Source organism: Pongo pygmaeus, chromosome 10 (assembly GCF_028885625.2).
Source record: "Pongo pygmaeus isolate AG05252 chromosome 10, NHGRI_mPonPyg2-v2.0_pri, whole genome shotgun sequence".
Taxonomy (NCBI): domain Eukaryota; kingdom Metazoa; phylum Chordata; class Mammalia; order Primates; family Hominidae; genus Pongo; species Pongo pygmaeus.
The window spans coordinates 15,063,840-15,182,450 of record NC_072383.2 but is presented as its reverse complement, the minus strand read 5'-3'; the positions used below and the strand labels follow the sequence as shown (position 1 = coordinate 15,182,450).

Sequence of the window (118,611 nt, the reverse complement as noted above, 5' to 3'; positions counted from 1 at the left end):
AGGGCTGCATTCTATGAGGCAGGGAGAATTAGACATGGAATTACAGAGCTTTTCATTGCAATTTCCATGACTATTATTTATGTGAATTTATACAAATCTAAGGATCACTCTGAGCCACAGTTTCTTCATCCTTTGCTGAAATCTCTTTAAAGGACTTGAGTCCAAGCTCTCTCCCACACCGCAAGACCCCTCCTATACCTGCTGCCATGGCCTCCTCCAATCAAGTCAGCCTTACTATCTTAAAAAGAGTAAATAAGTGCAGCTAAACACCATGGCTAATGTATACCTGCAAGTTCTGCACATGTATCCCAGAACTTAAAGTAAAATTTTAAAAAAAAAGAAATAAATAACAACATCGCTTTAAAAATAACTGTCTTTCCATTTTTGTGCCATCACCAATTTAGTTACTGGAACTACCCCAGCAGACACAATAGGTAAAAATCCCTGCTGTCATGGACATAACATTCAACTGGGAATAAACAGAAAAAAATCAGGGGTGTGTGTGTGTGTGTGTGTGTGTGTGTGTGTGTGTGTGCACCAAATAGCTCTAAATACAGTGTAGTCAGACAGGGTAGGGGAAGGGGTTGCAATTTTTTTTTTTTTTTGAGACGGAGTTTCACTCTTGTTGCCCAGGCTGGAGTGCAATGGCGCAATCTCAGCTCACTGCAACCTCAGCCTCCTGGGTTCAAGTGATTCTCCTGCCTCAGCCTCCCAAAGTGCTGGGATTACAGGCATGAGCCACCGCACCTGGCAGGGGTTGCAATTTTTAATACAGCAGTCAGAGAAGACTTTACTAAAGCAACATTGAGTAAAGCCTGAAGGAGGTGAGAAAATGAGCAATGAAGTATATGAGAGAAGAGTATTCAAGGTAGGAGAGTGGCAAGTGCAAAAGCTACGAAATGGGACCATTCTGTACTACTTAGTTCAGGCTGTCATCACAGAACACCATCAACTGGGTGGCTTAAACAACAGAAATTTATTTCTCATAGTTCTGAAAGCTTGGAAGTCCAAGATCAAGGTGCTGGCATGGTAGGTTTTATTCTGAGGCCTGGTCTCTTGGCTTATAGGTGGCTGTCATCTCATTGTGCTCACATAACCTTCTTAGTGCATGCATGCGCAGGAGAAAAAGAGAAAGCAAGCTCTCTGGTGTCTCCTCTTATAAAGGCACTAATCCCTTTATGAAAGTCCCACCCTTATGACCTCATCTAACCCTAATTACCTCCCAAAGTCCTCACCTTCATATATCATCACATTGGAGAAAGGGGCTTCAATATATTAATTTAGGGAGACACAAATATTCAGTTCATAACACATGTCTAGTATGTTGAAGAAATATCCAGAAGGCCAGTGAAGCTAAAGCAGACTTGGTGAAGGAAACAATGGTGGGACATGGGAGCAGAGGGTCTGTTAACTTAAGATATTGGGAACTACTGAAAAAGCATTGCCCTTGTTGTAAATGAGATGGGAGCCACTGAAGGGTTTTGAACTAGGGGTAATAAAATCTGAATTATGATTTAAAAGAGTCATTTTATCTGTTGTGAGGAGCATAGCCTATAGGGGGCAAGAATGCAAGAGATGATGGTCATTTGAACCAGAGTGGTAGCGATAGCAATGGTGAGAAGCAGTTGGATTCTGGATGTATTTTGAAGGTAAAGCCAACCTACTGGAAATTAGAGAGGGATTATATGTAGAGTATAAAAGAGAAAGAAGAATTAACTGCAGCCTGAGAAACTAGAGTTGTGAAGGGATGTACCTGTCATTATTGATGTGGGGAGGACTAGGGGAGGTGCAGGATTAAGGAGGGGGCAGAGAAAAACAGGAGTGTGGTTTTGGACATGTTAAACTGAAAATTTGTATTACACATCCAGGTGGAAATGTCAAATAGGCAGCTGTATATAAAATTCTTGAGGTTAGGGGAAAGGTCAAAACTGGAAATATATATATGTCAGTGTCACCAGCATATAGATCGTATTTAAGACTTCGAGCTCTATGAGATTATCAAGGAAGTGAGCATAGCTAAAAAATAGAAGAGGGCTAGGTATGAGCTGACAGGTGAAAGAAAAAAAAATAAAAATAAATAAAAATAAATAAATAGATGATCCCTGAGCCACCTCAACATCTAGAGACCATAAATGTAAAGAAAACATTTATAAGAAAAAAATGTTTCAACTGTGAACTGAGTATCAGTATGGGTGTTAATACACGTCATTGGCCACATTAACAAGAGTAATTTTCAAGAAGTGGAGGGTCTGAAAGACTGGTCAGTGTGAGTTTAAAGAGAATGTGAGTTGAGAAAAGGAAGGCAATAAATATAGGCAATGATTTAAAGAGTCCATTAAGAGAGGCATCTGGAGAGTGTTTTGTTTATTTTGCTTAAAATAGGAAGCCATAGCAGCATGTCCGTATGCTGGTGAAATCATCAAGTAGAGAGAGAAGAATTGATGCTGCAGCAGTGAGAGGGAGCAATTGCAGGAACAATGTGTTGAGTGGGAGAGAAGGGATGCCATCCAGATGCAGATGGAGGCATTAACCTTAAACAAGCAGGGATGGGTCAATCACTGAAGCAAGAGGAAAGGAGAAGACAGAAGTATAGATGCACAAAGTAAGTAACTGGAATGTCTCAATAAAATGATTCTTGGACTGGGTGTAAAATCATCTGAAAATTTTGCTAACAATACAGATGCTTAGGCTCACTTTAAACTTACTAACAAGAATTCATGGGGATAGAGAGAACATGTCCCAAAGAGGGAAGGTCCAGGGGAAAGCAAGAGAAAAATCTCAGTGTGACTGAAGCAGAGAATTTGAGAATAGCGATCAGAGGTGCGTTAAAGCAGGTAAGATTTTTATAACTTGGATATGGGGGAAGAAAGAAAGTCTCTGAGTTGGCCAACACAGTGGATGGCGGAGCTATATATCCAAGAAAAAAATTGCTGAAGAAATAGCAGAATAAGGGATGAAAGTTGTTAAATTATGGACATGTTGAGCTTAGGCATCTGTGTGACCTCCATGAGCTGCTCATTTAGTTTTTTCTAACATTGTTTTTGTACTTGGAACAATTTTCATTATTGGGTGGACTAGTCTAATAACAAATGGGCTAAATATTCTTTATTAGAATTTACTATCTACCCCCTGACACACACACACACACACACACACACACACACATACATACATACACACACATACACACACACATACACACACACACACACACACACATACACACATACACACACATACACACACACATACACACACACACACACACATACACACACGACAGTCATTTAACAGATCTATTGATTCTCAGCCAATCTACTGACTGGCTGACCTAACTGACTCATTTCTTCTGACAAATTTTGTCTATAGACATCATCATTCTTTTTTCTACACATTTCTAGGGAATATTTTCTAAGGTATGTCATAACCCACCTTTTCCATTTGTCATTACACATTAAGCTTAATTTCTTCTTCAGCATATTTTGTTTAGCATATTTAGATATTAAACTTTTACAAAATTCAAGATGGTAACATTATGAGACATTAAGGATTCTAAAAAACTTAAATGCCTGTACCATGAGCAAATGAATATGATTAAAAGAATATGCTGGGGCTGGGTGTAATCCCAGCACTTTGGGAGGCCAAGGAGGGAGGGTCACTTGAGGTCAGGAGTTTGAGACAAGCCTGGCCAACATGTGAAACCCCATTTCTACTGAAAATACAAAACTCGCTGGGTGTGGTGGTGCATGCCTGCAGTCCCAGCTACTCGGGAGGCTGAAGCAGGAGAATTGCTTGAAACCTGGAGGTGGAGTTTGCAGTGAGCAGAGGTCATGTCACTGCACTGCAGCCTGGGCAACAGAACAAGACTCCATCTGAAAAAAAAAAAGAATATTCTGGGACCCTAGAATAAATATATTAACCATGGCATAAACTTCTTTCTTCCTATGTATGCATCTACTGGTAGTATGAGAGCAGAGTGTTTAATTGAATTATTATGGGAATATAGAAAAGCAAGATAAAATATATTAAGTAACATGGTTTATATTGATTCTACTGAGTACCACATGCCTAATGAATCCTCTTTGATATGATTTGCAATGTCTTTCAAAATTATTTAAATAACTTCACACAAGATACTGTGCTGTGAAATCAAAGCTTCCATTACTTACATTAATTTGATACTGGAAACACAGAATCTTAGGTACCTAAGTCTGAAGTTGTCATATTTTTCTTTTTACCTTCTAGTTGTCACACTATTAGTACAAAATTCATTTTGTATGTCAAAATAAATTTTCTGTTTTATATATAAACTAGACTAAATAATATATTGACAAAATAAGAGTCTTGCTTGCATTATTTACAATTTAAGTACTCGTCCGTTATTGTAGATAAGTCATACAAGTAAATATTCTTTGCCCACTTTCCTTGTTACCTCCTTTCTTCTCTTTAACCCTCATATCCACAGATCAGCTTTGCACTTAGCCAGTAATGCCACTCACAGCTAACCTCCTTTCTTCCATCCCCCCAAAACTGGAGAAGAGCTCTTGCAATCTCTGGTCTTTAACTGTTTATTTATCAGTTAATTGAATGCCACAGAAAAATTTCTTGGCCTCCCCACCTAAGCTATCTGCAAGCTAAGGATCTAGAAATGAAGTCATGGTGTAAAGGAAGAAAATTATGGCAAAATTCAATGGTAGACTTCCACTTCCAGAAAAATAGAGTTGATGTACTTTTTCCTATTCTTCATGCTAAGTACACCAGAAACCTTGGATATTATATATGAAACAAACATAAGAAGACTCTGAGAGGTGGAGATAAAAACACAGACAAATGAGGAGACTTAGAATGCAGTGAATAACATGGTGGTGAGTTTCCTGGGTCTTCCTCTGGCCTCATATATCCCAGACGTGGAACTGAAGAAAGTGGCAGTCCAGAAACACTACAGGTTCAGACAAAACAATTCCCAACAAAAGCCTGCTGTCTCTATCCAGAGGACTAGGAAAGGGCAGCTTAGTAAGAAAACTTTTAGATAAGAACTGCTGTATTCCAGCCAAATATCACAGAAAAAAATTTAGCTCTACCACCACCACCAGCAGCAAAAGCTGAGTGGAATCCCAGATTTACATCCTTGCCAGGCTGTCAGAAGGTCCTCCAAAGGCCCCCACCCCGGGATGGTATCAGAGAGGGCCAAGTGGAGAGTCAGAAATTTTATCTTCACTTGGTGATAAGCACCTGCTCCCCCCGCCACAACACACAGGGTCACCCAGGTTGTTAGTGCAGACTAGATGGGAACCTGAACTTTTACTCCCACATGACAGTAACTACGCACCCCTACCACTACCCGCTGGGGTCGTGACAACAGAGTCCTACTAGAGAATCAGGACTTCCCCAACCACGCAGTCAGTAATATCAAAGCCATGAAAACATACTCTCACCACGGCGTCAGGGGAAGCCACCCAGGGTGCAGGTACTCCAATTCCTCCCAGCTAAGGAGTTATCAGTGAAGACCTCATGCGCAGCTAGAATTTCCACTCTTACACAGCAGGAATGAGGAGCATCTACACTGGATGTCAGCAGAGGCTGAGTGGGAGACCTAGATTTCTTCTTCTACCTGGCAGCAATGAGGCAGTGCTCCTCTCTTTCTCTGCCAGAGTGATGTTCAAGGACAAAAGAGAAGGTTAAAATAAAATCCACAGTCTCATTGCATCATACTCAAATGTCCAGATTTCAATAGAAAATCACAGTATGTCAAGAAGCATAAAGAACTCAAACTGAATGAAAAAGACAATCAATAGGTGCCAACATTGAGGTGATGGAGATGTTAGAATGATCTTTTTCAAGCAGCTATCATAAAAATATTTCAATGAGAAATTATAAACACATTTGAAACAAAAAATTAAAAGTCTCAGCAAAATAACAGAAGATACAAAAAGCTGTACAGGGGATTTTAAGGGCAGCGAAATTATTCTGTATAATACTATAATGGTAGATATATATCATTACACATTTTTCAAAACCCATGGAATGTACATCAAAAATGAGCCCTAATGTAAACTATTGACATTGGTTGATAAAGATTTGTTGATGTAGATTCATCAGTTGTAACAAATGTATGACTCTGGTGTGGAATGTTGATAGTAGGAGAGGCTGTGCATTTGTGGGAGCAAGAGATGTATGGGAATTCTCTGTATTTTCTGCTTAATTTTGCTGTGAACCCCAAACAACTCTAAAAAATAACATATATTTAAAAATAGAAAACTTATAAGTAGAAAATCATTTTATTAAAATGTTTTAAAACTGTGTATAGGTATAATGCAAAATGTAGAAGACAAAAGAAAAAAACAGTAAACTTAAAAACAGAATAAAAATTACTCAATCTGAACAACAGAAAAAAATAGACCACGAAAAGTAAATAGAGCCTCAGGGACTCATGAGAATGTAACAGAACATCTAACATTTTTGTCATTTGAATCCTGAAAGGAGAAAGACAGCTGAAAAAGTACTCAAAGAAATAATACCTGAAACTTCGCCAATTTGCCAAAATACATAAACCAACAGAATCAATAAGCTAAATGAACTCCAAAGAGGAAAACCTCACAAAAATTTACATCAAGACACATCAGAGTCAAACTTCTGAAAACTGAAGAGAAAGGAAAAGTCTTCAAAGCAATGAGAGGTAAACACCTTATATAGAGGAGAAAACAATTCCGAGAAGAATGTATTTCTCATCAGAGACCATGAAAGCCAGAAAAATATGGCACAACAATTTTCTAGTGCTGAAAGAAAATAACTGACATCCCAGAATTCTATATACAGCAAAAATATTCTTTATGAATCAAGGCGAAATTGAGATATTCTCAAATCATGGAAAATGAATATAATTTTTCCCAGCAGACCCCTCTAAGATAATGGCTCAAGGACATTCTCTAACCAGAAAGGGGCGGGTGGGAAGAGAAGCCATGAAACATTACCAAGGAAGAAAGAATATGGTAAGCAAAAACGTAAGTAATTACAATGCACTTTTCTTTTCCTCTTGAGTTTCCATACTTCTATTTGATGGTTAAAACAAAAATTACAACACTATCTGATGTGGTTCTAAATGTACACGGAGAAAATTACTGGGAATGATAGTAAGAGGAAAACAAATAATTTTTTGAAAAGACAATTATAAATTGGGGAGGATAAAGGAATATAAAGGGAAGTAAGATTTCTGTACTTTGCTTGAATTGGTAAAATGATGACTCCAGTAGACCGTAATAAGTTATGTATATATAACACCTAGAGCAATAATTTTAAAAGCTATTACATAGGGATATGCTACAAATACAATAGATAAACCAAAACAGAATTCTACAAAACTTTCAAGTAACCCACAGGAAGGCAAAACATAAAAATAAAAAATAAAACACAAAAATGAAAAACAGGACAAACACAAAACAAAATAAAACAAGAAGGCAAACTTAAGCCTTAACATATTATTGATTACATTAAATGTAAATGGGCCAAATAAAATAATTAAAAGAAATCTTGGCAGAGTCGACTTAAAAACATGACCCAAATATATGATGTCTATAAGAAATTCATTTCAAATATAAAGATACAGGCAGGTAGAATGCGTAAATGGATGCAAAAATTTACATCATGCAAACATTAATCAAAGACAAATGCTGCATGATCTCACTTATATGTGGAATCTAAAAAAGTCAAACTCATAAAAACAGAGAGCAGAATAGTGACTGATGGGAGATGTCCATCAAAGGGTATGAAATTTCAGTTAGACAGGAGGATTTATGTTCTGGAGATCTATTGTACAGCATGGTGACTATAAAATTTATAATATAATGTATACTTGAAAACTTCTAAGAGAGTAGATCTTAAATTATTCTCATCATAAAAAAAGATAAGCATATGAAATGATGGATATGTTAATTAGCTTGATTTAATTATTGCACAATGTATACATACAGTAAAACATTATGTTTCATGCCATAAATACATACTATCAACCCATAAATGTATATTAACTATTAAGGTTTAATTTGTTATTATAGGCTTTTAATTTGTCAATTAAACCTTAATAAAGCTGAAAAAATAAAAATAATTTTAAAAACTCTATCACATGCTTTTCCAATCATTCTCCCTTCCAGTTCTAATTTCCAGTGCCTTGATATGGGTTTACATAAATCCCTGTTCTTCCTTTAAAACATACTGTGGGCCAGGCATGGTGGCTCATGCCTGTAATGCCAGGACTCTGGGAGGCCAAGGTGGGTGGATCACGAGGTCAGGAGTTAAAGACCAGCCTGACCAACATGGTGAACCCATCTCTACTAAAAATACAAAAATTAGCCAGGTGCAGTGGCTTGCACCTGTAATTCCAGCTACTCAGGAGGCTGAGGCAGGAGAATCCTTGAACCTGGGAGGCGGAGGTTGCAGTGAGCCGAGATCACGCCATTGCACTCCAGCCTGGGCAACACAGCAAGACTCCACCTCAAAAAAAAAAAAAAACACATATTATGTATATTTATTTATTTATTTAATTATTATAATTTAATAATTATATTAATTGTTCATTAATAATAGCCTGTCTTGGCTGGGCGTGGTGGCTCACATGTGTAATCCCAGCACTTTGGGAGGCCGAGGTGGATGGATCACGAGGTCAAATGTTCGAGACCAACCTGGCCAACATAGTGAAACCCTGTCTCTACTAAAAATACAAAAAATTAGCTGGGCATGGTGGCGGTTGCCTGTAATCCCAGCAACTCGGGAGGCTGAGGCAGGAGAATTGCTTTAACCCTGGAGGCAGAGATTGCAGTGAGCCGAGATCACACCACTACACTCCAGCCTGGGCGACAGAACAAGACTCCGTCTCGAAAATAATAATAATAATAATATAATAAAGTATCTGTCTTTTCCAGTAAAAACTCTACATCTAGTAAAAGTATTATTTGCCAATCATTAACATAGCAACCTAAACCCTATAGGCTTTTAACATATACTGTATTTGATAATTAATGAACAATCTTACTGGCTGATATAAGTATATCTGTGTTCTTTCTCACATGCGTATTTATTTTAAATGCTTGAGAATAAGTAAGGCAACCAAATGTAAAATTATTTCAGCACAGTTTTGGAAACCATACAATAGTAAGCCATCAGGAATAGCTTTCCTTAATACCACACACCATACATCCCCTTGACATATTTCCCACTTGTGTCATATGCTAAAGAATGAAAATGATAGAAGAGCATAATCTGGCTTGGAATTGATCAATTATAGGATATTTGAAGGTATTAGTTTATATCCTCACACAAATATTCCAAGTTAATTAAATGTATTATATTAGTTTCTGTCCTCACATGAAAATTTCAATAAAGAGCCATCATGTTTCACTTAAAAAAAGAAGCATCAGTGACTGTATTAATATCAGACAAAGTGGACTTCAGAACATAAAAAAAAAAACCCAGAAACAGAGACAGAGAGGGACACTATGTAATGATAAAGGTCAATCAACCAAGGAGACATATCTATCCTAAATGTGTATGTACCAAATAGCAGAGTTGAAAAATATGTGCAGCAAAGGCAAATAGAAATAAAAGAAAAAATTGACAAATCCACAATTGTAATTGGAAATGTCAAACCCCTCCTTCAATAATTGATAGAACTAGACAGAAAATCGGCAAGGTGATAGATGAATTCAACACCATCAACCAACAGGATTTTATCAACGTTTATAGAACACTCCATCCAACAACAGCAGAAAACATATTATTTGCAAGTGCTCAAGAAACATGTAATAAGATAGATCATATCCCAGGCCACAAAACAAACCTCAAAATTTTTTTTTTATTTAAATCATACAGAATGTGTTCTCTAACCACCAAGGAATTAAACTAACAATCAATAACAGAAAGATAACAGGAAAACCTCCAAACACTTGGAAATCAAACAACACATTTTATATTGTTCTCTTTCAAAGAAAAAGTTTCAAGGGCAATAAAAAATGCATTTAGTTGAATGAAAACACAACATATCAAAATTTGTGGGCTAAAACCAAAGTATTTCTAAAAAGGAACTTTATACCACTAAATTACATACATTAGAAAAGAGGAATCTCAAAGTATTAATCTAAGCTCTCGTCTCAGAAACACAGAAAAGAAAGAGCAAAGTAAACCCAAAGCTAGCAGATGGAAGAAAATAATAAGGATGGACTGGGAGCAGTGGCCCACACCTGTAATCTCAGTTGTTTGGTGGGGCCAAGGTGGGAAGATCACTTGAGACCAGAAGATCAAGACCAGTCCAGGTAACATAGCAAGACCCTACCTCTACAAAAAAAAGTACAAAAAATTAGTTGGGAAGGGTGGTGCATGCCTGTAGTCCCAGCTACTTGGGAGGCTGAGGTGGGAGGATTGCTTGAGCCTAAGGGTTCAAGGTTGCAATAAACCATGATTGTGCCACTGTACTCCAGCCTGGGCAACAGAGCAAGACCCTGTCTCAAAAAATAACAATAAATAAATAAAATGTATAATTTTTAAAAAAGAAAATAATAAGGATAAGAGCAGAAATAAATGAAAACAGGCAATACAGAAAAATCAATGTGACAATCATTCTTTGAAAAGGTCAATAAAATTGACAAACCTCTTGAAAAGTTGTTTTAAAAAAGAGAAAAGACACAAATTACCAACAAGAATAAAATAGGGGATAGTGCTTAAGACCCTACACACATTAAAAGCGTAATAAGGAAACCAATCTATACACATAAATTTGGCAACTTAGATAAAATAGATGAATTTTTATTTTATTCTATTTTATCAAAGATAGAATTATCTTAGATATTAAAATTATCTTAGATAAAAAAGAACACAAACTACCAGAACTCACCAAAATGAAATATATGCTGATAGACTGATAAGTATTAAGAAAATTGACTTCAAATTTTTTAAAACTCTCCAAGAAGAAATCTCTTCAGGCTTAGATGGTTTCATTCAAGAACTCTACTGAACATTAAAGAAGAATTAATGCCAACTCTACACAATCTCTTCCAGAAAACAGAAAGGGAGAAAATTTTTTCTCAATTAATTTTATAAATCTAGAATTATCTTGATATCCATATGAGACAAAAACAGCACAAGAAAGAGAGAAATAAAAAAGAAATAATGAGGAAAAGATATTAATAACTACAGACCAATATTTCATGAACATAGATAAAAAATCTTTAACAAAATACTAGCAAGTAGAATTTAGCAAGATATAAAAAGAATTATATAAACAACTATCAAGTGAGGTTTATTTCAGGATACAAGGATGGTTCAATATTGAAAAATCAATTAATATCATTTATCACATCAACAGAAAATTACACAATATTATCAACTGATGCAGAAAAAGCATTTGTTAATATTCAAAATTCATTAATGATAAAAATTCTCATAAAATGAGAAAGATGGGGGAAATTTTTTAACTTGACAAATATCATCTACAAAGAAACTACAGCAAACATGATATTTAATGGTGAAAGACTGAATCTTGTGGACCCCAAGATTGAAAATAATGTCTGCTCTCACCAGTTGACTATGTTAGTCAACAGAGTCCTGGACATTACAGCCACTGAATAAGGGAAGAAGAAAAATGAAAGGCATATATCTCAGTGAAAACGATATTAAACTGTCCTTACTTACAGATTACATGATCGTTTGTGTAGAAAATTTTAAAGCATCTATGAAAAGGGTCTTGGAACTAATAAGGGAGTTCAGCATGGTCACTGACCCAAGATCAACATATAAAAATTAATTCTATTTCTGTATACCAGCAATAAATATGTGAACATCAAAATTTAAAAAGAATATCATTTATAATCACTCAAAAAATGAAATACTTAGGTATACATCTAAGAAAATATGTATATTATTTTAATGCTAAAAATTACAAAACAGTGATGAATAAAATCAAATAAAATCTAGAGACTGTCAGGCCTCTGAGCCCAAGCTAAGCCATCATATCCCCTGTGACCTGCACATATGCATCCAGATGACCTGAAGCAACTGAAGAACCACAAAAGAAGTGAAAATAGCCAGTTCCTGCCTTAACTGATGACACTCCACCATTGTGATTTGTTCCTGCCCCACTCTAACTGATCAATGGACCTTGTGACATTCCTTCTCCTGGACAATGAATCTCAGGAGCTCCCCCACTGAGCACCTTGTGACCCCCACCCCTGCCCACAAGAGAAATAGCCCCATTAACTGTAATTTTCCACTACCTACCCAAATCCTATAATACTGCCCCACCCCTGTCTCCCTTTGCTGACTCCTTTTTCAGACTCAGTCCACCTGCACTCAGGAGATTAAAAAGCTTTATTGCTCACACAAAGCCTGTTTGGTGGTCTCTTCACATGGACGCGTGTAACAGAGACAAATCAGCAAAATGGTGTAATAGGAAGTCACCCACTCATATCCTCTCAAAATTTGTCTGCATTCATCCACAGACAAGTCTCTGCGGTAGGAAGGTAGGAAGCTATGAATCCCTGGTGGAGCCCAAGAGCCAGAAAGACTGTTTTGAGAGTGCAGACCAACAGCCAGGTGGCAGACCTGCTGATCATGCCCCTGGGATTTAAATCTAGAAACAGCCTTGTTTCCCAAAAGGCTTCATGCACATTAGTTTCCTTGTTTCCCAAAAGGAATCATGCACATTAGTACCTTGGCAGAAAGGCTCGTCTGCCCACTGACAATGGTCTTGGAAGTGAATTTGAAAGTTACCTTGAAACTGGGCTCCAGCCCTCCTCATCTGGGATCCCAGCTTATTACTGTTTGTGCAAGAACTCACCAATATCTCACAGTCTAGGGATTACACAAGTCAGTCATGTAAGCCTACATGATGGGCACATCAGCCTCCATCCCAAAGCAGATCCTAAGGGGGCCCAATCAGCTCCAGCTCCTCAGTCTGGGAACTGTCCCATTTCTGCAGGAAATGACTGTGGGATGTGCACCCACCTGACCTACTGGGGTGAACTCACCGGCCTTGATCTCACAGTGAATTCTGAGGGGAACTAGTCTCAACTTCAGCATCTCCTGAGAACTGTTGGGAGGCGAGCATATCTGGGCCACCAGTCCCCATCCCACAGCAGATACAGAGGCGGCCCAGGCTCAGCTCCATCTTCTCTTGCTGCAGTTGGAGAATTGGCCTGGAAGCCTCGCCTGTCTGGGCCTATGGTACAGGCTTCCAGACTTGGGTCCCTGGCCAATATTCTCACTCAATTTGAGTACACGCCTTGGATCTTCACCAGGTCCATCTCTGCCAGAGTGCATGCCAATGATGGAACTTTTGTGAAACTGACAACAAATATGGGCTTAGGGCACCCTCTAGTGTTGGAACAGCTGCAATGGTCAGAGTCTTTCATAACAGTCAGCTTGGATAACTGAACAGGCCCACTGAAGAAGCATGGGAACATATAAAGCCAGGCTGTAAAGATTAAAACAAATACCTAATTTTTCGATGTGCAGACATCAAAGTGCAGCCACAATCACCAAGTACAATCGGAATTATGACCTCACTAAACAGACAAAATAAGGGGCTAGTGACAAATCCCAAAGAGAAGATGTGTGACCTATTAGACAAGGAATTCAAAATAGCTGTGTTAAGAAAAAAAATTGTATGTAACCACAAAAGACCCTGAATAGCCAAAGCAATCTTGAGCAAAGAAAAAGAAAGCTGGAGGCATCACAGTAGCTGACTTCAAAATATACTGCAAAGCTATTGTAACCAAAACAGCAAGGCACTGGAATAAAAAAAAGAATCACAATGACCAGAGGAATAGAATAGAGAACACAGAAATAAATGCACATATTTACAGCCAACTAATTTTCAATAAAAGTGCCAAGAACACACAATGGGAAAAGGACAGTCTAATAAATGGTGCTTGAAAAACTGGATATATATGCAGATCCTTATCTCACCAACTGCAAAATCAACTCAAAATAGATTAAAGACTTAAATGTAGCCAGGTGGTGGTGCACATCCATAGACCCAGTCACTCAGGAGGCTGAGGCAGGAGGATCACTTGAGCCCAAGAGTTCAAGGCCAGTCTGGGCAACATAGTGGACATAGTGAGTTCCTATCTCTTAAAAAAAAAAAAAAAAAAGACTTAAACAAAAGATCCAAAACTACAAGAATAAAATATAGGGTAAATGGGCTGGGTGCAGTGACTCATACCTGTAATCCCAGCACTCTGGGAGGTCAAGGTGGGTGGGTCACTTGAGGTCAGGAGTTGGAGACCAGCCTGGCCAACATGGTGAAACCCCACCTCTACTAAAAATACAAACATTAGCCAGGTGTGATGGTGTGTGCCTGCAATCCCAGCTACTTGGGAGGCTGAGGCATGAGAATCACTTGAACCCAGAAGGCGGAGGTTGCAGTGAGCCAAGATCATGTCACTGCACTCCAGCATGGCAGACTCTGTCTCAAAACATCTATCTATCTATCTATCTATCTATCTATCTCTGGTAAATGGTTCATGGCATTTGTCTGGAGCAAGAATTTTTTTGATAAGACCTCAAAAACACAGGCAACAAAAGCAAAAATAGGTGAATGCAATTACACCAAACTAAAAAGCTTCTGCACAGCAAAGGAAACAGACCAAAGAGAAAGCCTATAGAGTGGGAGAAAATACCTGCAAACTATGCATCTGAAAAAGGGGTTAATATCTGGATTCTACAAATAACTCGAACAGCTCTACAGCAACCCAAAAAATCCAAAACCCAACTTAAAAATGGGCAAGAAGCCTGAGTAGACATTTCTCCAAAGAAGACATACAGATGACCAAAGGGATATGGAAAATGCTCAGCATCACTAATCAGGGAAATGCAAATCAAAACCACGATGAGATATATTACCTCATCTCAGTTAAAATGGCTTTCATCAGAGAGACAAAAAAATAACAAATGCTGATGCTGATGACGATGTGGAAAAAGGGGAACTTTAATATACTGTTGGTGGCAATGTAAATTAGTACCAGACATTAGGGAAAACAGTATGGAGGTTTCTCAAAAAATTAAAAACAGAGCTACCATATGATCTAACAATACTACTACTGGGTATATATATCAAAAAATTTAAAAATAGAATTAATATGTCAAGGAGATACCTGCACCCCATGTTTATTGCAGCACTATTCACACTAGTCAAGATATGGAATCAACCATCAACCTAAGTGTACATCAACAGATAAATAGATTTTTTTTTTGAGATGAAATCTTGCTCTGTAGCCCAGGCTGGAGTGCAGTGGCGCAATCTTGGCTTACTGCAGTCTCCACCTCCTGGGTTCTAGCAATTCTCCTGTCTCAGCCTCCCAATTAGCTGGGACTACAGGCACCTATCACCATGCCTGGCTATTTTTTTTTTTTTTGTATTTTTAGTAGAGACAGGGTTTCACCATGTTGGCCAGACTGGTCTTGAACTTCTAACCTCAAATGATCTGCCTGCCTTGGCCTCCCAAAGTGCTGGGATTACAGGTGTGAGCCACCACACCTAGCCTGATATATAGATTTTTAAAAATGTTATATATATATATATATACACACACACATACACAATGGTATACTATTCAACCATAAAAAACAATGAAATCTTATCATTTGTGGCAACATAATGAAACTAGAGGACATTATGTTAAGTGAAATAAACCAGGTACAGTAAAACAAATTCTCACTCATATGTGGAATATGAAAGAGATGGAGTAGAGAGTAGAATAGTGGTTACCAGAGGCTGGATAGCGTAGAGGATAGGAAAGAATGGGGAGAAGTTGATCGATGGGTAAAAAGGTACAGTTAGGAGGAATAAGTTCTGGTGTTCTATTGCACAGTAGGGTAAAAATAGTTAACAATAATGTACATTTCAAAATTGCTAGAAGAGAGAATTTTGAATGTTTTAACAACAATAAATGATAAATGTTTGAGGTGATATATATACTAATTACTAGATTTAATCATTTTAAATGTATATACATATCAAAACGTCACATGTACCCCATAAATATGCACAGTTACTATTTGTCAATTTAAAAAATTTTAAAGATCTAAATAAATGGAGATACATACCATGTTCATGAATTGGGAGATGAACTATAGTAATGATATCAATTGTCCCCAAATTATATAGGTTTAATGTAATGTCAGTCAAAATGCCAGTGATATTTTAAAAGGCATAGGCAATATTATTCTAGAATTAATGTGGAATGCCAAAGGACCTAGATTAGCTAAAATAATTCTGAAATATTACATGTTCTCACTTATAAGTGGGAGCTAAACATTGAGTACATATGGACATAAAGATGGGAATAAGAGACACTGAGTACTACTAGAGTGGGGAGGATTGGAGGGGAAAGGTTTGAAAAACTGCCTATTGAGTAATATACTCACTACCTGCATGACAAGAGAGGTCATTTATACACCCAACCTCAGTGACCTGCAATTTACCCATGTAACAAACCTGCACATGTATGCCCTGAACCTAAAATAAAAGTTGAGAATAAATATAGAGAATAAAGTGAGAAAGCATACCTCTGTCTAATAGAAGTTTCAAAAGGAAAGAATAGAGAGCATGAGAATGAGGCAATATTTGAAGAGCTAGTAGTTGACAACATTCAGAAATGGTGAAAGAAACCAATCCTCATAATCAAAATTATCAGTGAATCACAAGTAGAATAAATAAAAATAAATATCCACCTAGAAACTCTGTGGTAGAACTGCAGAACCCAAAAGACAAAAAGAAGTCTTTAGAAGCAGCTACAGAAAAAAGATAAAGTAATTATATAAGACAGATAACTTCTTAACAGGAATGATGGACACCACAGGACAGCAGAATATATCTTCAAAGTGCAGTCACCCTAAAGTTGTATAGCTATTGAGAATTCTTTAAACTTATAACAATTTTTTATTTTATTTTTAATTATTTTCTTTTAACCAACCAAACAAGCAGCATTGAGAAAAGATTCTTGATCTAACTGTTAAGATAAATGTAATAGGAACACCACTGAAATATCATTTCTCATCTATTAAATAACTAAAAGTCAAACATTTTAACAGCAGATTCTGCATCAGAGGCTATGAAGGAGGCTGGGCACAGTAGTTCACACCTGTAATCCCAGCACTTTGGGAGGCAAAAGTGGAAGGATTGTTTGAGCCCAGGAGTTCAACACCAGCCTGGGCAACATAGCAAGACCTCATCTCTACAAATAATAAAAAATGGCTGGGTGTGGTGGCGCATGCCCATGGTCCCAGCTACTTGGGAAGCTAAGATGGAAGAATTGCTTGAGCTCAGGCAATTGAGGCTGTATGAGCAATGACTATACCACTGCACTCCACTCAAGACCCTGTCTCAAAAAAAAAAGGCTGTGAAGAGCCAGGTATTGTCATACATTACAGATTGGAATGTCACTAGATATAAAAGGAGGTAAAACATGAACATATATTCCTCTATGCATTAAAAAAACTATAATGATTAAAGTAAAAGTAATAAAAATTATTCCCTACATCAGGTGAGTGGAGCAGGGGAGGAGAATGATTCAAATAAGATTATACAGATAATTTTTATATTCAATTGTTTTCTTATTAATTTGTAAAAGTTTTATTACACTCTGAACATATTAGTCATTTGACAATTATGCATACTGCAATTGTTTCTTAGTTGTATTTTCATTCACTTTATAGTGCATTTGGTGAATTTTTTTAGTTCTTAATTCTAATGTAGGAAGAAAAAATTAGCATTTCCTCTATTATTTGTACTGTTTTGTGTTTGTTTAAAAAATCATATCCTCCTTACACATTCAAGAACAGATGATTCCAACCTTATATAAACTCTTCCAATTAACAGAAAAAGAAATAATACTCATCAACTAATTGTATGAGGTTAGTACAACTTTGACACCAAAACCTGACAAAGGCAGTTCTTTCTTATATGAGAAAGGCAAATTGTGGACCAATATTACTCAAGATACAGATGCAAAATTCCAAATAAAATAATAGCAAACCAAACCTAGCAATATATAAATAAGAAAATAAATATATTTTGACCAAGTTGCATTTGTTTCAGGAATGCGACTATTCCACAAATAGTTCAACATGACAAAATACGCTCATATAATTTTCTTACTAAAAAATAAAAAGTTGACTGGGTGCTGTGGCTCATGCCCATAATCCCAGCACTGTGGAAGGCCGAGAGTGGGAGGATCGCTTGAGGCCAGGAGTTCAAGACCAGCCTGGCCAACATGGCAAAACCCCGTTTCTACTAAAAATACAAAAATAATCTGGGCGTGGTGATGCACACCTGTAGTCCCAGCTACTCAGGAAGCTGAGGCACAAGAATTACTTGAACCTGGGAGGCAGAGATTGCAGTGAGCTGAGATCATGCCATTGCACTCCAGCCTGAGCAACAAAGCAAGACTCTCTCAAAAAAAAAAAAGTTGAAAAAACATTTTGATAATCTCAACATGCAGAAAAATCAATATAAAGTTTAAATAATAAAGTTTTTATGATTAAAAACTTTAAAAACTAAGGATAGAAAAAAAATCTTTCTATCCTGATAAAAGAATCTAAAACTATAAAATAAAATAGAAGCTAAATGCCTACAGTAAATATCTTACTTGGTAGTGAAATGTTAAAAGCATTACCTTTAAAATCAGAAACATAACAAGATATAAACTGTTAGGTAAAACAGTAGATAAGACAAGAGGGGAAATAAGAATATAAAAGCTGTCTTACTTCCCCACCTAGGCAAGCTAAGATGCAGAATCTCCCCGCTCCTATTTGAAACAGTATAATAAAGAAAGAAGAAAGGGAAAAGAATATTTAGCAGATGATATGTTTACATATATAGAAAACTTTTATCTAGAAATTACTAGAATGTAATGAAAGAGTTTAGCAAGGTTATCAGATACAAAATCAATATTTTGAAATTTAAGCTTCTACCCAGGAACTTATTTTTAAAATATAAACATATGATTTATAGTCAAACAAACATATATATATATATATACTAGTTATTAATACTTCTAATAAATAATATATAAAATAGTTGGGATGATAATTATAAAACTTCATTTAGATACATTAAGAAAGATGTAAATAAAGGGGCAAACATACCATGTTCTTGAATAAGAAGATTCAATATACTAAAGATGTCAGTTATCCCCAAATTGATCATGCCCATAGTTTTTAACCTTTACACTATCCTCTAAAGACACTAATGGAAGAAATCTTTTTTTTTACATATAAGGTGGATTATATTGCTATACCTTAAAATATTTTGCACTCCACCTAAGTGTAATAATAGAAAGGAAAAATAAAAGAAGACAAGTTCCATATTGCTATATAGAGAATATTAAAGTCTGAATATAATAACATTTAAAAAATGGAAAATAATCAGCAGAAGATCATAGTCATCAGGAGATTAATATTGAAAACTACAGTAAACAATTTTGTAAGGCTTTATATTATTCAAATCACTGTCATATTCACCTTTTCTTTTTCATTCCTGAATGTCCTTTTAAAATCTGTTTATTCAATAAGTATTTATTGAATTTTGACTATACTGTTCTAAAAGATAGGGATACAGAAATGAACAAGATAGTTCAATTCCTTGAATTCAAAAAGTAAACTAATATCAAATGATACAATTTTTTCTAGAAAATAAAGCAGGATAATGTAATAGGGAATGACTATGGGTAAGGGGTGTTCTTTAAACTGGGTAATCACAGAAAGTGTCTTTGCAAGGTGCCATTTGAGCTGAGATCTGATAACAATAAGGACACCAGGGGGCAGAGCTTTCCGGGAACAGCAGATATAAATGTCCTTTAGTGGGTGGAACTTGGAGAGCCAAGCAGAGAGTGATAGGAGATGAGACCTGCAATGTGAGCAAGATAGTTATCATGCAGAGGAGTAGTTCTCAAAGTGTGGTTCATAGACATCTTGGGTGAGGGTCCCCAAGACACTTAAAGGGGTCAATGAGATCAGTATCATAAGAACACTAAAATGTTATTTGCCTTTCCTCTATATTGACATTCATGTTAATAGTGTTTATCTTGGGCCCCCAAAATCACTAAGGAAAACTCAAGCTGGAAACTGTTTAGGGCAAACCTGCCTCCCATTCTATTCAGTCACTCCCCTGCTCATTCAGATAGAAGCATATCTGATTTGCCTTCTTTGGAAAGGCTAATCCGAACCTCAAAAGAATGCAACCACTTGTGTCTCACCTATCTGTGACCTGGAAGCTTCCTTCCCACTTTGAGTCTTCCTGCCTTTGCTTCAAGTTGTCCCACCTTTCCAGACCAAACCAATGTACTTCTTACATATATTGATTGATGTCTCATGTCTCCCTAAAATGTACAAAACCAAGCTGTGCCCTGACCACCTTGGGGACATGTGGTCAGAACTTCCTGAGGCTGTGTCATCGGTACATCCTCAACCTTGGCAAAATAAACTTTTTAAATTAACTGAGACCTGTCTCAGATGTCTGGGTTCACATAGTATTATACAAAAGCAATAATGGTAAAACCACTGTAGCCTTGAGAGTAGGTGCCAGTTGGGCTTCCTGGGTCTAGCAGGGGCTCAGAAAGCTGTGAAACGTTTCACTCATTTCCTGCGTCAGGACTTCCTTCAGTCCTGGATAAATAATATTGAAGATATATGCTTAAAATATTCCTAACACCAGGATTTGTGCATGTTTTCTTCCCCAAGAAAGCTATAAACAGCGAAAATTGTGCTGTAAGTTTCCCTGTGTCTTCTCTCCTTTCCCTCTCCCCCAAAACTAAAGTAAAAGAAATGTTAACTGCCCTTTTTTCTGTGACCAGCAGACCTTATCTAATAATACTCCCAATTCCAATTCCTTGTAAACATACTTTGTAAAGTTCTGTAAGATCCCGTCTCCTTTGCCATGCCCCTGCAAGGTCATAAAGTAGATAAAACCTAAGTTGCAATTCCAGTTTTCCTCAAAATCTAAGACATGTCACAAAATAATTTACTGCCTTTCTTTCTCGCTCTGGTAACATCTTCCCGCTGCACATATTTCCCGCCTTAAAAAGTTTAAAAGGCAATCACCCAAAATCAACAATGGCTACCCGTTCAGGACCTCTTCCATGCTGCAGAAGCTTTGTACTTTCTTTTTTATTTCTTTTTTTTTTTTTTTTTTTGAGACGGAGCCTCGCTCTGTCGCCCAGGCTGGAGTGCAGTGGCGTGATCTCGGCTCACTGCAAGCTCCGCCTCCTGGGTTCCTGCCATTCTCCTGCCTCAGCCTCCCAAGCAGCTGGGACTACAGGTGCCCGCCACCTCGCCCGGCTAATTTTTTGTATTTTTGGTAGACAGGGGGTTTCACCGCGTTAGCCAGGATGGTCTATTGATCTCCTGACCTCGTGATCTGCCCGCCTCGGTCTCCCAAAGTGCTGGGGATTACAGGCCTGAGCCACTGTGCCTGGCCGGAAGCTTTGTACTTTGCTCAGTAAAGCCTACCGCTTTTTCTCTCTCTCGGTCTGCGTCTCTATCACTGGCCGCAGTTAGCCGCCACCCCAATTCTTTGGCATGGCTAGGCAAGAACCTTAGGCGTTACAACCTCAGCACAAATCAAAGCAGTGACACCAAACTCCACTAGTGGTCATTATATTCTTCATCCACTACAACTTATTTGTATGACTGCTTGAGTCATAAGCTGAAATAGACACTGTTTTATGGAAATGATTTTTACTTGAAAGGCAAATTATGGTTACTCAGACTTGGGTGTTTGACAGATAATCTGAGTGGTAAGTTCCCACTAGGTGCTCAATAAATGGCAGATGTTAATTCACAGCATTTGAGCTTTCTCCCACTTTCATTTCAGTGGCCTTTTTATGATTCCCTAAATTCTTATTAACAGGAGTTATTAAGAAATTATTTTTAGGCAGCCAGAAAGGGTAAAAGTTCTTGGTGAAATTTTCTTTTAATAAAAAGCAGCCCCAAATCATTTCTTCCCTAACAAAGCACCCTGAAAAGTCAGGCATAGATACCCAAACTAGGAGATTTTATATGTAAATGCCGGCAGCTGTACCTGGAAGCCAGGTACATTCAATATGGCACCTCCCGCCCTCTTTTCCTGGCACACCACGTGTGCCAGTGTTTTGGCAGCCTCTAGGTAAAACCACATGTACAGGTATCATGGCAACCAGCCAGGTAGAAGCCACATTTGCATAATAAAAGACTAGGGTGGGAGGGCCAGTCTTTTCGGGCTATGTAAATGGCACACCTGGTCAAATCAATCCCCTGGGCCCTATGAAAATCAATCACCACCTCCTCAAGCCTCTGTACAAAATCGATTTCATTCCACCACAAACCAGAGACCCTCTGTTTGGCAAACCTCTTTCTCAGCATGAAGAAGCCTTTTCTCTCTCTCTACTTTTTTGGCTATTAAACTTTACACTCCTAAACCCACTCCTGTTATGTGCCTGTGTTGTGAATTCTTTCTCGACCGTGACAAAGAACCAGGGTATATACCTCAGACAACGGAGCCATTTCATTATCTTAGAGCCCAATCATTTCTATTTTAAGTATCGATTTTTGTATGTTGTCTGCCTCACATGCAGACATATATTAAGCAAACACAAGCAGAGGAGACACAGTCAGATGAAGTCAAACCCTCTGTTCTCTGGGAGGGTCTCAACAGTTTCATACTTTCCAGCGTCGAACTTTCCTGAAGGTCCATTTTAGATCCTCAGCCCTCTCCCCCTTCTCAGCAATCTTCTTCACCATGCTGTTTACATGTTTTGATTTGGGAATTATTTTTTCTTTGTCTGAGCATACCATTTCCAGGAACCCTTCAACTTGAAGAGAGGGAATTTGAAATCTGCATCTCAACTGCTGTCATTGCTTCTTCTCTTTATAGAATTAGGTTCGAAAACTTTGAGCTGTAAAACTATTATGTTATTGCTAACCATCCTTCTTTTAAGAGCAAATGCCCAACTATTTTTTTGTGTCCAATTTTTCTGTGGGGGTCATGTAAAAAGTCCACATGCCTTCTGCATGGCAGTTACACAGCAAGAAGACACAAGAAAATTGACACCAGAAACTTCATGATCCGACTTCCTCCAAGTTCTCATGCTAAAAACCAAACCTCCTGTATCAGTTATCATTCTTGCTAACTTCACGTTTATGTTACAACCTGCTCTTGCAAATTTCTGAATTTTTTCCAAGAATTCCCACTAGCCTCCACATTCACATTTTCTATATAACTGTATTTTCTTTCCCCACAACTTTACAGCTTTGTATTTTGTTGACTCTTAGCTTCTGCTTCTCTTGCAAATGCCTTAATTTAAATACTCTCCCCTTTTATTTCACAAGGATGTTGTGGGCACCAGCTGTAAATGGCCTTGGCCTCCCTCTGTTTATTTTCCATCCTTACTCATCAGGATCATTCTATCACTGTCTTGGTCTCTGAGAATTTTAAAAGCCTACAATGATGTTTGAGAGCTAGGGGAAATAGTATTGGGTCCAAAGTACACAAATATAACTGTCACCAGTGGAGGGTGTCCAGGTTCTTGGCATCTTGAACAAGGAATTGGACAAAATGCACAAACAAAGCAAGGAAGGAATGAAGGAATTTATAGAAAATGAAAGTACACTCCACAGTGTGGGAGCAGGCCTGAGCATAGGGGCTCAAAGACCCTGTTACAGAGTTTTTGTGCGTTTAAATACCCTCTACTTGGGGTATGCCCTATGTAAATGAAGAGGATGAAGTAAAGTTACAAAGTCGTTTACTCAGTGTATGCCCTATGGAGAGGATATTTCCTGTCATAGCTGTAGTGTGAATTGGCCTTATTTTCCCTGCCTCCAGACCCTATTTTCTTGCCATATAACTACAAAATCAAAACTAATTTATTATTCCAACAGCAAAACTGTACAACTTCTTTCTATTTTTAACAGAAAAATAATGTGTGTGGAATGTGACTGCATTTAATACATTTGATTTAATGAGTCTTTGGGCAACTGGTTTTGCAATCTTGAAGGATTAAGAAGTCTTTTCTCCTCGTTGATCTTCTTATCACTTTAAATCTGATTCTTTCCATCAGATATTTGTTCATCCTTTGAATAATTTTGCCAAGTTTTAAGCATTAGAGAAATTATTTTTTCCTAATCTCATGCATAGCACGAAAAGGAGTATGTACAATTTTATATTTCTAAATTCTGTTTTTGTTTCAAATATGTTCTGCTGGTTTGCTGTAAACATATTTCAGACAACAAATAGATATATCTAAGTAAATATAGTTTAAACTTCTGTTCCTGTGATAGATTCTAAATATTTGTTTTAGAAATAATTTTTAAATCACATCTAGCCTGTCATTTCTTGAATATCACTAGAATTTCTTCCCACTACCATTCTTTTCTAATATAATAAAATTGGCATATATTTTAAAATTCCAATTAGATTAGTTTCAATTAAATTTTTAATTAATGTTAGATAAGAAATATCTATAATGCACAAAAGCCTCAAACAGAAAGGAGTAATCTATTCTGCTGTGTAGAGAAAGGCATCAAAGAATAACAATAATTAACATTTGTTGAACACCTACTCAGCTAGGTGCCAGGAACTTTATGATACCATTTTCTGATGTAATGAACCCAAATTTCCCCACACTGGGATCTGCAAAGTTTATAGCAAGAGTAGTAACTTCTTTTCACTTGTTGTTGCCCCTGTATTTCTAGAAGTTGCTGGGCATGTTTTGAACATTGTCCAATGTGCCTACGTGTGCTGGGTACTGCCATGGACCCACTGAGTATGAGCATTCATCAGGTGCTGCTCAGGCCTGATGAACAGGGCCCAGGCCAGGAACAACAGCCTCCCCTTTATGTGATGGAGCCTGGTAGAGGGGCCCTAAGCAATGATATCTATGTCTTAATATTCAGTCAGTGCCCTATTGGGTTGTTCTTCCAGTTTTTTATTCCAGGCCTTTTTCTCCCTTAAACTAAGGTATGAATTTATGGGCTGAACTGCAGGCAGATTTGAGTAATATGACAGCTAATCTCTACATGTCAATGCTTGCCTGTTTTTCTTAGAATGGATTACTTACTCTTGAACCACAGGTACCTGGATTTTGTTTGAGCAGATCCCATCAATCGCCTTGCACACTTACCCATGTCCAAAATCCAGCAAGGGTCACAGCTTAGGCCTAAGCTGGAAAATTGGTTAGGATAGAAAGTAAATTTATTTTAGAAATGAGAAAACTGAGGATCGGCAAATATAGGTAATCTGCCCAAAGTTCATATTCTTAGCAAAGAGCCAAAAAAAAGGTTCAAATCCAGCTCCAAGTTGTGTGTGTGTGTGTGTATGTGTGTGTGTGTGTGTGTGTGTAAAACTGTCTCCTAGAATTCAAAGAAGTTCCTCTTTGTCTCAGGATATGCCATTCTGTTATTTAAATGCTTTCCCTGCCTTTTTAACCACAAGGTAAAGATACGTCAATGAACAAAACTCACCATTTCTCTGTTTACACTTCAGAGAAATAATCACAGTCTTTCTTTCTTCTTTTCTAAGCTATCATTTTAACCTACAGAAGGAAGTAATCTTTCAGCTGCCTTAAAGGGCAAAAACAAGAGTGTTAGCTGACTTTTCTATGAATAATACAGAGTTTCTTTATAACTATTGAAATATCAGCCCAACTAACCACGCTTTGGCACCCTAGGGAGTGAACTGTGTCTGTTCCTTATGTTGTGTTTGATTTAGGAGAAAACAGGAAGTGTTTCCAGCACACAGACAAGTTTATTATAGCCAAGACATATTGCTACTGTCTCCAAACACGCTTTCCTTAGTATGTAAACACAACCACCTGGACAGAAAAGCCAATCCAAGAGGCAGAAGAAAATTTAACAGATTTTTCATCTATCCCTGACAAGTGTAACAATCACCTGCTCCAGCCTTTCTGGAGCACAGAGAATACTGTACTTAAAAGGTTTGGGAAGGAGGGAGAGGAAGACACTGCTCAAGCATTGAATGGAGTTGGAATGGGGGAGGGGAGAATCCAGGACAGTGGCACACCAAGGAAAAGAAACAAGCCTGTCAGTTTGAAGCATCCCAGACACTAGCACTAGGTTTAGATGCAAAGCACTAGTAATGATTTTGTGTCATTGGGTTCACTCCACGTTGTTGTCTAGCTAAGACTACTTTGAATCTCTTTTCATACTTGTAGAAGATTCAATAACCCTCCCCAGCTGATATAGTTTGGATAGTTGTCCCCTCCAAATATCACATTGAAATGTGACCCCTCGTGTTGGACGTGGGCCTAGTGAGAGGTGTTTGGGCCCTGGGGAAAGATCCTTCATGAATGGTCTCCCTATGGTAATGAGTGAGTTCTTGCTCTGTTAGTTCATGCGGGATCTGCTTGTTTAAAGGAGCCTGGCACCTCATCCTCTCTCTTGCTCCCTATCTTGCCATGTGACACACCTGCTTCCCCTTCACCTTCTGCCATGAGTAAAAGCTTCCTGAGGCCTCCCCAGAAGCTGAGCAGATGCTGATGCCATGCTCGTACAGCCTGCAGAACTATGAACCAAATGAACCTCTTTTCCTTATAAACTACCCAGTCTCAGGTATTCCTTTATACCTGCAATGCAAAATGGACTAATACACGAATGTTTGATCAAGTCCCTGAAGTCTTGAGTTACCCTGATCACCTTTCTGACTTTAAATTCCTGCTTCTGTGAATCATCTGGACATCTTGTTCCTGTTCTTATCTCATCAGTCTAGACATGGATCTGATCACCTTTCCATTGTTCCCACAAACTAGGCAAGCTGCATACGGCACAGACTTGAAGGTTTGGGAAAAGTTAACTACATTGTCATGTTTTATCAGTTTTAAATTCCCACTAGAATACAATGATCATGAAGGCAGAAATTTGTTTGTTTGTGCTATAACTTTGATGCTGAGAACAATTAGAAGGCTCTCAATAAATATCTACTGTATGAATGAAGTAGGCATTATTCCTCATGGAAAATAAAAGCAACCTTATATGTATTTTAGACATCCTTGGTTTTTGCTTTTTTGTTTTTTTGGTTTTTTTTTTTGTTATTTGAGACGGAGTCTCCCTCTGTCGCCCAGGGTGGAGTGCAGTGGCGCTATCTTGGCTCACTGTAAGCTCCACCTGACGTGTTCACGCCATTCTCCTGCCTCAGCCTCCCGAATAGCTGGGACTACAGGCGCCCGCCATCATGCCCAGCCAATTTTTTGTATTTTTAGTAGAGACAGGGTTTCACCGTGTTAGCCAGGATGGTCTCTATCTCCTGACCTCGTGCTCCGCCCGCCTTGGCCTCCCAAAGTGCTGGGATTACAGGCATGAGCCACCACGCACGGCCAACATCCTTGTTCTTAAAAGTCTTCAACCCACTTCCCATTATGTCTTTTTCACTGGTCATTTATTTCTTTGTAGCTCTTCACCTCGTGCCATTTTGTTGTTTTATCTCTTCCTTTTTCTCCATCTTTCCCCTTAACATCCTTCTTCTTGGATTGCTCCTGGAAACTTCAATTTTTTCTCATTTTATTATATTAAAAAAATATTTATTTATGCCTAACTCAGAAAGTTTGCATATCTAAATCCATTTAGTCTCAAACTCCTTCCCTCAAGTGAACCTCCTGCCTTGGCCTTTGAAAGTGCTGGTATTATAGGCATGAGCCACCGTGCCTATCCAAATCCATGTGAGACCTCAGCAAAATCATATATCCTTTTTGCTGCCTGACTTATCTGACATCATGTTACCCTATGTGAAGAGGACCAGTAAGTATTCCTTTCACAGAAAAAAAAATCAGTTAAAACAGGAATCATTAAAAATTATAAATTTATTCCTGAAAAGTTTTGTCTCAAAATATATTCATGTTCATTTATTCATCTATTGAAGTCAGGCCAAGGAATTTTCTTTGAGCACGGATGCCCTGATTGGATCTCTGAATCAGCTTTTATAAGTAAACCACACCCGTAGTGCATCATCTATTTCAGTATTTGATGTTTTTTGTTGTTGTTTTTGTTTTTGTTTTTGTTTTTAAGACAGAGTTTCGCTCTTGTTGCCCAGGCTGGAGTGCAATGGTGCGATCTCGGCTCACTGCAACCTCTGCCTCCTGGGTTCAAATGATTCTCCTGCCTCAGCCTCCCGAGTAGCTGGAATTACAGGCACCCGCCACCATGCCCGGCTAATTTTTTGTATTTTTTTTAGTAGAGATGGGGTTTCACCATGTTGGCCAGCTGGTCTCGAACTCCTAACCTCAGGTGATCCACCCACCTCGGCTGCCCAAATGCTGGGATTACAGGTGTGAGCCACCACCCCTGGCCTCAGTGTTTGAAGTTTTAAAGCAATTGACAAGCACTCTAAGGACAGAATCTTTTTAGATTTTATATAGTATTCTCCAGCGTTTTACACAGTCTTGCCACGGTAATTTTCTTAGTAACTTGACTTTGTTTAAGATTTCCAACAATTTATGTATGCATTTTATTAGGTCACCATTTAATTACATTCATTAAGGACATGATAAAATAATAAATAAAATTGTCAAATTTGGGTGCAAACAGAAGGGAGCTTTAGTAAGCATACGACTTAACTGGACTAAGCAAAAGTGCACGTGTCCACTGACTGCAAGCATACAGTGCCTATTTCTGTTAATCTGGTGAGTCTATTAAATCATCTGTTAAGAAATACTTTACTGCAGTCATTGTGCTTTAATACATTTCGATCAGAATTTCTACCACTGTGTTTAGCATAGAACTTTCATGTTCTAGTTCAATTAGTTCCCTGGTAAAATTCCTTTTGAAAAATCATCTTTGTTTCTCCAGTGAGATAAGGAACAAGGGAAGACTAGGATTGCTATAGACAGGAGATGCCTGTGTTCGCACAGGCCAAAGGGAGGGAAGGGCACTGTAGTGGAAAGGATACAAAAGAGACCCAAAGTGTTGCTAGAAACTAAAGAGTGGCAAACACAGGTGACTTGCTTAGCTGCCCCTTTCCATGTGGAGTAATTTCCTTTCTTTTCCTCTTTTTTTTTTTTTAGACCAGAGTCTTGCTCTGTTGCCCAGGCTGGAGTGCAGTGGCATGATCTCTGCTCACTGCAACCTCTGCCTCTTGGGTTCATGCAATTCTCATGCCTCAGCCTCCCAAGTAGCTGGGATCACAGGCGCATGCCACCATGCCTAGATAATTTTTGTACTTTTAGTAGAGATGGGGTTTCACCATGTTGTCCAGGCTGGTCTCAAACTCCTGACCTCAGGTGATCTGCCTGCCTCGGCCTCTCAAAGTGCTAGGATTACAGGCATGAACCACCGTGCCCAGCCTCTTTCTTTTCCCTTATCTTTAAAGGATCTTGTTGTGTATTGAAGAGTGTCTTAATCTGTTTGGGCTGCTATAACAAAATACCATAAACTGGGTGACTTATAAACTTCAGAAAGTGTTTTATGTTTTAAAGTTAAAATTGTGAAAAATAAGTGTGTTAACTAGCACAACTCTTCCCCAGAAGCAGCTGAATTTGCAGTTACCTCACCAAACAAAAGATACAAATTGTTGGTAAGTTCAACCAATCCAAATGGAGGTAACCCATTAAAAAAAAATCTATAAAATTTAGACTGCAGCCACTCATCAGTTCACTTGAGTGGCCTTTCAGGGACCTTCTGTTTCTCAGCTGATAACTCTTCAGCATTGGGAGCTGCATCCCCCATCGCAGGGCCTACAAGGAGGAAGTCCAAGATCAAGGCACTGGCAGATTCGGTGTCTGGTGAGGGCCTGCTTTCCGGCTCAGAGACAGCTGCCTTTTTTATGTGTCCTCACGTGGTAGGGGGAGGAGAGGTCTCTCTGGGGCCTCTTTTATAAGACCTCTGGGGCCCTTATAAAAGAGGCCCAGATTTTATAACCCCATTCATGAGGGCTCTCCTCTTATCACTTAATCACTTCCCAAAGGCCCTACCTTCTAATAGCATCACTTTGGGGGTTAGGATTTCAACATATGGATTTGAGGGAGACCTAAACATTCAGACCATAGCCAAGAATATGTCTCCTAAAGCTGCCAACTCAAATGTTCTATTATTTGGTTTTGACTCTTGAAACTCTCCCAGCAGAACCTGCCTACATTTAATTATGATCGGCACGTTTATAGTTTTATGACATAAAGAAGACACACTATTTGTCTTAAGGGATTCAGGAAGGACTGCTATTTTGATCCTTCACATTTGGAATTATGATCCTGGTTACATGCTATAATCAGAGGATTCCCAGAATTGTACCTACCTACTGTCTTTATAGCTGAATCAAAGCACCTGGCAGTTTTATCTATCTCATCAACTCCCTCCACATGGCTTTCTTTTATACTTGTAATTTCTGGACCACATTTTTTAAAAGTAAAAACAGTGTATTACTTCTATTCCTTCTCCTGCCACAGGAAGTGGAAAGAGCAACAAATTAATAGTTAGAAAACCACGTTTGAGTTCAAACTTGGCCACCAATGTGCCACACAGGAAATCATTACCTGTAGCAAAGGCTGAGCATCCTTGTGATGGCCATGTGCCTCTCTGCAGCCTGGTATTCCATTCTTACTGACATCCATTACAAATCCCCATGTAGCACCCAGTCCTGACCACTGTCAATCACCCACCACAACCTATCCTGCCCCATAAAATAATCACAGCACTTTTCTTCTGTATCATAGTTGAATCCTGTGAAGGTCCCATCCTCTCACTAGGAGACCCGGGATTGAACCCATCCTGTTCCACATCAACCATCTCCAAAACAACAGCCCTTGGTATCGTGTCTCCTCCAGTATTCTTTCACCCTCATACGGTTTCCTCTCCCCCGGATCTTTCTTCCTTCCCATTCTTTATCTCAAACATTTAACAGTGCCTTCTGAAACACCCATGCTGTGGTCAACAAATGCCTCAATCTTCTTTATCTCTTGGTTAACTCTTCCCTACACCTCTTGGCTACATTGGGAGTGGAAAAGGATGATGTTTCGGGGATAGAGTACATAGGATTGCAAAGGTCCTAGGTTCTAACTTGGATATATGAGTGTTCATTTTCTTATTCTTTTAATCTGTACATATTCATTACATATAGCCTTTATATGCATTACCTGCTTCCTCATTTTAAAATATTTTATAAAAACACAATCTCTGTTCTTTTGAGGCACATATCATTTAACCATAACACTCAGTCCCTTTTCATCAGTCACTGTCAATTATTGAAGTCCTGATTGTTCTCCCTCATCTATTGCTGCATTGATAGATCGTCTTCTCCAGCAAGCACCTACTATCAATCTGGTTGATTTCAATACTCAACACGTGACCTGTCCAACAAACTAGATTCTGAGTTCCTTGAGCTCCTTGGTTCAAAGTCATTTTCTTCTTCCCTCTCTCAGCCTCCCTGAACTGTTCAAATCAGTAATGTAGAAAATCTACTCACTAACTCCAACACTACCTTCCAGGTGTTTGCTTCAGTAATCCCCTTTTTACCTGGGCTGGACTGTGAGACCAGCTAAGCTGAGTTAAGGGAACCTGTGTTATATCAAGCAATCCCTGTCCTGCCCTAGGAGGCAGAATCCCACAATCTTCACTCATACAGTCAGTTCCAGCTGAGGCCTGAGGAGTCCATCCTCCTGCAATGGGAGATGCAGCTCCCAGTGCCAAGGTGCTATCAGCTGAGAAACAGAAGGTCAGTGAAAGGCCACTCAAGTGACCTCATGAGTGGCTGCAGTCTAAATGTTAAAGAATTTTATTTTTTTTGCTGGGTTACTTCTATTTGGATTGGTTGAACTTATCAACAATTGATATATTTTGTTTGGTGAGGTAACTGCAAATGCAGCTGCTTCCAGGGAAGAGTTATAGTACTAGTTAACATACTTATTTTTCACAATTTTAACTTCAAAACATAAATTTTGCCATACGTGGTCAAGTCAATGTTGTAAACAATGGCGTTATCTGATCAATCACATGTCTCTGATTTTAATTCCCAACTCCCATTTAAGTTCAGATTCTCTTCTCAAAATTCCATGGGGACTGTTTTCACAACTGCACAGACACCTTAAAATCCATATGTCCCAAGACAGAAGTCATTATCTTCTCCCTCAAACCTGCTCCCCTTCCAGAATTCTAGAGCTCAGTAACCAGCTGAGCATATCAGGGTCGTCTTTGATTCCTCCTTCTTCCTAATGTCCCAAATCCAGTCAAATACCAAGTCCCATCCATTTTACCTTTTTTAAAATTTAATTTATTTATTTAGAGACAGGTTTTTGCCCTGTCACCTAGGCTGGGGGGCAGTGGCATGATCACAGCTCATTGCAGCCTTGAACTCCTGGCCTCAAGCAATCCTCCTCCTGCCTCAGCCTCCTGAGTAGCTGGGTATACAGGCATGGGCCACCATACCTGGCTAATTTTTTAAAAATTTTTCTTTATAGAGACGGGGCCTCTCTATGTTGTCCAGGTTGGTCTTGAAATCCTGATCTCAAATGATTCTCCTGCCTTGGCCTCCCAAAGTGCTAGGATGACAGGCATGAGCCACCATGCCCAGCTCATTTTTTTTTTTTTTAGTACAGATGGGATCTCACTATATTGCCCAGGCTGGTCCCACATTTTACCTTTTAGATATTTTTTGAACACATCTCCACTGCCACCATCCTTATCCAGGCGTTCTTTAGCTCTCACTTGTCTATAGCAACAGCCTCCCCATCAGTTCCCTGTTCCTAAGCCTGCCTCTCTCCAGGACATTTCTTCCATGGAAGTCTAAGCAGTCTGTTCAAAATTCATGTCCCTTTCTTGACTCTTAGGATATAGTCCCAAATCCCTATTGGCTTACAGGAAAGTCCATGCCCTCTCCCACCTACTCTTCTGGCATCCTCTACTGCCACTTGACCCCCTAGTTCTCTCCACTCCAACCAGGCTATAGCTCTTCAGTTTCTCAAACATGCTATGCCCCTTCTCACATCTGGGTCTTTGCACAAGCTGTCCGCCTACCTGGTATGCCCTCCTTCCCTTTCATTCAGCTAATGCATGTATCCTCTTGTCTTAGCTAGTGGACACTGTCTCAGGGATGCTTCCTTGACTTTCTAGAAAAGGTTATGTTAATTTGCAATATGCTCCCATAGCACTCTGAATTTTTTCATTGTTGAATTTAGTTATTCATATATTTGTTTATCCCATAAAAATATACAACTACTACATATCCCTAAAAATTAAAATTAATGCTGGGCATGGTGGCTCATGCCTGTAATCCCAGCACTTTGAGAGGCCGAGGCGGGCAGATCACAAGGTCAGGAGATCGAGACCATCCGGGCTAACACAGTGAAACCCCATCTCTACTAAAAATACAAAAACAAAATTAGCCAGGCGTGGTGGTGGGCGCCTGTAGTCCCAGCTACTTGGGAGGCTGAGGCAGGAGAATGGTGTGAACCTGGGAGGTGGAGCTTGCAGTGAGCCGAGATTGCACCACTGCACTCCAGCCTGGGTGACAGAGCAAGACTCCATCTCAAAAAAAAATTAAAGAAAAATTTAAAAAAATTAAAATTAAAAAATAAAATAGAAAATAAACATAATTATTTAATGTTTGCCTTCTCCCATTAGAATGCATGTTCCATGAGGACATTAATGTATCTATGTTGTTCATGGCCATATCTTCAGTGCCTTGCCAATGCTCAACACATAGTCAAATCTTAATAAGTAGTTGCTGCTTAACCTACAGAATGGGAGAAAACTTTTGCAATCTATTCATCTGGCAAAGGGCTAATATCCAGAATCTACAAAGAACTTAATCAAATTTACAAGAAGAAAACAAATAACCCCATCAAGAAGTGGGCAAAGGATATGAACAGACACTTCTCAAAAGAAGACATTTATGCAGCCAACAAACGTGAAAAAAAGCTCATCATCACTGGTCATTAGAGAAACGCAAATCAAAATCACAATGAGATACCATCTCATGCCAGTTAGAATGGCAATCATTAAAAAGCCAGGAAACAACAGATGCTAGAGAGGATGTGGAGAAATAGGAACGCTTTTACACTGTTGGTGGGAGTATAAATTAGTCCAAGTATTGTGAAAGACAGTGTGGCAATTCCTCAAGGATCTAGAACCAGAAATACCATTTGACCCAGCAATCCTATTACTGGGTATATACCCAAAGGATTATAAATCACTCTACTATAATGACACATGCACACATATGTTTATTGCAGCACTGTTCACAATAGTAAAGACTTGGAACCAACCCAAATGCCAATCAATAATAGACTGGATAAAGAAAATGTGGCACATACACACCATAGAATACTATGCAGCCATAAAAAAGGATGAGTTCATGTCCTTTGCAGGGACATGGATGAAGCCGGAAACCATCATTCTCAGCAAACTAACACAAGAACAGAAAACCAAACACCGCATGTTCTCACTCATAAGTGGGAGTTGAACAATGAGAACACATGGACACAGGGAGGGGAAAATCATACACCAGGGCCTGTTGGGGGGTGGGGGGCTGGGGGAGGGATAGCATTAGGAGAAAAACCTAACGTAGACGGCGGGTTGATGGGTGCAGCAAACCACCATGGCATGTGTATACCTACGTAACAAACCTGCACGTTCTGCACATGTATCCCAGAACTTAAAGTATATATATATACTATATATATATAAAGTTAAGGATTTCGTTTCAATGTGCAGCTAAAACCTAAGCACTAATAGTCAATTGTAGCTGTGTTTTCCTAAAGCCCTTTGACCTTTATTTTCTACTTCACAAAGTTTGTTATGTATATGATATATTGCCCTCTTTCTCTTTTCCCTCTTCCCAGTGATGCATCACAAATTATTGCATTTTTATTGGGTGAGGCCCAGGTAATCTCTCTGTTTATAGCTCTGACCTTTCTGGGTGCAAACACAAAGTGAACTTTGGTTTATCTCCTGCCATAATGTAGCTGCTAATTACTGGCAAGCAGGCTGTATTCCACAGCCCATGTGACCAGTTGGGCATGACCAGAGAGAAGCGTGGGGAAGAGCGGGCTGAGGGACTCCACTAGAGGTTGTCCATCTGGATTCCCTGCCTCCCTAGGAGCCCAACAGAGCAAAGCAAGTGGGCACAAGGAGTATGGTTCTAACGTGATTGGGGTCATGAACACGTTGCTGTTGGACTTGGCTTTGTGGTCACTGCTTTTCCAGGCCGGGGGGCTGTCCTGGAGTTCCCAGGTGAGTCAGAACTGCCACAATGGCAGCTATGAAATCAGCGTCCTGATGATGGACAACTCAGCCTTTGCAGAGCCCCTGGAAAACTTGGAAGATGCGGTGAATGAGGGGCTGGAAATAGTGAGAGGACGTCTGCAAAATGCTGGTAAGAAAATGTTAATAGAATCCTCCTCCACTCTGTTACTACCTCTGGGGACAAAGTGTTGCTAAGCAAAGACCTTGTGTTCTTTGTCTGATCACACAACTTTCTCTAAGGGCTGTCCCTAAACCCCTTTCTATTTTCATGACAGTAGCTCCTTAGAGAGAAGAATTTGAACTCTATTATGCTGTGCTCACTCACACTTCACCTTGCTCTGGGACTAGCCCTGACTCAGGAAATGTAAAGCGTTCACGGCAGTGAAACGTCCCAGTTAAAACTGGGTTTAGGCCAGATGTGGTGGCTCACGTCTGTAATCCCAGCAATTTAGGAGGCTAAGGAAGGAGGGACACTGAGCCCAGGAGTTCAAGACCAGCCTGGGCAACACAGTGAGACTCCATCTCTTCAAAAAGAAAATAAATAAAAATAAACTCAGTTTATTGCCCAGTTCCAGGAAGGCATCATATTTCCTTCTGTACTCAGAGGTAAGATTTGGTCTAGACCTAAGATTTCACAGGGATACTAATCAAGAAGATGAATTAAGACAGTCAATTTCACATAGACACCAAATCTTTCTCCGGGCCTTTTATCCACAGAAAGACATTTGTCTCTGGCCTGTTCACTTTTTTTTTTTTTTTTTTTTTTTTTGAGATGGAGTCTCACTCTGTCACCCAGGCTGGAGTGCAGTGGCACGATCTCAGCTCACTGCAAGCTCCGCCTCCCAGGTTCACGCCATTCTCCTGCCTCAGCCTCCCGAGTAGCTGGGACTACAGGTGCCCACCACCACGCCTGGCTAATGTTTTGTATTTTTAGTAGGGACGGGGTGGCTTGTTCACTCTTTACATTTCCTGTGGCTGTCATTACTAGACATAGTTAATATAAAACATTTGCAATCAAATTCATTGTTGCAGTTCTTCACTGTATCTTTTAGTTATAAAAATAAATTTTATAACATTACATAAAATGTGTAAAATAAAGGGGGAAAAAAAGCATCCATGATTCCCAGCCACCTGGATGTTTCCAGTCTGTTTTCATGTGCTTCTTAGCTTCCTGTTTTTAAGAACGTGGTTGGTGATCACTATGGCATAGAAACAATTTTGGATCCTTCTTGTTCACTTCAAATTATTGCACAAGTGACTTTCCTAGAGCGGCATGGCCTTTCTAGTCATCATGTGAATTGATATATAATATCCACCAGATATTATAATATCCAGTATGTATCATATCCACTGGATATAAATTACCTAATTTGGGGGATATGTATGATAAGGTACATATAATAATTCTCTGATGTAGGATATTTCATTTGTTTTAAATTTCTCATTATTATTTTTATAATACTTCAATGAACATTTTCATTTTCTGCATTCCCTGAGATTAGATTACCAGAAATAGACTTATTGAGTCAATGAGTATTTAATGCATCTTAATGGTTATTTGTGGTTTTCAGGATGGTATGTCTTAATTTTCTCTATTTAAAATTCTGTGGAAGTAGGGCAGCTGTTCAGATATGAATAATAAGTTACTTCTGTGCACACACAACATCTCTCCAATTCTGAAACTAGATTCACACATAAGTGAACGGATTTGATCTACAGCCATAATGGAACAAGGAGGTCATTTAGTAAAATCTCCTTATTTACCGAGGCAGTGTGGTACAATGGAGAGAACACTTGATTTGTCCTTTGAGGACCTGGATTGGGATTCCCTGCCCCAAAGTTTTCTCTCTCTGTGATCCTGGGTTAGTCTCCCTGAGCCTTGGTTTCTTCAGTTACTAAGTACTTGTCATGGGGTAGCTAAGTTCTAGGTACTTCAATTACATCACCTCTTTAATCACCACAACTCTGTGAGGTTAGCGTGGTTGACACTGGTTCCACAGCAGGGGTTTAACAACTTTGCTAAGGTCATAGGTTGTCTGTTTGCAGTGAAATTCATACCCACATCTGTCTGATCCCAGGGAGTACATGGGTCACTCTTTGGAATCCATTGTAATATCTTTACCCAGTGTTAACTAAGTTTCTAATTAAAACAAGGCAGTGGAACACTATGGTTAGAAGCAGATATTGGGAACCTGACAGATCTTGATTTATTTTCCAGCCAGACCATTCACAACAGGTATGACCTCAGTTAAATTTTCGGAACCTCAGTTCCCACACCTATAAATTAGAATAAGTGGTAGTTACCCCATATGGATAGCATGTGGATTCAATCGGAAAACTCATATAAAGTACCTCCTTCACTGACTGAAACATAGTAAGAACTCAGTACATGGTAGTTGTTGCTGTTGTTGTTGTTATTGACGTTAATGTAGTTGTTCTTATTGTTGCTGTGCTGTTGCTACTGCTAGAACACATTACCAAGCACCAAAATAATTAAATAGTATGTTAGTTAGAGCCTTGGTCCCTGACTCATACAACCTGAATTTGAATTCCTGCTCCATTATTTACAGTTGAGTGACATTAGGTGAGTTATTTATCATCTCCAGGTTTCACTCAAGTCATTTGTAAAATACAGTTATTAGTGGGCAGGTTGTTAAATGGATCATTTAAGTGGAGAGCTCTATGGAGATGAAGGAATAAGCTGTGATGCCCAGACTTTTACATTTGTTAATGCATTTTGTTGGATGGATATGCATGCATAGTAAACAAAAAAGATACAGGTTTTGGGGGGAAAGACAGCTCATGTTCTAAACATGTTGAGCATCATCATTTGGGAAAAATTCTAAGACAATATATCTGAGGGTGACATTGAAGAAAAGTAGAAGTTCAGGCATTATATGTGATGTTCAAAGGGAAATGATCAATATTTTTTCTAGGAATCAGGAAAGCTTTGAGGGTCTTGAAGAACATTCAGGATCTAGTGGGAAAGAACATGAAAAAAAAGAGATTCCTTCAACTTCATGATATCACCTCCCTGAGGATGTATGGTTCCAAGGCTAATCACATGACCCATACCCTGTGTGTGCTCCCTCGTGCTGAGCCGGTCCCACTCCTAGACCCTAGCACCGAGGTTTTAGCTTCATGTTGGTCCACGTTGGTCCAACCCCATCCTTAAAGCCTTAGATAGGAAGAGAGAGTTCTGAGTTCACCCCATATTGTTCAGCTTTCCATCCATCCTCCCAGGAATGAGATATCATTGTGGGGTGGAGAGTGCCGGTAGGAAAGGATGAAAAGTAGCATGGGGGAAATGGCTTATTTTAAAAGTAAACCTTTGATTTGAAGTTATGTCATTGTCTGAAAAATGTTTAGTATTTTCTAGAAAAATCACTTGAGTTCTGGAGTGATAAAAGGGAAGACATTACCCCCACCAAATTAAAAATAAGAGAAAGCAGTACACATAAAAGTAAAATATTGAGAGGCAGCATATTATACTATGCTCCATAGAAGCCATTCTCAAATATTTTGGTATTAGGACCTCTTTATTTATTTATTTATGTGAGACAGAGTATTGTTCTTGTTGCCCAGGCTGGAGTGCAATGGCATGATCTCAGTTCACTGCAACCTCCACCTCCCAGGTTCAAGCGATTCTCCTGCCTCAGCCTCCCAAGTAGCTGGGATTACAGGCATGCATCACCACATCCATGGTATTTGTATTTTTAGTAGAGTTGGGGTTTCTTCATGTTGGTCAGGCTGATCTCGAACTCCCGATCTCAGGTGATCTGCCTGCCTCGGCCTCCCAACGTGCTGGGATTATAGGCGTGAGCCACCGCACCTGGCCTAGGACCTCTTTAAACTCTTTAATATTATTGAGGGTGCTGAAGAGTTATGTTTATGTGGCTACATATATCAGTATTGATTGTATTGAAAACTAAACTGAGAAACATTTTAAACATTTTTTTATAAATTCATCAAAAATAAATAAATATCTGTTAGCATAAATAATATTTTTATTAAAGAAAACCTATATTTCTCAAGCCAAAAAAGAAAAAAAAAAGTGAGTGGGAAGACTGGTTTACACTTTTGCAAATGTCTTTAATGTCAAGCTTAATGGAAGATAGCTATATTCTCATATTGGCTTCTACATTCAATCTGTTGCAATAATATATGTGATATAGCCTCTGGAGAACTTATCATATGCTCATGAAAGGAGAGTAGAAAAAAATAAGGAATGTCTTAGTATAATTATAAAAATGACTTTGACCTCATGGATCCCCTGAAAGGGACTAAAGTTACCTCAGTGGCTCATACTTTGAGAACTGCTGTTCTACAGCATATCAAGTTCTAGAATTAGACTTCCCTAGGTTCAAATCCCCACGCTACTTCTTGCTAGCTGTGTAGCCTTAAACAAGTTAATCTGCCTCTCCAGACCTCCATTTTCTGGTGTTTAAATGAGGATGACAAAATGTTACCTTGAAGGATTCAGAGAGGATTAAGTGAAATAATACCTGTAAAAAATCACAGCCCAAAGCTAGGCATATAGTGAAAGAGATCATCTGGCTCTATTCTATTAATAAGTGGATGAGGAACTGGGGCTCCAGTAGGGAAGTCACTTGTCTGAGGTCACACTCAACAGATGTTGGTTCCCTTTTTCCCAGGCACTGTGCCAGGGTTTCTACTTGAGTTTAGCTGTGTCAGTCATGGGCTGCCTGGAGCACTGGATTTTTAAGTGTCATTTTCACTGTCCCTCATGGTGGTAGGAGAGAACAGAGCCCTCATAGAGAGAGGAGGTCAAGAGAGAGGAGCTGCAAGCGTGGCCATCTTCATGTGGCTGTGTGCTGCCTCCACGTCACTTTGACTCCTCTTGCAGTATTCCAAGACCCTCTCCAACCCTATTTTCTACAGTTCCTCAAATGCCCTCTCCCATTCCCCCAGGTCCGCTGTAGCCTCATTCATTCTGTCCTCCTGGTTCAAATTCTCTATATCCTTTCTATTGTCACGAGAATTAAATAAAATAAAAGGCATATGGGGCTTAGTACTGAAGCTGGCTCATGGTTACACTCAATTAAGTGTGAACTGCTATTAAACCCATCACTCACCCCTTCTCTTCCATTAAATATCTCTGACTGGTCTAATTACATTGACGTCTCCTATTTGGCTAGTCCTACCAAAGTACTGACATCTCTCATTCAGCTCTCTTATTGAATAAAGTATCAGTGTTTTCGAACTTAAAAAAGCAAAGTTGGTAGACGTCTCTCAAGTGGCTGTAGAAGTGCAAAGACTCCTCCATTCTTTGAAAGAACAAGTCTCTACCTTTAAAAACATTCTTATTTGTTCAGAAGGACAACTTCTATTATAGACATGCTTTGCTCTTTTAAAGGTGTTATTAAAAATTATCCCATTTTACAAACTTGGTTTTAACCTCATTTTACATGCGAGAAACTAAGTGAGAGAAATTAAAATGGCCTGTACAAGAGCACATAAGAAATCACTCATAATGCCGGACTGTGGACTGAGGTTTCCAGACTCCCTGTAGACTTGGCAAACTTAAGAACATCCTTGCAGCCGGGTACAGTGGCCCACGCCTGTAATCCCAGCACTTTGGGAGGCCGAGGGGAGCGGATCATGAGGTCAGGAGATCAAGACCATCCTGGCTAACACAGTGAAACCCCTCTACTAAAACTACAAAAAATTAGCCAGGCGTGGTGGTGGGCACCTGTAGTCCCAGCTACTCAGGAGGCTGCGGCAGGAGAATGGCGTGAACACGGGAGGCGGAGCTTGCAGTGAGCCGAGATCACCCCACTGCACTCCAGCCTGAGCAACAGTGCAAGACTCCGTCTCAAAGAAGAAAAAGAAAAAAGAAAAAAAGAAAAAAAAAGAACATCGCTGCTTAGGAATCAGACATTTGTCCTGATTATTTTTTATTGGAAGGAACCAAAATGTAATAGACTGTGGTCAAATGGTTCTGCTATTCCCTTCTAAAACGTGGTGCCTAGCAGTCCCCATGGATATCACCAGCAAGACCCTTGCTTTCATCTAAATATGGGAGTTCTCCATTATACAAAGACCTCAAGCCAGAATGAACATAATTCACTTTGGCTTTGGGAGTAGCCCACAGAGGAAATGCCTAACACCAGGAGTGCTGTTCTGGTCAGTAAGGCCAGCCATCCTTGTGACCAAACAGATATTTCAAAGAGAAACTTGTTTTCAATTCTTGTATTGCTTTCTAAGAGGAGAAATGTGTGAGTCAGAGTGAAATCCAAACAAAACTCTCATCTAATTTAGGACACTAATGAAGACATTTTTGTTTTCTTTATCCTTGATTAGAAACATTTTAAAGTAAGAGGATGTATTTTAAAGACAAAGGGGTTTTCTGGAAATTTTGTAATGTTACACAGTCTCCTTCCCTGTCTACTAAGAAAGAAAACAGAATTGTGCAGCACCTTCTTTAGGAAAAATTGATGATAGTTAGACTGTTATCCATGTTCATTTCATGTGAGAAGTGTGGGTACGGCTGCAGGGAACTTCCTGAGGACATGCAGGTATTTTTCTCATAGACTATTTACTCTGTATCTTGAATGCTCCAGGACAGACAGGGGCTAAAAATTGTAATACAGCAAGATTCATTGAGAACAAATAATAATACCCATTGATAAATTTTGGATTTAACATTTTGGTGCATCACTAAGCTGGTAAAAGGCCATTCCCTCATGTGTGAGTTTTGATTTGAGATATCAAAACTGTACAATTGGTTTGGGATGAGATAATCACGGCTTCAATTTCAGATCCCACTATTTACTGCATATGGGACTCTGGTAAGACAAACTCAATAAAGCTTTTGTCTCAGGCTTTGATTTCTAGAAAACTGACCAAGACACCCCTTTTGAGCAAGAATGATAAATCTGAGACACAGATGTGACAGCTTTTTATCAATAAGAATGATTGCATTAATAACTATTTCTGATGGGTGTATTTCAACTGCTTAGTGTCCTCTCTATCTGGAAGCGTGGCAGGCATCTCACACCTGACATGTCCACCTCCATCACCACACACACCACATTAGCAAACCTGCTCCTCCCACACTCTTTCTCATCTTGGTCAATAGGAGTTCCCTTCACCCACTTGCTCAGGCCAAAAATATTGGCGTTATTCTGAGTCCTCTTTTTCTCATACTTCATATTGCATTTATCAATTTCCTACCTTCAAAATACATCCTAAATGCAACCATTTTTCTCTACTTTTGCTCCAACTACTGTAGTCCAATCTAACCTAGGTTATGAATCGTGTCTTCACTAGTCTCCCTGCATTTGTTTCTGTTCCCCACAATCTATTCTCTGCATCAGGATCCAGAGCTATCCTTTAAAAAATAATAGAGAATATCATTTCTCTGCTCAAAGTCCTCCAAAACATCTTATCCTGGAATAAATTGAAAGCACTTACTGACGCCCACATGGCATGCATGGTGTGGCCTCACTCTGACCTCACATCTCACCCAAACTACCTCTCACTTACTCTGTCAGGACTACGCTGGCCTCCCTGTTCTTCCTGAAATGCCAAGAAGGGTCCTGCCTGGGATTTTTGCCCTTGCTGTTCCCTCTGACCAGAGAGCCCATGTATTGCATGGCTCAGTCTTCATGCAGGTCCCAGCTCCCCCTAGGGCTTCCATGACCACCCTATCAGAAATGCATTATTCAGTGTAACGCACAAAGAAAATGTAAGCCTCTTGAAAGCAGGAACTTTTGTTCAATGCTGTATCATGGGCACAAAGAAGAGCGCCTGGCACATAGCAGGAACTTAATAACTGTTTGTTGACTGGATGGATAAAGATCAGAGACCAAGGAAGACTGCAGCCTCCTGCAAGTTGGCAGCAAACAGCACCTGGGGACCATGAAGGAACAGGTTATCATAATGTCTATGTCTTTGCTTCCCAACACTCTCCAGTCCATACAGGAGACTTGCTGCATCTAGGGTTGTGAAAAGATGAAGAGGGCAGTGAACACAATGAAAATGTTCTAAAACTGGACTATGCGGATGGTTGCACAACTATATATATATTTACTAAAAGTCATTGAATCGTAAACTCAACATGGATGATTTTTATGATAGATAAATTATACCTCAATAAAACTGTTGAGAGAGAGAGAGAAACAGAGATGCAAAGATATAGAGAGACAGAGACACAGAGAGGAAAAAAGTGACCAGGAGTAAAACAAGGGCTCAGGATGTAAACATTCCTAGGCCTGAAAATGGATATCCACTTTTTCCCAGAATCAATCTCATGGCTGCTATAAATTACTGAAAAATAACACTAGTGTTCTATTTTCCCTCATCTCTGGGTGACAGGCCTAAATGTGACTGTGAACGCTACTTTCATGTATTCGGATGGTCTGATTCATAACTCAGGCGACTGCCGGAGTAGCACCTGTGAAGGCCTCGACCTACTCAGGAAAATTTCAGTAAGTATTTGCTTTTGTGGATGCAGCTCATGGCCTCTGGGCACAGGATAATCCCAATGTGAAATGTAGGCACGTGACCATGAAGCAGCTCTCCCATCATCTCTAGCCACATAGCTGAATGACCGGCCAAGTACCAGGCAGGAGACTCTGGCTTTATCCCTACAGATTATCTAAATGACAGGGGCCCTCCATGAATCCAGGAAAGTGAGGAGAGCCTTGGCTATGTACTGTGTGTACACTTTGATTTGTAAGAAGAGGAATTCTTTTGTTTTAAATTGTTTTTAAAATTTTGTTTTGTTTTGTTTTATTTTTTGGGTGTTTGTTTGTTTTTTGAGTCAGGGTCTCCCTCTGTTGCCCAGGCTGGAGTGCAGTGGCATAATCATGGCTCACTGCAGGTTGAGCTTCTGGGCTCAGGTGATTGTCCCATCTCAGCCTCCCAAGTAGCTGGGACTACAGGCATGTGCTACCATGCTCAGCAAATTTCTTATATTATTTGTAGAGACAGGGTTTCACCATGTTGCTCAGGCTGGTCTCAAACTCCTGAGCTTAAGTGATCTGCCCCCGTTGGCCTCCCAAAGTGCTGGAATTACAGGCATGAGCCACTGCGCCCAGCCAGTTTTTAAGTTTCTTTATTTAAATGTTAGTATAAACTGGTTTGCCTTTGTGTCCCTCAAGAAATACCTGAGAAATCATGTTTAAAAACATATTTCAAGGCCCCACACCAGAAATCTTTACTTCAAGTCATCACCATATATCAGATCATAGTTAATTGCTTAAGGGTTGAATCTGACACCTAACTTAAAGTAGTAACTGCAATGTCAAAGGATGAAAATGGGAAGAGGGGGATTCTTGCCTAGTTCCTCCTCCCAATCCCCAAACCCCAATCCCAACCAGAGCTTTAAGGAAATAAAGAGTGTTAAAAGCTCTCTAGAGACAAGCAGATGTGCAATGCACCCCCTTACTATAGAAACTACAGAAAAGGCTGTCTGAGCAGCAAAGCACTGGGAATAGAGCCACGGCTCTAAACTTTAATCAATAACATCACACCAACCAGGCAGGCCACACTCCCATCGGGAACAATGGCTACCACAGCAGTGATTCTCAATCTTGGGAAGGTAAGGTGTGCACAAGCATAGTTCAATAAACTCCACATCACAGTTTCAGAAATACATGCTGCTTTTCTCTGCCTCTACAGAGAGAGGTATAACCTGGTTCTCCAAAACCAGGGATGAGATGGTCCCAGCCAGATTCCCCTTAAGAAATAGGAGAAAATAAGATCAATAATCATCCAATCAATTGCATAGCATTTTACTCACTTCAGCCCTGTTTTGTAGTTCTCTCTACAACTGAAATTTGCCCTCTCCCTTCAAAGCACCTCCAAATCTCATCTCACCACTATCTGGCCTACAGACACTACTAAGGCTACAGCCTCCCAGTCCCTCTTCTGCCTCTTCCCATCCTGCATTGAGAGGGAAGCCAGGTTCACCTCCAGTCAGCTCACCTTTGTAAAATACCTTCCCTCCCTGTAGTGTGTTTTCCCTCTCGACCCTCTCCACACCTCAGTTGATCCTTGTCCAGCCCAAGGCACCCTATGCTGCTCTGAGTTTGAGCATCTTGGGAGGCCCCACTTTCTAAACCTCTGGGAGCCTTCCCCTTGCTACTTCTTTCCTGTCCACTGAGTATTTTTCTTAGTTCTAGGAATTCATTGTTGTTTTCTCTCCTACAGAATGCAAAACGGATGGGCTGTGTCCTCATAGGGCCCTCATGTACATACTCCACCTTCCAGATGTAGTAAGTAATACTACTTTGAACTGAAGTCAGGACATGATATTGCAACTTAAAGGACTCATCAAACAACAGTCTAGTGAAGGCAACACAATCAGAGGTGTTGAGGTCTAGTATTTTGCCATCTCCCCATAACTGTCATTCTCTTATCCAGGTAACTTCCCTTGCTCAGCATGGAGTGAATGTCTGTAGCCATTCAGGTTGAGTCATTAACATCTGACCTTGAGAGAAAACATGGTATGGGTAAAAAGTCAGAGTTTTGAGAGAAAGCAGGAAAGACAGTGAAACTGGATAATTTGAGGAGTTTAATAAATAAAATATTCACAAAAGTATGGGTAGAGGTTTGGGAAACACAAAAGAAAGTGCAACACCCCGGGCTACTAGTAGGGTTCTGTTCTATCCTGTAGGTCTGTGAAAGTGGGGAAAATAACAATATATTTAGTTCATGGGGTTATTTGAGAATTATATAAAGGACATGTTAAAGTCCTTTGTACAGTGCCCTTACTATCTTAGAACAAAGCTCTCAATATATTCTAGAATGAATATATTTTTCTGGCTCTGGGAAAATCACCCTCATCTCTTCCGTTCATTTTACACAATGTAATTATCACCAAAAAATACTTTGTTCTGCTAATTACACCTTCCCTAATCAAAATCCTGCTCAAGTTCCTTTTTTGTACCTGTTCAATCTGACCCTGAATCAAGAATCACCCTTCATCTACACAGAGAAAACTGTGCAGACAATCACTTGCAATGGATTTTGGAGGGTAAACATTAGACCTCTGAAAATTCTGTTGCAAAGTTTGCTTTTGTCATCTCACACCCACAATTACAAACAGCCTCAGATGCTCCGGCTCACTGAGCACTTTTTTAGCTTCTCTTCCATACCAAAATGCAGACAGACCCAGAATCTTACTCTTCCTTGCATTTGTTCCCAACTGTCATCTAACCTGATCACTTACTAATATTGCTATAGAATATGCTCAAAAGGAAAGGAGGATTGGAAAAATTGATTCACCATTTATGAAGACCTTCTACGTGCAAAGAAGCATTTTAGCTGTGTCAGAGTAGAGAGAATTAAGTAAAACACAGCCCCTGCCCACCCAAATAGAGAAGGTGACAAGGACTCTTCTGACCAATACAAACCACAGTGAGATCGACGCCATCAGGGAAATAGAAACAGGAAACTGCAGAGGGCAGGGACCAGTGGCACCCGCCTGTAATCCCAGGGCTTTGGGAGGCCGTAGCAGGAGGATCCCTTGAGCCCAGGAGTTTGAGAGTAGCCTAGGCAACATAGTGAGACCCCGCTCTACAGAAAGTTTAAAAATAAAAAAATTAGCCAGGTGTAGTCATGCACGTCTGTAGTCCCAGCAATGTGGGAGGCCAAGATGGGAGGATCACTTGAACTGAGGAGATCAAGGCTCCAGTGATCCAGGATCACACCACTGCACTCCAGCCTGGGTGTCGGAGTGAGATCCTATTAAAAAGAGGGAAAGGAAAGGAAAGGGAAGGGGAGGGGAGGGGAAAGGAGGGGGAGGGAGGGGAGGGGAGGGGAGGGGAGGGGAGGGGAGGGGGAGAAAGGAGAAAAAGAAAGGAAGGGAGAGAGAGAAGGGAAAAGAAAAGAGAAGCTATAGAGTGCACAGAAGGGAAGGGTCACCCTGTTTGAGGGGACTAAGCTTCAATGGAGGAAAAAAAACTCATGAAGGAGATGCGATTGTTCGCATGCTGAAGAATGGGTAAAATTTTAATGGGTAGAGAGATGAGGAGATGAGCTTTCTAGCCAGGCAGAGGGAGAAGTACGTGTAAAAGCAAATAAGCAGGGAAATGAAGAACTCTGTATTAACTAGAGTTCAGGAAATGTAAAGGGGAATAATAGAGATAAGACTAGGAAAATTAAGTAGGACCATATTTGGAAGTTCATGGGAGGAAAGTCCAGGTGAAGGAAGTTGCATTTAATGAGATTCGCATCAGAAATCACTAAGGTTTTAAGCTTGGGAATGCCATGAGAAGCAGCCAACTTTCAGAAGAATGATTGACCACAGTGTATAGGAAAGACACAGGCAGAGACTGATGACAGGAAAGTCAGCAGAGAAGGAGGGCCTGGATTAGCCAGAAGGAAGTGGACATAGAAAGGGAGGATAACTGCAAAGATGTTTGAAGGTAGAATCAATCAATGGTATGATGTTGGGGTGAGAGATGGAAAGTAGTCAAAGAAGCCTTTGCAATCTCAAAACACTAAAATAAATTTAAAAATCTCAAAACACTAAAATAAATGAAAAATAGTTTCGAGGAACAGAAATGAAAGAGAATTCTGACTATGAACATTATAGTTTGAGATGCAAGCAGGAAGCCCACTAAAACCTTTTGACGGAGCACTGAAGATGGAAGGGGATGTTGTTTTACTTCCTTCGTTAAATACATATTAAGCACCTACATACGAGCCTAGATGACTGGAGATACCGAGGTGAACAAGCTGGGGAGAAGGCAACGCATGGCCAAGTATAGATGGCATCTTTCTGGCTTTCCAACAATTATGGTGGCCGTGGTGGTCTATCCTTTTTCTTAGCCCGACTTCCCCTGTATCCCAGCCCAGATATCATGACAACTCACTTTAGAATAAATCAAAGTAACCAAGCCACATATTCACAAAATTGCCTAGAGTGTGCTTAGAACATAGCATATGCTCAACAAATGTTTTTAAACTTAGCTGTATGAGAAAGACACCTATATACATGAGAAACCTGCTTTAATGACCCGATTTCATTCTTACCATTTATACACACGTGCTGAAACAGGTTAAAGAGGGACCTTATTTGTGCTACTTAAGTTAATACTGATAATGGTTTTCTTCCTCAACCTCTTGACATAGCCTTGACACAGAATTGAGCTACCCCATGATCTCAGCTGGAAGTTTTGGATTGTCATGTGACTATAAAGAAACCTTAACCAGGCTGATGTCTCCAGCTAGAAAGTTGACGTACTTCTTGGTTAACTTTTGGAAAACCAATGATCTGCCCTTCAAAACTTATTCCTGGAGCACTTCATATGTTTACAAGAATGGTACAGAGACTGAGGACTGTTTCTGGTAAGCAGGATCATTAATATTTCATTAGCACTTGCCATGGAGAGAAGCCATAGGATCATGCAGGCCACTAGTTATTATCAGATGCACCTTCCACTGGTAACAGCATTGGGTATAGACATCAGTTCACTTTCTCACACATAAATAAAAGCAAAGGGGACCAAGTAAATACAGAGTTATAAAAATAATCAGTATAGTTTGCATCTGCAACACTCTTTACTGTTTTGAAAGTACGTTCACATCAGTTTTATTGATTTCCTGCAGTAAGTTATCTGAAGAAAATAAAACAAGAAATAGGATCCCTATTTTACAGATAAGGAAAATGAAAGCCAGGAGTTAATATTTTCACACTCCTGTGTAAGAAACAATACCAGAGAACATGCATCTTGCCTATACGTACAATTAGTTAGAAAAACTGATCTCACACTTCTCAGAGGAACAAGAGGTGGGGGAGAAACAGGACTAATGGGTATTGTATTAATAATAGTTTGTTTTCATACTGCTATGAAGAACTGCTCGAGACTGAGTAACTTATAAAGGAAAGAGGTTTAATTGATTCACAGTTTCACATAGCTGGGGAGGCCCCAGGAAACTTACAATTATGGCAGAAGGTAAAGGATAAGCAAGGCACTTTCTTCAAAAGGTGGCAGGAAGGAAAAGTGCTAAGCAAAAAGGGAAGAGCCCCTTATAAAACCATCAGATCTCATGAGAACTTACTCACTATCATGAGAACAGCATGGGGGAAACCACCCCCATGGTTCAATTACCTCCATCTGGTCTCTCCCTTGACATGTGGGGATTATTGGGATTATGGGGATAACAATTCAAGATGAGATTTGGGTGGGGACACAAAGCCTAACCATATCAGGTATCATTACTAAAATAAAATGGAAAGATTCATTCAACTCCAACAAAGGTGGTAGAGGAAATCTTCTGGCTGGGTTGCTGCCTGCACTTCCAGGATACTGCTTAATTCTGCATTCTCTCTCCATCTAAGTAAGCAAAAGACTAAGATGGGATACCACCAGGGATGCACATCTAGGGACCCACAGGAATCAACCCACAGTATCTAATGTGAGGTTTAAACAGGAGCAGAAATTATTCCTATCAACTCTGAATTTTTGTACTGTAGTTTCAAGGGTTTCAACTTATCTATGATAATGGGACTAGTTTATAGAGCAGAGTAGAACCCTCTTCCTGCAAGCAGCCAGAAACCATCACAAATGACTCACCAAATGTCAGATATCATGACAACTCACTTTAGAATAAATCAAAGTAACCAAGCCACATATTCACAAAATTGCTTAGAGTGTACTTAGACATACACTGTGATTATGGGGATAACAATTTACATGTATACTTGAAGATCCCTAAACCTTCCCCCATCCTTTCACTAATTTAGATCTTACAATCTAAACTAGTGGTATCATGGTGTGTGCTGTCTATTGTGTTAATAACAGAAATGAATTTTAGATGAACAAATCCCAGGATAGATCTGCAAATAAGAAGTGAAAGGCATGAAAGGCCATGAGGGAAGTAAGCTGTTTTAGTTTCTCTTTTTCCTATTCCAGGTACCTTAATGCTCTGGAGGCTGGCGTTTCCTATTTCTCCCACGAACTCAGCTTTAAGGTGGTGTTAAGACAAGATAAGGAGTTTCAGGATATCTTAACAGACCACAACAGGAAAAGCAATGGTAAGAAGACATGAAGATAATTTTTTTTTTTGCTAACTTCTTTACGACTACCACCTCCTTGTAAGTCATTTCAACAAATCCTCCACTGCAGAGCTATCATCCTTACTCATACATATTTTGTATATTTTGGGAGATCTGTAATTGCATGCAACTTCATTATATTGTTCCTTTCATTGACTAAAAACCTTATCCTCTGAGAGAAAATACCTAAGTATTATTGAGTAATTATATTAACATAATAATGATAATGCTAAAATCCAGCTTCTATAAACCCAAATGATATTATGACCCACCCTCAGCAAACTCTTTTTTTAAATTCACCTCAATCCAACATATTATTGGATTTGTGACCAATCTTCACACATTCTGAGCCCCAGTCCTCCTGGTGACCAAGAGGATGAATTTATTGATTACATAGCTTCATGCAAAATTACAAGGTAAGCAAAGATTATCTCACTTTCCTATTCCTTCTGTATCTCACCTGCCCAGTGATCTACCAGCTAGAGACCAAGTATGAAAGCCTAATTGGATAAAAAATTATCCTCAGATAAATGACCACACACTGGGTACAGCGTACACTGCCTGGGAGATGGGTGCACCAAAATTTTAGAAATCACTAAAGAACTTATTCATGTAACCAAACACCACCTGTTCCCCCAAAAATCTATTCAAATAAAAAAAGTCATCCTCACTAAGATATTAGGGGATTTGTTGCACTTTCCACAGAATTCTCTTGACAAACAAGAATGTATCAGGGGCAAAGGAATCAATTGTGAGAATTTTCTACAAGGAAAGATACTTGCTTGGTGGATTTCCTGATATTCAAATTACCATTTATTGCCATTATCAAGCATTTGTTATATTAATGGCCTACCAGTTGCAAAAACATTAACCAAGATATGGTGGGAAAGAAATATATAAGTATTTATGTCCCTAAAGAGTTTACGATTCAACAGGGCAGCATAATGGCACAGCATCTAAAAAGATCTAATGAAGTCTCCCCCAACTCCTCTCACTCATAAAACTGCATTCAGGATAGCTGGCAGAAATTAGTGGTAGACTTCAGATTGGACTCTGGCATTGGAGTTACTAAGATGAAGTTTTGAGTGAAGAGGCTACAGATAAAGCCCCAGTTGCTTAGGGAGACTTTATAAATTCTTCTCAGTTCTCACTTTTATAATATCTTTTTCAACCACTTTTACAAATGGTGAGGTATACTTCACTTATCTATGACAATATATTCTGTAATTACTCCAGCCTGGCATAATGGAATAAGCACTGCACTTGACTATCAGAGCTGTCTTTGTCATCTACTAGTTCTTTGACCCTTTGGCATCTTGGCTTCAGCCTCCTTAAATCTATAAAATTAAAAGAATGATGGACGAGATGATTTGATCCCATTCAGCTCTATTCTGACTCTATAATTGTAAATGAAAAAAAAAAAGGAAGGAGGAATTTAAGGAATTGGAGTTTATCTTTAAAAAATTTAACATTAACATACTGGGTTCAAAGTCAGGCAACTGGTTCCCTGCCTGTTTGTCTGTAGACTGTCATATATTTCTCTCCTTGTCTTACCTTCTCCTCCAGTGATTATTATGTGTGGTGGTCCAGAGTTCCTCTACAAGCTGAAGGGTGACCGAGCAGTGGCTGAAGACATTGTCATTATTCTAGTGGATCTTTTCAAGTAGGTATAATATTTGGAAAAACCCTCCTCCTTTCAAAAAGGAAGTATTCCAAGGATTTCCAGAAGGCACGTTCTCTTTTCTCTTGCTTTGCACAACCCCTTATAGGGTTAAGTATGATGATAATATTTTAACTCCGTCACACCGTCATTCTTATTTAGCTAATTGTGGCTTTAGCAGAGATGCATTCCTTTGACACCTTCACCATTTGTAAATATAAAAGGTTTATTATAGCCCCATTGAACCGACATGTCCATTTATGACTGAGGCCTGCTCAGTCAACATAGAATCCTGGCTGGCTATGGTCACTCACACCTATAATCCCAGCATTGTGGGAGACCCAGGCAAGAGGATCGCTTGAGTCCAGGAGTCTCAGACCAGCCTGGGCAACACAGTGAGACTCCATCTCTATTAAAAGAAAAAAAAAAAAGAAAGAAAAAACATACGATCCTGATCTCTAGCCTGATTTTAAAGTCTTTGTCCAGAAAATAATAAATCAACTAAAGATCAATAATATTGTTCCTGGTAATGTCAGCCCCATTTTTTTCCTTCAGTTGCTAATGGCCTTTGGTCCTAGATTACTTTTCCTTCAACCACCTCTGATAAGCTTGAAGTTTCAGTTGTATGAGTCTGATATACACAATTATTCCTCACCCTCTGTGGTGTAGTCACTAGGTGGTGATCTTTTCCTCCACATTTCTCTGAGCCAAAGAGAAAAAATGCTGGAGAGTAGAAAGCACCTTTGATCACATCCCATCTTTTTTTATCGCTAATTATCTGATATGGTTGGAGACCCCACTGACAAGCTGGGCCAAGGTAATATTTGAGTCAAGTTAGGCTTGAAGAAGGTGTCACTGCCATGCCCATGCCCCTTGTCCCCAGAAGCCAGATCACATGACTTCACTTATCTGACTGGGCCATTAATCATTACCTGTCTGTATTCAGACAAGAGGCTGTTACTGTCTAGATCTTTCCCATATTTGCCTGATCATTTCACCCACACTAATGATACTTCTCACAGCATGAATGGAAATGAAGTATAGGAACCGCAGGCCTGTTTGATGGCTCCACATTCATGAAGGTAATTTAATTAACCAACTAGACTCTTAACTACAGAAGTACAGGAAAGAGGGCAGAGTTACCAATATTTCACTCCAAGAACCTCATTGATTTCAATAGCTGCTTTGCCCCTGGAAGAAGTCCTTAGTGAAGTCAGGTTGGTAAAATTTTACTTTCAGAAATCCTCAGTAAACCACCAAAGTGCTGGCATTCCTTTGTCACTATTCCCAAAGGACACCTGGCTATGTTTTGGAAAGCTCATGAGACTAAATTAGACATAATGTGTTCACATTCCAATTCTGACACTTCTGGTTGTTTTGACTCTTGGATTTTTTTAGCATTTTGAGATTAAATCTTCTCATTTGTAAAATGAGAATTAAAATGTCCTCTTCATAAGGGTACTTCTAGGATTAATGTGATAATAGGAGTAAAATATCCAATACAGTTCTTAGCACATAGTAGATGTGTTCAAATATTAAATATGCTGGGCACAGCGGTGCATGCCTGTTGTCCCTGCTGCTCAGGAAGCTGAGGCAGGAGGATAGCTTGAATCTAGGAGTTCCAGACCAGCCTAGGTAATGTAGCAAGATCTTGTCTCCTAAAAAAAGTTTTTAAATAAAGACATTAAATAATAGTCAGCTTAATTGCAGCAGTTCAAACATATCAGATGCTTTTCAAACCTCCAAATAATAGGAAGCTTAGAAACCATAGCATTTGAGGCCGGGCATGTTAGCTCACATCTGTAATCCCAGCACTTTGGGAGGCCGAGGCAGGTGGATCACCTGAGGTCAGGCGTTCAAGACCAGCCTGGCCAACATGCTGAAAACCCTTCTCTACTAAAAATACAAAAAAAATAGCCGGGCATGGTGGTGGGCGCCTGTAATCCCAGCTACTCAGTAGGCTGAGGCAGGAGAATCGCTTGAATCTAGGAGGCGGAGGTTGCAGTGAGCCAAGATCATGCCATTGCACTCCAGCCTGGGCAATGAGAGCGAAACTCCATCTAAAAATAAAATAAAACAAAATAAAAATAAAAATAAACCATAGCATTTGCAGAGCAATCTTAGACAGTACTGAGAGTCTACGATGTGCCAGGCATTATCTAGGGGTTGAGGATACAAGAATCAATAAGGTAATGTTCCATATATCAAGAAGTTTACCGTGTTAGAGAAGATGTTTAGTCTTTTTATGCTTATGTTTCACCATCTAAAATATAAGTTTAGTGATAAAATTTCTCTCTACCAGGTCTCAATATCTCTAGATTGTTAAAAGCACTTAAGGAAAAGAAAGTTTCTACCTATAAACCAAGCCTTAAAAGCAAGCATGAGCTCACATGTCCATAGCCCCCCCAAATCTCAAAGAAATCAAGAAATATCTGTATTCTGATTTTCTTTTCCTTTTGTGTATGTTAACCACAATTGCTTAAATTCTCTTATTTAACCTAGCAAGCACAGAAGAAAACAATTCTATTTGGGGAAAGTACAAAGTTTTGCAGATTAATGAAAAACATGTTTTAAACTATCTTCAAGGATGATGGTATAGTTTGGGTGAACTGTAGAAGATGCATCTCTATTTTTCCTAATTTTCATGAGGAACCTGTGCTTTTTATTACAGTGACCAGTACTTTGAGGGCAATGTCACAGCCCCTGACTATATGAAAAATGTCCTTGTTCTGACGCTGTCTCCTGGGAATTCCCTCCTAAATAGCTCTTTCTCCAGGAATCTATCACCTGTAAGCTATTATTTTATGTTATAGTATAAATTATATATTATTATTTTCTTTGTCAAGGGTAAGATAATTTTTCTCCATTTAGGACCCAAATTCTAAAATGAGCAATTATTTTTACTTGCTCCAATTCACTCAACAAATGTTAACTGAAACCAACTACATGTACAGCATTTTGAAACAGCAGGATCCCTATCAAAGCTCTTAACTATAGGTCACTCTGCTAGACTACAGAACAGTCCAACAGTGGACACATCTGCAACATTGGCATGAAAGTAACAATATGGAAAGACAGGAAGAAGCCCTGCTATTGAGGGTCAATCTTACACTTATAAGAGGTAGAAATTAAATAATGTAAAATAAAGCAAGAGTTACTGGAAAGTTCCCTACGTCCTAAAGCAAAATTTTCCTGTCGCTGATATTAAAATCCTACCTTTAGAAATGTGTATTCCTAGGTTAAGACATTGTCTTCCATTATAATTACGTTGACCATTGTCCAAATTTGCCCAGGAGAGTTTTGGTATATTCCTGTTATCCCACTATGCCATCTGGTTTAGCATTTGTGCAGAAAAAAGAGCCTCCATTTGGACACTAAATCATGGCCACCTTATTATAATGCAAGGCTCCTGATTCTGATAGTATATTGGGCTTTGTCAGTCCCTGTACTTTCATAAGATTAAATCTATTAGACGCATTCTGCCCACAGAGACAAACCATTGAGAGTAGGCTGGGATGGGAGGAAGAGGAAGAGGCAATGCTGATGACCTTAAACAACTTTGGGATGGCAAGTCAAGGGCCAGGCCCAAAAAGCTACAAAGAAAGATGGATACCTCTGGGGTGTCATAGTTTTTCCCAGCTAGAAGTTCTAAGTCCTCCCATTTACAACCGTGCCAAAATCAGGGACTGCATCCTCTTTTGGAGCTGGGTCTCAACTGGATCCTTTTTACCTCATGAAATGTTTTCAGCAAAAGAAACTGAAACCAATGAAAGTTTTATATTTCCTACAAATATAATTCTGATTGTAGTATCTGGATATCACTTGGCCGTCTTCACAGTTCTAGCAAAAATACGATTCTTTGCAAATGGGCAGTCCAACATGCCCAAGGTAATAGAATCCACTTGGTCTCAGTTCAGCAAGGGCTTTTAATTCATCACTCAGCCCTGTGAAGGTCACCATTCTCCAGCTGCCAAGGCACAGCAGTTCTGACCTTCTCCATTATTTTTCCCAGGGCAGGCATTTGGGGCATGAAGTAAAACCCAATCAGAATTGTATTCAAAGCAAGTTCAGTGGTATCATCCAATCAAAACTGCTCATGTTCCATTCAGAATACTTAAATGCAGGGATTGTTTTTGGTTTTTGATTTTTGGGTTTCTCTTTTGCACTTTAATACAAACAATCAACTACAAGCTAACATTATTTCTATGTAAAATCTTATAAGAATTATGAAAATGCTTCATGTTGCCTTTCCTGGTTGCATTTGTATGTTTTTCATCATGGGAATGAAGTATAACTGCTTATAGTTACTTCCCTCATTTTATTGATTCCAAGAGAAGACAGAATTGTGACATGGGATCATAAAGAATACTGACCCAAGGAAGAGTTTTTTTTTCTTTTCTTTTTTTTTTTGAGATGGAGTCTCACTCTGTCACCCAGGCTGGAGTGCAGTCGGATCTCGGCTCACTGCAATCTCCACCTCCCAGGTTCAAGTGATTCTCCTGCCTCAGCCTCTCGAGTAGCTGGAATTACAGGCATGTACCACCACAGCCGGCTAATTTTTTTGTATTTTTATAGAGATGGGGTTTCTGTGTATTGGCCAGGCTGGTCTCGAACTCCTGAACTCAGGTGATCCGCCCGCCTCAGCCTCCCAAAGTGCTGGGTTTACAGACGTGATCCACCTCACCCGGCCTCCAAGCAAGAGTTTTCTAAAAGTCTCCTTTAATAACAACCCTTCAATTCCCCTGGTATCCCTTTAACTTTCCAGTTACCCTGCTGATCCCAACAACCTTTTGTTCTAGGCTCAAGACAAGATTCTTTTTTGAAGGACCCATTTTAATATTTTCCTTTTTTTATTTAGACAAAACGAGACTTTGCTCTTGCCTACTTGAATGGAATCCTGCTCTTTGGACATATGCTGATGATATTTCTTGAAAATGGAGAAAATATTACCACCCCCAAATTTGCTCATGCTTTCAGGAATCTCACTTTTGAAGGTACTGGTCTACTAAGAGCAAATAACCCCAAGGTGAAGAAACATGGGCTTTCTGAGTGGATTTGGGGCAACAAAGAGGGTTTAGCAATAGATGATTCCACAGCTAAATCCCTTTGAACTTAACTGGATGCAAACATCAGTACATAAACTTTGAGGGTGCTGTTATTGATAACTGAACCCCAGTTTATGCTTCAGTCTTTTAGAATCTTTGGATGTCACAGAAAGAGCAGGTAGCACAGGTTCTGTACTTATGAACAAGCTCATCATAAGGCATTTTGAGCAGTAATGTCCTGACTGTGCTTGGAGACTAACAAGAGGATAAATATTTGCAGTTTGATTTGGGTCCTTCCATATCTCCTTTTCTATCCTTCAAGGATCTGGGACCCTGTGTTAAACCTTTAGCTATCAAAACTCCACAAAATAATACCCTCCAGAACAACACGAACCTCCTGAACTGCATGGATCAATGTTGCCCTTTCCTACAAGTCCCTAGTGAAACTCCCGTCTTTCATTTCCCAGATCTCATCCTGAGACTATGAAGAAATTTTCCTCTAAATGTAATATATACTAAGTCAAAGACAAATGATAGTGGCCTTTTCTAACTTGCCTCAGAGTCTTACTCTATGAAACCTTTGTTTTACTGCAGTGTAAGTGACTTTCTCTGTAGGCTTCAGAGGACAGCATTAGGACTGAGGGCTGCACCAGTGGCTATGGTGTATGACAATGGCAGGAAGAGATCAATTCTGCTTCACTGAAGTTGCAGGGAGGGAGACACAGTAATTTGTTGGTCATCCCATGTGTCCCAAGTTCTACCAGGCACTTTATATGCATTCTTAATTTCCTCACTTCCATGACCACAGTTGAGCATTTTAATGGATTAGCACAGGCTTAACATTTGGCTTAACGTTTAACTAGGAAACAAACAAATGTTTGTTCCCACCACCTACCAGCTGTACGACCCTTAATATCTCTGACTAAATAAATTATTTCTCACCAATATAATGGAGATAATAAGTTTCTACATCATGATATTCCAGGAAGAATAATATGATAATGCATATAAATCACTTAGCACAGAGCCTGGTATATCGTAAACAGGAAATAAATGTTCATTGTTATGTTGAACCATGTGTCGTTGCTAATTTGATCACTTTTTTTTTACCTAAATAGTTTTATCTTATATTGCTATTTAATAGATGACAAAACTGAAACTCAGAAAACTTAAGTAATTTTATCCAATGTCTTCAGCAAACGAGTGACAGTGAAAAAATTTTGATCTTCCTACAATCTATGTTAAGATTGTGCAGTGACCCTATGCACTATGCTAGGAGTTCAGGAAATATTCTTAGCAAAAATGTATCACTAATAATCGAGGGACTTATTGACTCATTACATTTAGTGCCACCCTAAATGCAATGAAAAGGTTTTTTGTTTTTTCTAAATAAATACATCTCCCATAAAAATGCCCTCCAGAGATCTCTGGGCCAAGAAGCCAATCCTGGTGCCATCTGATTAGACTATTAATGTCAACAATGTTTTCAGTAAATTTGAAACAGAGCTATTTGAACCCATTTTACACTCTTCTGTCATGATCCAACTTATCTGTCAGGCAAAAATCAACAATGGCCTCTAACATACTCTGATCTTGCCCTAGGGTATGACGGTCCAGTGACCTTGGATGACTGGGGGGATGTTGACAGTACCATGATGCTTCTGTATACCTCTGTGGACACCAAGAAAGTATGTCTCACTGCTTATCAGAAAATGCAAGGTGCTGTGACTGGGTGAGGAGGGATAACTTGGAAGAGGAGCACTAGCAAAGGAATTAGAGAAATTATGTTTAAGATCTAAAGACAGTTCATTTCAACTTCACAATTACGCCCCACTTAGGGTAGTATTCCTTAAGCATTTTGACCCATAAAACTTCTTACTCAGAATATCCACTGTATTTACTATTAATATATCTATACCTCTATATCTATATCCATGTAGATAGGTATAGATATTTTAAATATCCACCCAGAGTAAATTACATAATATAACAACCAGACTATTGATGGGATACCAATGAGAGGATCACAAGTCTTTCCTAAGAATTGTTTACTCATTTTCACAACTAAAGATTTCAGTGAAATATTCCCTGTTATCTCCATTTGAACTCTCAGGAAAATCATTAAATGTGTAAACCTGAGCCCCACATAAACAGCCCTGTAATGCTATGCTTTTATTCATATTATATTCACTTTTTTTTCCTCACCAAATAGTAGGTTCTTTAAAGAAAAGAAGTGGTCTACTCACCTCTCCATCTTTTCAGTGCATAGCTTCTTATCTGGCACACCATTGATGGCTGGTCAGCATTTAGTCACAAACAAACAAACAAAAACAAAAAACAAAAACACCTGTCTTCATGTCATCCAATGTTATATCCATCCAAACTACAAAAGCCGCTGTTCCAGCCAACCAAGTGGTCAGTAAAAAGGTTTATATAGGAGGTCAGGTCCTGACATAACATAAAATTTATTCATTTTTTTTTTCATTTTCCAATGTGAGTGTTATGACAGCCTAAGTCATATACTAAATGTGTATATCAACCCAGCTTTGTAAAAGATATCTGCAATGGAAAATGTGAAAAGCTAGAGAAAAGATTTCCAGGTTGAGAAAGCTAAACCAGAAATTTGCTAGCAGCATTCCATAAATGTAATTTGTAGTTTCTAGATACTATATTGAACCTTCAATATAATGTTATGTTTAGCATACATTCCATAAGAATACCTTAACATAAGATCCCATCAATATTTCAGCTACTAATAGCAATTACAAAGGTACATGCATTCCTCTCTGAGTTATTTGCATCTGGGATGATGCCCATGATCTTCATAGAGAAAGGCAGAAACTTGTGAGATCTAATGTCAGTCTCATAACTATACTTCAAAATGGAAAATGTTGCCCTGTGCATTTATTCTCTCTATAAGCAAATTCAGTTGAATTTTTCAATAATGTAATATCATCAGTTGTGCTATATAACATGTATATTTGGGGAAATCAGAGATCTTCTCAAAATGTAAGGTTAAAGGGATGATAAACTATATCCAGGATAGGTCTCAATAGAGACTCAATATGCCACATCCCAATATAAAGGAAAAAGAAAGAAAGAGTAAAGTTATGAAAATATAACATTGGGCTGGGTGCAGTGGCTCACCCCTGTAATCCTAGCGCTTTTGGAGGCTGAGGCAGGCGGATCACTTGAGGGGGTTTGAGACCAGCCTGGCCAACATGGTAAAACCCCGTCTCTACTAAAAATACGAAAATTAGCTGGGCATGGTGGTGCATGCCTGTAATTCCAGCTACTTGGGAGGCTGAGACAGGAGAGTCACTTGAACCTGGGAGGCAGAGGTTGCAGTGGGCCAAGATCACACTACTGTACTCCAGTCTGGCTGACAGAGCAAGACTCTGTCTCAAAAAAAAAAAAAAAAAAAAGAAAGAAAGAAAATATAACTTTGTTGTCCGGAACATTTTGAGATTTTGAGGGTACACTGGTAAATTTAAAAGGATGGTCATTGATATAGTTTGGCTGTGTCCCCACCGAAATCTCAACCTGAATTGTGTCTCCCAGAATTCCCACGTGTTGTGGGAGGGACCAGGGGAGGTAATTGAATCATGGGGGCTGGTCTTTCCCGTGCTATTCTCATGATAGTGAATAAGTATCACGAGATCTTACGGGTTTATCAGGGGTTTCCACTTTTGCTTCTTTCTCATTCTCTCTTGCTGCCACCAATGTAAGAAGTGCGTTTCACCCTCCACCATGATTATGAGACCTCGCCAGTCATGTGGAACTGGAAGTCAAATTAAACCTCCTTTTCTTCCCCAAAAAAAGAGAAAAAAAAAATTTTTTCCAGAGGTTTCCTGGACTCACAGTTCCACATGGCTGAGGAGGCCTTGCAATCATGGTGGAAGGTGAAAGGCACATCTTACATGGTAGCAGGCAAGAGAGAATGAGAGCCAAGTGAAAGGGGAAACCTCTAATAAAACCGTCAGATCTCGTGAGACTTATTCACTACCACGAGAATAGCAGGGGAAAGACCGGCCCCCATGATTCAATTACCTCCCCTGGGTCCCTCCCACAACACATGGGAATTCTGGGAGATACAATTCAAGTTGAGATTTTGGTGGGGCACAGCCAAACCGTATCAGTCATCTTTCAGATCTCCCTTACAAAATTGACTCAATATATGCAGCAGTAATTTAAGGATATATTAATATTTCCATTGGCAAATTACTTGAAAATGAAAGCTTTTATTTTAGAAACTAATTAATGCCATGTACAACAAAAGTATATTAGAGCCAAGGAACAGAAGAGATTAGAAAATTAAGTAATTGATAGACGTTAAGAAATGTAGTTATTTCAGGGTCCCTTGACATGTATCAAAATGACATAATGGATTTTAGCTCTGATGCATTTTCTTGAGAGCTTTTTTCAAAAGCAACTTAATATTGTGGAAAACACTAGTCTTTCATTTATCATGTGACTTGGAGCTAGCCATTTAATATTTCTTAGCCTCTAACATTTGAAAAATGAAAGACGAACTGATTCACTAAAGGCCCACAGAATCTGTGCTGGACAGACAGGAGTTAATGGTGTAGTGTATGAGCATAAAGAAATAGGAAACTAATTGGTCCATCTGAAGTTATATCTGTGTTCATGCTGGGAACCAATAAATGATCCTAACTAGCTGGTTAACAGTTGCCTTTTTTCACTGAGAAGTGTTATGGAAATCAAGTATCATTGAGTAGAATCATTAATCTCACTAGAATTTGTTATGTTTTACTGTTTATCCTTTTTCTTTTTTGTGCCCTGACACAGTACAAGGTTCTTTTGACCTATGATACCCATGTAAATCAGACCAATCCTGTGGATATGAGCCCCACCTTCACTTGGAAGAACTCTAAACTTCCTAATGATATTACAGGCCGGGGTAAGATATCTCTAATGAATTTTCTCTCCCTGACACTGTTTTCCTGGTAAGAAAAGTAAAGTCTATTGTTTATGTAATTAGCCTGTGCTTTTTGCTGTGTTTTGTCTGCTGTCCCAGTTTGATTTGCTGGGTTTGTAAATGTGGTCTTTACTTCCCTGCACAATGAATGATATTATAGTTCTGATTCAACAGTGATTTCTGGCCAGGCATGGTGGCTTATGCCTGTAATCCCAGCACTTTGGGAGGCCAAGGCGGAAAGACTGCTTAAGCCTAGAAGTTTCAGACCAGCCTGGGCAACATGGTGAAACTCCGTCTTTACCAAAAATACTAAAAAAAAAAAAAAAAAAGTTACCCAGGCATAGTGGTGCGCACCTGTGGTCCCAGCTACTTGGGAGGCTGAGGTGGGAGGACTACTTGAGCCCAGGAAGTCGAGGCTGCAATGAGCTATCTTTGTTCTACTGCACTCCAGCCTGGGCAACAGAGTGAGATCCTGTCTCAAAAAAGAAAAAAAAAAAGAAAGAAAGAAAACGTTCTTATTCTAATTTAGCTATACCTATCTTTAAAATATGTCCTACCATTTGACATAAATTATTCCGCAGAAAACCAGGTTTGACAACTGGCAAAAATGAGCCATATATTCTTACTCCATTTACATTTTACTGCAATAAGCTAAAAGGTTGTGTATTTCAGCAAGAAATACTTGAACGTATCAGGCTGAGGGGTGACCAGTGATCCTGGCCTTTACAGTCTCCCCCGTTCCCTCCCTGGACACATATTTGGGTTGCAATGATAGTTACCCACCTACTTAAGATTACGTCCTATCATGTCATGAATAGCCCTAACATGACTTGGCCAGCTTTCACCCGTGCAAGCTGCACACTGACCATCAGCAGCAGGCAGGGCCAGTCAGGATCTCCTGGGCAACGACGCCTCAGGACAATCTGTCCATGACTGGCTTGGCCAGGGCTTGCCATAATGAGAGGTAATTCCATGTGACTAGGAAAAATCTTTAAGAAAAAGTCTTTAATCTGGACAGATATTTAGCCCAAAGATTAAAAAAAAAAAGTAGAAACATGATCTATAAAATTATTTAGAGCCAAGCGTGGTGGCTCATGCCTGTAATCCCAGCACTTTGGGAGACCGAGGTGGGAGGATTGCTTGAGGCCAGAAGTTCAAGATAGCCTGGGCAACACAGTGAGATCCCATCTCTACAAAAATTTATAAATTAAGGCTGGGAGTGGTGGCTCACACCTGTAATCCCCGCACTTTGGGAGGCTGAAGTGGGCGGATAATGAGGTCAGGAGTTCAAGATCAGCCTGACCAACATGGTGAAACTCTGTCTCTACTAAAAATACAAAAATTAGCTGGGCATGATGGTGCGTGCCTATAATCCTAGCTACTCAGGAGGCTGAGGCAGGAGAATCGCTTGAACCTAGGAGGCAGAGGTTGTTGTGAGACAAGATCACACCACTGCACTCCAGCCTGGGGAACAGAGCAAGACTCCATCTCAAAAAAATATATATATAAATTAGTGCATGTAGAGGTGCATACCTGTGGTCCCAGCTACTCAGGAGGCTGAGGTGGGAGGATCACTTGAGCCCAGTAAGTTGGGGCTGCAGTGAGCCATGATTGTGCCACTGCACTCCAGCCTGGATGACAGAGCAAGACCCTGCCTCAAAAAAAAAAAAAAAAAATTAGAAAATTATGATATATTCACAAATGGAGCATCAGGCAACCAATTAAAAATAATTATTTACAAAGAATGTTAAATGACATGGGAAAACTTATGATGTAAAGTAGTAGAAAAGTACAGCTTCTTATTTAATGAGATTCTAACTTTGTAAAACAATGCATAGAAATAAGACTGGAAAGAAATATGTTAAACTGTTAAGAGTGCTGTCCTCTGAGTGATGGGATCCTGGAAGATTTTTTTTGCTTTATTCTATTTTTCTGAATTTTCCAAAATTTCCACAATGACTCTGTATTAGTTTCTTATTTTCAAAAAGTATTAAAAATTGTAAGCTACAAATATTTTTATACCAGCCCCGCTCTACAGCCAGAAACTCTGAAAGTTTGATCTGATATAAAGGGAACATTTCTGGTTTGAAGGGCTTGCTTGTGTCAGAGCTATACCTGCGTTTCTAGTTTTCTTTCACTCCATGAGTCAAATTAAGTCCAAAATGATTCCTGTACTTTTATCCAACAGGTATTAGCAGCTGATTAACGCAATGAGGGAGGGGGGAATGAAGATGGCATTCTCCTAGACAATAAGCAATCCTAAGCTGACTTCAGATTTATTGCTATGATTGCTTTTTAAAGTCGAGTTTTATTTAATAAGCTTTTAAAACTATTTCTGGAACCCATCTTCGAGCTTTCTAGTTTTAAACCAAACTTGACTTCTGAAATATATCTCTTTTCTCATGGGCTTCTGCAACTCTCAACTTCTTCCTTTTGTAACTTTTTGAGTTCAAATTACTTTTTCTTTCTTCTTAATTATAACTGTCAGTGACAAAGTTAGGTTTGTGTTTTTAATGTATTTCCTTTAAGTTTTTTGGTATTTTGGTTATTCAATAGGTCTGTGATTTCTAAAGTGCTGAACTTCTCAAAAAGTACTTTTTGAGAGAGTTCTCCTTACTTAAAACAGATCACATTAAATATTCATACTATATCCTACAGGGACGTTATATTATCCTGAGCAACTTTACTTCAGCCTCAGTTAACTAACAACCTCAGTTAGCCAGAGCTTTTCAATACTTAACTGTTACTTACTACATTTAGCTCTAAACTTTACCAATGAAGCAATAATATAGGAGTTAAAAAGAAATTATTTAGGCAGGTAGCGAGGGTACAGGAGTCCTCAGTAAGGCTTTTTCTTTTCTTTTCTTTTTTTATTATTATTATACTTTAAGTTTTAGGATACATGTGCACAACATGCAGGTTTGTTACATATGTATACATGTGCCATGTTGGTGTGCTGCACCCATTAACTCGTCATTTAACATTAGGTATATCTCCTAATGCTATCCCTCCCCCCTCCCCCCTCCCCCCAGGCTTTTTCTTTTCTTACTTTTTTTTTTTTTTTGGAAACATTGTCTGGCTCTGTCACCCAGGCTGGAGTACAGTGGTGCAATCTTGGCTCACTGCAACCTCTGCCTCCCGGATTCAAGCGATTCTCCTGCCTCAGCCTCCTGAGTAGCTGGAATTACAGGTGCTTGCTGCCACGCCCGGCTAATTTTTGTATTTTTAGTAGAGACAGGGTTTCGCCATGTTGGGCAGGCTGGTCTCGAACTCCTGACCTCACGTGATCTGCCCGCCTCGGCCTCCCGAAGTGCTGAGATTACAGGCATGAGCCACGGCGCCCAGCGAGGCTTTTTCTAGCAAAAAGCAGCCTGAAAAGCTGAGCTGCAAGCATAAATAAGCAAGCTGGAAGCTTGCATAGATGAATGCCCGCAGCTGTACTAAAAGCCAGATCCACCCAATACAGCGATTTCCCCTCCCTTTTCTTTGTAGCCACGTTTGGGGGTGTCATTGTGCCGGCCGGGTAAAGCCACATGTGTGGATGTCATGGGGCCAAGCCAGAGGCCACATTTGCATAATAAAACATTAGGGTGAGAGGACCAGTTTCTTCGAGGGCTATGTAAATGGCACACTGGTCAAACCAATCCCCTGGGCCCTATATAAATCAGACACCGCCTCCTCAAGCCTCCCTATATAACCTACTACTTCCCACCACAAGCAGGGTTTTTTCCCTTCAGAGCCCTCCTACCTCTCTACCGGTGAGCTGTTCTCTTCTTTCCTGCCTATTAAAGTTTCCGCTCCTTAACCCGCTCCGTGTTTGCGTCTGTGTCCTTTATCTTCTCGTCACGAGATGATGAACCTTGGGTATGTCTTCAGACAATAAAGCCGCTTCAGCAACTCAACCTTTGAAATAGTATAGAAATAAGATATGCATGACTGGAACTTTCATCTGTGTGTACACAGCTACTAAGTAACAAAACATTTCACCAGGAGATTACACCATCCCTGTTCATTCATTTATTTAACAAAGATATTTACTTAATGCCAGACAATGTTCTGAGCACCTGGGAAATAGCAATGGACAATGCAGATTTGGGGCCCCTCCTCATCCAAGTCCTCAGCATCTGCTTCCTGTATCACAACAATGACTTCCAACCGACTTCCTGCATTAGTCCTGCCCACTTCCGTCCAACCCATCCTGCTACCAGAAAGAAAGCACAAGTCCAATCATGTCACTGCACTGTTGCTAACATGTCAATTGGCAACTCTGCTTTACCTACAGAATACAGTCCAAATTACTTAATACAGCACAAAGTGCCCGTAATCTCCCTACTTCTTATCTTTTACTCACCTATCCCTTCCCCATGCTCTCAGCTTCCTCCCTACTTCCTTAAAGCATCATGCAAATTTATGCCGCTGTGTCCTTATTTATGCTGCTCCCTCTGAATAGAATTTATCACTTCTCCATAGAGGTGGGAAACATCTACTCAAGTTCAAGATTTAACCGGAATCTCAACTTTCCTTAGCTTTTTTTTTTTTTTTTTTTTTGAGACGGAGCCTCGCACTGTTGCCCGGCCTGGAGTGCAGTAGTGCGATCTCGGCTCACTGCAACTTCCGCCTCCCAGGTTCAAACGATTCTCCTGCCTCAGCATCCCAAGTAGCTGGAACTGATTACAGGCACCTGCCACCGCAGCCGGCTGATTTTTATATTTTTAGTAGAGACGGGGTTTCACCATGTTGGCCAGGCTGGTCTCGAACTCCTGACCTCGTGATCCACCCGCCTTGGCTTCCCAAAGTGCTGGGATTACAGGTGTGAGCCACCGCGCCCCCCCAGGGCTTATTCTTTATTCATATCTCCTTGCCCCAACACAGTGCCTTGGAATGAATAAATGAATGAATGAATGAATGACATGAGATAACTGAATATATTTCTACTCTGGACTCCAGCACTCATCTATACTCTGTTAATTTCAGTCAATTTATTTCTCTTTTCTAAGTGTGAGTTTCTTCCCCTGTTAAATCAAGAAGTTTATCAGGTTCCTTCCAACCGTAATATCATACGACCTTGAGGTTATAAACTCATTCATTGTGAGATGAGTTAAATAGAATGTGATAACGACAGCAGCCACCAGAAGGCAGCAGAAGCTTAACCTTGGAATTTAGAACGTGATACTGCGTTTTTATCTAAAAGGCAAAACTAAAAAGCATGTTTAATTAAAAATGACTACATTTAAATAGTATATTGAAATACTATATATAAATATTATAATTATATCTAGTACAGTGCGATGTTCGTACTGTAAGAGGCAGAGAATTGAGGTGGGCTGAGGAGTCCCCATATTCCTTCCAGTTTATACTCTAGTTTAGGGGATGTGCAATTTTGATAGACCAGTGAGTGGGATTATCTACACTGTTGAAAATGTATTTCTTGTACTCACTTTTATTTTCTGTCTGGGGTTTAGGGCGTGAGAATGGTGGGAGTGGCAATGGTGGTGATAGTGATGGAAGTGGTGATTGTAGTAACAAACAGAATTCACCAGCTAAATGTGCCCATAATGCAAGTTCAACTCCAAAGTGTGAATTTATTTCTGCCCAGATGAGAGTAGAAATCCAAAGTTCACATTTTCGGCACTGAAAATTTCCCCTGAACACAAAACAAGGTAATAGAGGCAAAGTCACATGTTTGCAAAGCATAAACCCTTCAAATTCAGCCCTTATACAAAGGAGCTCTAGTATTTACCCCAAGCTAAACCATCTACTTCAGAAGGACATAATATGATTAAACAAAAACAGTTTTAAAATACATGTGACATGAGACCCCTAATGGCACAGGAGTCTTTCTTTATGAATTTATTTATGTATTTTAATGTCCAAGCACCTTCTCCTCGCCTCTTCTCAGGCAATAAGATGACCAGGGCCAGGTTTTTCTTCTATTATTTTTTATTAGCCATTTTTACTGATACTTTACCACATACCAGGTCTTGTGCTGGGTGCCAAAGGTATAAGGATGAACAGGAATGAATAAGTAGGACATGGACTGTGCCCCTAGGAGTTTAGATTATGGTGCCATGATAGAGAATACGGTGTGAAAGTTTAGGATTCTGCTTTCATAAAGAGGTCCTAATACCTCCTTTTCGGGGCACCTACATCAATTATATTTTAGTACAGAAAAATTCACACATGGCTGGGCACAGTGGCTCACGCCTGTAATCCCAGCACTTTGGGAGACCAAGGTGGGCGGATCATCTGAGGTCAGGAGTTCAAGACCAGCCTGGCCAATATGATGAAACCCCACCTCTACTAAAAATACAAAAAATTAGCTGGACGTGGTGGCGTGTGCCTGTAATCCCAGCTACTTGGGAGGCTGAGGCAGGAGAATCTTTGAACCTGGAGGGAGGAGGTTGCGGTGAGTCGAGATCGTGCCATTGCACTCCAGCCTGGGCAAAAAGAGCGAAACTCTGTCTCAGAAAAAGAAAAAGAAAAATTCACACACATGATTTTAAAATCCAGTAGCAGAGGTGTTCGTAATGGAAAGTGAATGTGCCTGATCCCACCTCTGTGCCTCTCTGCTCTCTCAGTCACTTCTGCTTTTAGTGTTTTGCATATCTAAATAATATGCTTCTATTTCTTGATTTATAAGCTTTAGCAGTTATCTATTAATTTTTTGTATTGATACATGAAGATTTAGCTCATCTTCACTAGTCCTCTTTCTCACTTCTTCCCATATAGTTATATCTTTTTTGTCGTTACAATTATTGAACACCTTTTTCATTTTAATTAATATGCATGAGCTTCTAGTGTTGTCCTATCAATTGTATATAAAATATCTTGCCTCCCACTTTGTAAGATGAAGATGTTAGTGCCACAATTCTTTCTTCTACCTCCTTCCCATCTCCAAAATTCTCCTATATTTTTCTTTGCCAGGGTTGATATTTATTTGGTAACCAAAATAAAGACCTCTGTTCTTTGCCTATAATTTGATTCTATAAGTTGAAAACAAGGAAGCATTTTCATTATGTGAATATTATTTATATAAAGCTAAATTGTATACCGTGATAACATCTTAAGGAAACATTTTCATTATGTGAATATTATTTATATAAAGCTAAATTGTACACCGTGATAACATTTTTTTTTTTTTTTGAGACGGAGTCTCACTGTGTCGCCCAGGCTGGAGTGCAGTGGCGCAATCTTGGCTCTCTACAACCTCCACCTCCTGGGTTCAAGCGATTCTCCTGCCTCAGCCTCCCGACTAGCTGGGATTACAGGCACCCGCCACCACGCCCAGATAATGTTTTGTATTTCCAGTAGAGATGGGGTTTTGCCATGTTGGCCAGGTTGGTCTCGAACTCCTGACCTCAGGTGATCCGCGCTTCAGCCCCCTAAAGTGCTGGGATTACAGGTATGAGCCACCGCGTCTGGCCAACATCTTTCTATATAGCCCCAATGTCTCCCTTTCGTACCACAAAGGAAAATTGATTTCTCTCCTTTTTTAATACCTAATTCTCAAAGTCAGGGCACATTTTGCTTTGTTTCATTTTTGGACTATGCCTTCCTTGAACATTTTTTCCTTAGAATTCCTGATTGGGTTTCTCTTTTCTTTCCTTGCTGTATAAAGAAACATGTCTTCTTCACCATACTCCTATCACTTTCCAGCTTCTTACACATTCTGTCTATTGCTTGGAATCTATTCCATTTTTTCTTCTTGAACCTATTGACTTCCTAATAGGGATTCATTGCGGCATATATGAACCACAACTTTCCCATGCAGTCTTTTTGTTGCTGTCCTTCTCCGTGTAGGAGTCTTCCTTTGCATACTCAGACACTGCTTCAGTGCTTCCTTGGGTTGGATCCACATTTTCCTGGATTCCACTTACTCTTCTGAGAGTCTCTCAACTTACTCCATCTATACAACTCCACCCACACACTAGTGTTCTAGTAAATAAAATCCCGTTCTTCATTGACTTCCCTCACTAACCCAGGAGAGCTTGGAAAGAACCAGCATGGAACACTGTCACTTAATATTCTATACTGACTTACTTTTCTTCCAGCATGTGCTCTGTATTTAAAAACAAGTTGTCTCAGTTGGGTATTGTGGCTCATGCCTGTAATCCCAGCACTTTGGGAGACTGAGGCGGGTGGATCGCTTGAGGCCGGGAGTTCATGACCTGCAACATGGCAAAACCCCATTTCTACAAAAAATATAAAAATTAGCTGGGCATGGTGGTGCATGCCTGTAATCCCAGCTTCTCGGGAGGCTGAAGCAGGAGAATCACTTGAACCAGGGAGGCAGAAGTTGCAGTGAGCCAAGACTGTGCCACTGCACTCCAGCCTGGATGACAGAGTGAGACTCTGTCTCAAAAAGAAAAAAAAAAAATATATCTCATCCTCTATGAACCTTTCTTAGGTATATTGATTTCAAGGACACCAGGTAGACTTCTACCACCAACTTTTTTGTGTGTGCTACAAACTATTTTATGTTTGTGTAACATTTGGTGATTCCTATTAGAAACAGTAGAGCTGTATATGCTGTCAGAATAGCCAAAATTAAGCCACCTTCCCTGGGTACAATGCCAGACAGCCTGTTCAGAGAGTAGGGACACAGGACTTATATTATCAGAGAGAAATTAATAAAAGATAAATTTTTTTAAAGGGTTCTCTTTTCCCTAACCCAAATTACATTGTGCAGCTAGAATCTTGGAAATGCTTTTGCTCTCTTGTCAAAGGTCCTTCCTAACACATTTTCTGCCACAGGCCCTCAGATCCTGATGATTGCAGTCTTCACCCTCACTGGAGCTGTGGTGCTGCTCCTGCTCGTCGCTCTCCTGATGCTCAGGTACAGCCGCCTCTATCTTGCCTGTGTTCGGTATCCAGAGAGGCAGGGAGGAAAAGTGGGAGAGGTCTGTTGTCTGTTGATGATGATGAATATTCACAAAGAGGCCTGCAGACTGACCTAAGATAATGAAAACATTCTGCATCAAAGACTATCTGAAGGGCAGAATATTATTGAGTGAATAGATTAGGGCTTTGGAGCCAAAGATGCCTGAACTCAAATCCCAGTTCTTTGAGTTACTAGTTCTGTGGTCTTAAGCATGTTACTTAGCAACTTAAACAGGTAACTTAGCTTCAATTTATTCATCTGAGCTGTTGCAAGGATTAGAAATGGAACATGTATACAAACTACCATATAATAAGCATATACAGATGACAATAGTATTTTTATTATGTTGGTATATTGTGGGAGACATCAAACTCATTAAATTACATATTTAGGCTGGGAGAGGTTTTAGAAACAATTTATTCCAAATCTCCTATTTTAGCCTGAGGAAAGAGAACCCAGAAAGTCAAATGGCTTCTCTAGAGTCTTATCACCAGGTAGTGGGTGGGGCCAGAACTAGAACTCAAGCCTTCTCACCGTCAGTTCCATGATTTTTCTGCTCAACTTGGGTCTGCCAAATGCCTAGCCAGAGACATTGTGTGTACTAAGAAATATTTGTTGAATACATAAATGAGTGAGTAAATACCACACTACCTCCTAATCTGCATATGTTAAACGCCAAACTTATAATACCATATTATATTACCAGGTTCACTTGCACTTCCTAGCTAAACAAGACAAGTTTTATCTGTGTATTACACACTTCAGTCTGTATGTCATTATACTTTCTCATGTGAACGTCCAGCCTGCCATATACTGGTTGATGTTTTCTCCAGAAAAGGAAGTAGACTATTTTCTTCAATCTGACAACACTGCTTGGCTCCTATAACTGTGTTGCTCAGAAATATAGGTGATGGTCTAAAACGTGTGGTGACCATTTAGTGAAGAGTGAGAAGAAACCAACATTTCCCCCCAAAAGCAAGTCTAAATGGGAATCAGTTTAAGATGAGGTGAATCACAAGATCAAAGATAATAACAGGTGTTTCTCATTGTCTCTAAATGTGGGAGGCAGAGATGGGGCTTCCTAATGGCCAGTGCAATACTAGGCCCATGAGGGGGCCTGGCAGACAGGTGGTACACATGCAATTTGCCATTATAATAGCTTATGCAAGAAAACTAGCAAACCATTTAAGAAATCTCCTAATTCAGTATGAATGACAGTTGGCTCCGCTGGGTCCCAAGAGTCTCCCAGGGTACAGAGGTGAGAACCCAAGAGCCTTTAAGGTCTTGATATTCATCCTACTTGCCTCCAGGTCTTAGGGTCAGTAATATGCTATTTTACATGCACTTACTCGAAGAATATTCAGACTTAGATGGAAGCATACGAAAAGAATAATCATTTCTGCTTAGGGGACATTAAGGAAGACATGGCCTTGAGAAGGTGAGTATGAGTTTGTCAAATAACCAAAAAGCAAAGGCAAACTTGGGACAAAACAGGTCAATAGAAAAGAATATCAGTTCCAGAATCAGATACAAGCAAGAACTTATAATATGACAAAGATGACAGTATGTGACAGCTAAGAAATAATGTTGGTGGCCGAACACGGTGGCTCACACCTGTAATCCCAGCACTTTGGAAGGCCGAGGTGGGTGAATCCAGAGGTCAGGAGTTCGAGACCATCCTCTGGCCAACACGGCGAAACCCCATTTCTACTAAAAATACAAAAAGTTAGCTGGGCATGGTGGCAGGTGCCTCTAATCCCAGCTACTCAGGAGGCTGAGGCAGGAGAATCTTGAACCCGGAAGGCGGAGGTTGCAGTAAGCTGAGATCACACCACTGCAGTCCAGCCTGGGTGACAGAGTGAGACTCCATGTCAAAAAAAAAAAAAAAAAGAAACGATGTTGGTAAAGTAGGCTTTCCACGTGTAAAAAACAAAATTAAAACAGGTAACTTGCTTCAATTTCTTCATCTGAGCTGTTGTAGGGATTAGAAATGGAACATGCACACAAACTAACATATAATAAGCATTATATAAATGAAAATAGTTATTTTTATTATTAGTTGTATTATGTTGTATTTTATTATTATTATATATCTAAAATAATACACAAAGACACAGTTTAGTCTATGTGAAGTTTCAAATGTTAATGCATAGTTTATGTGGAGTTTTAAATGTTTGATTATGTAAAAATCAAACTTAAAACTTAGAATAAATTAATAAAAATGACTTTTTAAAATTATTTTATTTTTTTGAGACCGAGTCTCACTCTGTCACTCAGGCTGGAATGCAGTGGCGCCATCTCGGCTCACTGCAACCTCCGCCTCCTGGGTTCAAGCAATTCTCGTGCCTTGGCCTCACTAGTAGATGCAATTACAGGTGTGTACCACCACAGCTGGCTAACTTTTGTATTTTTAGTAGAGATAGGGTTTCACCACATTGACCAGCCTGGTCTCAACTCCTGACCTCAAGTGATCCCCCGCCTTGGCCTCCCAATGTGCTGGGATTATAGGTGTGACCCACTGTGCTTGTCCAATAAAAATGACTTTATGATCTCAGTTTAGGAAAGTACTTCTCAGTCAAGACAAAAAAGGAAAAGTCGAAGAAAAAATACATAAATATGACCACAATAAAATCAAAACTTTCTGTAAAACGAAGTTAAAGGAAGTAATAAACTAGGAAAAGGTATTTGAAAAATAAAAGGACAAAGGATTTATTTCTCAAAATATATTAAGAACTTATGTAAGTTAACAAGGATAAGAAAAAGATACACAGTAGGAAAAAATGAGCAAAATTATAAATACATAATTCTATATAATTCTGAGTCTATATACTCTATTAAATAGCTAGATAATATTTGAAAGGATAATATCACTTGTAATCAAGAAAATGCAAAGTAATGCAATAATGAAACACTGTTTCGCCTTCATCATAAAGGTTAAAAAAAGTTTATCAATAGCAAATGTTGACAAGAATATAGAAAATAGGAATTCTCAAGATAAGGAGGTAAATTAATTGATAACCATTGCTTTGGGAAGCAATTTGGTGATATCTGTAAGGTTGAAAGTGTACATCCTCTATAGCCCAAGAATTCTGCTTCATCTATACCAGCAGTCCCAGACATTTTGACACCAGGGACTGGTTTCGTGGAAAACAATTTTTGGGGGTAGGGGGAGTTTTGGGATGAAACTATTCCACCTCAGATCATCAGGCATTAGTTAGATTCTCATAAGGATAAGGAGTGCACAACCTGGATCCCTCACATGTGCAGTTCTCAACAGGGTTTGCAGTCCTGTGAGTATCTAACGCCACTGCTGATGTGACAGGAGGCGGAGCTCAGGTGGTAATGCTGACCTCTCACCTCCTGCTGTGCAGCTTGGTTCCTAACAGGCCACGGACCAGTACCGGTCCATGGCCCAGGGGTTAGGGGCCTAATCCCCAACCTACACTATCTGGGGACTGATACTATCTGAAGGAAACTATACATTTTTAACATTTTGTAGTTGAGATAGGTGTTGTTACATTTTCTCTGTACTTTTCCACTTTCTTTAAACATATTTTTTGAAAAGGCACAGATGAGTAAGAGGAACTGGCTTATTTAGGGATCTGGTGTATTCTTTATGGTTTAAAAATTAACATTTTTGCCTCTCAACGTCACCAACTTTACATTTTTTTCCTGTATTTTTTCCTCACGCCTTCTATGTCATCAGTTTAAATCCTTTACTATCATGAAGGACTGCCTTAGTGAAAAACCTGGGAAAGTGAAGTGAAAAGAAAAGAAAGACTAGGAAACAGGGGTCCCCAATCCCCAGTCCATGGCCTGTTAGGAACCGACCGCACAGCAGGAGGTGAGCAGCGGGTGAGCGAGCGTTACCGCCTGAGCTCCCCCTCCTGTAGGATTAGTCAGGGCATTAGATTCTCATAGGAGCATGAACCCTATTGTGAACTGCGCAGGCAGGGGATCTAGGTTGCACACTCCTTATAAGAATCTAATGCCTGATCTGAGGTGGAACAGTTTCATCCTGAAACCACTCCCTGCCACCTCCATGGAAACATTGTCTTCCAGGAAACCAGTCCGTGGTGTCAAAAAGGTTGAGGGCCACTGCTCTAAAAGCCCATCAGAAATCCTTGCAGGTCCACTGGCAGTAAGTGCTTCTCAGTTTGGAGGACATGGTGTCCTGTCATTGGGGTACCTTCCCTCACGAACATCTACCTGAGCATACCAGGGTTCTAAACTTCTCCCAGTCTTCGAAGCTGAATGACGTGGATACTAATAAAAACCTGTTGACCAGTTTTATTCCTTTCACAGAAAATATAAAAAAGATTATGAACTTCGTCAGAAAAAATGGTCCCACATTCCTCCTGAAAATATCTTTCCTCTGGAGACCAATGAGACCAACCATGTTAGCCTGAAGGTAAACCCTACCTTACCTGTTGAAGAATGGGTGCAATTTGCCAGGTATTTGACAAGACTTAGGTAGCATTGCAGGATATGTGTCAAGAAGGGATAGTTGTTCCAGAAAGCAAGACTTAGTTGTTTTCTAATTTTCAGCTCTCTCCCTTCCCCTTGATTCTCCGTTCTCCTACGTGTCAACTAGTTAATCCAATGAGCACCTCCCTGGAGGCTGAGATATGGTGTATTCATATTCTTTGCATCTTATCCAGAAGAGAAATACACATATTGGGAATTTGCCATGGAAGGGATGTAGGAATGGGCAGAGCATTTGAGTTCCCCTAAACCTTGGATGCCAACCTGTCCATACTAAGGGCCTATGACTTGTCTTACTCATTCCTGAAGAAAGAGGCCTCTGCTTATATTTGCTCACATTCACCTTCAACCAGGAAATAGCAGCAGCCGTAACTTCATTTAGCACAGTCAATGCAGGACCTATGCTGTCTCATCCATTCCTCACAGAAACCCAAAATTAAGCTTTATCATCATAATTTTGCTGATGAGGAAACTGAAGGACAAAAGATTAAGAAACAGTGCAGGGACACATACAACTAATGAGTAAGATTACTGTAAGTAATAATAGCTAATACTGAGCACTTATAATGCACCACATGCATTAACCCATTTCATCTTCTCCTGAGCACTGTGAAGTAGCAGGGCGGAAATTCCAGGAACACAGCTACAATTTAAACCCAGTCTGTCTAACTGTAAAGCCTGAGATTGTAACACCTTCCATACACCATATAATTATCCTAGGTTTTATACCAAAGCATATTAAGAGAATATGGAGACCCAAGACCTCCACAGATGGGAATTCATGGACTCCTTCAGAGTAGGGCCAAACTGATAGTGTAGTGTGATTTGAGATACTTCCTTGCTTAAAATCAGCAGCAATAAAATTGCATTTGGCTTAAGTTTGTCTCTGGAATCTCTCTACCAGCTCTTGACCCTCCTCTCCAAGTCCTGTGTGCTGCCCTCTAATGGCTCTGATCCCCTCATGTCTATCCAAAGACCAGGTCTTCCCTTCTTTCAGAAATATGACATGCTCCAATGTGACCCTCCTGCTGCATTCTGAATCTCAACAGAAAAATTCTATTCACAAAGGCCAATCTGTCTCAGCTAAGTGTCAGGATGATATCAATTCACAGTCAGGTGTAAATGACATTAAGACTATTGAATTTCCAAAGAGAGAATTTGTTGACCTAAATGACAAACTGGAAGTACCTAGTGTTAAAAGAAAAACTCTGGACAGACGAAATAGAATTTATTTGAGCAAAAAGTGATTCATGAATTGTGTAGCACTCAAAACCAAAAGAGGTTCAGAAAGCTCCACTCTGCAGCATGGGCAGTGAGCTTTCATAGGTTGTACAAGGAAGTAAAGTACACAAATAACTTGATTGGTTACAGCTAGGCATTTGCTTTATTTGGGCATGGTCTGTTCAGTTAGCTGCCTGTGATTGGCTGAAACCCAGCCATTTGTTACAAAAATAGACTCCTAAATTAGTTTTCAGTTTGCCTGTATACTAAGTTAGGTTGCAGTTTATAGGAACTCATAATACAAAGACAGCCTCATGCCAATGGTCTCCTGCTTATTTAATATAACACTAGGAAGAGGAGAGGGGACTTTCAGAAGGACCGTGTGCACCTCTGTCTCTCATCTTGCCCCAGATGGGCTCCCACACGCTCCACCTCTGCACAAGTCCAGCCTTGGTGTCATTTCTCAAGCATCTCCCCACTGCCTCAAAACCCCATATTTCATATTTTCTCTTTTGGAGTAAGCCCAAAACATGTGTCTCTGTATGTTTTCTTAAAATATAAATATTCCTAGAAGTATAATTCATCCACTTCTTGTCAGTACATACAAAATTTTTATGAGTACAGATTTTATTAGTTCATCAGAATGAATGAGTCACCTGAGTAAGGAAATAGGTCTTTGGGACAGTAAACTCAAAGTAGGGAAGTTCAAAATTATTTTGATCATGTGATCATTGTTACTCTGAGTTTTAGACAGGCTGGGAAGCAGGCGGATCAGAAATTGCCTGTACAGAGAGCTCATCCGGTGCTAAGAGTCAGGTAGACATGGAGAAAACTCAAGGTCACCCAAAATCAGCAAGGGTGGAAAATACCTACAATCAGACAGGTAGTGGTTCAAGTCTGGATACTTACTGAATGCAGAAATAATGAAGCAAGACTAAGAGATGAGATAATAGAGAGTCAAACATCCCACTGCTAGAACAGAAAGCGTCACAATATCAGACCAAAGATTCCAGACAAAAGAAATCAGGAAAGTCAAAGGGATAGAGTAACAGAAAAAAAATAATCAAGATGATCATTCATTTGAGGGTAAAAAGAGAAGTCTTTTAGCTAGCAAGAGAATTTCACAAAACTTGTCTCATTTAACCCCCAGCTATTTCTATGAGTTGGAATTGTGCAGTAAGGAACTGAGGTCCAAATAGTTTAAATGATGTCATCAAGGTCTGAAATAATAAAAAGAGCGTTAGGCAAGAAGACAAGCCTAGGTTCTGCCATTCTCTTTTTATGTGACATTTAATGTCATTTAACCCTTCTATACTTAAGTTGTTAAATGAGAAGAAAATGAAATGACGATAACTGACATTTGTCAGTCTGCAATGTGCCAGGCATCACGCTTGGACCTTCAGAGAGTCATTTCACTCGCATTTCAAAATGGCCTTGTAAGGTACATTTTAACAAAGATAATAACACATCTCAGGTTTTTATGAGAATCACATTGAAAGATGCAATTGTTCCCAACCTTTTCTCTGTCTTTGGACCAGAAGTCATTAACTGGAAGGCCAAGAGCCATATCTGGCCTGCAGTTGTGAGTGCCTATGTGTGTGCATGTGTTTTGTTCAATATTTAACATTTTAAAAATTAATTGCCAACATACAAATGTCACGAGATAGCATATAAGAATTCTTATTACCAGCTTCTTTTGATGAATAAGATGATTTAGCAACTTTGGGCTGAACCCAGAGCCGACAGGACTGCTTCCCTTAGACACCTGGCCCAGTTTTATCATTTGCATTGCTACTTGGGCCTTTAGGCAAGAGTGTGCAACTCAAATGCACAGCATACTTCCCCAAGAGCATCTATCTGTAGCTACAGGCAGCAATTCCCACGAAAACGGGGTTGGGGAGAAGGGAGCAAAGGAAATCCCTGGTTGAAGTAGGGCCACAAGAGGAAGGCAGGAAACCCATAGCTAAGCATGAGAGCAGTAGATACCTGGAAACACGTTGCTGGAGTTCAGTTAGTGAGAGGGAACAAGTCAATTACAGCAGTTTTTCTGGAAGCCTGCCTGCCCAGCACGCTATTGAGGAAACAGATGCAGCCCACCTGGAAGAGCCTCTCAGCCTTTGACAGGCAGTGAGTAGGATGAGATATGGAGCTTCCGGAATAATTAGCCTTTTCTTGTGCCAGATCGATGATGACAAAAGACGAGATACAATCCAGAGACTACGACAGTGCAAATACGACAAAAAGGTGACCTCTCCCACTTCTATGAAATCTCCACTGGGGTATGCTCTGGGCCTTTTGACCCCTCGTTGCCCTGGCCCCTGATGTCAGTATCACAATGGTGGAAGTGCCCAGTCTGTTCCCAGGGGCTATTCTTAGAGCTTCACAGGGATGGGCAGGGCCTTGCTTCAAGGGTTGCAAAACTCACAGTCCTGGGGAAAATGGAAGACAAATAGAATGTTGGGGAAGGGTGGAGTGTAGGAAGAAAAATTAAATATCAAAGATATTCAGAGTAGTCCAGGGCAACCCTAGTATTATATTTTGGCTCATTGCTGAGAAATACGACAATCTCATATGAGAGCTTTGCATCTTATTTCCATCCTTCCTTCTTCCCTCCCTCCCTTCTGCCTGCCTTCTTTCCATTTAGTCATTCTTAAAGAAACATTCAAGACTGAACTAGACACCAGGGATATAAACATCAATCAAGGCTGGGCACAATGGCTCATGTCTGTAATCCCAGGACTTTGGGAGGGTGAGGCGGGTGGATCCTTTGAGGCCAGGAGTTCGAGACCAGCCTGGCCAACAGCCTGGCGAAACCCTGTTTCTCCTAAAAATACAAAAATTAGCCGGGCATGGTGGTGCATGCCTGTAGTCCCAGCTACTGGGGAGGCTGAGGCACGAAAATTGCTTGAACCCGGGAGGCGGAGGTTGAAGTGAGCCGAGATTGCACCACTGCACTCCAGCCTGGGCAACAGAGCAAGTCTCTGTCTTTAAAAAAAAAAAAAAAATCAATCAAATACTGTCACTGCTCTCAAAAGTTTACAGTCTAATGAGACACACAAACAAACAATATGCATGTAAAGAGTTACACCACAACAGTGTCTCCTAAATTTCATTGATTTTTGCAGCGAGTGATTCTCAAAGATCTCAAGCACAATGATGGTAATTTCACTGAAAAACAGAAGATAGAACTGAACAAGGTATGTAGCCCTTACCTCAAATCCTTGAGAAATAACTTCACTTCATTTCCTCTAATCACTGAGGTTGCTGGTGGAGTAAGAGGCTGACAGAAAAGCCCTCAGGCCAAGAAATGGTGACTATATTTCTTGTTGAAAATTCTACCAAGAGATATTGGAAAGTGAGGTTGATGGTGTAAAAAATTCTGGAAATCTGCTAGTCTTCCCTGGAAAGTGGACCTGATATTATTTGAAAGTAAAGTTTGTATTCAAGGCCTCTTACTGACAAAGGAAAGATTGTTGAATGAGATTGATATAATGTGTGATAAGCAATGGGTACTGACATTCAATTTGTTAAGAGCAACACATGTTCTCAAGGATCTGAAACAAAACACATTTTATTGCCATATTAATTTTTACTGTGGCACCCCGTTCTGCCTAATTTGCTTTGTAAACAAACATGTTCTTCTAGTTGCTTCAGATAGACTATTACAACCTGACCAAGTTCTACGGCACAGTGAAACTTGATACCATGATCTTCGGGGTGATAGAATACTGTGAGAGAGGATCCCTCCGGGTAAGAAACCATGGTCATTTCCAGTTTTCTAATCATATAAAAATATTCAGCAGGCCTTTTTAAATATTTACCGAGTAAAATAATATTAGAGAGAATCAGGTAAAGTTGGTGGGGTCACATGCTTTCCAAACTAGATCCCCAAGATTTTTTCAATCAGTCTTATTATGTTTTTATAAACAAGCCAAAAAAAATTCAGGAAAAAGATAATAGATTTGGAGAGGGGAGTAAACAGAGAATGGAAATGGAAAAATGAGTGATTACCTCCACATACATTTTATTTTACATGAATACTTGCTTTTGTATTAAAAGAGAAATGGATAATCATTATGATAGCACCAAATAAGCATTAGAAGACTTGGTCATCATTCTTGGTTCTGCTGCTGTCCAAATTATTACTCCACTCTTGGACTGAGGATCATCCAGGAATTGCCAGATGAGGTCAGGTATTTGGACTGAGCAAGTCCAAAGCAAACAGAGGAACTAAGAAAAAAAGTGAGAATACTAGCTTTCACATTATGCGGTATAAACTCAAATCTACCCTCCAAGAAAAAAACATAGCCCTAAATGTTACTATCTCTTTTAAAACTTATTTCATGCTTGTTATTCTAAAATCTGAGGGCTCTTTCTTTGGATTAATCCCTATGAAATTCAACAGTGGTACAAGGAAAAAGTGACACATTAAGCCATTAACTATATTTAACACTTTGAGAATTCATTTCCTGTATAGCAGAAGGGAAAGCAAGCCCGTGAGGGACTAATGTAATGGAATGTGGTAGAGAAATCTTGAGCAGGGGGCTGGCCAGGAGAATTAAGATCAAAGAGGAAAATGGTGCTAAGGTAAAATTTCTTTAAAAATAATAAACAAGGCTGGGCACGGTGGCTCACGCCTGTAATGCCAGCACTTTGGGAGGCCGAGGCGGGCGGATCATGAGGTCAGGAGATCGAGACCATCTTGGCCAACCTGGTGAAACCCTGTCTCTACTAAAATTACAAAAATTAGCTGGGTGTGGTGGTGCGTGCCTGTAATTCCAGCTACTTAGGAGGCTGCGGCAGGAGAATCGCTTGAACCAGGGAGTTAAAGGTTGCAGTGAGCCGAGATCACGCCACTGCACTCCAGCCTGGCAACACAGCAAGACTCCGTCTCAAAAATAAATAAATGAATAATAATAATAATAAACAATTTAAGTATCCAATGCAAAATTTAGAGGAATAACTATAACATAAGGAAACTATTAAATATCAATCATTTTAAATCAAATAAAATAGGATAGAATTTTAAAATGCACTTGCCTCTTAAAAAACAAAATTATTAAAACATACAAGCCTGTCACTTCTAGTTATTATTTAAAACAAACGTGCAAATACACAAAATTGGGAATAAAAAAGCAGTGAAAAGATGTTTTAATTGTGAAAGAATACTTCACGACTATTAAATTGTAATCTTTAAAAAGGGAAAGTTTCAGAAGCAATATAATCATGAAATCTGTTTCAAAAAAATAAATATTTAATTAGGCCAATTCTGAATCAGTTTCAGGGAATAATAAGCCACATGAAACCCTTTGACCAGGCTCTATTAATTGGTATTCTAAAATTCCTGTCTCATTGAAATTAAATGAGGTCTAGACCTCAAGTGAAAAATATTTCTAATTTTGAAAGACCTGAAATAGTTATTATTATTCCTAGAAATGTGTATTTATTTTGTCAGTATCAATTAAAATGATCACTTTCATTATCCATTAAAATGCTCATGTGGTTTTTCTCCTATGACCTTTTGATTTGGTACATTATAATAATATTGTTCCAATCATAGAATTAACCATATCCAAGTGTTTGTGTTATGCTTTTTGTATATACAACTGGCTTAGCATTTCTAGTATTTTATTACGTTTCTTCATCTATATTCACAACTATAGATTTTAGTTTCAATCTTATGCTAACTTTGTTCAATGTTAAATGAATTTGGAGTATGTTCATGTTTTTGTTTAAGTTTAAAATAGTTTTTATATAGATAATGAGAACTACTGTTACTAAACTTCAACATTAGAAGAATTAAGCTGAATTTGGTATTCTCTCTATGGGAATTATAATTTCTTCTATTGTTACTAATGTAATATTATGATATAGTAAGAAATATATTTTGTCTTCATTCTTGGTTCCTAAAACCCCTGTTTTTACTGGGTGGTGGGGGTGAGAAAAGCTCTTTTGTTATTTATAATAACCCCCTTTCAAACATATCTGAGTTATGCTACTTAAGATATGATAGCCATGGAAGACTTCTCTGGCAAGATGACATTAGAGTAAGACACACATGAAATGAAGCTGTGAAACCATAGCTCAGGGAAGAGAAAACCAGGTTTAATATTTGCAACCTGTTCTCAACAAGGAAAACAGCAATTAAATGGTGATATGTCAGAGAAGTCTCAGACCTCATTTCAGAAATATTCCTAGGTTCCCCCATAATAACAACTCTTGTAGATTTAAAAATAAAACAATACTTCCTTAACATTGCAAAGACTGTCTATCATAAAATAACAACTGACTTCATCTGTATTAATGCAAAGACTCCCGATCCCCACCCCTCTACTACTTACTATTAGTTAACTTCTGAAAGTTCTAACCGAAGCACTAATGCATGAAACAGAAATAAGATATACAGTTATTGGAAGGTATCAACATAAATAACAAATAGTGGCTCTCTAAAAGAAAGATATTTATTTGGAAAAGAACATTGTAATGGGAATACATATGCCATCGTAAATTATGTGCATATTCAGAGAGATAAAGGAAGACAAAAGATTTTAAGGGGGAAAAAAAACAAAGAGGATTACATAATTGTTGTGTTACAAAGATCAGTAGCAAGGATGATGCCAGTCAGAGGTTGGACAGGCAGTTGTTGGGCAGATGTCCTTGTATAAGTATTTTGTGTGTGTGAGGTTGTGATGGCCTTTGTGGAAGGCTGAGGTTTCTGTAGAGTCTTTTGTGATAGTTTTTGTTATGAAGGATACAAGCATGACAACCCTCTTTTTCATGGCCTTTTCTGGCTGTATGTGTCAGGATTTTTTCAATATTTGTGACTCCATTCTGATTTTGACAACTTTCACAAAAGCAATAGATTTTTTTTTTAAATTTAAAGATGAGGCTGGATGCAGTGGCTCATGCCTGTAATCCCAGCACTTTGGGAGGCAGAGGCAGGTGGGACACGAGGTCAGGAGTTCGAGACCAGCTTGGCCAACATAGTGAAACCCCATCTCTACTAAAAATACAAAAAATTAGCCGGGCATGATGGCAGGCACCTGTAATCCCAGCTACTTGGGAGGCTGAGGTGGGAGAATTGCTTGAACCCGGGAGGTGGAGGTTGCAATGAGCTGAGATCCCGCCATTGCACTTCAGCCCCGGCAACAGTGCAAGTCTTCATCTCAAAATAAATAAATAAATAAATAAATAAATAAATAAATAAATAAATATAAAGATGATATGATTGTTTACCTAGAAAATGCAAAAGCCTCAAATATGAAAAAGTATAAGAAATTTGTATGATGACTAGAAACAAAATAAGTATATAGAAAATAATTTACATATATAATGTATATATCATATATATTACCCAAATTGGTCAGAAAATACAACTCAAAAAATCCTCCTTAATATTTTTAACAAAAATATTTATTTGAAAATACTCAATGTGAAATGCAAAGAATCAGTTAAGAACACTGAAAGTTTTCTAAGACATTAAATAAATCTTAACAGAACTTAGTCAAGTTCTTAGATAGGAATCAATGATGTGCTAGAACTGGCTTGTACTAGCTCAGAACTGATTGTTAAGTTATTCAAGAATTTGCCAGCCAGTCAGTGTTAAACTTTTGGAAGGTGAAATCATTCAGGGTGGAAATATTTCACATCGTGCTCAGCAAGCATATTATAAATCAGGGCTGTTGCTAACAGAGAGCCGGTTTACCGACACCCTATACCAACAAATTCACATTGAAAATGTATAAATTCTTCTGAAAACAACAAACTTGCAATCAAAGGAAAGACTTTGCTTAATTAACAGAGATCATCAGAAAAAACATATATATACACACATATATATATGAGCAATAATAACTAAAACAATTTTGAAAAAGAGAATGAAGAGGCCACTTGCCAGAAAGTTATTATAATCAAGGCAGTGTAGTGACAGCTCATGAACAAGCAGATGATTTATGGAAGAAAAACACATGGGCTAAGAATACCAGTAAGTATATGACAAATATAACTGCAGAAGGGTAATTTAAAAAATGGTGCTGAGATAATAGGACCTTTTCATTCTCTCTTCCACAAAAGGTTCTTTTCCCATGCTTTTCCCTTTCCCCAAAACTCCTGCCTCCCTTCTTCATTTGATCTCAGCTCAACAGCCATTTCCTGAATGAAGCCATCTTTAATCTTCATAACAAACCCCAGATTTTAGGGGTCAAATCCCCAGATTTTAGGCAATTTTTCATCATACTTATCACAGTTATAATTTTACGTTTATTTGTCTGATTATTTTATGAGTGTCAGTTTCCTTCACCAGACTGTGCACCCTATAACGGGTCTCTTATAATCCCAGCACTAACACAGTCCCTGCTCTAGAGATAAGACTCAATAATTTTAAAAAATAAATATGCAGATCACCTATTAAAATTGCTCAGAAAAAAACATAAATCTGCATATACATTATGATCCCACTTTCATAATATTTATTACATATACTTTCCATATCTACATTAAAAAAGACTAAAAGAAAATACCAAAATGAGAAAAAATTAGATGGTGCAATTAGCAATAATTTTATATTCTTTTTTATATTGTGCAATTTTTTCATATTTTTTATAGTGAACTTGTATTCTTTTTATCATCAAAACAGAATAATATGCTTTTTACAATTTGGCAGATGAGAACAGGGTAAGATGGGTGAATGGTGCACTAAAGGGAGAGAAGGCATAGAAAAGAATTAGTCTGTCTGCCCATAACTCCCCTCTGTCAACTTGGCCTGGTACCCACAGCCCAGCCAGCCTTATCTGAAATGATTAAGGACTTTAGACCCCTCCTTGGAAATTCTTGGTACAGTGCCTGAGTTAAAACTAAAAATCAAATTGGGCTTTTTCCTAAAATAAGAAACTATTGTTATCAGTTAGAGTCCTGTTTAGAGTTCTACCGTGAAGAACAGTTATGTATCAGCTTAATTAAAATCTGCAACTTGGTAGAACCATCATCATATTAAAATGGTGACTTGAAAATTCCAGATATAGGTGGGGTGCGGTAGCTTGCGCCTGTAATCCCAGCACTTTGGGAGGCTGAGGCGGGCAGATTGCTTGAGGCCAGGAGCTCGAGATCAGCCTGGCCAACGTAGCGAAACCACGTCTCTACTAAAAATACGAAAGTTAGCTGGGCGTAGTGGTGTGCGCCTGTAATTCCAGCTACTCAGCAGGCTGAGGCAGGAGAATCGCTGGAACCCCGGAGGCAGAGGTTGCAGTGAGCTGAGATTGTGCCACTGCATGCCAGCCTGGGCAACAGGGCAAGATTCTGTCTCTAAAACAAAACAGAAAAAAAAGAAAGAAAATTCCAGGTCATACAATTCACAAAAAAATCCAAGATCTCTGTTATTGACAGAGGACTTAGTAAATTTAAAAAAAAAAAAGAGCAATTAAGCTAATTTATATAACTGATTATGTGAGTAAAAACACAAGCCTAATGAAGGAATTTTCTTATAGCAATTGCCTGTTTTGAAACATGGGTCCAATTTAGATGAGACAGAACACACAGGGCAGTCACTTGTTAAGCAGTCTCCCAGCCTGCTGCTTATTCCTCTACACCTGTCTGATGGAAGAATTGAAATTTGGGATGCTATGGGTACCTCCTGCTCATATCCAGGTGGCAAAAACCACCCAATGCTTCTTATGCAGAAAAGAAAAAAAAAACAGGTTCATGAAATCCCAGACAATGGAATTCCAATTTGTTACTGATCCTAAGGTTTCATAATTTGAAGATCACTATTTGTTTCATAATAGTCTCTCCACAATATCCTTTCTTGCAACAACTTTTCTTCTTCTTCTTTTTTCCTATTCAGGAAGTTTTAAATGACACAATTTCCTATCCTGATGGTACATTCATGGATTGGGAGTTTAAGATCTCTGTCTTGTATGACATTGCTAAGGTAAGAGACACACACACACAGAAAATATGAAAATTAAATATAAGAAAACAGATCTAACAAGCTATTCAACCTTCTGTGCGTTGGTTTCTTCATCTGCAAAATGATAATAATAGCTATGTCATAGGGCTGTAGGATTTTAGGTTATGAGGATTTTGTGAAATAATTCACGTGCTTATAACAAGACCTGGTATAAGTAAATGTTCAATATATATCAGTTATTATTATTTTATTATATTCTTTGTAGTCTGGGTGTGAGGCACGCAGTTTCATAGATTTTCCAGAAATCAAAATCATATAAAACTACAAGAAAGACAATTGGGCTGGGCGCGGTGGCTCAAGCCTGTAATCCCAGCACTTTGGGAGGCTGAGGCAGGAGAATTGCTTGAACCCACGAGATGGAGGTTGCTGTGAGCCAAGATCGAGCCATTGCACTCCAGCCTGGGTGACAGAGTGAGACTCCATTAAAAAAAAAAAAAAAGACAACTGAATCCTCAACTTTATAAGAGAAAATATTAAGTACAGGAAACCTTCTTGCAGGAATCAATAATAAATGTGGACATGTATATTTTCAGACGTGATAGGAAAACAGAGTGGACACCAGTAACCAGGGCCTCATTCAAGAATGAAGACAAGTTGGTTGTGAGAGGGAGCTGTTTGATACAGTCTTAACTCACCTGAAAGTTACATGGGTTCAGAATCAGTTTGAAAACTGTGTTATGAAAATCGATTTGCCACACACATTTCACTCCTATGATCCAGGCTGCAAACCAGCTTCGGCTGAGACACCCTCTAACCACAAGAGAGAAGCACGTCATCCAAAAACAGCTTCCTCTTTTTTTATTGTTTTATTTTTTGAGATGGAGTCTCACTCTGTCCCCCAGGCTGGAGTACAGAGGTGCGATCTCAGCTCACTGCAGCCTCGGCCTCCCAAATTCAAGTGATTATCCTGCCTCAGCCTCCTGAGTAGCTCGGCCTCTCAAAGTGCTGGGATTACAGGCATGAGCCATCACGGGAGCCAGGCTTCCCCTTTTGAAACAGAATGAATGAAACATTGTTTCAAAATAGGATGAAACCACTTCCACTTTAGGAAATAATATAGCCTGGCACCCTGCCCCTTTGGAAAGGCAAGGCACTATTATTCATATTTTTATTTTAAATTCATGTAAAACAGGACCAGAGACCTACCCAGGGTCACAGACCAAATAAGTGGAAAGCAGAAACACTTAAAAAAAATCGACCCTTTGCCTCATATTATACACAGCTACTTAAGCAGATATTTTAGACAATTCCCTTTTACTCTGTCATTTAAACAGACTTTGAAACTAGATACAATGTGTAGTCAAATATTAGGGCTTCAGTAATATTGTTAAAGTAAAAACAGTAGGACTAAAATTAAAATCTGATGGTGTGACTATCTGCTGAAATGGTTTCCAAATGTCACTTTTTTCTTTAAAATAATCAAGCAGCTGAAGTGTGTCACATTTCTGTTTTTCTATCATCTAAAAAATTACAGGGAATGTCATATCTGCACTCCAGTAAGACAGAAGTCCATGGTCGTCTGAAATCTACCAACTGCGTAGTGGACAGTAGAATGGTGGTAAAGATCACTGATTTTGGCTGCAATTCCATTTTACCTCCAAAAAAAGGTCTGTAATGAATGAAATGTTCACTAGTTTCCTAACTGATTTTTTTTTCAAACCCATGTAGGGTGGTCAGGAAATTGTAATACTGATCAGAAGACAAGCACTTAAAGCCACAAGAGGCAACAGCTGGCTCATTCTGCAGAACTTCACACTTGTCAGTCAACGAGTATTTCCTGAGTTAAACAAATGTCCTCTGTGGATTTCCTTCATCCATGTGTCCCTTGCTATCACTGAGAAATCATGAAAAACTTAATGGCTTGTGGGAGTGGAACTAGCTGAAAAAAATATAGAAGGTTAGAGCAGGAAGAGACCTTAGACATCATCTAATTTAACCTTTTTCCTTTATAGAGGACAGCACTGAGACTCAGATTTGTCCAAGAAGGTAGAGTACAAACCAGAAGACCCATTTCCCATTCAGGACATCATTCATTTATGTGTGGTAATAAGAAATGTTAAGGAAAAAACTCTAACCAGTAAAATATATTCTTACCTCTTTCAGGATTGTGGTGAGAGTCAAAAAAGATAACATAAAGAAAACGGATTTGTAAAGTATAAAGGGCTTTTCATGTTGAACATTTACCCTTTTCTTTACCATGACTCACAGTTAAACAGACTCAGATATCTAGCACTCATGTTGCCTTAAAATACTACCTAGATCCAAACACTAAATTATATTTCTAATTCAACTTTGCTATCCTTTCGTTTTTCCTTAATAAAAGAAAAATTGCAATTCTGTCCCTACATCCACAGCTATGTCAAGCATAGATTGAACTCAATCTAATAATTTCTTATTGAAGACCTGTGTGCCAGGTATGGTTCATGATATAGTAGTACAAATCGTCATCAGATAACCGAGCATGGCAAAAATCAGATAAATTACAAGTCAAATCCTATCATCTTGAACAACACTCACTTATACCTACCTACCTATGGCGTCCGTTACCAGAAATTTTAGCATAAATAGATTTACTTACCTTTTCTACAACCCCTAACCTTTACGATCAACTGTGCATGAATCACAAGTCACAAAAATTCACAAGACATAAATTCAAAAAGGTGATGTACATTTGGACAGAAAACCAAATAAGGAAAGTGTGCATCATCATAAACATATTATTGCACCTAACAACATGAATCTACACATCTTTCATTGAAACTGGTGAAGACAAGTCTTAAAAAGTTTATAAGGAGCTAGGTGATCCTGAAAAACTTGCGAAGCATGTTGAAGAAAAATTAATTGCATGCCCCTGTTATTACTAAATAAGGTGTGTAATAAGGATTCAAAACTCGAGTATCTATAGGAGCTAAATACAGCATTGCACTCATGTGAAGTGAGTGAACTAGATGTAAACACTAGGGAATGGCAGGGACAGGAGTTAACTGTGAGTAAATTACATGCGTTACTTTTTTAAGAATACTGTGGGAACCAACAAAAACACCACTGAGAACCCTAGCTGAGTTGGAGGTTGCCAGTATGTTATGCCTAGAAAATATCAACCATAGTATTTTTGTCTTAATGTACTGTCTTTATTTTCTTTTGGCAAATTTATATTTAAATATGCATATATACACATTAAATAATAAATTATAATAATTTAAATAAAATAAATTTAGTACACATAAAATTTGTTTTTTTTTTTTTTTTGAGATGGAGTCTTGCTCTGTCACCCAGTCTGGAGTGCAGTGGTGTGATCTCATCTCACTGCAACCTCCACCTCCCAGGTTCAAGCGATTCTCCTGCCTCAGCCTCCTGAGTAGCTGGGACTACAGGTGCCCGCCACCACACCTGGCTAATTTTTGTATTTTTAGTAGAGACAGGGTTTCACCATATTGGCCAGGCTGGTTTCAATCTCCTGACCTTGTGATCCACCTGCCTTGGCCTCCCAAAGTGCTGGGATTACAGGCGTGAGCCACTATGCCTGGCCAAAATTTGTATTTTGAAGGTTTTCATAGGTTCATTCTATATGTCCCATAAACTACTAAATTCCTCGACCTCTCATATTCCACTGTATTCATTCAACATATATTTACCACAGTCAGACCCCATTCCAGGTAAACCTTGAGAGTTTTCAAGACTATGATCCTAGCAGTTTTAAATAACATATTGCCATATGACCTCACCCAAATCCTAACATTTCAGTTAGTCTAAAAGGTGTGTGTTCTACCTTTGATCACCAGTATTAGCAAAAATTTTTCAAAAGTTTGGAATCATATCAATTCAAGGCCACTTACAAGCTATCACCCATATTTAGAGTGGATGGTGTAGGGAATTAGAGAGCAAAAGCAGGTTGGAGGCCTATGAACCACTCACCCCCCTCAACTTTGTAATCTCAATGTCTGCATTTACAGACCTGTGGACAGCTCCAGAGCACCTCCGCCAAGCCAACATCTCTCAGAAAGGAGATGTGTACAGCTATGGGATCATCGCACAGGAGATCATCCTGCGGAAGGAAACCTTCTACACTTTGAGCTGTCGGGACCGCAATGGTACAACTAAACCCCTTCATGTGTCCCCTCTGGGAGTGAGCCAACCCGCTTTCTAGGCTTACTGAGACCCTAATCTGTTTGTAACTACATCACAATTCCTTCATCTGCAAAATTAATGATTTCCCATCTGCATTATGCATTTTATAAGAATATAAGGAAGACTCAATATTAGAGTGCACTGAAAAGCATAAGACAACATACACTGCCAGGTGTTGTCATCGTCGGTATTATTGTTAACAATCTTCCTTTACAATTGTCCTCTTTCCTTTTGATTCCAATAAGAGAATGTACCTGCTTAACATCTAAACTAGATCACTCTAACAGGATGACATATATATTTTAGTTCTTACTAAGAGTAGATCTATAGTTTTTGGCCACACGTCCTCTCAGGGGAAAATGCTTCATTCCATTCATTCAATCCTCACTTACTGAGCATTTATTATGTGCTAACCGTTAACTGTTTGGTGGCGAGTAGGGTGACTAAGGGATGTAGAGAGGGTGGGGTCAAAGTATGGACAGAAGAAGCCTACTGAAGGCAGTGGTGCCTGAGCTGAGTTTTACAGGGACAGTAGCATTTTTTCTTTTTTTCTTTTCTTTTTTTTTTTTTTCTTTTGAGACAGTGTCTTGCTCTGTCACCCCCAGGCTGGGATAAGTACAGTGGCATGATCTTGGCTCACTGCAACCTCTGCCTCCCAGGCTCAAGCAATCCTCCTGGCTCAGCCTTCCAAGTAGCTGGGACGACAGGTGCACACCACCACGCCTGGCTAATTTTTGTACTTTATGTAGAGACAGGCTTTCACCATGTTGCCCAGACTGAGCTCCTGAGCTCGAGTGATCCCCCAACCTCAGCCTCCCAAAGTGCTGGGATTACAGCTTTGAGGCACTGCACCCCACCTGGTAGCCTATCCTTAAGGTAACCTTCTGGTTGTAAGTGGGATGAGACCCTTTCACTGGGTGCCTCATTGAATCAACACCTGTCTACTGAGTGCTGGTCTAGGTTCTGCAGCACTCTCACTGAGCTAAGAGCCATCCAGGAGAGTGAACCAACCGGATTTCTGTTGAAATTCCTTCCATTTCTTCATGCTGTATTCTTCTTTGTAATTTAAATTTTTCTCACCCAACCAGAGAAGATTTTCAGAGTGGAAAATTCCAACGGAATGAAACCCTTCCGCCCAGATTTATTCTTGGAAACAGCAGAGGAAAAAGAGCTAGAAGTGAGTATATCTTCCCGTATTCGTTTCCTTGGCCAGCTGTAAACATTACCATAAATGTAATGGATTAAAACAACAAAAGTTTATTCACTTACAGTTCTGGAGGCTAGAAGTCCAAAATCAAGTGTTCAGCAAGGCCACACTTCCTCCAGAAGAGCTAAGGGGCTAATCCATTCCTTGCTTCTTCCAGAAGCTTCTGATGGCTCTTGACATTTCTTATCTTATGGCCACACAATTCAATCTCTGCCTCTTGGTCACAGTTTCTTTTCTGTCTATTCTCCCTCTATCTCCTTTCTATTAGGACATATGTGATGGCATTTGGGTCCACCCAGAAAATACAGAATAATCACCTTATCTCAAGAATTTTAACTTAATGGTATCCGCAAAGGCTCTTTTTCCAAATAAGATAGCATTCATAGGTTCCAGGGATTAGGATCCAGCATGTCTTTGGGAGCCAGCCTCAGCCTACCACATTCCGCATGTCCCTCCACCACTCCCCAACTCAGGAATGAGCTGGCTTCTAAAGCACACATCTCATTCTCTACTTTTTTTTTTTTTTTTTTTTTTTTTTTTTGAGACGGAGTCTTGCTCTGTCACCCAAGCTGAAGTGTAGTGGCAGGATCTTGGCTCACTGCGACTCTGGACTCCCAGCTTCAAGCAATTCTCCTGCCTCAGCCTGGGTAGCTGGGATGACAGGCACCTGCCACCATACCCAGCTAATTTTTGTATTTTTAGTAGAGATGGGGTTTCACCATGTTGGCCAGGCTGGTCTCGATCTCCTGACCTCAAGCGATCCCATCTGCCTTGGCCTCCCAAAGCGCTGGGATTACATAATAGGTGTGAGCCACCGCGCCTGGCCTCATTCTCTATTTTTAAATTGATATTTGTACATATTTGTGGGGTACATGTGATATTTTGTCATATGCACAGAATGTGTAATGATCAAGTCATGTATTTACGGGATCCATCACCTTAAGTAGTTATCATTTCTATGTGTTGGGAGCATTTCAAGTCCTCTCTTCTAGCTGCTTTGAAATATACAATACATTGTTGTTAACCGTAGTCACCCTACTCTGCTATCAAACATTATAACTTATTCCTTCTAACTGTATGTTTGTACCCATTAACCTACCTCTCTTCATTCATCCCCTGCCCTACCTACACCCTTCCCAGTCTCTGGCTGTCATTATTCTCTCCACCTCCATGAGATCAACTTTTTTAGCCCCTGCATGAGTGAGAACATGTGATATTTGTCTTTCTGTGCCTTTCACTTTACATAGTGACCTCCAGTTCCATATGTGTTGCTGCAAATGACATGTTTTCATTATTTTTATGGCTAAATGGTATTCTATTGTGTACACATCCCGCATTTTCTTTTTCCATTCATCCACTGATGGATATTTAAGTTGATTCTGTATCTTTGCTGTTGTGAATAGTGTTGCAATAAATGTAAGTGTGCAGGCATCCTTTGATAAACTGATTTCTCTTCCTTTGGATAAATACTCAGCAGGGGGATTGGCGGATCATATGGTAGTTCTGTTTTTAGTGTCTTGAGAAATCTCTATCTTATTTTCCATAGTGGCTATACTAATTTACATTCCCATCAATAGTGTGTAAGGGTTCCCTTTTCTCTGCATCCTTGCCAGCATCTGTTATTATTTGGCTTTTTAGTAATAGCCATTCTAACTGGGGTAAGATGATAGCTCATTGTGGTTTTGACTTGCATTTCCCTGATGATTAGTGATGTTGAGCATTTTCTCATATTCCTGTTAGCCATTTATAAATCTTCTTTTGAGAAATGTTTATTCATGAGTTTTGCCCACTTTTTAATGGATTTTTTTTTAACTGCTGAGTTGTTTGAGCTCCTTGTATATTCTGGAATATCACCCTTGTCAGATTAACAGTTTGCAAATACTTTCTCCCATTCAACAGGTTGCCTCTTCACTCTGTTGTTTCCCTTGCTGTGCAGAAGCCTTTTAGTCTAATATAGTCCCATTTGTCTATTTTTGGTTTGGTTGCCTGTGCTTTTGAGGTCTTAGCCATAAAATCCTTGCCTAAACCAATGTCCTAAAGTCTTTTCTCTGTGTTTTCTTCTAATAGTTTCATAGTTTCAGGTCCTCTGTTTAAGTCTTAAATCTATCTTGAGTCGATTTTTGTATATGGGAAGAGATGGGGTGTCCTTTCCGCATTGTATGTTCTTGGAGCCATTGTTGAAAATCAGTTGTCTGTAAGTGTGTGGATTTATTTCTGGGTTCTCTATTCTGTTCCATTTGTTTATGTGTCTGTTCCTATGCCAGTAACAGGTTGTTTTGGTTACTGTAACTTTATAGAACATTTTGAAATCAGGTGATGTTATGCCTCCAGCTTTGTTCTTTTTGCTTGGAATTGCTTTGGCTATTTGGGCTCTTTTTTGGTTCCATATGGATTTTAGGATTGTTTTTTCCATTTCTGTGGGAATATGACAGTGGTATTTTGATAGGATTACATTGAATCTGTAGATTGCTTTGGGCAGTATAATCATTTTAGTGTATTAACTCTTCCAGTCCATGAGCATGGGATATCTTTCCATTTGTTTTTGTCCTCTTCATTTTCATCAGTGTTTGTAGTTTTCCTTATAGAGGTCTTTTACCTGCTTTGTTAAATTTATTCCTAGGTAGGTTTTTTTTTTTTTTTGGTAGCTATCGTAAATGGGATTGTCTTCTTGATTTCTTTCCCGCTGAGTTTATTATTGGTGGTATGTAAAAACACTACCGATTTTTGTATGTTAATTTTTTTTTGAGACAGAGTCTCACTGTGTTGTCCAGGCTGGAGTGCAGTGGAGTGATCTCAGCTCACTGCAACCTCCACCTCCCAGGTTCAAGCAGTTCTCCTGCCTCAGCCTCCCAAGTAGCAGGGATTACAGGCACCTGCCACCAAGCCCAGCTAATTTTTTTTTATATTTTAGTAGAGATGGGGTTTCACCATGTTGCCCAGGCTTGTCTCAAACTCCTGAGCTCAGGCAATCCACCCTCCTTGGCCTCCCAAAGTGCTAGGATTACAGGTGTGAGCTACCTCACCCAGCCTGTATGTTAATTTTATATCCTTCAACTGTACTGAATTTATCATATCTAAGAGCTTTTTGGTGAAGTCTTTAGGTTTTCTAGACATAAGATCATATCATCTGCAAAGAGGGACAATTTGACTCCCTGTTTTCCAATTTGGATGCCTTTTATTTTTCTTGCCTAATTGCTCTGGCTAGTACTTTCAGTACTATGTTGAATAGGAGAGGTGAAATTGGGCATCCTTGTCTAGTTCCAGTTCTTAGAGGGAAAGCTTTCAGCTTTTCCTCATTCCGTGTGATATTTGCAGGTTTGTAGTATATGGCTTTTATTATTTTGTGGGTGTGTGATATATGGCTGGCCTTTATTAATGTTGAGATATATTCCTTCTATGGCTAGTTTTTTGAGAGTTTTTATCAAGAAGAGATGTTGAATATTATCAAATGCTTTTTCTGCATCGATTGAGATGATCATATGGCTTTTGTTCTTCATTCTGTTGACGTAATGTATCATGTTTATTGATTTGCATATGTTAAATCATCCTTGCTTCCTGGGGATAAATCCCACTTGATCATGGCGTATTATCTTTTTGATGTGCTGTTAGATTCAGTTTGCTACTATTTTTTTTTGGAGGATTTTTGCATCTATGTTCATCAGGGATATTGACCCATAGTTTTCCTTTTTTGTTGTATCCTTGTCTGGTTTTGGTATGAGGGTACTGCTGGCCTTGTAGAATGAGGGAGAATTCCCTATTCTTCAATTTTTTTTAATAGTTTGAAGAGAATTAGTGTTAATTCTTCTTTGGAAGTTTGGCATAATTCAGCAGTAAAGTCATCCAGTTCTGGACTTTTCTTTGTTGGGAGACTAGTGATTCAGTCTCATTACTCATTGTTGGTCTGTTCATGTATTCTATGGTATTCTATTTTTTTCTGATTCAATCTATGTAGATTGTATTTATCCAGGAATTTCTTCACTTCCTCTATATTTTTCAGTTTGCTGGTATATAGTTGTTCATAATAGTCTCTGATAATCTTTCACATTTTTGTGCAATTGGTTTTTATGTCTTTTTCTAATTTCTGATTTTGTTTATTTGGATCTTCTCTCATTTTTTTCTTGGTTAGTCTAGCTAATGGTTTATTGACTTTGTTTACCTTTTCATAAAAACAACTTTTTATTTCAATGATCCTTTGTATTATTTTTTCAACCTCTATTTTGTCTAATTCTACTCTGACCTTTATTATTTCTTTCCCTCTACTAACTTTGGGTTTGGTTTGTTCTTGCTTTTCTAATTCCTTGAGGTGCCTTGTTAGATTTGAATTTTTTCTGCTTTTTTGATGCAGGCATTTATTGCTATAAACTACTCTCTTAGCAGTACTTTTGCTGTATCCCATAGGTTGTAGTATGCTGTGTTTAAATTTTCATTTGTTTTAATTTTTTATAATTTCTCCTAATTTCTTTATTGACTCAGTGGTCATTCAGAAGCATGTTGTTTAATTTTTATGTATTTGTGTAGTTTCCAAAGTTCCTCCGGTATTGAGTTCTACTTTTATTCCATTGTGGCCTGAGAAGATATTTGATATAATTCTGGTTCTTTATAAATATGTTGAGACTTGTTTTGTGTCGTAACATATGGTCTATCCTGGAGAATGTTCCAGGTGCTGATCACAGGAATGTTTATTCTTTAGCCATTGAATGAAATGTTCTGTAAATGTTAGGTTTATTTGTTCTAACGTGCAGTTTAAATCCAGTGTTTCTTGGTTAATTTTCTGTCTTTATGATCTGTTTAATGCTGAGAGTGGAGTGTTGAAGTCCCCAACTATTATTAGATTGGAATCTACTTCTTCCTTTAGATCTAATAGTATTTGCTTTAAATGTCTGTATGCTTCAATGTTGGGTGTGTATATGTTTAGAATTGTTATATTCTCTTGCTGAATTGAGTCCTTTATCATTATATAATGACCTATGACCTTTGTCTCTTTTTACAGTTTTTTACTTAAAGTCTGTTTTACCTAATATAAGTATAGCTACTTTTGCTCGCTTTTGGTTTTCATTTGTATGGAATATCTTTCCATCCCTTTACTTTCAGTCTATATATTTCTTTACAGATAAGATGAGTTTCTTGTAGGCAGCCTATAGGTGGGTCATTTTTAAAAAACCATTGAACCAGTCTATATCTTTTAAGCGAAAAATTTTGATCCATTTACATTCAAGGTTATTATTATGTAAGGGCTTATTCCTTTCATTTGATTAATTGATTTCTGGTTGTTTATACATCCTCTGTTCCTTTCTTTCCCTTGTTTATCATTATGGTTTGTGGTTTTCTGCAGTGGTAACCTTTGAGACCCTTCTCTTCCCTCTTTGTGTGATTGCTTTACTAGTGAGTTTCATATTTTCATGTGTTTTCATGGTGGTCGATGACATCCTTTCACTTCCAGGCGTAGGACGCCCTGAAGCATTTCTTGTAGGGGAGGTCTAGTGGTGATGAATTTCTCTAGCTTTCACTTGCCTGGGACAGCCTTTATTTCTTCTTCATTTATGAAAGATAAGTTTGCTGGATATAGTATCCTTAACTGGAATTTGGTTTTTCTTTCAACACTTTGACTACCTCATCCCTTTTCTCCTGGCCTGTAATGTTTCTGCTGAGAAATTCACTGTTAATCTGATGGGGGTTTCCTTACAAGTAACCAGATGCTTTTTTCTTGCTGTTTTTAGAATTTTCTCTTTAACTTTTGACAATTTGACTATAATGTGCCACGGAGAAGATCTTTTTTAATTATATCTATTTGGGGATCTCTGAGTTTCCTGTATCTGAAAGTCTAAATCTCTTGCTATTATTTTGTTAAATGGGTTTTGCATTCCTTTTGTTTTCTCTTCGCCTTTTGGGACACCAAAAATTTTAAGTATTTAGCCACTTTATGGTGTCTATATCATGTAGGCTTTGCTCATTCACTTTTGTTCTTTTTTCTTTATTTTTGTCTTATTGGATTATTTCAAAAGACCTGCCTTCAAGTTCTGAAATTCTTCTGCTTGATCTAGCATATTGTTGAAGCTTTCCAATGTATCTTGTATTTTATTGAATGACTTCTTCAGTTCCAGAGTTTGTTTTATTCTTTTTTATGGTATCTATTTCTTTGGTAAATTTCTCATTCATATCCTGAATTTTTTTTTATTTCTTTGTATTATTTTTCTGTATTCTCCCTTATCTCACTGAGCTCCTTTAATATTATTTTTAATTATTTTTCCAGAATTTTATTAATTTCCTTTTCATTGAAAATTGTTGCTGCAGAACTACTGTATTTCTTTGGAGGTATCATATTTCTTTGCTTTTTCATGCTTTTTGTGTCTTTATGTTGATATCTGTGCATCTGGTGTAACAATTACTTCTTCCAAATTTTAACATTTGCTTTCATAGGGGAGGACTTTTTTCCCAAAGATGTATCTATAGTATTGGTTGGGTGAGGCACTTTGGCTTTGATTCTGGGTGCATGCAGTAGTGTAGTCTCCACATAATTTACTCATCTGTGAGTGGGTCTGTTACTTCCCTAGTGGGTTAGGATGTCATTGTTAGTGGAGGCAGTGGTGACGTTTTGTTGAAGACTGGAATGCCAGGTGGGCTGGTCCTCAGGGCCCCTTGGAGGCACTGGTGCCAGCATAAGCTGTCCTTGGGCCCCAGGACAGCTTATCTGGTACCAGTGTTAGTGGGTCTAGGCAGATCAATTCTTTGGCCTCCAGGTAACTTCCTCAGGTGCCAGCAGTAGCAGCAGTAGCCTAGGCTGGTGGGTGGATTCCCAGGTTCCTGGGCAGCAGGCATGGTGTGAGTAGTGGAAGTAGCCATGATAGGACAAGCTTCTGGTTCCCAAGCAGTCTGCACTGGTGTTGGTAGTGGCTGTGACAGGCTAGGCAGGCCAGTCTGCAGGTCCACAAGTGGTATATGCTGGTGGGTACCAGCTGTGGTGGTAGCAGCAGGTTATGTGGCCCCTAGAAGGTGTACTCAGGTGCCAACAGTGGTGGACTGGGCTACGAGATCTCTAGGGCCCCTGCACAGTATGCTGAAGCACTGGGAGGGTGCAAGTGAACCAGGTGGACCTGTCCTCAGACCTGTCTTCAGTCCCCACCCCGTGGTGTGTACAGGCACTGGCTTCAGTAGGCAGGGGTCATTCTCAATTTTTATAAGCTCAATGAACGAGGTGTCCATGCGGTATACTTACTAGACTTATAAATACCATCTAATGATTTAAAAGGAAATATGCCAACATCTAGAAAGAATAGAGAAATGTACTTTCACTCATTTTATCCTTCCTCTGAAGGAAATGGAGCAAAAGCTCTTTACATTTGCTTTTGTAATAGTCCCTCAAAAAGGCCTTGAAGCTCTGTGAAAAATTTCTAGTTATTTTTCCTTTTAGCATTTTACCTGAGCCTTAATAGTCAAAGAAGATAGTGAGTAAAGTATTTTAAGATATTTATGGTCTTTAAACAAAAACATCTTTTGTTCCTTGTGGGATAAAAATAGAAACATTTTCCTTCCATTTACAAAGACACTGCCAGATGAGTTTTATGGCCAGACTCTGCAGGGCATGAGTGGGCCATTTTTACCTCTCCCCTTCCCTCTTTCAATAGTAATAGTATGTTGAAATACAACTTTCCGAAATACAGCTGCTCCTAGCCTTGCCTTCTCCTCATTCCTTTCTTTCGTCCTGCTTTCTGAATTCCAGGATTCCTCCACACAATCAGCATATCCTTTCTCAAGCCGTTTTTTTCTAATCTGAGTATATCCAAATATTAAAACCTTATTCACTAAAACAGCATCATCTTTAATTCATTTGTGTAGTTGGACAGTTCGGGAATTAGAAATGAGGAATAAAATTTCATGTCAAGTAACTGATTCCAACAGAATACAGAGTTGAAACTAGATCACTCAGCAATGCCCCAGAAACACCCAGTAGAGTCGTCCCTCTGTCCATAGGGAATTGGTCCCAGGAACCCCTGTGGATACCAAAATCCACAGCGGCTCAAGGATCTGATATAAAATTGCATATCATATGCATATAACCTGCATACATTATCCTATGTACTTTAAATTATCTCTAGATTGCTTATAATCCCTAACATGATGTAAATACTATGTAAATATCTGTGGTACTGTATTGTTTAGGGAATAATGACAAGAAAAAAAAGGTCGGGACATGTTCAACACAGACACAACCATCCTGTTTTTTCCAAATATTTTCCATCCCCATTTGGTTGAATCCACGAATGCAGAACCCATGCAGACAGAGGGCTGACAGTATTTCACTCTGTGGCACAGGATCCGCCCAGTTGTTTTGTTGTTTCTGCCTATTCTGCTCTAAGGTAGTCAGCAGATGACTTACCAAGGCAGGAGCATCATCTAGTGGTGAATATTGGCACCACAGGCTATACCGCTGCTCTAGTTCCTTCCCAGGGAATTGTTCAAGCAAAGTACAGGGACAGGCATTGCATCTAGTATCACTTATGATCTTGTTTTTAGCCAGAGTGAAAAACAAACTTTATTTAAAACAAATGGTTTTCACCACACATTTTGATTTAAAAAAAAAAAAAAGCTGCAAACAGGTTGTAGCAGATGAGGTTTCCATGGGCTTCCTCCTGTCTCCCTACCTCTTCCTCCATACCTCCCTTTTCTCCATGTCACTTCTCTGCTGCAGCTGTGCATTATAATCACCTGAAGAGCTTAAAAATCTACGACTGCCCTTTGCCCATACAATATTTGGGACATACTTATACTAATGAATTATTTATTGTTTATCTGAAATCCAAATTTAACTTGATGTCCTTTATTTTTCTTGCTAAATCTGGGAACCCTACTAAGACCATTTCAAAATATATTAAATCAGAATGACTTAGGGTGGGGCCTGGGCATAAGAAATTGTGCAAGTGTTCCCCAGGTGATACTATTGTTTGCTATAAGTTAGAACCATGGACAGTAGTAAGGCTTTTATTCTCATTTGGAGCCATTTGCCTCATATTCACTGAGCCTTTGTTCCTCCACCAAACTGAGGGTTGGGCTGATATTTCTCGTGGCCCAATAACAAGATGCAGATGAACTGAGGAGGAAGAGAGTTTTTATTTCCGTAACCAGTTACAGGGAGAAGGCCTGGAAATTATCACCAGACCAAATGAAAATTACATTTTTTTCAGAGCTTATATACCTTCTAAGCTATATGTCCACATGTAAGTATGCATTCATTTAAAGACATACGTGATTAACTTCTTTTAATCTATAACTAAGGTCTGAGTCCTGAAGACCTTCTCCTGGAGCCTCAGTAAGTTTACGTGATCTAAATGGGTCCAGGTGCTGGAGTGATTACCCTTATCTTGTCTCCTGCTAAATCACAAAGGTTTAGGGAGTTCCTTCACACCCCCAATAAACTTCTTTGTGGAGGCCTGGGGAGTTTCTTCAGACCCCCAATAAAACTTGTTTAATCCTAGATGGGTCCGGTTAAGAAGAATTCCTTCGTTATTTTGTCATGCTTTAAGGCCCAGGAAAGGCCTAGGCAAAACTCTTGGTGGGCTTTTGTTACATTCCAGCCTTTGTATAAGGGCACTGGCTTTTAATATTTAACTTAACCACTCAGTCAGTACTGAAACGGTTGTTATGGAGGCCTGCCACACCTTCACTATTTTTTTCTCTCTCCAACGTAAAACTTGCAAGCTCTTGTAAATTCACTTAGTCTCCCCTATCAACCCGGCCTCATCTAAATTAGTATCACATTTTTCATTAATTTCACCCAAGGGAATAACTGGATAAGATAACGCAGGTGGTAATGCCTGAGACAGAAACCAGAGAGCTGGGGATCTCTTGTCCGCACTAACAGAGTTGAAGATATTTTTAAACTATTCCTTGCCTTAATCACTCCCATCAATGAGAATAAGAATTCTCTCTTGATTTAGTTTACTATCCCCTGAGCTAATTTGCCCATTTTTTTCTTCCAGGTGTACCTACTTGTAAAAAACTGTTGGGAGGAAGATCCAGAAAAGAGACCAGATTTCAAAAAAATTGAGACTACACTTGCCAAGATATTTGGGTATTGCTGAAATGTTTACTTTTATTCACTAATTTCAGGGTTTTTAAAAAATTATAGTTGGCATTCGGTGGCACCTAAGAATGAGAATGTCTGTTCCAGTGAAAAATCCCAGGTGGCAACCAACACCTGCCTCATAACATTAAGATGATATGGAGACTATCAGACCGTTTTCCCAAGGAAATAATCACTTGAAAAGTTAAATACTCAAGGTCAAAAGTTTTCTGATTAAAAAACAAACTTTAGCTGATTATAAATTTGTCTGTTAAAAATAGAGCTTCTGGGTCCTTCTGTGGGTAATTAGGATTTAGAAGTGTAGCGTGAGTCCTGAGAACCTGTAAAGCTCCTAAACAATTATTAACATCAGCATGTTTTTAGGATCTTAAAGTCTTAAAATCTCCAGGTTTGGCCCTAGGTACTTAAGACATGTCATGAATCAGAGCATGATTCAAGTTGGGAGAGAAAAGTACACAATTATCTGGTTGAGATTAATTTCTAGATATCCCATGTTTTCAGTTAATACACTGCAGAATGAGAAAAATAACATTGAATTAAGAGTTAGGAAATCCAATTTCTAGGCTAAGATCTGATAAGAGTTTGCTGTGGGGCATTGGGCAAAACACTTACCCTCACTGGGTATCAATTTTCTTGTTAGAAAAATTGGATTGAACAAGATGATTCTTACGATTTTTTCCAGGTCTTTCTGTAGTTCTCATTAGGTCAAGAGATTCAGATACTTAATGAGACTAAAAGTCTAGAGCTGGAGGAGATGAGGTGGAGTGAAGCTAATGAACGTGTGGTCATTAATTAGTAGAACTAAGCTGTCAGTTGTGAGAATGGAGCAGGAAATAATAATTAATTCTAGCCCTTTTTTTTTTCTCCTTCGCTGTCCTGTCCAGATGAGACTTTATGTGTGACTGATAAAATGTATGCTCATGAAGAAACTGGGTCCTTGATACTCAGCCTTTAATGTGTGTGGTGGTTCTCAAACTTGGCTGCAGCTTGGAATCACCTGAGGAACTTTAAAAATACTGATACTGGGGTTTTACCCTAGAGAGGCTGATGTAATTGGTCTGGGGGTACACGCTGGTGTCAGGATTTTTAATAGCTCCCAGGTGATTAAAATATGCAGTCAAAGGTGAGAAATTGTTTTAATTGAATCAATTCATCCTAGAGTAAGATTACCCAACTTCATCTCTTACCCCTGCTCCCACATCCATTCTACCCAACTAGACTCTGTACTGGCAGTTTCAAGTAAAAATTCCCTGGGGAACTTGTTAAAGGATTCTGTTTCTTCATTCCAAGCCCAGCAATTTTCCGTCACATAGGTCTCGGTTAGGGCACAAAAATGTACTGGATTTTTAACAAACATCTCTCCCCATCCCAGGGGATGATGATGCAGGCCATCTTCTCCTGAGACCAGAAGTGATTATTATTCTTGTAATAGTAAAATGACTGTGATTTATTCAGCACCTTCAATTGTGCCTTAGATGTTATGAACATTATCTCTGATCCTCACAATGCTAGGAGAACTCAATGTGTCTCCTCCCTGACCTCTGCACCAAGGCTTGTCATACCTCCCACTGTCACACAAAGCTGGCATCTCATCTAAGTCTCCTTGATCTGACAAAATAATCCAGAGTTAGGCTTCTGGTGTCAGGACCCTGGCTCTCTGTAATGAGGAGATAATTTAAGACTTAGCTTGGCTTTTCTTAGTCCTTCTCCTACACTTTCATTTATCACTTCTTGACCAGCTTTTAAAAGATTTTCCTTTATTGCAAATTGTTTCTTTTGTATTTTAGAAAATACAAATAAGCAAGCAAGAAAGTAAAACGTCACCTGTTTCCCAATAGGTGACCACCAGTCTTCAAAAAATAAAATTGAGATTACAATTTTTGCTATTTTATAAACTGACTTTTTCACTTAATAATACAGAGGGAGTGTCTTTCTGCTTATTCAACTATACTAATTTGTATTTTATGATACAAATTAGAATGTTAATGTTCCATTGTCCCACCATATTTTAACTACACTTTTGTTATACATTTAGATTATTTTCAAATGTTTGCTCTTGTAAAGAATACTGTGACTTTTTTTGTTGCCAACTCTAAACACATTCATGATTGTTTCCTTAGGATAATTCTCAGAAGTAGATTTATAAGCTGATTGGTATATGCATTCTTAAAGCTTGTGACATATTTTTACCAAATTGCTCTTCAGGAAGGTTTTGTACTATATGTATTTCCTCCTTCTCCTACATTGATTACCATCATTTTAACATTTGTTTTCCCTTTTTTAATCTTATTCTTGTCCTGATGTTAAGTTGGGTTTTTTGTTTGTTTGTTGGTTTGAGACAGAGTCTCACTCTGTCACCCGGGCTGGAGTGCAGTGGCATGATCTCGACTCACTGCAACCTCCACCTCCCAGCTTCAAGCAATTCTCCTACCTCAGCCTCTGGAGTAGTGCCACCATGCCCGGCTAATTTTTGTATTTCTAGTAGAGAAAGGGTTTCACCATGTTGGTCAGGCTGGTCTCAAACTCCTGACCTCAAGTGATCCTCCTGCCTCAGACTCCCAAAGTTCTGGGATTACAGGTGTGAGCCACTGTGCCTGGACGAGGTTGAGTTTTTTTGTTATGTTTGTTGGCTTTTATTTTTATTTGTTTAATTATCTATTCATCATATTTGTCCATTGTTTTATTGGATGTTCATGTTTTCTTAATAATATATAAGAGCTCTTTATCTATTACTACCTACAGACTTTTTCATGACCAAAAAAATGAAAGCTATATGGATACCTTGATCCGACGTCTACAGCTATATTCTCGAAACCTGGAACATCTGGTAGAGGAAAGGACACAACTGTACAAGGCAGAGAGGGACAGGGCTGACAGACTTAACTTTATGTTGCTTCCAAGGTAAGGCAAGTCTCGCTGATGTGGAGGCTGAAATCTTCAGCATATCCTTCTAGCATTGTTTTTCATTGTATCTATATAGGATTTGTTTCCTTTTATATATTCTTCAGTAGATTATTGGTTTTACAATGCATGTACTGCGAGGTGCGGTGGCTCACGCCTGTAATCCTAGCGCTTTGGGAGGCCAAGGCGGGTGGATCATGAGGTCAGGAGATTGAGACCATACTGGCTAACACAGTGAAACCCCGCCTCTACTAAATATAATAATAAAAAAAATTAGCCGGGCATGGTGGCGGGCATCTGTAGTCCCAGCTACTCGGGAGGCTGAGGCAGGAGAATGGAGTGAACCCGGGAGACGGAGCTTGCAGTAAGCCGAGACCGCACCACTGCACTCCAGCCTGGGCGACAGAGCAAGACTCCGTCTCAAAAAAAAAAAAAAAAAAAAAAAAAAAGCATGTAATTTGCTAAGCCTTGTTCCAGTTTGTTCTCCACTAAGTAATGTTCTGAAGGTCACCCAGTGAATGGCAGAGCTGGGATTCTACCCAAGAAGTCTGAGCTGGAGCCCCTGATTTCCTTTAGTAACTCTGACCTCAAAATCTCAAACCTCTGAAAGTCAAATCACCTGCAAGAAAACTAGAAGGCGGATCACAGCTTGGGGGAAAGGAGTTGGAACACACTTGGGAAGTGGTGCCTTGTAACCTTGTGATAGAAGGGCAGAACCCATGAGCCCTCAGAGTGCCTGGGCACAGTAGGGAACACTTCATATTCACTTCAAGGATGATAATTTCTATCAGAGTTCCATAAATGTTAGGTACATAATGCATAACTCCTTGCCTGGTCTTTAATGCTGAGTTGTGACAAAAACAATATCCTGTTTATCTGGCTGCCTTCCCAGGGTTTCATTGGCGGTGGTTTTAACCAGTAATGTCACTCAAGTGGTTTGAATCAGCTGGCTCACCATTTCAGCTTTTTTCTTAGCCTTAGTTCAATATGCCACTTGGACTACTAGTTGGTAGATGTTTTTATTGGATTTCCAAATATTATATCACACAAGTCTCTTGAAGAGCTACAATACACCATGGCTTCAGCACAACTCACTTTGGTTATTTATGTAAAAATTATATGTGCAAGATAAAACTAAAACATGCATGAGCAATAACTAGAAGAATCAAAAAGAAATATGTGTAGCAAAGGGCAAATAAACTTAAGATTGCATGTAGGAACCAGATATCACTTAGACATTTATTTGAACAGTACCCCTTGGGGTAAATACATTAAAATAGAAGTTTCTTCTTTTTTATTTCATTTAATTTAATTAATTTATTTATTTACTTTTGAGATGGAGTTTCACTCTTGTTGCCCAGGCTGGAGTGCAATGGCATGACCTCAGCTCACTGCAACCTCTGCCTCCTGGGTTCAAGCAATTCTCCTGCCTCAGCCTCCCAAGTAGCTGGGATTACAGGCGCCTGCCACCACACCCAGCTAATTTTTGCATTTTTAGTAGAGAGGGGGTTTCACCATGTTGGCCAGACTGGTCTCAAACTCCTGACCTCAGGTGATTCACCCACCTCGGCCTCCCAAAGTGCTGGGATTACAGGCGTGAGCCACCATGCCTGGCCAGAAGTTTTTTCTTCTGGGAAGACTTTCTAAGAGATCTACTCTGTATACTAATTTTATCTATGTCAGCAACAACCTGTTATCAAAGCTCATGATGTTAACTCCCAGCCCTTCCTTCATTTATTTACAACATGAGTTTCTCTCTCTGGATAACACACTATTTTCCAAGTGTAATAGTCCATTCTCACCCTACTATAAAGAACTACCCGAGACTGGGTAATTTATGAGGAAAGGAGGTTTAAATAACTCACAGTTCCACAGGGCGTACAAGAAGCATGGCTGGGGAGGCCTCAGGGAATGTACAACCATGGTGGAAGAGTGAAGGGGAAGCAAGCACCTTCTTCACATGGCAGGAAGAGAGAGAGAGAGAGAGCAAAGGGGGAGGTGCCACACACGTTCAAACAACTAGATCTCATGAGAACTCACTAACACAAGAACAGCAATGGGGAAATCTGCACGCATGATCCCATCACCTCCCACCAGGTCCCTCCCTTAACATTGGGGATTACAATTCAACATGAGATTTGGGTGGGGACATGGAGCCAAACCGTATCACCAAACTCATATGACTTTTCAGATATAAGCAGTACAATGAATTGCAAATATGGCAGAATATCCAATTTTGTCATTGCATCCATGTAGCCTCCAAGATACTATGCACTTTATACAGGGCATGTCAAGAACAACCACTCCAGATGTGTCCCTAGGAATCCAAGCCACACCAAGGAATGTTTTTCAAAGGTTCCAAGTTTTGTCATTGCACCAATTAAAAAGGTTTCTCCGGATGCTCTGGAGGTTCTCCAAATGAGTGTTAGAAATCTCTGTGGTTGATTGGTTGTTTTCTTTCCGGGAGAGCCGACCTCCTTTGTTGCAGTCAGCATACCTCCAAATCTTCCCCATCTTCCTGAATATCCAAGGCCTGGGTTGTGCAGGGAGTGTAATGCAAAAAAAGACTGATGGGTGGGACTGAAGGCTTCCTGAATTCTAGCCCTGGTTCTGTCCCTAATCGGCTGTGGGAACTTATGGAAGTCATATTTTTTTAGACCTCAACTTTCTCATGTGTAAAAATAAAGATTTCTTTTCAGTGACTTCTGTGGACCTCCCAGCTTCCAGTTTCTGATTCTAGTGGTTCCACACTGAGGGCCACTACAAAGTGATGCCAAGGACAGACAGGGACCATCCCACTTCATGTCAGCCCCCACTCCCTTTTCTCAATGAAGAGGTAACTTGGCACACCAAGTACAGACTCCCTTCTTCTGGTTCTCTTCCTTCAATCTTGAATCTGATATACTGCACCTCATTCAGCAAAGACATTCTAAAAGTTGCTTTAATTTGACTTCTACAGTTTTAGCATGATTTAATTTATTTACATGATTGATTCTGCTTTATAAAGGACCCAAATCTGGTTCAAAATATATCAAATGAACTCTGGTTCAGAATATATCAAAATTTATATTTAAATGCATCATTATTTCATAGTAATATTAAGCAATGCCATGTTACATATGCCAGGAAAGTAAAACTATCAACTTTGTTGAGAAATTCAGATCTGATACCTGTGGTGATTTAAGTAATACCACACTCTCCTCAGCTTCTGCATATAGAGCCACATCTGTAAGAAGTTGATTATCAATAGAGAAGCAAAAAGTGGACAAGTATGTATATGTATGAGAGTTTTGAGGATATTAAAGTTATCTATTTATGTGTATTAGGGTTAATAATCAAAGACTAAGTTAATGTTCAACCTGCTTATATTCATCTGTGTTCACAACATGTATTATATGTGTATTTGTGTAATATGTTCATGTATATGATATACACAACCTCTCTTTGTTTCCAATTCACTCAATTCACTGAAGTCTCAAATTCTAGAATTCCTGGTAAACAATCACTACTCTCTGAAAGATTTATGTGAAACAAGAAGAAATTTGCTGAAGTTGAAGGCTTTTTTTTTCCCTTCATTCATCTAGGCTAGTGGTAAAGTCTCTGAAGGAGAAAGGCTTTGTGGAGCCGGAACTGTATGAGGAAGTTACAATCTACTTCAGTGACATTGTAGGTTTCACTACTATCTGCAAATACAGCACCCCCATGGAAGTGGTGGACATGCTTAATGACATCTATAAGAGTTTTGACCACATTGTTGATCATCATGATGTCTACAAGGTAACCACATCACCTAACAGGCTGAAACCATTAATTGTACAACCCAAGGTCATCAGAGCCTGAATTGGTTGTTTCTGTTACTACTCTTGTCCTCTCTAGTTTCACATTTAGTGAATTGGTGGTTGAATCTGAGCTAAAAGTGAAGAGAAGTAGAAGGATTAGAGGAGTGAGAAGTCAAAATTACCATTCAACTTTAAGAAGCAGCAAAAAAGGTACAACAGGAAGTTCAGCAGGAATGAATTTGAAGTATTAAATTTAGACACAATGGCATACTCTTAAATCACCTCCAAAAAATGGGCAGTGTTTAGGCTGACTGCAAATGAAGCAGAGAAGACACTGGGGTTATAATAAATAGAAAATCATACTACAAGAATGTATAAAATTACATATTACAAAATACAATATTCTGTCAAATAGTATGTTGACATTTGCTAAAGGATTAATTTTCAGGAAACTAAGGGTGTTCCTCAAATTACATAAAACCATTCAGATTATTTATTTGAACATTTCTAGAACTGTCACCACATCTGGACAATTTATACAATTATGAAGTACTTTTAAATGGCTAAATTCCTTTATAGCTATTTTATCACCCATTAACTGGACTATAAAAACCCTGAAGAAATCAGCGCAGAACTGATCGAACTGGCCCCAGAAAAAGTGTAAAGGGCTATGCTCATACTGTGTTCCCAAATCACTTTTTGTGTTTGACATGTGATTAACTGCTTCTGTTTAATTTCTGTGCTTTTCAAAGGGGCAGAGGCACTCATGAGAAACTGTTTCCACAGGTGGAAACCATTGGTGATGCCTACATGGTGGCTAGTGGTTTGCCTAAGAGAAATGGCAATCGGCATGCAATAGACATTGCCAAGATGGCCTTGGAAATCCTCAGCTTCATGGGGACCTTTGAGCTGGAGCATCTTCCTGGCCTCCCAATATGGATTCGCATTGGAGTTCACTCTGGTATGCAGTTGAGCATCTTAGCAAATTGGGAACCATATGTACTGCTGTGCATCAACTAAATCAGAAAGGATAAAAGGTCTTCAAGTGTGATCGACTTCGCATAATGTTTACTCTTAATTCTTTTTGCCAAATGTGAGGTCCCACTATGCATCCTGAGATATTTAGACCCAGTCCCTAGAGAGCTCTAAGAACAAGACCTTTGAGGGCACCACTGACTGCTGACACGATAAACACCAAACATGTACAAAAACAAGAAGCTTTGGACTCCTATTTAAATCACCATACCTAGGATTTCATTTATTTCCTCCCCATTCCCTTTCTCCCCACCCCCAACTTTAATATATTTTACCACTAAAATATTATAGTATCTTAAGTGGATTAGATTATCTACAAGGGGAAATAAAGAACAGATGGTGAAATTTCTATACTATTTATATCCCCTCCCTTCCCTGCCACTGCAGTTATACAGAAAGTACATGAGTCACTTTCAAAGACCATGAAAGTTACATAGCCTTGTTAAAAGAAAAGCTTTATGCATATTAAATTTAACACAGTTTGATTGAGCAAAGAACAATTTTCAAATCAGATGGCCCTTAAAACTAGAAGAGGTTCAGAGAGCTTCAATGGGCAAGGTGGGCAGGCAATGTTTATAGACAGAAAACAGAAGTGAGGGACAGAAACAACTTGATTGGTCACAGCTCTGTGTTCCCCTGATTTGGTCAAGGTCCGATCAGTTGACAGCCTGTGACTGGCTGAAGCTCAGCTACTGAGATTGGCTGAGACTCAGCTATCTGTAACATAAGTATACCCTAGTTAGGCTTTTAGTTTGTTTATGTACCAACCTAGGTTGCAGTTTGTTTTGTAGGGACCCCTAAGAGGCAGCCTCAGGCCAAACTTAGTTTAATTCAACAGCCTTGAACATCAAGATTTGAGATGAGTCACAGGTGTTATAGAAAAACATAGTAAGAGAGGAACTCAGAAGTCATCTAGATGAATCTTTAGCAAGGCATTGCTTAAAACTCAGCTTTGCAGTTTTTGAGTTAATCTTTGACTTCTAAAACTGTTAACTCCTTGCATTCAGTCATTCTATGCAAATACGTGACTGAATAACCCTTATTTCCTACCTAATATGCCACAGCGCATAGTCTAATCTGGGCTTTTATTCTGCTTGTTAGAACCTCCTTGTGCCACAGGCTTCCCTATCCAGCTGCATTCGCCTGGTCCATGAAATGCTTAAGGAAGGTTATGCCTTTGTCTTGTCTTCTGTCTTCCATTGTCATGGCACCAATCCCAGAAATGCCACCTTAAAACAAAAATAAAACAAACATGAGCCATTGAAGCTTCAAGTCTACAGTGCCCTCCAGCAGTGTGAAATTCAGGGTTGTGTGGTTTGGCACAGTAAGCAAGCAGTGGGGCTCATCTTCATCCTTCCTGAGAGCCTTCTATTTAAAATCACCTTTGTGGTCTGGATCTCTGGATGCCTTCCTATTTGCTACAAATGTTGTTTTCTTTGCGAGAGCAAAATACTTTATGATTGCATGCATTGAATAATGATGCTTCATTGGATTCATCCATTTAAAGCAAAAGTCCCAGCTCACATTTCACATCCTCAGCCACTTCTCCATGACAGGAAGTATTCAGGATTGTGACCATACAGAGAGGCTTACCTGTCTTCACTCTACTCTGCAATTTCTATCGCCTTCACGTCCTGCTTTGTGTCCTTCATTTCAGGTCCCTGTGCTGCTGGAGTTGTGGGAATCAAGATGCCTCGTTATTGTCTATTTGGAGATACGGTCAACACAGCCTCTAGGATGGAATCCACTGGCCTCCGTAAGAAGGGAGATTGTTTTTCTCAGAGGACAAAGATTCTGTCTTCCAGCAGAGGGCAACTGTGAGATAAAATGCACAATAAGGAGATACAAAGTGCCAATGAGATGTAGAATAATTCTTCACATTAGCTGAACACAAACCCGTGTCAATCCACCTTTTGCTACATTTGCTTTTGTTGTTGTTTACTGATAATTATTTTATTCTTCCACTTTTGCTCAGTTTTAGACTATTTCTATATTTTTGGCTCATATACAATGAATCTGGGGATATTCTACTTAGAATAGTCATGGCATTTACCATAGAGTCATGAAAGTTAAAAAAAAAATCAGTAGGCAAGGTAAGAACTATACACTCTGGTTCACATTCCTGTTTCCCTCTTATTTGGTTTTGCTTTTTTGTTGTTGTTTTAGAGACAGGCTCTCGTTCTGTCACCCAGGCTGAAGTGCAGTGACACGATCATAGCTCCCTGTAAACTTGAACTCCTGGGCTCAAGTGATCCTCCCACCTCATCCTCCCAAGTAGCTGGGACTACAGGAACATACCAGCACATCCAGCTAATTTTTAAATTTTTAATAGAGACTGGGTCTCACTATGTTGCCCAGGCTGGTCTCAAACTCCCGACCTCAAGCAGTCCTTCCACCTTGGCCTCCCAAAGCATATTCGGTTTTCCTGGAAATTGACTTTTATTTGTTTGAGATGGGGTCTCACTCTGTCGCCTAGGCTTTGGTACAGTGGCACAATCACACCTCACTGCATCCTTGAACTCCTCAGCTCTAGTGATCCTCCCACCTCAGCCTCCTGAGTAGCTGGGACTACAGGCACGCCACCATGCACAGCTAATTTTTTAAATTTTTTCTGTAGAGGTGTGGTCTCTCCATGTTGTCTAGGCTGGTCACAGACTCCTGGGCTCAAGCAAGTCTCCTGCCTTGGTCCCCCAAAGCCCCAGAGTGTTGGAATTACAGGCAAGAGCCATCATACCCGACCAAGAATTGATTTTAGTAAAGAAAAATCTAAACATTTGTTATATACAAAGGAATATATTGCATTTGCTTGGCAAGGTAGACGCACAATGTGCTGCATGAAGTAGATGCTCAATAAATGTTGATGACAGTGGTAGTAGCAGAAATATAAAGAAGAGAGAAAATAAGCATTGGTAGACATGGCTGGGTCTTACAAAACCACAGGAGGCAGGATGGTATTTTGGTAGTGTACTGACAATGTGATACTAGTTTGTCCTGGCAAATCATGCTGGCAAGGAAAAGGATAAGGTTAGGGTCAGACAGACTTGGGTTACAATTGAAATTATGTTAATCATTCTCAGTATAAGTTGAGGAGAAAGCTACCTGATCCTTCTAGCTCTCAGAAAGATAAAGATATAAATTGAAAATGGAATACCAACCTTGCCAAGAGGGTTTCTGAAATAATTTGGGATGATGTCATGTTAAGCGTTTGGCAATCATGGTACATGGTAGGTATACAATTTGAGATTGTCATTATTCTTACTGTTGTAATTGTTTGTGGTATTGCTATTAGGCCCCTATTTTGGGAAAGGTGATACACATCAATGGACTTGTGAATAGGTGTGCCCTCACCACTTCTTTTGTCAAAGGATAACAATGTTCCAGAAGAAGAAATTTGAGAAAATCAAGACCCCTCAACTCTCCTGAATCTTCACCTTGCCCACAAGGCTTTAACTATTTATTGGAACTTTTCCACAGGGACCCAAAACCAAACTCCAACACCCAAGCTTGACACTACAAGCCAAATCTAAAACTAGGTCCCGCAGGCTACTATTCTGAGCTGGAATGAGAATCTATGGAGCAAAACCTAGGGATCCCCATCACATCACTCAGCACCCTGAAAACTGATGTCAGGCCTTCTTTCTTCCCACGTGAGATTATATTTCTTGTGTGAGGTCATTCTTGCATTGCTATAAAGAAAAATCTGAGACTGGGTTATTTATAAGAAAAGAGGTTTAATTGGCTCATGGTTCTGCAGGCTGTACAGGAAGAATAGTGCCTGCATCTGCTTCTGGGGAGGCCTCAGGAAGCTTTCACTCATGGCAGAAGACAAAGCAGGAGCAGGCACTTCATATGGCAAAAGCAGGAGTAAGAAAGAGAGTGGCAGGGGCAGGTGCCACACATTTTTAAATGACCAGATCTTGTGACAACTCAGTATCGCAAAGACAGCACCAAGCCATGAGGGATCCACCCCTGTGACCCAGACACCTGGTGGGGGGCCAGGGCTCCAGCACTGGGGATTAAAATTCAACATGAGATTTGGGTGGGGACAAATATCCAAACTATACCATTTCTTATCTCTCTGATGTTATTTTTAAGTGTTCTTTCATTAAAATAGCCACAATTGTTTCTTCTTGATTTAGGATTCTTGTCTCAGGTGTTGTTGATATCCTGAATCAACGGGAAACAAATAGGCCATGAAATAGCTGAGATTTTTATTTATCTATTTTGCATTTCCAGCTTTGAGAATTCACGTGAGTGGCTCCACCATAGCCATCCTGAAGAGAACTGAGTGCCAGTTCCTCTATGAAGTGAGAGGAGAAACATACTTAAAGGTAAGGAGTCCACAAAGACAATGCATAGGAAAAGCTCTCAGACACGCTTGGGCCACCTCCTTTGAGACTCGGCCAGGAAAGTTGAGCATGCTAATCCTTTTCTGTACTCATCACGATGAGCACCCTCCATCCTCTGCAAGAGAAACGACCACCAAAAAATGTGAACTCAGAACTTCCCTTTACTCCAAAGAGCCCTTTTGACGTTTTGAACTCTGCCAGCGTTTACTCTGCCATATCCAGGTTTTGTCTCCAGTTCCTCCTCCAAACACAATAGCTACATACAGTCTGGTCCAGGACTTATTTAATTTAAATCAAAACCCTTGTCCCCCCACTTACTTCCCTACTCTTACTACACAACGCTGCTATGATCTGAGGTCACCTCTCTTGCCAGTTGCTTTACTATTCGGAAGCTCTAGAATCACAAGGAGTGAATGACAAGGTGTGGCCCCATTCTCCTCCTCCTCCTCATCTGGAAGCTTGTTAAAATGCAGATGTGTGGACACTCTACCAGGCCTACTATGCAAGATTCTCTGTAGGTGTAGATCAGAAATCTATATTTTTAACAAGATAATGTGTTTATGACCACACTAATATTTGAGAATCGCTATTCCAGATTCTTCATGCAGTTCCTCACATTTAAAACAGCTGCCCTCCAAAGCCATCAGTTGTCTCCAAATGCTTCTCAGGCTGCTTTTCCAAAGTTATTAGAATCTTTTCACAACTGGCAAAGCCAACTATTAACTGTAAGTTACCTGTCTCCAGTAGCTATAATGCTTCTGGCCTTTACGTTTTGGTTGCACCTTGGAAAAGTCTCCTTTTACATAAAAGTGTCCTAACATCACACTTGCTTTTTGAATCCTCCATAAATACATTTTTTACAAAGAACACTTACCCCAAAATAGAACCAGTTTATGGATTACTATGGTCCAAACACAGTCAGTGAACCACTATTTTTTTTAAATGAGTTTAACAATATATATCAATTATATATATATCAATCACTCATTTTTAAATTATTGATATATATTATAGATATATATTATTAAACTCATTTTTTAAAAATAGTGGTTCACTGGCTGTGTTTGGGCCATATGTATTTTGTATCTCTTTTTCAAAGACAGAGTTTCCAGTATTCCAGTAAATTTCCATACATTCCGTAGCCTCCAGATGGGCCCCAGAAATGCCACTTAATGAGTTCTTAATTGTGATGTACATGTGTTTGTAATAAGATAGGGAAACTGTAGCAAAAGTTTTGTAGCAAAACTTTATTGCAGAAAGGGCTAGAAGGAAATATGGACAATGACAACCAGTTGGATTTGTTGACGTAGCAGAATTGTAGATGAATTTTCTTCCTTTTTAAGTTAGAGTTCTTGTGATGTTGCTAGAGTTCTTGTGATGTTGCTAGAGTGATATTTTAAAATGTCTTTTGGGGAAAAAAAGAAAACTCTACTTTGAGAAAAGGATGTCTGCTGAATGAGAAACTTATTTTTAAAAAGGCACTTGGAAATAAAAATCTGTCTAGAGATAATGCAAATCATAACAGGAATGTGTGATGTGCTTAAATATTGGCACTGATGAGAAATGCGGAAGTGAAACATGTCACAGAAACAGATCATTATGGGAACAGTGGTCTAAAACTGAACTGACTCCTTCACCTCCGTGGTACACAACTCTTTTGTCTTACCAGGGAAGAGGAAATGAGACTACCTACTGGCTGACCGGGATGAAGGACCAGAAATTCAACCTGCCAACCCCTCCTACTGTGTAAGCTTCTGGGTGTGGCAGGGACAGGGAGGAAATTAGAGATCTTGGCTTTGTTAGTTATAGCCAATTTAAGTTGGCAAGTGCCTTACAAGTGGCATATATTGCATAAGAAGTAAGGGACTATACATGAGGTTTAGAAACCTCCCTTCCCAGACTGCAAGAAGGGGATTATCCTGAAAGCCTGCATTTTCCTGAGACCTCAATGAAACAGAAAAGTATTTAGCCTTGGCTTCCCTGTCTGGAACATAGACTTGCTTCCATGAATCAGATGTGTGGGCTCAGTATAAAACTACCTTTTTTTTTTCACTCTGGATCCTTTATCCCAAGAGGGAGCTTCCACCTGGAAAAGAGGAGGAATGAACAGACTATTTAGAACTTGAGGAGATTTTGTTATTTCATTTACTTCATTTTGTTTACTGGCTCTGTATTCATGATATTTTTAACTGTCAAAATTATGCTTTAAATGCCTTATCTCCATTAAAGTATACTTAACTTATAGTTTATGCAGAAAATATACTATAAATTAGACAAGAATGAGTTAAAAGTTTCCTGAGTCTGGGTATGAGCTTCTACCTATTCTGTCCACTTTCCTAGACTGTACCAGTCATCATCTTGTTCCTGCTGAAAAACTGACTATATTGCTCTGCAATAAAGCATGGCAAAGCTAGCATTGTGTTCCAGGCTTGCTCGGGAGAACAGAAGACACTTTAGAGTTCACCTCATGCATGTTTTGTTCTCACAAGAGTGGAGCATACTGGGGGCAAAGAGGCTCTCTGCATTCTACTCCTGTTTTCATCTTTCTGTTGAGTCACCTGATGAAAACAGGACCTGCCCCAACCCCAAGACTGTGGTTCTGGGTCTTAACATGAAGTCTGTGTTCTCCCTGAGATGAGGAAGACAAAGTTTCAGGGTTAACTGACAGGTTTCACTTCTCCTAAAGGTGACTCAGCTGTCATCCAGTTGCCTGTCAACACATGTTACTGCAGCCATATGGCCATTTCCTTGGCTTTTGCTATGGTTGAGAAACTCTGTCTTGCAGAGGCCTAAATGGCAGACCCAGAGAGATGGCAAGCTTCTAGAAAAGCTAAAACAACCCAAATCTTCCCTGGGGCATGAGAAACCTGGCTCCTTACTTGCAGTGTTCCAGGTCCCTTCTAAACTCGTGGTCCCCTCCACCATTCTAAGCCTTCCCCAAACAAGACTCACACTGTTAAGTATGTGTGGGACCAGTGAGTTTTCAGGGTTGTGTGGCAGGGGCCTAGCATCCTCCCAGCTTCCTTTCCCCTTCCTGCAGTGGCATATGTAAACCTAGATCCTCCCAACCAAGCCTCCAAATTCCAGCAGCATATTATTTCACTTTGAAATTGAAGTCTAATTTCCTACCAGAGATAACAGTTTTTTAAGCTCATCAAAGGCAGGGATCATTTTGTATTCTTTGGATTTCCTGTGTCTAGCACAGAATAGGCATTCAAAGAGTAACTGAGTAACTGAACTGATTATTCTGGAGCTAAGGAATATTCTGTATGAATTGCTGAGAAGTTCTATTTTCTCTTCCCACCCTGTTTCCAGGGAGAATCAACAGCGTTTGCAAGCAGAATTTTCAGACATGATTGCCAACTCTTTACAGAAAAGACAGGCAGCAGGGATAAGAAGCCAAAAGCCCAGACGGGTAGCCAGCTATAAAAAAGGCACTCTGGAATACTTGCAGCTGAATACCACAGACAAGGAGAGCACCTATTTTTAAGCCTAAATGAGGTGTAAGGACTTACACAGATTAAAATACAGCTGCACTGAGGCAGCGACCTCAAGTGTCCTGAAAGCCTGCATTTTCCTGAGACCTCAATGAAGCAGAAATGTACTTAGGCTTGGCTGCCCTGTCTGGAACATGGACTTTCTTGCATGAATCAGAAGTGTGTTCTCAGTGAAATAACTACCTTCCACTCTGGAACCTTATTCCAGCAGTTGTTCCAGGGAGCTTCCACCTGGAAAAGAAAAGAAATGAATAGACTATCTAGAACTTGAGAAGATTTTATTCTTATTTCATTTATTTTTTGTTTGTTTGTTTCTATTGTTTTTGTTTACTGGCTCTTTTTCCTTCTGTATTCATAAGATTTTTTAAATTGTCATAATTATATTTTAAATACCCATCTTCATTAAAGTATATTTAACTCATAATTTTTGCAGAAAATATGCTATATATTAGGCAAGAATAAAAGCTAAAGGTTTCCCAAGACTGTGTATGCATTTCTACCTATTTTGCCCATTTTCCTGGAATACATCAGTCACATCATCTTGTGCTTACCGAAAAACTGACTACATTCACTCACACTGAAGTACGGCAAAACTAGCATTGTTGCTCAAGGGTGAGAACCTTGAAGGTTAGTATCACTTGCTACACATGAGGGAATTTTTGACCTTATACAGAGGTGTTGCTTCAGCTTGTCCAATTAACAATGTGGATGGCAGTGATCTAAGTATGGGACCCAGGCAAAAGTCAAGTTCCTGTACTGCACTTTTCTAACTGTAAAGTAATCCATGTCTCCAGGCTCCTGATCTTTCATCAGTAAATTATGATTCATAATACCCAATTCATTTTAGACTGTGCCACCCCCTCCCCCAAGCTGGCATAACACCACTGACAGATAATTTCCTTAGACCCACAGTTTACGAGGTAAAAAGAGGGAATTGGAGATGGAAGTTCGATCTCCCCACCAGTCTGAGAATCTTCACAAGAAGCTCACTATGGTCCTATCTCATGAACCATTGCAAGTACCAGGAGGGCTGAAACACCAGGGGTGAACTGGGGATGAAAAGCGGAGGTGCCGATTGTTGAAACTGACATGCAGATCTTGCAGCTGCTCTGTGCTCCAATCAGCAGAGATGCCACACTGAGAAAACTGGATGATGCAACAGTCCTACTCTAGGCAAAACCCACAGGAAAGCCTGAATCCCTGGTTAGA

General features: G+C 39.4%; 1 protein-coding gene across 1 annotated transcript; it reads left to right on the top strand.

Annotated features, from left to right (window-relative positions):
• The first annotated feature begins 34,961 nt into the window (after positions 1-34,961).
• On the top strand, positions 34,962-117,882 carry GUCY2C (guanylate cyclase 2C). The gene is made up of 27 exons (XM_054444573.1): positions 34,962-35,329; positions 43,540-43,652; positions 45,379-45,443; positions 48,307-48,522; positions 50,091-50,212; positions 51,800-51,896; positions 54,565-54,682; positions 56,752-56,887; positions 58,541-58,626; positions 61,748-61,859; positions 70,632-70,713; positions 75,064-75,169; positions 78,646-78,708; positions 79,590-79,661; positions 80,110-80,214; positions 86,303-86,389; positions 87,903-88,035; positions 90,382-90,519; positions 91,645-91,733; positions 101,738-101,829; positions 104,584-104,742; positions 108,327-108,519; positions 109,308-109,482; positions 111,214-111,312; positions 113,793-113,887; positions 115,575-115,651; positions 117,221-117,882. The coding sequence occupies exons 1-27, from the start codon at positions 35,113-35,115 to the stop codon at positions 117,393-117,395; spliced, it is 3,222 nt and encodes a 1,073-aa protein (XP_054300548.1). The 5' UTR covers positions 34,962-35,112; the 3' UTR covers positions 117,396-117,882.
• Positions 117,883-118,611: the final 729 nt, after the last annotated feature.

Excerpts from the sequence above, each read along its gene's own strand:
- GUCY2C (XM_054444573.1), top strand. The coding sequence starts at position 35,113 with ATGAACACGTTGCTGTTGGACTTGGCTTTGTGGTCACTGCTTTTCCAG. Across the intron at positions 90,520-91,644 it reads GAGCTGTCGGGACCGCAATG|AGAAGATTTTCAGAGTGGAA; the intron begins GTACAACTAAAC and ends TCACCCAACCAG. Across the intron at positions 111,313-113,792 it reads GATGGAATCCACTGGCCTCC|CTTTGAGAATTCACGTGAGT; the intron begins GTAAGAAGGGAG and ends TTGCATTTCCAG.